At 39.0% G+C, this 121,896-nt stretch overlaps 1 protein-coding gene and 1 pseudogene across 5 annotated transcripts; both read right to left on the bottom strand.

Annotated features, from left to right (window-relative positions):
* Positions 1-1,073: 1,073 nt before the first annotated feature.
* On the bottom strand, positions 1,074-94,628 carry SMAD5 (SMAD family member 5). 5 transcript variants are annotated; one of them, XM_058279104.1, is made up of 8 exons: positions 94,455-94,614; positions 74,337-74,509; positions 34,674-35,245; positions 19,868-20,119; positions 18,318-18,437; positions 10,493-10,714; positions 7,824-8,080; positions 1,074-6,199 (listed from the first exon to the last, which is right to left on the bottom strand). In XM_058279104.1, the coding sequence occupies exons 3-8, from the start codon at positions 35,074-35,076 to the stop codon at positions 6,056-6,058; spliced, it is 1,398 nt and encodes a 465-aa protein (XP_058135087.1). In that variant the 5' UTR covers positions 35,077-35,245; positions 74,337-74,509; positions 94,455-94,614; the 3' UTR covers positions 1,074-6,055. The 5 variants fall into 5 exon arrangements, with proteins under 5 accessions (XP_058135087.1, XP_058135084.1, XP_004467453.1 ...); XM_058279101.2 differs by having other exon boundaries at positions 74,337-74,512; positions 94,299-94,496; XM_004467396.3 differs by lacking the exon at positions 74,337-74,509 and having other exon boundaries at positions 94,455-94,628.
* Positions 94,629-118,598: 23,970 nt separating this feature from the next.
* Positions 118,599-121,896, bottom strand: part of LOC105746997 (cell division control protein 42 homolog pseudogene) — a 7,627-nt pseudogene continuing 4,329 nt past the window's right edge.

The raw sequence follows: 121,896 nt of genomic DNA, 5'->3' as shown, positions 1-121,896 counted from the left end.
AAAAGAATAAAGAGAAGGAAAATAAGGTTGTTGGGGACTGAATCATATTACCCCACAAGACTCATTCAAGTCCTAACCCCCACTCCTGTTCCTGTGGGTGTGAACTCATTTGTAAATAAAGTCCAAATTGAATCAGGGTGGGCCTAAATTCAATATGACTGGAATTCTCATATGCAAAGGAAATTTAGACATGGAAGTAGAAACCAGTGGAGGAGACAGGAGATTGCCATGTGATGGGGCAGAGATTGAGCAACCACAAGAATGCTACAGACCTCAGAGAAAGCATGGTCTGCCGAAACCTTGATTTTGGACTTCTAGTCTTTAAAGATGAGACAATAAATTCCAGTTGTTTGAGCCAACCAGTCTGGTATGTGTTATAGCAGCTGTGGCAAACTAGAACAAAGGCTAATTTGCAAAATGTATAATCAAGGGTTAATCTACCAAGGTCAAACAGCATCAGAAACAATTACTCTGAATAAAAGATCTAGATAGGTAAGAGGTGATAATAACAAATATATGAGTTATGTTCCAGACACCATTCTAAGTACTTTATTTATAAAACTTTATTTTTACCCAAAATACTATGAAGTAGACTTTTATTACAAATCAGGAACCTGAGGCACTGGGTCGTTAAGCAGCTTGCCTAAGATCACAGAGCCAAGGAGGCTAGTACATAAATACAGGTCCGCACACTCAAAAGGTAGTTTTTCTAAGAGCTATCTGCCTTTCCTGCCTCCCAAAGGTACAGTTACTTCCTCTCATTTAAAGATACTGATAACAAGGGAAGGGAATTTGGTGGTTAAAATTCCAGGCTCTAGGCCCAAATTCTTTTACAAACCAAAACAAACAAACAAAAAACCATCGACTCCCTTACAAAACAGAATTGAGGAGAAAATAAAACAAACCTAATCACTCCAGCAAAACTAATGCTGACTGGAAAAGCAGTCCATATTCATTTTTGATCACCAAGGAACAAACACAGATCTTAGCAGTTCCCAGCAACTGATAATAAGATCCCTCATATTTAACATATTAAGTAAAAAAAAAGTACTAAGAAAATAAGACACATTACAAAGGTTTCAAGGTTTATTAAAGTATTAGCAAGCAATATGCAAAAACAAGGAGTTAAGAGTTATGGGTTTGAAAAGCACAGTATAGCAAAAAACTAATACATTTTTATAAGTATCAAAAAGATAACAGAATTGAAACATGTTACTAGAATTTCATTTTCTACAACATAAACAGGGGCAGAACAAGTACAAATAAGCAGATCTACAATGCAGCCAATGGTTTGGTCTTTATCATCTGCATATGAAGTATCACTTCAAGAGAACATGGGCAGGAACATACAAACATTCAGTATTTATGCTTATAAATCCTACCCAATTTTAAAATAAGTGAATTTAAAATGCAACTGTAACCAACCAAGTTAAAAAGAAAATCATTTGCCCAACCATTTTCTTCAGTTGTCCCTTTTAAATTAAGCCATTTAACCAGAGATCTTATGAATAAATCAAAGCAACATTATCTCCATTGGTGTTAGAATAAGAAATCTGACCCTAAAATATTTTTTTCTTTACCACTTGTAAACTTTGTATTCTTTGGCCTCACTGGAGTTTCATTATAGCTAGTACCAGCTAGTAATAAGATGGCACTACTTGTTAATGGGGGGGGGTGGCGCAAGGGGAGACTTCTTATACACAGAATTCTGTTGCTACAGACCTACTGTAACCACTACTAACATGAACTTTTTAAAAAACAGCATCTTTAAATAAATCATTAAAGGATAATGGTTTATAATGATTTTAAGAATTTTAAAGACTCAATTATTTGAACAAAGACTACACAAACCTTTCTGACATGAATGACAGGAGAATTCTGCTCTAGGGCTAGAGCTCTTAAACAAAACAATTTACCACTTGTTTTATATCAATTCTTACCAGCAATTATTAGTATGTGCTTTTACTAAATATATATATATACATGTGTAATCTCTTTCACTAATTTTGGTAAGGCATCCAATTTTACAGTATTACTTCAATTATAAAATAATTACATTTTAGAAGATAAGTCTCAAGGCTCTATTATGAACAATCCAATATGACAAAGTTTGATAAATTGTTACCGCATGTAATTAGGACATGCTAAACTGCAATCCAGTGAATTCCAAGGAACAGTACCAAAGTTTCTGCCCAAGATGAAGAATTCTTTGTTTATGCAGAAGAAACACTTTGAATCCTTCCTTTCCATATATACAACCTTTGTGAGAAGAAAAACCCTGAAAATCCCACCTGTATCAATGAAGAAATTGCTGCTGCTGCTTTGAGGGAAACAGGCATCAAACCTGAGATGACTTCCAAAGAAGATGCCCCAATCAGTATCCAAGAAGACCATCTATAAACTACCACTTGGGAAACTCCCTCCTAGAAAAATCATCAAACACTTTTAAAACCACCAGGTTATCTACTAGCTTAAAAGATCATTGCTTGTTTAGCTGATGGGTAAAATGAAGACACACATTTACATTTTTAACCAAGAAGTTAAGTGAAAATTTAACAAATAAGACAAAGAAGGACCTAGACCCTTGTAAAACTTAATAGATCCAAAATGTAAGTCACCATTGGAGGATGAATACAATAATTATTAAATGAGTCTTCTTTCCTCAGGAAGTACAGAAGATACATATTTTAAGTGGAAAAGGTAAAAATAATTCAAAGTACTATTAAACAAATGACTGGAAAAATTATAAAGAAATGGCTGTAAACTGATATATTAGATGCTCTCTATAATAGAAGTATAATACTTCAATAGGTATCATTAAACTTTTTAGTTTCTCTGCTATTGGTAAGGTTTCATTTTTTTATGTAAACTTTCACCATAGGTACCCTCAGGTAATACATAAGGTTTTATGTGCACTCAGGTCTTATCTTAACAGATTTCAGATCTGAATTCTTATTTATCATTTTACATCCTAAAAGGATGCCTTACCTCTCAAATGTTACCAAAATATAAAATAGCTAAATGTTCTTTCTGTACCAATAAACATGGCTTGTAGAACTACCTAGGACTCTTTATCTGGATTTTACTTCAGAATGGGTTTCCAGCCAATTCTATTACCAGTTTTCTTATATAGCAACAAGGAAATGTGAAAAATGATTTATATTCTGATGCATATCGTTTGCATTTCTGATTGCCTTTATTTTAAATTTTCTCTAAAGGAAAACTGTACTTAGTTTTAGTAGATCAGTAACAAGCCTACTATTTTACATTCAAGAACTTTAGCCAGGCAATACCAACTAGATCGTAATACCCTTTATCATGTAGTCATTTTAGTCAAATGTAACTCTCAAATCCTGCTTTCATCCAGTCAACATTTTCCTGTTGCTTTATTACTGAGATCCATTTTGATCCCTTTCCTCTTTTGCATTTACCAAACTGGTTGCAATTTTATTATTCTCAGACTCTGTCTTTTTAGCTGACATTTGTTGTACTTTCTATACAATGGGGCTATTCTAATTCTAATAATGTTGACATTTTCATAAATTCGATTATAAACCATTCTGGAGATTAAAAAAAAAGTCCATAAAACTAATTTTCTGAAATGGTTTCAGAGGTGCATTTCTGAAACCACTGGCCAGCATATTACTTAGGTTTTTTGTTTTTAACTCTTACTGGCAATTTTTATTTCCCATCCATGGATATATAGGCATCCTCAGGGATTAGATTATAAGAATATATGAAATGAACAAAGTTCTCATTTAAAATTCAGGGGTGTGGAATTGACAACTTTTAGGAAACACAACAGGCTTATACTTCTCCATTAAATACTTAAGGGTTATTAACTTCAGTACTGTCATTCATGAGACATAGCTCCTTACAGAAAACAAAGCGGCCAACCACATAAAACCATGCTAACTCTAAAGGCTGTGACATGAATACTGATTCCCAAATAGAGACAAGTTTTAATCAATTCAATCAAAACATGGATAAAAGCAATTGAATAGTTTTCACCAGTTCAAGGTTACTGAGGTTGACTACATATATCTATCATTCAACTTGGGTGACTTTTTCTACCTACTTGTCCTGAATATTTTGCCATGAGGCTGGTAGGTAAAATGAATGAAGAAACAGCTATGTTCTATCACTAAGTAAATAATCCTCTTTCATGAACTCTGGAAGACTGAGAATGCATATCATGAAACACTTATGTTTAAGGCACTGGTGACTATCAAAAAGTATTCCTTTTACCCAACAAAGAACTGTGAGCTAAAACACATATGGCCCTTCATGAGAAAGAACTAAACCATCCATTGGCTGCACTTTGTAAAAGCAATAAATAATATTATAGAAAACAAAAGCAATCATATTCTCCTTTCCTCAAAAGATGTACTTCTTTTCTCATTAAGGCAGAAAGGGCAAAGTATAAAGTCAAACTAAACTAACATTTTTAAACAGAAGAATGACATGGCTCCATATACTTTCCAAAGGCACCAGAAAACAAAAGCTTCTGATAAATATATCAGATATATTTGTTTTAATTTCTTGGTTTTCATGCCATAATTAAGTGTCCATTTGACTACTCCTTTAAAAAAAAGTGGTTAAGAGTCCTTTACACTTTAAAGTCCTTCAGCCTTTAAGCAAGATTGATCAAATGGACATTTTAGAGTTTTCATGCCTTTCCTATCTCAGAATTGCATTCTGGGAGACTATCCATGCAGGTACTAAAACACTGAAAATATCAGAGCATACATGGTAACTGAGATCATCTTCTTGGATACATGAATATTTTAAAAACACGAACATCCACTGCTGATTTGCTTAAGTATCTGACCAGTAGTCTCATCCTTGAAGGCCAACTGAAGAGCCTCCTATGCCTACAGTGCATGGATTCTTGCATGGGCAGAGTGATGCAAGTAAAAGCAGTAAGATTAAGTACATGTTTTTCAATATTAATATCAGCCATAAAATTGTGGGGAATTAAAACAGTGGAACTATAGAGTAATACAATCTAGGCTGAAAATAAAACAAAAGGTAGAAAAAGCCTAACTTTCTACAAATGTAATCTCTAAATTGCAGTGTTTGTTAATACAAAAGGGAGTACCAAGGAAATAAGGACAAGCATCTAAATCCACGTCACTTGAGTGTGTTTCACCAAAGGTTACACTAAAATCTGTCACCCACAAAAGTGCAAAATAAAAGGTTAATACATGTCAAAATTAGAGTTCTTGCAACATTGACCAAAAGCAGCAAACACAGCTAAACAAGGCCATGCATGCACTGTCACTAGCTATAAAGAAGTACTTATGACATAATTTGAGTAAATAATATACTGGAGATCAGATGTTTGCAATAATTTTTTTAAAGAAATGTTTTACAAAAGATATACTGAATGAAGTCACATTACACTGACAAATATTTAGCTGTGTTAAATGTAAAGTTTATGATGTCATTTAGAAAAGTATCACTTTGTTTTTACTGAACACTACTTATTAAAGGAGTGCAGTGTTCCTTCAAATAAAATATTTTTTTTAGTTTCTTTAAGCCCCTTTTTGCTTTTGCAAAACAATGAATGATACTTTTTTAAAGTTGGTGGGACAAAGAAACTGATAAAAGTATAGTGTGTGGAGGATCAACAGTAGGAGGGAAGATTTACTTTTCACTGTATACCCTCTTATAACTATCAAAATTTATCATCACGTGATGTAGTACTTTAAAAAGAAATTTTTTTTTAACAAGTAAAAAAAGTGTTGGGGCAATAATGCAAAAGCATGTTCCAGTTATGATTAGTGCCAAATTCTGAACCGGGGCATAACACTTAACTCTGCCATCTTTTATGACACTTTTTCTTTTTTCATGACACTTGAAAGTTAATCACATGGACATGAACACGAGCAAATGTAGATTCATCACAAAATACAAATGTATTGGTCATAATTATGTAGAAAAAAAAGTTGTAATATCTGTTTTCCATGACAGCTCACAGTATCTGTACTGAAAGTTTCTCTAAAATTAAAACAAGTCCATTAATAATATAAATGCAAAGAATACTTCTGCACTATGAAACAGAAGATATGGGGTTCAGAGGTGAGCCCATCTGAGTGAGGACTTTATCCAGCCACTGAAGAGGCCCGTGAAGATGAATCTCAATCCAACATGGGGTGCTGGTAACATCCTGCCGGTGATATTCTGCTCCCCAGCCCTATGAAAAATGAGTAGATATCTCAGCAAATCTCTCTTCAAACTGTCAACTAGTCTAAATCAATTTCACCATAACAATAACAGAAAGTTTAACAGTAGAGGTATACAGGATGTACTTAAAGATAACCATCACAAAACCACTCTTCCATTCACCATGAAATTAAAAGCAACACAAGAGCTGCATTATTGAAAGCTATATAACTTTTTCAATATAATTTTTAAGTAGGTCCTGTGTAATTACTCATTGCTTATCTGAGATTCAGATTCAACTTTTTTTCTTAAGAAGTACTGGGAATTGAACATGGGACCTCGTTAGTAAATGCAAAAAAGGTGCTCAACCACTAAGCTATACCTACTCCCTATAATTTTTAAATATAAAATAAATTCCATTAATAGAAATCCTTGGGACCAGTTATGTTTCAGAATTCAATTTATTTTTAGAGTTTAGAACGGTAATACAGTACAATATCTGAATTAAAACATTAATATTTCTGCAGTGAGATATATTCTCACTTAATGGGATAAATAAAACCTATCAATAGCCTCATATGAGTTCAGGTCAAACATTTTGTCACCAAAAATGTTTCTGGTTTGCTGGACTGGTTTTTTGTTTTAGAATAAGGTACCATCAATATGGTCAACACATGCACATATAATTTAATGTGGCAATTACATATCAATTACCCTTTATGATAGGAAATTACTAGAGTGAACTGAGCTGGGAAACACTTCAGCCTCAAAGTCCAGACAAAGATTAAAATAGAATTTTTTAAAACTTTTATTTGCCTGGATCTCTGTTTTATTGCTTATGGTAGTCCTGGGCCAGGAAAATGAGGAGTGGGGTGGGGGAATGGGGAAAGAGAACTATAGATTAAAATAAATATGCAAAAGTCATGTTTCTATAGAAGTTGGGCATGCCTTCAGGGCTAATGATATACTGACTCATATAACAGATCTCCATCAAGGCACAAGGAAACACTAGAATGAAGGACTGAATGCCAAAAAGAAATAAACCACAGCATTTGATAGTTTTCTGTTTTTTGACTAAGTCCTTAAAAACCACGTTAATACAGTACAGGTTGCTTTAATATAAAATTCTTTCCCAATATTGCTCATGAACCATCACTTTTAGAATGCCAATAAAATCAGGCTAAGAGAGTAAATGGTTAATCTGAAAATTTCTTTGAACTTTGGAAATCCTTAAAAACATAGCTTAGATACAAGTAAAATAATTTTAGTGCTCAAAAAATTCTGTAAATCACTCTAAAGGGATACAATAATGTTTGAAACTGTTGAGGCTAAGGGGTTCAAAAAGCAATTTTAATGTTAAATGCTTTCCAGCAAATTAGTCTTTAACCAAAATACTCAACTTAGCCCCTGCTCAATGTTAAAATCAATATCAGTATCATGTACTTTTATAATGTCTGGATTATAAGAGGAAATCTTAAAACTACTATGTGATTAAAGTTATAAATTCAAGAATTTCATTTAAAAATCTATTAATTCAGGCCAGAAGTAATTATTACCTTTCATTTAACAAAGAACTCTTTTAAAATTATAACCTGCAGAAATAATAGACATATTTACAGTGATTCAAATTAAATCACAAATCACAAACCACTCACCTTGACAAAACTCATTCGAATAGTGCACATTTTGGTGAGCTCATATACAGCCTCAAACCCATGGTTGACAGACTGAGCCAGAAGCTGAGCAAATTCCTGATTGTTAAAAATTTTGAGGCTGCAGCTGCTGGGAATCTTACAGACAGTAGTAGGATGAAAGCCATGATGAAAATTGCAGTTCCTACTCTGTACAAATATGCTGCTGTCACTGAGGCACTCCGCATATACCTCCCCACCAACATAGTACAGATGGACACCTTAAAAAGATAGGCATTATGAGAGTCAGCTTAACATTATAAGGAAACCAAAGAAGTCTGCATGAGGTGCACCCAAGAATACCTGCTAATCCATAGCAAACTCCAAACAGTCTTTAGATAAAAGTTACCACTAGATGGCCTTCTGCAGTTAACTATAACTAAGAAGTCAATGTCTGCCTAAAACTAAAATCACCCTCAAATAACAAAGAGATGCCTCAAAATGGCAAATTAGGTTATCCAGTCTTGGAGTTTTCCTTTTGCAACAATCATTATAGTTTCTACGATTGAAAGTGATGGCAAAAAAAAAAAGAAAAAGAGCTTTAAAAAGGGTCCTTTCACAGGAATACTTGGTGTCATCAACTCTCATAAATAGTTGTTTGGTAAAAAATTCTAAATTCTCTTTTCGCTAATACAAAGAACAGCAGGGAGGTGGATTTGGCTCAATGGATAGAGCATCTGCCTACCACATGGGAGGTCAAAGGTTCAAACCCAGGACCTCCTGACCCATGTGGTGAAGCTGGCCCACGCGCAGAGTTGATACGCTCAAGGAGTGCTGTGCCACGAAGGGGTGTCCCCCACGTAGGGGAGCCCCATGCATAAGGAGTGCGTCTGTAAGAAGAGCCGCCCTGCGCGGAAGAAGTGCAGACTGCCCAGGAGTGGGGTAGCACACACGGAGCGCTGATGCAGCAAGATGATGCAACAAAGAGACACAGATCTCCGGTGTCACTGATGAGGATACAAGCAGACACAAAAGAATACACAGTGAATGGACACAGAGCAGACAACTGGGGGTGGGGGGGGCGGTGGAAGGGGAGAGAAATTTAAAAAAAAAAAAAAGAACAGAACATTAAAAACTCTGAGTTCTGAGTTATGTAAGTACTTTTAGGTCACAGAAGGAAACTTTAAATGCCAGGTTTATTTACTTCCTTTTTTTTTTTAAGGTTTTAAAAAAATGTATATATAAAGAATATGTGACAGTAGTCTCAAAATTAAAAATTCAAATTATATAATTAATGCAGAAGTCACCCAGAATTTTCCCAGCATGCCCTCCCCAAAATTTCTCTTTCTTCCTCAGAAAAAAGAAGGAAAAAAAAGATATACGTCAGTTTAGAGCATCACACTCTATTAATCAGAGACTTACTCTTTTAGCAACATATCTTAGAGATTTTACTACATCTCAAAATATAAATCTACCACTATATATTTATACATTCTAAATACTATATATAATTGTAGAATGAATATACCATAATTTAAGTTTTTACCAATGAACATTACATTGTTTCCAACTTTTCAATACTCCAAACACTGCTTTGAAGATCATCCTTGAACACACATACTATTTACTGTACACATGTGTATTACAGATTTGTATCAAGCTGTGATATTAAAAAGTATTTTGTTGCTAAGCAAATAAAAATTACCCATAGAAGAAAGGTTCCAAAATACTTGGGAAAACTGATTCTAAAACTTCAGAATTCACCAAATAGAATTGTCCCTTACTCCACTGCAATAGAGAAAATCAAGGCACAGGACTGAGACTTTTCACCTAAAAAGTCAAAGCAAGTTGGCATTTAAGTCAAAAGAGAAGAGAATCTTTGTTTTTTAACTTATTTTTGGCCATAATATTTTTCTGTACCTCTTACTTAAGAAAGTCCATCACAATTACAGCTATTTACCTTTTGTTCCTTATTCGGATGAAGACTCTCAAGACAAAGAAGCAAAAAAGCAACAAGTGGTAAAAACAAAACTTCTTGAGAGGCAATACACTCTACTTGGGATTGGTTTCCTTCCTGACCACTTACTACATAAGACTTTGACATTTCATTGCTGTGTGAAAAGTTCCTTGTTTGTTGTGGCAACTATCATGAAAGATGAATTATAAATAAAATCTTGTTCCTGAATTTAAAAGGGGGTAGGAGTGATAGTGAAGCCATTGGAGACTATGTCATTTAAACTGGATTTCCCAGCTGTAATTCTGCTCCTTCAACATAGAGAAATTCTTAAAAGTCATCCTAACCCAAAATATTCTACAAATACCATAATTAGTTCTAATCCTTCACCAGCATTCATTTATTCCACAAATATGTTGTATATTTACTATAAGCCAGGCATTGTTCTAGCTGCTGAGTATATAGTTGTGCATGAGGCAAATTCCCATTCTTACAAAAACTTATATTCCAGTCAGAGAGATACACAAAAACCAAACAAAGCAGTAATGTGATTTCAGATCCTAACTATTACGAAGAAAAACTGAAGTAGTATAAAGAAAAGAAGAGTGACTATCTTTACTTAATTACTATATTCCTCAACACCTGCATCTTGTGGATGGAGACCACGCCTTCAGCTTCCTTGTAAGCATCCAGCACTTTACACAATGCATGGTATAATGCAGGGAAATGACAGGATTACCTTTTCCAATATGTCGCCTAGTATTCTCAATTGTCGAATTACGATTAACATTTGACAACAACCCCAAGCAGAATCTACTTTTGTTATTTGAAGGATCTGTGAATCCATCTACTAATACACTAGTAGAAGATGCATGAAAAGCTTCCCCAACACGATTGTTTAATTCATAGTAGACAATTGAACACCAGTGTTTGGGTTCTTCGTAGGCAACAGGCTGAACATCTGTGAACAGACAGAAAAGGTTTAATGAAAAATTATCAGACTATCCAGGTTCTTTAAATGTTTCTTTTTAACCCAACTCAATCACACAAAGAAAAGAAACTTCAAATATTTCACTTAAGTCTTACTGTCCTTCCTGGCTTTGAGTCTGTATCCAAAAACCAAAACACCAGAAATAGCCTTTAAATTTAAATTGTCAGAATATGACAATTTAAAAATATATAGAAACACAAAGAGAGGCAACATCACATTTTAAATAGTTTTTCCAGCAAAATCTAATCCAGGTTTAAATTTGAGATGGCAAATCACTATTTCAGCAACCTGAAAGACTTAACTATATTAATATCTATACAACTATTCTAAAAATAATTCAAACTAAAAAACTAAGCAAGCATTATCTTTGGGTAAAAGGTGGTATACAATTTAAATGAGAACTGTCTATGGAATGGGTTTAAACATAATATGAACTATCAGTCCAGGGGAGTGGATGTAGCTCAAGCAGTTGAGTGTCTGCTTCTTACATAGAGGTCCCAGGGAAGAATGCCTCCTGAAAACAAACAAACAAACAAACAAAACAAACAGGGAGTAGATATGGCTGAAGCAGTTGACCCACATGGGAGGTCCTGGGCCTCCTGCATACAAGGTCCCGGCCCCAGTATCTTAAAAAAGAATAATAATAATAATAATAAATAAAAATAAATGGGTCAAACTCTATGGAAAACTCAACAATTTATAATGGACACAGTGAGTGGGAGAGTTTTCATCCAGTGCTAGTAAGTTGACTGTCCTAGAGGTGTAATCAGGCGGAAGAGTTAGGGACCCACAATTTCTTTCAAAAAAGATAGGGATTAGCTATACTGGATTAAAGCCTACCTTCATTCAGTTTGGACACACCTTAACTAATAAAATCTTAAAAGGTTCTAACTACAAATGGGTTCACATGCATAGGACCAGGGGTTGGGACCTGGGCATGCCTTTTGGGGAAGACATGATTCTATCCCTAGGACCCTGGCAATTCCATTTCTGGGTATATACCCCAAAAGAGAAGGTTAACTTTTAAAACTCAATTCTGGGAAGCGGATGTAGCTCAGTGGTTGACTTCAATCCCCCATATCTCCTAAAAACAAACAAATACTTAATTCTGATAATTACAAAGAATTCAGATGAAGGGAACCAAGGAAAATAAATCAATTTGGACCCACAGAAAGATGTCCTAAGAGCTCAAGTTTTAAAGAAGTTTATAAAAAAGATGGAACAAGAAGGGGCCCATTACCAAAGACAAATACAAATGAGTGGCAAGAAGTTATAGGAATAGTGTCAGGAAGACTTCAGCCAAGAATAAGCAGAACTTCCAGGGGGAAAATCCTAAAAAAACTAAAATAAAAAAGCAATTTTGGTTAGGTTAAAATGAAGAATAAGAAAAGCACTGACTTTGCTCAAGGCAAAGGACATATTAACAGGTGATTGAAGGTACTGTCGTTTAACTTTGATTTCCTTTTAATCATCTGTCAAAGAAAACAATCTTATGACTAAAATTAGAAAAATACTTTGATGAGAAAAGATATCTAGGAGGGTGAGAAGATCTGCATGCCAAGTTCTTCGAAAGGAGCTTGGTCTTTTGGCAAAGAAAAATTACACATCTCAAGACATCTAACATACACTATTTAACTGCATCCTCTGATCTGTGCAGAATCAGAGGAAAAGAAAAGAAGGAAAACAAGAGGTCCATATTTTCAAAAACAGGATAATAATATTTATTTATTGGATACTACCTGATACTGTGAGCTCATTAAATATGTCACCTAAATTAACCAATGTAGTAATAATTCTTGTGCAAGTATCATCATAGTTTATTTTACAAATACGGAAATTTAGGCCCAGAGATTCAAAAACCAAGTGTAGGTCAAAAAATAAATAAGTAGACACAGGAATTCAAATCCAGAAAATCATGTTCATAGGTACTATATGAATTACAGGGCAAGTAGCATGGCAATACACCTAGATAAATTCTAGGCCTTGAAAAGGCAAAGACATTATTCAAATATTAAAAAGTCTACCAGGTGGCCTGAAATGTAGAATTGTTATTAAGAATGTGAAGCTCCTGAGTAAAGAAAACATAGTATAGCATACAGTCATTTGATCTAATCACACACAAAGACACTGGTTTACAAAATTTATAAAATGGCAGTACTTTTCTTCTAACTTTAAGTGACAAGGGAGTTAAATGTTTCAAAACAAAGGATCTTGTCAAACTGAGATTAAAAAAAGAAAAAGATACACTGTAGATTGAGAGACACAAACAGGTTGAAAGTAAAAGGAGGAAAAAGATATACCATGAAAACAGTAACCATAAGAGCAAGAGTGACTATTTTAACTCATGCAAAATGGACATTAAGACAAAAAAATATTACTAGAGACAAAGGGGAACATTTCATAATGATAAAACGGACACTCATCAGGAAGATACAACAATTATAAACATATATGCACATAATAACAAAGCCTCACATATATGAAGCAAAAACTGACAGAATTGAAATTAGAATTAAAATTTAAGATCCTGCTCTCAATAAGTGATACAATTAGTAAGAAAATCAGCAAGGATAAAGAAGACTTGAGCAACACTATCAACAAACCTGATCTGAAATCTATAGAACATTCCATCCAGCAATAGCAGATGATACAATCTTTTCAAGTGCACATGAAAACATTCTCTAGGACAGATCATATGGCATGTCAGGGGTTGGCAAACTTTTTCTGCCAGCCAATCCAGTAACATAAAGAAAGAATTTTATACTATACCCAAATAGGATTTATCCTAGGAATGCAAATATTTTAGGTTTTGCAGGCCATACAGTCTCTATTCAATATTCTTCTTATTCTTTTATTCTAACAACCTTTCAATAATGTAAAAGCCATTCTTAGTTCACAGGCTGTACAAAAATTTGCCATAAAACAAGTGTCAATAAATTTAAAAGAACTGAAATCACACAAAGTATGTTAATTAACCACAATGGAATTGAATTAGGATTCGACAACAAAAATAAATTAGAGAGATCTCAATATATGGAAACTGTCCAACGTGCTACTAAATAACACAAGGGTCAAAGAGGAAATAACAAGAAAAATTTTAAATTATTTTGAACTGAATAAAAATAAAACAAACATAACAAAATGTGTGGGATGCAGCTAAAGTCAGGCTTAAAGGGAAATTAAAAGTTTTAAACACCTATTTTTAAAAAAGAAGAAAATCTCAAATCAATAACCTAAGATTTTACCTTACGAAACTATAAAGCAAGCTAAATCTACAGCAAGCTGAATAAAGGAAATCACAGATATAGAGTAGAAATCAATGAAAAGGAAAAGAGAAAAGCACCAATAGCAAAAAATCAATTTAACCAAACTCTGGTTCTTTGGAAGATCAACAAAATTGACAAACTTTGAGATAAACCAACCAAGAAAAGCAGAAACAAGATGCAAATGACTAAAATCAGAAATGAAGACTTCACTACCAACTCTACAGAAATTAAAAGGACTTATAAAATACTATGAAAAACTTTATGCCAACAAATCAGACAATGTAGAGGAAATGGACAACCACTTAGAAGAATACAAATTACCAAAACTGACTCAAGAAACAGAAAATTGGAAGAAACTTATAAGAAATTGAATTGGAAATTTAAAATCTTCCCACACTTAATTAAACCCTGGTCCAGATGACTTCACTGGCAAATTCTATCATATTAAGGAAATAATACCAATGCTTCAAACTCTTCAAAAATAGAAAGAGGGACATTGCTGAAATCATCCCAGGAGGACATTATTATTCTGATAACCAATGCCAAACAAAGACATCACAAGAAAACTACAGACCAACAACCCTCATGAATATACATGTAAAAATACTCAACAAAATATTAGGAAACCAAATCTTGCAATATTTCAAAATGACTGCACACTATGACTGTTGTATAATAAAGCAATTGGCTGGTCTTGGTTCCTGGTTCCTAAAAGATACCCTCCAAATCTTTGAAATTTCTCACAATAGGAGTGTCTTTTGTTATTAATGGTGGGCCCAAGATAATATCTGATGGCTTATGCTAAGGAATTACTCAAGGTGTGGCCAGTCACACCAGGAGTCTTGGGCTGGGGGCTGGTTATACCAGAAAACTCAACTATTTTTTATTTGGGGCTTTTGAACCATGACATATCAGCCCAATCTCCTGAGAAGGGAAGAATATTGGAGGATGAGTTCAACCACAAGGGCAATGATCCAATCAATCATGCCTACATAATACAACCCCAATAAAAATTCTGGACACCAAAGCTCAGGTGTACTTCCTTAACCAATAATACACATTTATGTACAAGAGGGTCATATTTTCTGACCTCACAGGAAGAGGACACAGAAGTTTAGAGTGGGACTCTCCCAGATCTCACCCTATGTATGCCTTCTTTTGGCTTCATTTTATTCACATATTTCTTGCTATACTAAAACTGTAATTATAAGTATAGTGCCTTACAGAATTTTTAGTCATTCTACAGTTACCAAACCTGAAGGAGTTGTTGGAACCCTAAAATTTGTAGCCTGGTAGTTACAAGTGCAGGTGTCTCAGGAACCCCTGAACTTGCAGCTGGTGCCTGAAATATGAGCAATCTTGGGACTGTGCCCTTAACCTATGTAATCTGACCTAACTCCAGGGACTTAAAAGTCAGAATTGCACTGTAGTTGGTATAAGAATTTATTGTAGTGACTATGTGGGATTTATCCCAGGAATGCAATATTGGTTTAATATTAGAAACCCGATTAATGTAATATACCATATTACTAGGGAAAAAAAGAAGAAAAATCACATAATCATCTCAACAGATGTAGAAAAAGTGTTAGATAAACTCCAACATGCATTTATGATAAAAATTCTCAACTAAGAGTATAAGGAACTAATACCTTATTGACTAGAACCTCTAGGACAATTTGAATAAAAGTGGTAAGAGCAGACATCCTTGTCTTGTTCCCTATCTTAAGGGGAGAAAGCAATTCAGTCTTTTATCAAGCGTGATGACAGCTTCAGGTTTTTTCATAAATGTTCTTTAACAATAAGAGAGACAGAGAGAGGGAGGGAGAAATTAAAGATATTCAGATTGGAAAGGAAGAAATAAAACTGTTTTTATTCACAAGCTACATGATTCTATATGTAGAAAATCCTAAGGAATCCTAACATATAAATACTCACAAAAACTACCATACTAGTACTAATAAAAGAGTACAGCAATGTCATAGGTTACAAGATAAAGGTACAAATATCTACTGTACTTCTATATACTGATAAAGAATAAACCAAAAATGAAATTAGAGATACAGTGAGATCTCTATCATAATCCAAGCAGGGTTTTATTTTGTTTGCAGAAAGTGACAAGCTGATACTAGAATTATTTTGGAATGTAAAGGATGTAGAACAGCCAATTTTGATAAAGAAGAACAAAGTTAGAGGACTAACATTGTTTTCAAAACTTATACTATACAGCTTTAGTAATAAAGACTATGAGATAATGGTATAAAGACAGATATATAGTTCAACTGAATAGAATCAATAGTTCTGATGTTCACATGCAAAAAGATGAATTTAGGCTCTTACCATATACAAAAATTAGCTCAAATGAATCACAGATTTAAATGTAAGAGCTAAAACTATAGAAGAACTTCTGGAAGAAAACAGGAGAAAATTTTCATGATCTTGGAATAGACCATTTCTTAGATACAATATCGAGAGCATGATTCAGAAAAGAAAGAAATGATAAACTGGACTTGGTAGCAGTTTGACATGGTTATGAATTCCAAAAATAGATACTGGATTGTGTTTGTAATCTGGTATATATCTGGGCATGATTAAGTTATGATTAGGGCTTTGATTGGGCCACGTCATTAAGGCATCACCTGGCAAGGGGTGGGGACTCATAGATAAAAGGCATGGCAAAGGACACAGTTGAGGATTTTTGATGTTGGAGTTTGATGCTGAAGCCTTAAACTGGAGCCCCAGGAAGAGAGGGACCCTGAGCCCACGAAGAAGGAAGCCCTGGGAAGAAAGGAACCTTGAACCCAGAAAGAAGCAAGACCCTGAAAAGGAGTAACCCAGGAAGCATGAACCCTTGCAGATATTGGTAGCCATCTTCCTCCAACATGTGAAAATTGACTTTGGTGAGGGAAGTAACTTATGCTTTATGGCCTGGTATCTGTAAGCTCCTATCCCAAATAAATACTCTTTATAAAAACAACCAATTTCTGGTATTTTACATCAGCACCCCTTTGGCTAATACAGAATTAATCAAAATTAAAAACATTTACACTTGGGAAGCGGATGTGCCTTAAGCAGTTGAGCGCCCGCCTCCCACATGGGAGGTCCTGGTTCAGTTCCTGGTTCCTCCAAAGAAAAAACGAGCAGACAATAAGCATAAACAATGAGCAGACAATGAGCAAAAAAATACTAAAAAACATTGAATTGTACACTTAAAAATGTGTGAATTACAAGGTTTGCAAACTATATGTCAATAAAATAATTTTAAAAATTTACACTTCAAAGGCCAATGAAAAAAAATGAAGAAACAAGTCAAAGACTGACAAACTATTTGCATATTATATATTTGAAAACTTGGAAAATGGGCAAAAGATTTTAGACATTTCACCAAAGAAGATACAGAATTGGACTAAAAAGCACCCCCAAAAAAGTTCAGTATCACTAGACATTAGGGAAATGCAAATTAAAACTACAAGATAGCACTTCACACCCACAACAATGGCTATAAAAAAAAGACACAAGGATCACAAGTGTTAGGAGGATGTGTACAAACTAGAACTCTCATACATTGCTGGTGAGAATGTAAAATGGTATTGCCATTTTGGAAAACAGTTTCGCAGTTTCTCTTAAATAGTTATATATACACTTGACTCAGCAAGTCCACTCCTAGGTATCTAACCAAGAAAAATTAAAAAAAAAAAAAAAAAGTCCACACAAAGACTTGTATGCATCCACCACATTTCCTCTTTTTTTTTAAATTAAAGTTAATAGATCACAAGGGACACCACATTCCTCTTAACAGTCAAAAAATGGAAACAATTCAAGCATTCATCAACTGGTAAATGAATAAACAAAATGTGGCATATCTATGCACTAAAATACTATTCAGATATAAAAGGGAACCACCATTGATACATCCTGCAACATGGATGACCCTTGAAAACATTATGCTAAGTGAAAGAAGCCAGCCAAAAAGACTATATATATTATATGATTCTATTTATATGAAATGTTAAAATAAGGCAAATCTATAGAAGCAGAAAACAGGGTGTCTAAAGTTAGGGACAGAAGGAGGGATAGATGGCAAATAGGCACAAGAAATCCTTTTAAAGTGTTATGGAAATATTCTAAAAATAGAGTGGAGCCAGTGCAAAACTTTATACATTTACTAAAAACCATTCAATCACACATTTAAAATGGGTGAATTTTAGAAGTAAATTATACCCCAATAAAGTCAGTAAAATAAAGTCGACAATAGTTTAAGAAAAAACAAGAAACAACAACAAAATTAATATGGTGAGTACTTCTCTCACCTCTGCTGGATATACTGGGCATAATATGAGGAATCATATTATTGCTTGTATCCATAGGCTGGGAATTATCTTGACTCATCTGATCATCGGGTGGCATATAGGCAGGAGGAGGAGTATCAGCTTAAAGGAAAAATATAAGAAAAGTTAAAGCCACAAGAGTTAAAATGTTCATTCTGCTGAAAGTTACTTTGAAAACAATTTTAAAAATTCCTAAGATTGTCAGCAGGGTTCATTACTGAACATCACACATGCAAAAATGTACAACTATCTTAGGGCCAGGTAAAAGGAGAAAAGACAGCACATCCAGTATCTACTGAAAACTTACTTTCATAAGCCAACATTTATTCAGGTCACAACTGTGGCAATCCAAGATAACAGGATCAGTACCACAGTAGAATTCAAGGTCAAGAATTTTGCCTTTATTTGTTTAGAATCATATGCTAGGAGAAACTATAGCTACTGCAAACCAACCTGAAGGGCACACACTTTTCTAGTTTGGGTATAAATCTACAGCTACACTTTTAAATTATCAAGATCATCACATACTGTACGGTGTTATTTAAAACTGGATAGTAAAACCTCCCCTTCCTATTTGCCATCATGACTAATGGTAATTGCCTAATTCTTTCACAACCTCCAAAAATGTCTGCAGCATTTTATTAAATGGCTAAGTAATTTTCTTAGAAAAATGAATATTAACCAGAAAATCTTTTGAGTCCCAACACTTATGGTTGAAAATATTTGCAAAAGCTACAGCTACACTTTTTTATCTCAATACTACTGAATGTAATTTGTCTTTACCCAAAAGTTTATACAGGATGTATTTGGAGACAGGGATACAATCAACACTATATCTAGGATAAACAGTGGACATAGTTTTTGAACAAATTCTGAATAGCAAGTTAAAGTTAAACAGCTGGATTTTAATTCCCCTTAAAAAAAAAACAAACTTCATCAAATGACATTTTGTTGAAGTAGCAAAACCATAAAGAATATACTTATGTAGTAAATATTTCACTATTTGTCAGAGTGACATAATTGTGTTCATGCATGACATGCCATAAACATGCATGACATGCCATAACTTTATAAAATTTACTTATTTTATCTTAATCTTCCAGGCAAATCAGCTTATCAGTTAACTAACAAAACATAACTGGGGTTCACTTTAAACTTTCAAAGTCTAAACTGACTTGAAAACAATGAAGTAAAGTTGAAAAAGAGTACAGACTGTAGAGTCACATAGTTGTTCTGAATATTAAATTTAATATAATAGCTTTCATGACAGTATCAGTATAGTATTATAAATCATATAAAAATATTTAACTTTAATTCAAATAAGGCTCTTCCATTTTTTAAACATATATACCAGTAAAATGATACTTGGCAAAATAAAATTCAAACTCTTCTGGAAAACAAACAATTATCTAAAGAAAACAGAATAAAAAAACAGCTAATTCTTGGCATATAACTGTTTGCCCAGAGGGCCACAATAAGAACAACTACTGAGTCTCAGATTATTTTTTTGTACTGACAAAATAACGTCTTACCTGGAAGCTGAAATGGACTTCCTGGACCAGAACTTGCAGGGGAGTTGGGATATGTGCTGCTAGCAGGGGAAGGAGGATAAGGACTGTTGGGTGATAAGGGAAAAGGAGTGTTGTTGGGTTGGTGGAAGGAATCTGGAAACGTGGCATTCTGTGGCATGTGTGGTTCATTGTGGCTCAGGTTTCTAAATTGAACCAGAAGGCTGTGTTGTGGATTAAATTCATTATGACGAGGCACTAATACTGGAGGTAAAACTGAAAGACAAAAATCAAGTCATCTGTCAGGAAAGACTAAAGCAATTATCCCAAACCCATAAGAATGGTGGTGGGAGGGGGAGGAAGAAAGGATTCAACCTATTAAATAAAACAATGTACCTTTAGGAAGCTGCTTTGTAGAACTTCAAATCTCTATTTACATAGTAACTAAATTAAAAAAACTTTGAGTGTTAAGTCTGTTTAAGCTACTCTGTTAAACAGAAAATCCAGAACAGATGTTGCTCTTGTTCCATGAGGGATAAGGCATATTACAAAAATAACCATAATTCAATATCCGAACAACCAGAATTTAATGCAATCAGAGCTCAAGAGAGGTAAGTGCTCCCAGGTAGCAAGGAATCAAACTAAATATTACTGGAAGGATAACATCTGACTGGACCTTGAAGAACCGAAAGGATGTCTCGTAGGATTCTAGGAGTGGGAAGAGATAGAGACAGGCAGAGAAGATGAAATAAGGATAGTCAGTCAGCCTAGGCACTGAACTAGGAGGTAAGACTAGAGTGAAGTCAAAATCACTTATGCCCTAAAAGCTTCACATTTGCTATTTTGAAAAATTTTATCTTTCTTAGTTGGAGGGAGCTCATATTTATTTTCTAAATATGATCACAATGAAAATATATCTAATAAAGCCTATTTTAAGAGATTTTTAAAAGGTAAATTTAAACTTTATTCAAACTTTCACTTCTTTCATTTTTTTCTGAAGATCCAAGTGATCAATTACATTCAAATATCTGATTTCCTTTCTCTACTTGAAAGTGAAACAAGCCTAATTCTTTAAACACTTACAGTACCAATTCCTTTTAAAACTGTCCTATATTTGTCAATGTAATTTCACTTCCAAAAATCCCATTTTGACTCAGGTATCATTCAGCAGCAACAAAATCAAGTTGCTTTTAAGTTAACTAGGTCATACTTCCCTTCCATGAAGTAGGAATTTACATGAGAAATCAGAGGCCCTATAAGTCAGTATTTGTACTGTTTTCTGTTTCATTTTGTTGAATTAGGGTTGTAAATAGATGGCTAACATCTAACTGCAATTGTTTTGTTTTACTGTGTGTGTTCCCAACTGTTGCTCTCCTTACCAAGAGATGGGGCAGCTGCCACTGGGGAGTAAGGCATTAGACAGTATGATGTTCTATGTTTAGCTGGCTAGCAATCTGAAAGACTTAAGGAAATAAGTACTTAGGAATTCAATTCAGTAAGGATTTCTTTACTTCTTTTATTTGAGAGAAAGCTAAAAAATCACTGGCTTCTCTCTTACTTGGAAATTATCTATGCATATCATTTGTCAAAAATTATTTGCACCCAAAATAACATATGCATAGTTAAAAAACAGATGATTCAAGAGATTATATCAAAGACAGCAATTCCCAGTCTCCTCCCCATATTCCTTCCAGAGACAACAAATTTAAATTCTTCATAGTCATTTCTTCTGACATTTACTTTGTGCATTACCAAATGATATGCTTATACTGCTATTATTAATTTGTCAAGAAATCATTTGTAAACCTGCTGTTGTGGCAAATGAGGTAACTTCCTTATATTATTCTACTTACCCCCTATTTCCCTTCCCTGACATAAAGTTACAAAATAATTTTGGTTAAAGGGGACCAGAAGGTTTAACTCAGTGGCTGACCTGCTTTGCATGTAGGAGGTATTAGATTCAATCCCCAGAACCTCCAAAAAAATTTTTTTGGCTAAATTTCAGTATTATTTATATTATGTTATATTATATATGCATGTGTATATATTTTAAAATATACATTACATATAAAATTCACTGCTAAATCAAGTAGTACACTCTGATTATATTTTCTTCTTTTTTTTTTTAAAGATTTATTTATTTATTTCTCTCCCCTTCCCCCACCACCCCAGTTGTCTGTTCTCTGTGCCTATTTGCTGCGTCTTCTTTGCCTGCTTCTGTTGTTGTCAGCGGCACAGGACTCTGTGTTTCTTTCTGTTGCGTCATCTTGTTGTGTCACTTCTCCATGTGTGGGGAGCCATTCCTGGGCAGGCTGCATTTTCTTTCACGCTGGGTGGCTCTCCTTCCGGGGCGCACTCCTTGTGCGTGGGGCTCCCCTACGCGGGGACACCCGTTTGGCAGGGCACTCCTTGCATGCATCAGCACTGCACATGGGCCAGCTGCACACAGATCAAGGAGGCCCGGGGTTTGAACCGCGGACCTCCCATGTGGTAGATGGATGCCCTGACCACTGAGCCAAGTCTGCCGCCCTGATTTTATTTTCTTGAACAGTGCTTTTATTAAAATTGTGGCCGTGTTCCTTCATTTCCTTAAAACATGTATCACTAATATTTCCACATGTCAACAGATCTGTCAAATGCCTAACAAGACTATTTTCCAGAGACTTCAAATCAAATTACCTATTGATTACATATTTTTCCCCTGGATCCTCCATCTATTTGTTCCAACAGATTGGTGGCTACTTTACCTTTTATGTACCTGAAGTCCTTGGACTTCTAATCCTTTCCCTCCCATTTCTTAGACTTCATCTTCAACAAGCTTCCAAAGAAAGGGTGAAAGGCAGGTGATTTTCTTGAGTCACTGCATGTGTCAAAATGTCTTGTCTTTTGTTTGTCTGCAGACAGAATTCTAGGATAGACAATTTCTTTCCTCTGAATTTTGAGGGAAATGCTTTGTTTTCTTCCAGAATTAAGAACTGCCATTGAGAACTGCAATATTCTTGATTCTTAGTCCTTTGCATGTGTCCTATCTTTTCTCTTTGGAGGCTTTCATAATCTTCTTTTAATCCCTAATACACTAAGATTTCACAGGTGGGTTTTTTGAATTCTTTGTTTGGGGTACTTGGTTGTTGGACTCTGAATTGTCAGTTCTAGAAAATGTTTTATAGTATTTCTTTGCTCATTTTATCCCTGCTATCCTCTATTTCCAGAATTTATTCTTCTATTAGAATTTACATTTAATTTGATATATAGTCTGAGCCAGTTGTTTTAATCTAAGCATTTCTCATGCACTAACTCATCTAATCCTCATAAAAACACTGGGGTAAAATTATTCTTCCCATTTTACCGATGAGAAAGTCACAGAATGGTTAAGTAACTTTGCCTGAGGTCACATGGGTAGCATGTGGTAAAACTAGGATTCAAATCCAGAAAGTCAGGCACCAGAACCACTAGACAGTATTATCTATTTGATTAAATATGAGATCATCCAGATTGGCCCCCTAGTTTTCTTATCTTCTTTATCATTTCCCCAATATTTTCCATTGTTTTTATCCTTTCATAATAATTTCTGGCTCCACCATATACTAGCTGTGTATTCTTGCATAATAAGTTATTGTTCCTCTAAGTCTTGGTTTCCTTATCTGTAAAATGCAAGTAACCTCACAGGGTCAGAAAAATGCCTAATCCAAAAATGCTCAAAAATTGTTAGTAGCTACTATTGTTAATATGGCTACTATTAATACTATATCTTTAAAGCAGTTTTAGTGAGATACATTCACATACCATTCATTCATTCCAAATTGTACAATCAAAGGCTTTTAGTATAATCAGTGCTGTACATTCATCACCAAAAAAAATTTTAAAACAATTTCATTACTCCAAAAATAAAAACTCCATACTTTAGCACTCACCCCTCAATCTTTCTGTCCTTCTCTAGTCCTATATAAGGACTAATCTAACTCAATCTTTATAAATTGATTTATATTTACCTTTTATATAAATGGAATCACACAATATGTAGTACTTTGTGTCTGGTTTCTTTCATTTACCATAATGTTGGGGGTTTTTGCCTGATATTAACATCTTGTAGCATTAATACACATTAGTTCAGGTTCAAAGAAAACAGTCTCATACATGCAATATTACCCATATTTGTATTTCATGTGAGGTTTTACTTTGTTATACTACACTCCGTTACATTTTTCAGCTTTCCTTCTAGTAATATACGATCTTAGACTTTCCCTTTCAACCACTGTGATACCCATATAATAGCACCGCTAGTTACAAACACTATGATGTGCTTTCATCATTTCTATTCATTTCCAGAGATTAACAAATAACCTTTTTATCAATTTTGCACAGGTTTACCCCAGCTTTCCATTCTCCAACCTCATTCTGTTTTTTTGTAACCTATATCCTACTTATTAATTCCATGAGTTTACAAAATATATTTAGTACACAATAGCACTATCATACAGTATTTGTTGTGTCTGGCTTGCTTCACTCAATAAAATGTCCTCCAGATTCATCTCTGCTGTCATCTGCTTAACGACTTTTCTTCTTACAGCTGCTTAGTAATCCATTGTGTCTATAAACATGCATAGTGCCACTATGAACAATGGTATGCAGATGTCTGCTTGAGTTACTGTTCTCAGTTCTTTGGGGTATATACCTAGCATTGATATTACCAGATTACATGGCAACTCTATATTCAACTTCCTTAGGGACTGCCAAACAGCCCTCCATAGTGGCTGTACCATTCTACATTCTCACCAACAGTGTATAAGTGTTCCTATCTCTCCACATCTTCTCCAACACTTGTAGTTTTCTGTCTTTTTAATAGTGGTCATTCTAACAGATGTGAAATGATATCTCATTGTAGCTATGATTTGCATTTTCCTAATCGTTAGTGACACTGAATATTTTTTTATGTTTTTTCACTATTTGTATTTCTTTTTTGGACAAAAGTCTATTCAAGTCTCTCACCATTTTTAAATAGGGTTGTCTTATCATTGAGTTGTAGCATGCCTTTATATACCATATATATTCAACCTTTATTGGATACGTGATTTCCAAAATATTTTCTCTCATTATGTGAGCTGCCTTTTAACCCTTTTGACAAAGTCCTTCAAGGTATGAAGTATTTAATTTTGAGGAGGTCCCATTTATCTATTTTCTTTTTTTTTTTTTATTTATTTCTCTTCCTTTTCCCCCTACCCCAGTTGTCTGTTCTCTGTGTCTATATGCTGCGTATTCTTCTTTGTCCGCTTCTGTTGTTGTCACGGCATGGGAATCTGTGTTTCTTTTTCTTGCGTCATCTTGTTGTGTCAGCTCTTCGTGTGTGCGGCGCCATTCTTGGGCAGGCTGAACTTTCTTTTGCTCTGGGCAGATCTCCTTATGGGGCGCACTCCTTGTAAGTGGGGCTCCCCTACATGGGGCACCCCTGCGTGGCACGGCACTCCCTGTGCGCATCAGCACTGCGCGTGGGCCAGCCCCACAAAGGTCAAGGAGGCCCAGGGTTTGAACCATGGACCTCCCATGTGGTAGACAGACGCCCAACCACTGGGTCAAGTCTGCTTCCCTCTATTTTCTTTTTTGTTACTCGAGCTTTGGGTGTAAGATCCAAGAAACCACCACCTACCACAAGATTTTGAACATTTCCCTACATTTTCTCATATATATCTCAATAAAACTACTTAACACATAATTAAATAACTGTGCAAGAACAGCCAGAAATTGCAACTACATACAGCAGGGGAAGCACAGAGATTAAGAGGTGAAGAATTTTCTTGTTTGTCTGTTTTTTGATTATCATTATTATTGAAATAATGAAAGTGCTCTAATAATAACTGAAGTGATGAATGCACAACTATGTGATTACACCAAATGCCTTGGATGAACTGCATGCCTTAAGATGTATCAATAAAACTGATTTGTCTTTAAAAAAAAAAAAGTTAGTTTTAGAGGTGAGGTTTTATTTCTGGACTCTCAATTCTACTCTACTGATCAATGTGTCTATCTTTATGCCAAAACCATGATGTTTTGACTACTGTAGCTTTGTAATGTTTCAGGGTCAGGCAGTGAAAGTCCTCCCACATCACTCTTCTTTTTTAGGATGCTTTAGGATACAGGTGCACTTACCCTTCCAAATAAATTTGGTAGTATTTTTCTATTTCTGTAAATAGAATTCTGATTGGTATTGCACTGAATCTATAAATCAATTTAGGTAGGATTGACATCTTTACGATATTTAGTCTTCCAATACATGAACACAGAATGTCTTTCCATTTGTTTAGGTCTTCACTGATTTATTTTAGCATTATATTTTGTAGTGTTCTGAATATAGGTCCTGTACCTACTTTGTGAAATTAATTCCTAGGTATTTAAGTTTTTTGTTGTTACTGTAGATGGAATTCTTTCCCCTGATTTCCTCCTCAGATTGCTCAATACTAGTGTACAGAAGCATTACAAATTTTTGTGTGTTGATTTATCCTGCCATTTGGCTGGACACACTTACTAGCTCAAGTAACTTTGTTGTAGACATGTCAGAATTTTTCTAAATATCGGATCATGTCATCAGTGAATAGTGAGTGTTTAATTTCCTATTTTCCTATTTGGGTGCCTTTTATTTTCATTTTGTCTAATTGCTCTAGCTAGAACTTTTAGCACACTGTTGATTAACAATGGTGACAACAAGCATCCTAGTCTTGTTCCCAACCTTGAGTGAAAGCTTTCAACCTTTCTCCATTGAACAGGATGTTGGCTGTGGGGTTTTCATATATGCCTTTTATCATATTAAGGAATTTCCTTCTATTCCTATCTTTTGTAGTATTCTTATCAAGAAAGAATGCTGGATTTTTCAAATGCTCTTTCTGCATCAATTGAGATGATCATGCAGTTTTTCCCCTCAATTTGTTATGTGGTATATTACATTAATTGATTTCCTTATGGTGAACTACTCTTGCATACCGGGAATAAATTCCACTTGGTCGTAGTGTATAATTCTTTTGATATGCTGTTAGATTCTATCTGCAAGTATTTTGTTGAGAATTTTGCATCTATGTTCATCAGAGAGACTGGCTGGTAATTTTCTTTTCTTGTAGTATCATTACCTGGCTTTGGTATTAGGGTGATATTGGCGTCATAAAATGTGTTGGGTAATTTTCGCTCCTCTTCAATTTTTTGGAAGAGTTTAAACAGGACTGGTGTTAATTCTTGAATGTTTGGTAGAATTCACCTGTGAAGACATATGGTCCTGTAGTTTTCTTTTAGCAGATTTTTTGATGACTGATTCAATCTCTTAAAATGTGACTGGTTTGTTGTGTTTTTTTATTTCTTGTAGAGGCAACAAAGGTTGTTTTTGCGTTTCTAGAACTTTGCCCATTCCATCTAGGTTGTCAAGTTTGCTGGCATAGTTTCTCATAATAGCCTCTTACGATCCTTTCTGTTTCTGTGGGGTCAGTTGTAACTCACCCCCTTTCATTTCTGATGTTATTGATTTGCATCTTTTCTCTTTTTTTCTGTTAGTCTAGCTAAGGTTTTGTCAATTTTATTGATCTACTCAAAGAACCCACTTTTGTTTCTGTTGATTTTCTGTTTTTTTGGTTCTCAATTTCATTTATTTCTACTCTAATCGTTATTTCTTCCCTCCTGCTTCCTTTTGGATTGGTTTACTATTCTTTTTCTAGTTACTCCAATTGTTCAGTTAGACCTTTGATTTTTGTGTTTTAGAAAAGTTTTAGAGATATATTCACATACCATACAATTTAAAGAGTACAATCAACGGCTTTTAGTATAATCACAGTGTTATGAAATCATCACCACAAAAAATTTTACAATTTCATTACTCTAATCCCTCTCTCCTTCCCCTGCCCTTCATAACTTCTATTCTTTTTTAGATGTTTAAGGCTATAAATTTCCCTCTCAGCACTGCCTTCGCTATATCCATAAGTTTTGATAAGTTGTGTCCTCATTTTCATTTGTCTCAAAATATTTACTAATTTTTCTTACAATTTTCTCTTGACCCACTTTAAGAGTGTGTTGTTTAGCCTCCAAACATTTGAGAACTTCCCTTTTCCTGTCTATTATTGATTTCCAGTTTCATTCCATTATGATTTGAGAAGATGCTTTGCATAATTTCAACCATTTTCTATTTATTGAGCCTTGCCTTGTGACCCAATATACAGTCTATCCTGGAGAAAAATCCATGAGCTCTTGAGAAGAATGTATAAAAGGCTGATTTGGGGTGCGATGTTCCGTATGTCTGTTACGTCTAGCTCATCATTCAATGTTACCTTGTTGATCTTCTGTCTAGCTATTTTATCTAGTGATGTGAGAGGTGTCTGAGATGTTTATTTCTCCCTTCGGTTTTGCCAGAGGTTGTCTCATGTATTTTGGGGCACCTGGTTAGGTGCACAGATATTTATGACTCTTATTTCTTCCTGGTGGACTGTCCCTTTTATTAATATCTAAAGGTTTTCTTTATCTCTGACAAGTTTTCTGCATTTGTTTTGTCCAATATTAGTATAACTACCCCTGCTCTTTTTTGGTTATTGTTTATGTGGAGTATGTTTTTCCATCCTTTGACTTTCAGTTGATTTGTATCCCTGGGCCAAAAGTGAGTCTCTTTTAGGCAGCATATGGATGGACCATATTTTTTATCTATTATGTCAGCCTTTATCTTTTGATTGGGAGTTTAAACCATTTACACTCAATGGTATTACTGTAAAGGCCTTATTTACTTCCACCATTTTTTTCCTTTGGTTTTAATACATCCTATTTTATTTTTGTCAGTCTTGTTAAGTCTTTTAGTTATCCTTTCTGCTATTCTTGCCTTCTACACTCTCCTCCAAGCCTCTCTCTCCTGTTTTTTTATCTCAGGATCTAAGGATCCTTTGAATATTTCCTACAAAGGCAGAATCTTTTTCCAAACTCTCCCATTTTCCATTTATTTGTGAATATTTTAAATTCACCTTCATATCTGAAAGACAATTTTGCTGGATAAAGAATTCTTAGCTGGCAATTTTTGTCTTTCATTTTCCTATTATATCATACCATATTATTCTCACCTCCATGGTTTCTGATGAGAAATCTGCACTAAGTCCTACTGGGTGTCCCTTGTGACAGTTTGCTTCTCCCTCACAGCTCTCAGAATTTTCTCATCACCTTTGACGTTTGACATTCTGTGTCTTGGAGTAGGTCTATTCACATTTATTTTGATTAGGACATGGTGCACTTCTTGGACATGTAAGTTCATTTCTTTCATGAGAGTTGGGAAATTTTCAGCCATTATTTCCCTTCTCTTCTCCTGGAACTACCATGACATGATGTTGTTGCACTTTATCATTCAACTTCCTGAGCCCCTGTTCAAATTTTCCATTCTTTTCTCTCTTCAATCTCAGCTGTTGCAAGCCTGTCACGCGTTTGCTGTCTTGTTCATCTTCTCTAGGAGACACCAGAACCGAACCCAGGACCTCCCATGTGGTAGGCGGGAGCTCAAATGCTTGAACCACATATGCTTCCCTCAAATGTGTTTTTGATGTCACCTATCATGTCTTTCATTTCCATGGCTCTATTTTCTATTGTGTTCACTCAGTGTCTTCTTGATGGCCTTTATCTTTTTAGCCACATTGTCTTTCAATTCATTGATTAGTTGTCTCAAATTCTATGTCTCATCGGGGATTTGATAAAATTTCTTTGCTTGATCCATTTCTTCCATTTTCTTAATAAGAATTGTAATTTTATGCTAATGTCTAGGCATCTCATTATGATGGTGAGTTTATTCTTGATATTCAATTTCTCTCTTTTGTAAGGATTTAGTGGCTGGAGCCTGTTATTGCCAGTCTTTAATTCTTGCTTCAACCTGCTCTAGGTCCTTAGGACTGTTTGTGTTAGTTGCTCAAATCTGGACCCTGAACCCAGTAATGGATTGCAGACTGGCTTCCAAGGCCTTGGGGAGGGAGGCTGTAAAGGCAGAAAAGGCCTCTCATTTATTTTTAGTTCCTCTCCTGCCCTCCCTTGTTCCACCAGCAGATAGTGCTCTTCAGCAAGCCTCTCAGTTCAAAGCCTGGTCAGAGGTATTAACTGCAACACAGGTGGCAACAGTATGACAGAGGATCCTGCCTTGAGATTATTCAAACTCTTTCTTTTTTTTTTTTTTAAAGATTTATTTATTTATTTAATTTCCCCCCCTCCCCTGGTTGTCTGTTCTTGGTGTCTATTTGCTGCGTCTTGTTTCTTTGTCCGCTTCTGTTGTCGTCAGCGGCACGGGAAGTGTGGGTGGCGCCATTCCTGGGCAGGCTGCTCTTTCCTTTCACGCTGGGCGGCTTTCCTCATGGGCGCACTCCTTGCGCGTGGGGGAGGTTCCCCCACGCGGGGGACACCCTTGCGTGGCACGGCACTCCTTGCGCGCATCAGCACTGCGTATGGGCCAGCTCCACACGGGTCAAGGAGGCCCAGGGTTTGAACTGCGGACCTCCCATATGGTAGACGGACGCCCTAACCCCTGGGCCAAAGTCCGTTTCCCTATTCAAACTCTTTCAATTCTAACTTTTTCAGAGGCTGTTCTCCAACTTTCTTGGCAGCCCCCTCCCTTATTCCAGGTTGGAAATAATTCCACTCCCCTCTGCTTCCTCAACAGTCCTGGTCACTAGAGAGGGTGACTGAGAAGGTTTAACTCTTTTAGTCCCTAGCCAGTCCCCAGTCAGCTCCCAGCACAAACAATGGAGGGGCCCCACCTGGCCTGAAAGTGCTCCTGGGACAGAGCAGACCACATTTGTTGGCCAAATATTGAATCAGCCTTAGGCTGCATCCCTCTCTTTCCCTTTTCCTGGGGAGATGGATCCCTGAGGTCCCCTCTGTCCACGGCCACCATCTTGAGGTCAGAGAATTCACAACAATCTGCTTGTAGCATAGGGGCAAGGGTGCTGGAGGCTGCAGCTGCAGTTTCTACTCACAATGTTTCCATCAATATTCTTTTAGTGTGCCTCTCTCTCTTGAGTGGTATCCAGTCTTCCTCTGATGTCCTAAATCCTTGAACATCTTTTTTCCAGGCCATTTCTGCCTCCTCTAGCTATTTTTCTCGGAGAGAAGTGGGTCCCATGTCTCTCTGATCCACCAACTTTCCAGAAGTCCTCCTTCTTTATTAATATTAGAACTATAAAGTGATCCATCCTGCCCCACAGCTTCTTGATCTAGGGGATAAGCAAGTTAATCAAGCAGGTCTAGTCTATTCTCTCCCTAAGATATTTGAACTCAGGACCAAAAATAAGGTCTTAATAGTCTCTTTCCAGTAGGTGAACAAGAAAAATGTGAAATTTGAGAAATGTGGGGGGGGGGGAGAAAGCAGGAAAATAAAATGGGGGGGATATGTTATGCGTTTATGTATTATGAGTGTATCTGTACTTTACATCAAAAGAATAAGATCTTTTGCTCCTCAAGAGTCAGTTTTCACCCCCTTGGAGAAAATTTTACCCATGTTGGGAATGCATGAACTAAACAGAATTGAATATGGGGCCAGATCATAGAGATTCTGATCTGGCAAATGATGAGGGACTACCTGCCCTCTCTGCTGTCAAGGTACACAACACATGCCTCTACTACAGAACTCACACCTCTTTAGAATTATCCATTTACCTAGCCCTCTCTCTACCTCCAAACCAGGAGTTTTTTGAGAACACTCTTAAATCCCCAGAGCCTGGACCAATACAGAGCACTTAACATCTTTTAGATGAACAGAAAAACAAGTATGTAAACATTAATGTAATAAAAGCAAGCTTTCAGAAGATTAATCTGGCAGTTTTAGATGCTACATAAACAAAATGCAAAAAATTCAGTTATCCATCCTAAAGCAATACCAATCCTTCTAAGGGATATATCATGGAAGTAGTGAAGGCACCAGACAGGCATGTCATAAGTTTCAAAATAACATTAACAAGGTCTTGATAATCAACTAGATGCAGGAAATAGTTAAAAGAAGCATACCTTCAGCAAATTTAGGATCTAATTTCCAGAGTCATTTAAAAGTATCAGAGATATGCCCCAGTCTGTTCTAGGAAATGAATCAGAGCTGAGAAAAAAGGGCTACAAAAAATAAGACATTTCTCCTGGGTGATTATCACCTATATTCTGGCTATGGGGAGGAAACACTATATTCCTAAATTTTTTGTCTAACAACTCCAAGCAAATATTAAGCTTGGGAATTTTTCAAACTATACTAATTTATTAAATTCTCATATCTTCTTCTCTTCACCAATTCCTTCAAGCTACAGCTCTTCTTGGACTCAATAAGAAATTTAGAATCACCTCACTCACTGGCAGCTCTAAAGTTCTAAAACTGGAACTTTGTCTGGCAGTCCAGCCACTAACAGTGCTATTCTTTTTGCTAATCTCTACATTCAATGTTATTTTCAGAGAATTTTTACCATACTAGTCTTATATTATCTCCCTGTGAATCTCAGTGTGTTGGAGAGCTGTAAAATGGTCCCCATGATTCCTACTTCCTGGTACACCTCCCCTTGCATAATCCCCTTCTGCTGAACATGGGTATTACCTGTGACTTGCTTCTAACAAAAGGAATATGGTAAAGATGCTGGCAGGTATATGATTATATCCCGTAAGAATATAATGTCCATCTTGTAAGGAGATACTCTTTCATTGACTATGTAGAAGCTAGCTGCCATGCAATATGAAGTACCTATGAAGAGGACCTTTTGGCCAAGAACTGAAGGAAGTTTTCAACAGATAATTATTAATAAAGTCCAGCAGCTTGCAAGGAGTTAATTGTGCCAATAATCACAAGACCTTGGAAGTAGATCCTTTCCCAGTCAAGCCTCAGATGAGACCTGGCCCTGACCAACACCTTGATTATAGCCTTGCAGAGGGCCCAGCTATCTTGGACCCCTAACCCATGGAAACTGTGTAATAAATGTGCATTTGTGTTTAGTTGCTAAGCTTGTGATAATATGTTAAATAGCAATAGATACCTAATACACCCAGCAAGTATTTCATAATACTACATATTTCATTCATTACAAAAAAACATACTGACTGAGCACCACTTACTAAGTGCCAGATAACAATAATCTCCTGGGCACTGGGGATGCAGTATTAAATGAGATAGAAGAAAGCCCTACTCATGTCAGGTACTAAAGAAAATAAATACACAGATGCTAAACAAAATAAATATATAACATAGTGCCAAGTGGTGATGTAGGTATTTGAGCAAAGACTGAATGGAGAGTGAAAAAGTGAGCCATGAAAAGATCCTGTGAGGAAGAGTACTCTAGATAAAGGAAACAGCAAGAAGAAAGGCCTAGAAGCAAGAATATGGCAAGCTCAATATGATCACTCTGGCAGCTGTATAGAAAACAGAATGGGGTAAAGAGAAAAGAGAGGCAAGGAGATCAATTAGGAGACTTAGGTGACAGACGATGATGGGCTATACTAGAGTAGTGGTTGTAGAGATAGTGAGAGGTAATAGTATCAAGATGTATATTTTTTAAGGTACAGTTAAAAGCATTTATCTCATAGCTCAAATACAGAGCTTGAGAAGAAACAAAGATGACTTCTAAGAGATTTAGGGTATTCACAGTTAGATGAATGCTAATGCCATTTACTTCAATAGGGAAAATGGGGAAAAAACTGATTTGGTGGGAAAAATCAAGAGTTTTATTTAGACATATTAAATTTTATATACTTATTATACATTCAAGTGAAGTTATCAAGGGAGAAACTGACTCTGGAGTTCAAAATGTAAGTATCAGCTTATAGATGGTTTTAAGACATTAATATAGATGTAGAAAGAGTCCAAGGACTGAGCCCAGTAAAAACAGGACAATGAGCCTGAATAGAGACTGAGCAAGACCAGGCAAAGAGGCAGGAGAACTAGGAGAGTGTAGTGTCCAGGTGGAGGAGGGGGGAAAGGGAAGATCAACACTTGTATCAAATAACGTCGAGAGGGGAAGTAAGGTGAGGACTGAGAAGTGACCCCTTGATCTGCAAGACAATTACTAGTCCAATGGTATAGAAGGAAAACTAGCTGGAATGATATCAAGAAAAAAATGTTACCAAATCCAATGGATGTGTCATGATGATGGGAACGAGTGTTGTTGGGGGGGCGGAGAGGGGGGGTGGGGGGGGTGGGGTTGAATGGGACCTCACATATATATTTTTAATGTAATATTATTACAAAGTCAATAAAAAATAAAAAAATTAATAAAAAAAAAAAAAAAAAAGAAAAAAATGGAAGTGAAGATAGGGACTTAATAAATATGAAGAATCCTATAAAGGGAAACAGTATAGTAGATTGTGTGTGTGTGTGTAAGATACAGAGAAAGAGAGAGACAGACAGAGACAGACAAAGACAGAAAATGAATGAGGTCAAGAGAATAATTTTTTTTTAACTTTTATTTTAGGACAGGCAGTATCATGCCATGCTTACAAGCTATCAGAAATGTCTGAGAGAGAGGGAGTATATGATAATACTGAAGAGAGAGGTTACAACTGTAGGAACTAAGTTCTTGAACAGACAGAAAGAGTGGGATTGAGTGCACATGTGACGCTTAGATAAAGAGAAATAGGTCATCCCCAGGAAAGACAGCTTGTATGTAAGAGCTTACAGTGGACAATGAATTAAAATAAGCCACTTGGGAATTCTATCACTTCCATCTTCATATAAAAAGCTAAATTCAAAATCCAATATTCCTTCCAAAACTAAAATGCTTAAGAAGGAAACACAAGGCTAATATAATCTTTTAACAATTAAATCCAGTTAAATGTAAATCAGGAGAGAGAAGTTTTTTGTTTTCATTCTTGGGGGAGTAAAACCTACCTGGACTTTCCACTCTCTTATAGTGGTACGGGTTGATACAAACTTCTTTTTGCTTAGATCCAAAAGGAAATTCACAAATATCCAATGGCTTTAGCTCATGATGACTCTGCAAGTCAGGCCAGCGCCAAACTCGGCAATATATAACGTGCGGTAGGCCTTTTCTGTGAGAAACCTGCAGGCGTCCATCTAAAGACCTGGGAATAGTGACACATTTGCTTGGCTGTCCTGGACTGCTCAAGGCTTTCTCCAGTTCCTCCATGGCACCCTTTTTCTTTTTTAGCTTTTTCACCAAAGCATCAACTGCTTTTTCTGCCCATTTCTCCTCCTCATCACCTTGCTTCCAGCCCAACAATCGCTTTACTGCTGGACTAGTAAAAGAAAACAAGCTGGCCATTGACGTCATTTGATATAAATCTTCAGAAACTTTCCTGCAACTCAAAGTCAGTGGCTAATGAAAGAACAGATCACAGATGAAAAGTCATATACAGCTCCTAAGCAGAAGTTCCAATTTAAAAAGGAGGAGTGACATTTATCTTCCTAAGTGCCATACACTTCTTTCATTAGTTCAAGTTCTGAAAGAGAAGGGGGAGAAAAAAGGATAAGAACCCCAATTTAAATCAAAGCAATTTATATACACTTAAATTTAAAACTATAATATAATGAAAAGTATGTTACTTTTTAATAAGGGCAGAGAAACTTTACAAAGTAAAACAAAAAATGTAAGTCCAAAAAGAAATTTTCTCTATTACAAATTTCAAAATGAAAGTTCTATGACCATCCAATTTCTCTTCATAATATGAACAAATAATTCACTGGCAATGCTAAATGGGAACCAAAACCAAAAATAGAATATAATATTTTCTACATATTCCCCAAAAAACAGCCTGGAGATTATTCCCTTTGGACAGATCACAAAGCCCCAAAATAGTCTTCTAAGATTTGATTCTGAAATAGTTTTTCTCCCTTTAATCTATGTTATATGCTCTATCAATTTTGAACATGATATGTTCTGATCTAAACAGAAGTCTTAAGAGGAATCTGGCTCTTCTCTAAGGTTATTATTCTCTTTAAAACTGTTCTCATAAGGTCTGGACAAAAAATGTGATACTAGTCAAGCCACATTATTAGATGCAAATTGTATTAAAGGTTATCATAAGATAAAATGTATCAAACCCTCGAATAAATCATAATAGATATAATTGCCAGGAAAAACAGGAATATCATTTTTAAAACTATGAAGGCTGAATAGACTTAAAGAGAATATATTCATACTTTAACTAAAAAGGAATAGTTTATCATTTTGTAATTCCTATAATCCTTACATATCCTGTATTTTTTAAAAAATACTTTTATTAGAGAAGTTGTGGACTTACCAAATAATCATGCACATGTGTGGAATTCCCATATAACACCCCTCCACCAATATACTACATTGTTGTAAAACGTTTTTTACACATTATGAGATACTATCATCAGACTATTACAACTATGGTCTACAGTATACATTTGGTGTATTTTTTCCATAGTCTCCTATTATTAACACCATATACTTTTGGCATTGATCCAAGAATATTACAGTATTGCTGTTAACTATAGTTCATAGGTTACATTAATTGTATTTTTCCCATGCTTCTCTACAATCTTAACTATAGTTCATAGGTTACATTAATTGTATTTTTCCCATGCTTCTCTACAATCGTACCACCTTGAAATAGTAATGTACATATGTTCTAGTTCATAGAAGGATTTGTACTATTAAATACAATTCTCATCCACTTCTGGGTTCACTGTTATTCAATCTATAGATTATTCTCTAGTTTTCTTTCAATTGACATTTACATCCCTAGACTACCCTGTTCAGTCACATTCCCTTTTTTTTTTCAGATTTTTATTTTATTATTTTTTAAAATTTATTTCCCTCCCTCCTCCCACCCCTCCCGTTGTTTGCTCTCTGTGACGATTCGCTGTGTTTTCTTCCTGTCCACTTGCATACTTGTCAGCCGCGCCAGGAATCTGTGTCTCTTTTTTTGTTGCGTCATCTTCCTGTGTCAGCTCTCTGCATGTGTGGTGCCACTCCTGGGCAGGCTGTGCTTTTTTCGCACGGGGCAGCTCTCCTTATGGGGTGCACTCCTTACGCATGAGGCTCCCCTATGCGGGGGACACCCCTGCGTGGCACAGCACTCCTTGTGTGCATCAGCATTGTGTGTGGGCCAGCTCACCACACGGGTCAGGAGGCCCTGGGTTTGAATCCTGGACCTCCCATATGGTAGGCAGATGCTCTATCAATTGAGCCAAATCCACTTCCCCATGTTCCCATTTATAAACCAGCTGCTTTAGTTCTAATCACTGTGTTATCAACTCTATCCATTTCTACACTTTTACAACCAAGCTATTTAAAACTTCTACATACATTAAGCATCAGTACCCCTTCCCAGCCTTCGTCTTATCACCTAATAACCTACAATCTGGGTTTTAACTTAATGCATTTATTCTTCATATTTATTTCATATTCATGAGACCAAGCAATATTTATCCTGTTATGCCTGGCTTATTTCACTTAGCATAATGTCTTCAAGATTCATCTACGTTACCATATGTGTCCCAGTTTCATTTTTTTCTTACATCATCTTAGTATTCCATCATTTGGATATACCACATTTTGTTTTTCCAGTCATCAGCTGATGGACACTTGGGTTGTTTTCATCTTTTTAGCAAACATGAATAATGCCACTATGAACACTGGTGTACCAATTTCTGTTTGCATCACAGTTTTCAGTTCTTTTGGATATAATCCTAGTAGAGGAATCCTCTCCAGCACTTACTGTTTGTTTGTTTGTTTTTTTAAATAATGGCCATTCTGTGTGGTGTGAGATATCTCATTGTCGTTTTGATTTGCATCTCCCTAATAGCTAGTAATAATGAACATTTTTCATGTGCTTTTTGGCCATTTGTAAATTTCCTCTTTGGAGAAATGTCTAAGTCTTTTGACCATTTAACTGGATTGCTTGGTCTTTTTTGGGGGGTATATTTTTTTAAATTTTGTGTTTAAATTTTTTTTTGTATGGTTTGTTTTGTTTTTTGCTTTCCCTTTTACTGTTGAGTTGCATGATCTCTTTCTTTATATAGAATGGAAATCAAACCCTTATCAGATATGTGGTTTCCAAATATTTTCTCCCATTGAAAGTGGTTACCTTTTCATCTTCTTGATGAAGTCCTTTGAATCTCAAGAGTGTTTAAGTTTGACGAGGTTCCATTTATCCATGCTTTCTTTCATTGCTCGTGCTTTCCTGTAAGAATTAAGAATCTGCCATCTACCACCAGGTCTTAAAGATGTTTCCCTACATTTTCTTCTAGGAACTTTACGGTTCTAGTTTTTATATTTAGGTCTTTGGTCCATCTTGAGTTAATTTTTGTGTAAGATGTGAGATAGGGGTTCTCTTTATTTTAGATGTGGATATCCAGTTCTCCCAGCACCATTTGTTGAATAGACTGTTCTGCCCCAGCTGGGTGTGTTTGACAGCCCTGTCAAAAATCACTTTACCATATATGTGAGGTCTGTTTCTGAACCATCAGTTCAGTTCCATTGGTCTATGTGTCTGTCTTTATGCCAGTACCATGCTGTTTTTACTACTGTAGCTGGTAATATGATTTAAAGTCTGGAAATCAGAGTCCTCCAACTCTGCTATTCCTTTTTAAGATGCTTCTGGGTATTCAGGGCCCTTATCCTTTCCAAATAAACTTGATAACTGTGTTCTCCATTAATAAAAAAAGTGCTTGTGGAATTTTTATCGGGATTGTATTGAATCTGTATATCAATTTGGGTAGAACTGATATCTTAACAATATTTAGTCTTCCAATCCATGAGTATGGAATGTTCTTTCATTTATTTTGGTCTTTTTTTTTAATGAGAGATTTTTATCTTTAGTTTTATATATAAGAAAGCATTTTGCTTAACTATTAAATTAGCAGCTATGGTCATTTCAGAAAAATAATAAATGCATATTTTATAAAGTAGACCTTTGTAAGAAAAATAAGGTTCTCAAGGAATCAGTAAAATTGGGCCATAAATACAATATTAGTAAAAAATTCCATATGCACAATTACTATTAAAGCTTTCAACCCAAAACAGTGGTTGCTAGTGACAGAACCATCACATAAGCTCCACATTTCAAGGAGCTGAAAAACAGAACTGGAAAGAATTACAAAGTATTATAAATTTGAGCATCTATGCGGATAGATATGTCACTAAAAACGAAGCTCTTAATACCTTAGAACACATTATATGGCCCATGACTTCAATTCACTTATATTTTTTTGTTCTTTTATGACACTTTTGTCAGATATATTGACCATCAAAGTGTGGACCATATTTTAATTTTTATCTACAATTACACTGTCACTTAAGAACTCAAATTTTTTTGTCATGGTCTGATATTTAGTCTAATCTTGTCTAATTTGACTTTTTCTTAACTTTAGATTACATAAATGTTACATCAAAAATATAAGGGATTCCCATATACTCCACCCCTTTCCCCTCCCATACTTTTCTCCATTAACATCTTTCATTAGTATGATACATTTATTACACTTGATACATTTTGTCAAAACCTATAAAACTGAGTGGTGCAAAGTAAATCATAATGTAAACTGTAGACTATGGTTAGCAGCAATACTTCAATATGTGTTCATCAATGTCTTTATTTCTTTAGCAATGCATTCAGTTTTCTGAATACAAGGTTTTATGTCCTTGGTTAAGTTTATTCCTAAATATTTGATTCTTTTAGTTACGATTGTAAATGGAATTTTTTTTTCCCAACTTCCTCCTCAGACTGCACCTTAATAATGGATAGAAACACACTGATTGTTGCATATTAACCTTGAATCCTGGCACTCTGCTGAAATTGTTTATTAGCTCTAGCAACTCTGTTGTAGATTTTTCAGGACCTTCTAGATACAGGATCATGTCATCTGTGAAGAGCAAAAGTTTTGCTTCTTCCTTTCTGATCTGGATGCCTTTTATTTCTTTTTGCCTGATTTCTCTAGCTAGGAGACCTCTAGCACTACATTGAACAACAGTGGTAACAGTGGACATCCTTGCCTTCTTTCTGATCTCAACGGCAAAACTTTCAGTCTCACCACTGAGCACAAGGTTAGCTGTGTATTTTTCATATATGGCCTTTATCATGTTGAGAAATTTTCCCTCAATTCCTTTTTTTTGGGTAGTATTTTCATCAAGAAAGGATGCTGTATTTTGTCAAATGCATTTTTCGACATCAAGAGATGATCATGTGATTTTTTTTCCTTTGATCTGTTAATGTGGTGTATTACATTAATTGATTTTCTTGTGTTGCACCAACCTTACATACCTGGGATAAAACTCACTTGATCATGATGAATAATTCTATTAACGTGTTGTTGGATTCAATTAGTAAGTATTTTGCTGAGGATTTCTGCATCCATTATTTATTAGGAAAAGGACCTGCAATTTTCTTTTTTTCATAAGATCTTTATCTTACTTTGGTATTAGGGTGATAACGGCTTCATAGAATGAGTTTGGTAGCATTCCTTCTTGTTCAATTTGTTTTGGAAGAGTTTGAGTAAGATTTGTATTAAAACTTCTTCAAATGTATCCTGTGATATTTTAAGAATAAGTTATTTTATACAAATGTATCAAAGATTGAATATTTAAGATGCAAACAGTAACCTCAATCTCTTAAATCTTGTTTTAATAATAAATGAATTTACTTATTCCATATATTACAATTATTTGAAATTTGGAATACAAGCTTCATTGACTAGCAGGAAAATAAAAACAGACCCAAAAAAAACTGCTCCTAACAGATTACCTCTCTATACTATTTATTAAAAGCTCTGAGTGATGATGACTCCATCACAGCCAACTATAGATGATGACTGAATAGTAAGATGGCTTGAGTAATGTTTATAAAAAGGATGTCACTTCTAGGAAGATGGCATGAGACAAACTGGCAAAACTGAAGGGAGAATCTCTACAGTAATTGTTGGAGATTTCAACGCCCCACTCACATCATTAAATAGAACAAGTACACAAAAAACCAACAAGAAAACACAGAACTTGAACAATATGATAAAACGAGTTAGACATAACAGACTTATATAGAACACTGCATTCAAACTCAGTGGGTTCTACATTCTTCCCAAGTGCCCATGGATCCTTCTCCAGGATAAACCACACATTATGGCGCAATGCAGTTCTTAATAAATATAAAAAGTTATAAAAAAGTTATATAAAGTTATACAAAGCACCTTCTCAGATCATAACAGAATGAAACTGGAAATCAATAATAGCCAGGAAAAAAGTAAATTCACAAACATATGGAGGCTGAACAACACACTCCTAAATAATTAAAGAGTCAAGGAAGAAACTGTAAGTGAAATCAGTATATTGAAACAAATGAAAACAAGAACACAACTTATCAAAACTTATGGGACATATAGCAATGGCAGTCTTGAGAGGGAAAATTATAGCCCTAAATGCCTGTATTAAAAAAGAAGAAAGAGCTAAAGCCAAAGATTTCATTGAACAACTAGAAAAACTAGAAAAGAACAACAAACCAATCCCAAAGCAAGAAGAAGGAAAGAAATAATAAAGGTTAAAGAAGAAATAAATGGAATTGTGAACAAAAAAAAGACAAAAACAGAGAAAATCAACAAAATCAAAAGCTGGTTCTTTGAGTAGATCAATAAAATTGACAAACCTCTAGCTAGACTAACAAAGAAAAAAAGAGAAGATGCAAATAAATACAATCAGAAATGAAAGGCGGAAAGTTACAACTGACACCACAGAAATAAAAAGTATAACAGGACATTATGAGAAACTGTATGCCAACAAACTAGACAACTAGATGAAATGAACAAATTCCTAGAAATGCACAACCTATACTAATACTAAAAGAAATAAAAAAACGTAACAAACCAATCACATTTAAAGAGATCAAATATGTCATCAAAAATCTCCCAGCAAAGTCCATGGGTGAATTCTACTACACATTTCGAGAAGAATTAACACCAATCCTATTTAAATTCTTCCAAAAAATTGAAGAGAATTACCCAACACATTTTATGAAGCCAGATAAAGATACTACAAGAAAATTATAAACCAATCTCTCTAATGAACATAGATGGAAAAATTCTTGAGAAAATATTTGCAAACAGAATCTAAAAGCATATCAAAAGATTTATACATCATGACCAAGTAGGATTTATTCTTGGTATGCAAGACTGGTTCAACATAAGGAAACCAATCAATATAATACACCACATTAACAAACTGAAGGAAAAAAACACATGATCATCTCATTTGACACAGGAAAGGCATTCGACAAAATCCACCATCCTTTTTTCATAAAAAAAAAAAAGGCTTCAAAAGATAGGAATAGAAGGAATATTCCTTAATATGATAAAAGGCATATATGAAAAACGCATAGCCAACATCGTACTCAATGGGGAAAGGATGAATGCTTCCCCTCTAAGATTGGGAACAAGACAAGGATGCCCACTGTCACCATTGTTATTCAATATTGTACCAGAAGTTCTAGTCAGGGCAATTAGACAAGAAAAAAAAAAAAAAAGGCACCTAAATAGGAAAACAGGAAGTAAAACTCTCACTATTTGCAGGTAACATTATCCTGTACTTAGAAAATTCTGCAGTATCCATGACAAAGCTACTTGAGCTCAGAAATGAATTCAGCCAAGTGACAGAACACATGATCAACACGCAAAAATAAGTAATGTTTTTGTACACTAGAACAGAACTTATATGCAGAAAACTATAAAATAATGCTAAAAGAAAATTTAAAAAAATTTTTTTTAAATTAATAGATCACAATAAAAAATTTTTTCAAAGAGCTAAACAAATGGAAAGACATTCCATGCTCATGGATTGGGAGAATAAACATTGTGAAGATGTCAATCTTACCAAAAGTGATTTATATACCAATTAAAATTCAACAGACTACTTCACAGAGTGAGAAAAGGCAATTACCAAATTCATTTGGAAGGGAAAGTACACCTGAATAGCCAAAAGCATTCTAAAAAAGAGCGACATGGGAGGAATTTCACTGCCTGACCTTGAAACATATTACTAAGCTACAGTGATCAAAACAGCATGGTACTGGCATAAACATAGACACATCGATCAGTGGAATAGAATTGAGAAGCCAGGAAAAAAAAAACCTCAACCTATACAGTCAACCAGTGACAAACCTACCAAGTCCATGTTAATGTGACAAAACAAGTCTCTTAGACAAATGGTGCTGCGAGAACTGGATATCTATAACCAAAAGAATGAAAGAGGACCCCTATCTCACTTCCTATACAAAAATCAACTCAAAATGGATCAAAGACCTAAATATTAAAGCCAGGACTATAAAACTACTAGAAGAAAATGTAGGGAAACATCTTAAAGACCTTGTAGTAGGTTGTGGTTTCTTGGACCTTACACCCAAAGCACATGCAACAGAAAAAAAAATAGATAAAAAAGGACCTCCTCAAAATTAAACACTTTTGCAACTCACAGGACTTTGTCAAAAGAGTGAAAAGGCAACTGACTCGATGGAGAAAATATTTGGAAATCACATGTCTGATATGGGTTTAATATCCAGGATATATAAAGAGATGTTACAACTCAACCATAAAAAGATAAATGACCCAATTAAAAAATGTGCAACTTGAATAGACATTTGTCCAAAGAAAAAATACAAATAGCAAAAAAACACAAAAAAAATGCTCAACATCATTAATGATTAGGGAAATGCAAATCAAAACTACAATGAGATACCACTTCACAACTAACAAAAAGGCCACTATTAAAAAGACAGAACTACAAGTGCTGGAGAGGATGTGGAGAGATAGGAACACTAATTCACTGTTGGTGGGAATGCAGAATGGTACCACCCCTGTGGAGGACTGTTTGCGGTTCCTAAAGAAGTTGAATATAGACTTGCCACATGACCCTGCAATACCATTACTGGGTACTCAGAAGAACTGAGAGGACTGACAAGAACAGACATCCACACACCTATGTTCATAGCAGCATTATTCCCAACTGCCAAAAGTTAGGAACAACCCAGGTGTTCATCAAACGATGAATGGATAAACAAACTGTGGTATATTCACACAATGGAATATTATGCAGCTGTAAGAAGAAATGTTGTAAAGCATATGACAACATGGATAAATCTGGAGAACATTTTGTTGAGCAAAGCAAGCCAGGCACAAAAGGACAAATACTATATGATTGCATTAGTATGAACCAAAAACATGATGTAACATATTGTATGATTCAAAAATAATTTATATGTATCCAGCACATTTAATTGAGAAATGTGTGTTTTTATTCAACTGTTTTCTTTTTATTTTTTAGTTGTTTACATTTTCAATTATTAAATGTACAAAATAAAATTTAAAAAAAAAAGGATGTCAGTAACAAAAGACAAAAGACCCTTCCTTTCTTATGCTTAAAAATCACCAAATAATGCTGCAGCTATGCCTTTGACAAATTCTAGCATCAAGACTATTCTGGGTTGGGATACATCATTCCAGAAAAGAACACATGTGCTAAGTTAAAACACAAGTAGGGAAGCGGATGTGGCTCAACTGGTAAAGTGTCTGTCTACCATATGGAGGGTCCAGGGTTCGATCCCCAGGGCCTCCTGACCTGTGTGGTGAGCTGGCCCACACGCAGTGCTGATCTGTGCAAGGAGTGCCATGCCACACAGGAGCACCCCCATGTAGGGGTACCCCACGCGCAAGGAGTGCACCCCGGAAGGAGAGCTGCCCGGTGTAAAAAAAGCACAGCTCACCCAGAAGTGGTGCTGCACACATGGAGAGCTGATGCAGCAAGATGATGCAACAAAAAGAGACACAGATTCCCAGTGCTGCCAGATAACGTAAGCAGACACAGAAGAGCACATAGCAAATGAACACAGAGCGAACAATGGAGGGGGGAGGGGGGCCAGGGGAGGAGAAGGGGAAAGAAATAAAATAAATCTTAAAAAAAAAAAACCACCCACAAGTAAACATAAAGTGAAATAAAACTGATTTAAATAATTATTAATGCTTGTTTAATACCATGGATTGTGAACAGCCACAAGAGGGCTTTAAAAGTTACACCAAGTCGGTTTCATCTCAAAAGTCAACTGATTCATTCATTCAACATATATTTACTGAAAGCCAAAGTACCAAGCACTGTTGTATGGCGTTACCCTATAGTACTAGCTATCCAGACTGCCATGTTGGAACCACTGGGGGAAAGGAGGCTGTATAAGGGGAATGAAGGTATACCCTCTGCATATGGATATGACTTGTGAGCCCTGTCTTCCCCAATCCTAGGTAGGAAGATTTTTGCCAAGCAAGCAACACTTGGCTATGTTAAACTAGAAAAGTATCCTCCACAAACGAAAGCATTTTATTTAGTAACAATTTCATTGTGCAAAGTACACTGAAAATGTTTAATAAATGACAACTATTCTATTATTAAGTACTAACCATATTACATAATAACATGAAAATAAAGTTATTTGCATATGTAAATACAGATAACAAGGACTAAAAGGCTACATACTAAATTAATTATTGCAATTACCTCTGGGTTAAGTTACGGAATGGGAGAAAGTGGCTGAAAGCGGTCCTATGTGATTTGTTCTATATATAATTCTGTACTATTCAAACCTTTTAACAAAGGGAATGTACTAATGCTTTACATACATAATGCTAAAATAGGAATATTATATAACATTGTGGGAGTCCCAGAAAATAGAAGGGGCAGATGGAACAGTCAAAGAATAAAGGTTAAAAACTTCCCAAATTTAATGAAAGACCTAAATATACACATCCAAGATGCTCAACAAACTCCAAACATGATAAATTCAAATTAAGTTATTAAATGGGGAGTTAATATATAATGTTTGCTTGGGGAGATAGGAAAATTTTAGTAATGGAAGGTGGTGAGGGTATGGCAATATTGTGAATGTGACTGATCTCATCGAGGGTGTGCTTGGGAGTGGTAGAGATGGAAAAGTTTACCTTGTATACATGTTCCTATAATTAAAAATATAAAAAGAAAGAAAGAACAATTAAAGGGAAAACACAATTAAATGCAATACATGATTCTGGATGGGATCTAGTAAAGGAAAGGCTCAAAGGTACATTATTGGGACATATGAAAAAACTGGAATATAGATTTTAAGATGTATATCCACGTTAAACTTAATAGCTGCACATAAGGTGGTTACATAAATGAATATCCTTGTCCTTAGGAAATGTACATGGCAGCATTAAATGTTCAAGGAGCATGATATATACAGTTGTGACAGTTTGAAGTTCTTTTATGAATTTCAAAAAGAAAAAGTTTGGGAGGCGGCTGTGGCTCAATCAATTGGGCGCCCACCTACCATATGGGAGGCCCTGGGTTCACGTCCCAGGGCCTCCTTGTGAAGGCAAGCTGGCCCGTGCGCCATGGCAAGGTGATGCAACAAAGGGAGACAAGCAGGCACAGAAAAAATGTGCAGTGAATGGACACAGAACAGACAGCAAAAAAAAAAAACAAGCTGCGGGGGGTGGGAGGGGGTGGATAAATAAATAAATAAATAAATAAATTTTTTAGGAAAAGAAAAAGATTATGTATTTGAACTAATCCATTCCTGTGGGTGTAGGACCCTTTCAATTGGACTATTACATCAGTGAGGTGTGACTCAGGCTGAGTATCTGCCCTCTTTCTGGGTGTGATAAACAGAGACAGAGAAAGAGAGACACAGGGAAAGGGAGCTCTGCCATATTTGATCTAGCCATATGAGACAAAGAACTCCAGGTTTGCCCACAGCTGAGCTCCAGAAGGTGGTAGATTCTGGAGGGAAAGTTAAAGACCTTGGCAAAGATCAGTAGCATCTCTGCTGAGACCCTGATATGGCCCTTTCATGGTATCAGAGCTCTAAGATATTACTGCAAATAAATCCCCTTTATAAATGCCAGTCCATTTCTGGTACTTTGCATCAGCAGCCCTTTGGCAAATTAAGACAACAACCTACACTGGAGTGTTCAGAAAACGGATTGAAAGACAGATGACCAGATAGAATGATACAGCAAATGTGGCAAAATATTAAAATTAGTGAATCTAGTTATCTGTGGAGTAGGGGTATGTATATGGTAGAGTGCTCTGTATTAAGTTTTGAAGTATTTCAAAATAAAATGTTTTTTTTAAAATCACCATCAAGTTCTATATATAATGAATATATACAAAATGAATCTATTTAAAAAGTTTACCATTTTCTTAAAAAAAAGTACAGCTAATATTTCCCTGTGCAAAATCATCCAGTGGCTTCCCATCACTCAAAATCTGAACTCCTTAACATCACCTATTAGAATCGACATGATCTGGCCTTAGCTTCTACTCCAAACACATTTCTTACCATTCTTCCTAGAGCTAATGTTGCACTTAACCATACTTGACCTCTTTCCATTTCTCAATGACTGCAAGGCTATTTCCACCTCAAGCCCTCTGCACTTGATGTTTCCTGGCCCTGTAATTCTCTTCTGCCATATCTCAACATGGCTTTCATTCTACAAATTCAGTTGCTCAAATGTCCACCTCCTTAATCCCATTTTTTCTCATTTATCTAGCTAAAATATCACCTCCTTATATATCCTGCCATAACCCACTGAATGGACTGGGGGAGAGTGTAAACTACAATGTAAACTATAATCCATACAGTATAGCAGCACCAAGATGTATTAACCAAATGCAATGAATGTGCCACAATGATGAAAGAGGTTGTTGATGTGGGAGGAATGGCAGGGGGTGGGGAATGGGATATATGGGAACCTCTTAAATTTTATAATGTAACATTTTTTTGTGATCTATGTACCTTTTTTAAAAAAGACAATAAAAAGAATTTTAAAAAAATAAAATGAAAACAATAAATAAAATGAAAAAAGTACAGAAAATTTATATATTAAAAAAAGAAATACAAAAAAAAAATAATCACCACCTGTAAGAGAATTTCCCTTACCACTTTATCTAAAATATCATATATTCTACTTCTACATCATTCTCTATACCCTGACCCTATTCAATTTTCTTTCGTGGCATCCTTACCTGATATTATCATCTTTGTTTATTTACTATACGTTTTCCCCACTGAAAATGTTAAGTTCCCTTAGGGCAGGTAGCCTCATCTTCTCTATCCACCACCCTATCTCCTGCACCTAGAACAGTGCCTATTCAATGAATGAGTTAATAAATGACTGGATGAAAGAAAAAAGCAATGTGCAAGAATACCTATACCTTTATAAGAGCATCTATATTTACTTAAAACAAAAAAATATGAGGTTCATAAGCACTGATATGGGAGTCATTCAAAATATGCTGAGTGAAAGAAGCCAGGAACAAAAAGAGTACCTATGGCATGATTCCATTGTTAGATGTTCTAGAACAAGTAATACCACTCTATGGTGAAAAAAAAATCAGAACAGTGGTTCTGCCAGAAGAGAGGAGAGTAGGAGTGAGGAAGGGGCGGGCATGAGCTAACTCTTTGAAGTATTAGTAACGTTATTTCTCAATAGGGTCTTGGGTTGTATAAGTATACACATGATCAAAAAGTCATTGAATAAGATTTGTGCATTTCCTCATATATAAATTTCATTATGTCTCCAGTTAATGGTGTGTACTTCAAAGTGTTTAAAGCAGTAGATGTTTTAAAACTCACTTATAAATGATCACAAAATAAGATAGATGATGGATGGCAAGACAGATGAATGGATGGGTGGATATGTGATAAAACAAATACAGCAAAATATAAATGGCACGTTCTAGACAGTGGGGATATGAATGCTAACTGTACAATTCTTTGAAACTTTTTGTATGTTTGAAAATCTTCATGATAAAATTTAGGGAAAAAATATTTAAAAAGGACTTTTATTACTCAAGGCACAGCAAGCAGCATAACCATTAGGATATTTGCAGTTCCCTTTGCCCTCAAGACCCAAGGAAGTGAAGTAATATGGTCCTGGTAGATGGTACTTACACAGTGGGTTTGCATCATAGGGTAACACTGAGCTTGGGAAACCTAACACTTTTTTTTTTTTTTAAGATTTTTATTGTCAGCGGCACGGGAATCTGTTGTTCTCTTTGTTGCGTCATCTTGTTGTGTCAGCTCTCCGTGTGTGCGGCGCCATTCCTGGGCAGGCTGCCCTTTCTTTCGCACTGGGCAGCTCTCCTTACGGGGCACACTCCTTGCAATGGGGCTCCCCTACGTGGCGACAACCCTGCATGGCAGGGCACTTCTTGCGCGCATCAGCACTGCGTGTGGGCCAGCTCCACACAGATCAAGGAGGCCCGGGGTTTGAACCGCAGACCTCCCATGTGGTAGATGGATGCCCTATCCACTGGGCCAAATCCGCGCGCCCTATCACTTTCATAGGAGTCAATAAGCAAGTATCATCTTGTGTGTGTGTTCATGCGGCAGTATGTTAACTGATCTTTCAAGGTTATGGTTTGCATGAACAACCCTGACAAATGGCCCAGGTAGAAGAATGAGTCTTGGCACATCCAGCAAGACATGTAGGAGGCACAAAAGGTTCAAGGAGGACTGTCTCTCCCAACAAAAAGAATGTCATGATATTGACATATTCATCTGTGGCAGCACTGAATCAGTTAAAAACTGAAGGTAGAAAACAAAACAGCAGATTTACAGATTATTAACAAAGGATTAACAGAGGTCTTTGGGAAAAATCAATATAAAATTTTATAGATATTATTCTAAAAATAATCCTTTTAATGTTAGTGCCACAAATGTCAAACACATAGGTCATATCAAGATACTATACTATTTCATGTGGAAAAAGTAAGCCTCTTCTGTTCACACTTGATTCATTCTTCGCTTATTATAAGATTAATGTGACACACAGAGATAAAGGAAGCCACCATATTACACTGATCCTGCCATATGAGATAGAGAACTGCAGTAAAACAGAAGCCCTGAGAAGCTCAAGGAGCCGGGGCCAGGGAGAGATGAGCCATATGCCAGATAGCTCACAGCTGAACTTGGGAAGAAAACAGAGTAGTTGAGATTGATAGAGGAGGCCCAGAAAGAGACAAGCCATAAGCCTGCTTGCGCAGAGTTGAGCTCTGGGAGATGGCAGATTCTGGAAGGGTAGGCAGAGATCAGCGGCCATCTTCACTACAGGGCAGGATGCTAGGATCAATAGTAGCTCACTTTGGTGAGAAAGCCTCTCTGACAGTGTCTTCATTTGGACATTTTACAGACTTGGAATTGTAAGCTTTTCCCCAAATAAATTTCCATTATAAAAGCCAACCCATTTCTGGAACTTTGTACTGGCGGCCCTTTGATGAACTAAACCATAGGTATTGTATATTTCAATTTTATGGATAGTGGGACATGGGGACAAGGACATCGGTGAAAGGAGCAGGTAGTGAGAAATGAATACAAAAGGGAGGAAATAAGACCTGTATGTCCATATGTTTAGGGGCTTCCAGACAACTCAGAGAAAATAGATTTCAAGGGGAGACAGAACACTGAGGGCAGTTTGTTACAGTAACTATTAAGAGATAATGACGCTTGAAATAGGCTATGGCAATGGGACTGGTGAGGTAAGAGGAGACGCAAGAACAAAACATTTTCAGGGCTTGTAGACTAAGGTGAAGGCTAAGGAAGGGAAGGGCTCAAAGGTGGCATCACCATCCATCACTGGAATGATGACAGTGCCATTAACTGAACCATGAATACAGGAGGAAAAGCAGTTTTATGAGGCAAAGATAATGCGGTCAGTTTCAGATGTGTATAGTCTGAGAACTAACGGTCCTTCCAAATTGGAACTGTCCAGCCACCATCTGACAATAGAAGGATGGGAAATAGGACTTGAGAGTCAGTGGCATATACAGGTGATTGTCAAAATGTGGCATTGCATGGGATCATCTAGGAACAGTAGATCAATTGAGAAGAGGAAGAGACATTTGAGGGGGTTTCTAAAGAGTAAGTAGGAGTCTGTCAGGCAGGAGTGCTTAGAGGAAGCAAAGATGACACAATATGATTAGGGACTGCTAAGACATTATTATGATGGGAGCATAGTACTAATGGGAAGGAATGCAGAAGATGATTGAAGTTGATGTTATCAGATTTAGTTTTGTTTGAGACTCTGGTGTCTGAATCAGGGTCATTGTGGACATTTTTCGGTTAGACAGAAAAAGCATAAGGAATAAGATCAAAATCACTGACCACCCAGATAAAAATGCTGTAAACATTTTTTATTTTTCTGCCAGGGCTTTCTCTATACATTTGTATTTTTTTCCCAACATCTTAATATGTACAATACTGTATACTGTACCTTTCACTTACCATTATATTGTAACATTTTACTTGTCACTAAAAAGTCTCTGTCATCATCTCTGTAAATCATCATTTAATGATTGCATGCTATCCCATTATTTGGATTTCCTAATGAACTTAACTAACCTCCTATTACAGGACATATAGACTGTTTCCAGTTTTCAGCTACAATACTGTGATGAATATACTGGTGGATAAATCTTTGTTACCACCACAGGATGTACTCCCATTAAGTGAAATTACTGGATCAAAATGAATAAACAATTCTAAGGTTTTAAAGTTTTCATTTCTCAAGATAAATCCCCAATCAGGGGAAGCGGACTTGGCCCAGTGGTTAGGGCGTCCGTCTACCACATGGGAGGTCCGCGGTTCAAACCCCGGGCCTCCTTGACCTGCGTGCAGCTGGCCCACGCGCAGTTCTGATGTGCTCAAGGAGTGCTGTGCCACGCAGGGGTGTCCCCGCGTAGGGGAGCCCCACACGCAAGGAGTGCGCCCCGTAAGGAGAGCCGCCCAGCATGAAAGTGCAGCCCGCCTAAGAATGGCGCCGCCCACACAGAGAGAAACACAGATTCCCATGTAACACAACAAGATGATGCAACAAAAAGAAACACAGATGCCCGTGCCACTGACAACAACAGAAGTGGACAAAGAAGAACACGCAGCAAATAGACACAGAGAATAGACAACCGGGCCGGGGGGAAGGGGAGAGAAACAAACAAATAAATAAATCTTTTAAAAAAAAAAAGTCCTAATCAGACCTTTTATTCACCACTTAGCATGATGTATGAAGTTGGTCTTCATTTTAAGTGGGTTCATTTTAAACGGGCGTTTTCCTAGACCAATTATCATTAGCTCCAGAAGACCTAACGTGGTTTTTATGATGACTCAATTATCACTGTGAACTCTATTATTGTGCTGTGCTGGAAATCCTCTATAGAAAGCACAGAACATGGGCTGCATTGTTACTCATCGATGAGACAAAAGGACATGAATGAGCTTGAAAAGTTATTTATATTGGGTAGATGTTTTTGGACATTTGAACTTAAAAGGAGATAGCTATTTTAACAATTTCAATCACTTCCTTGCTGCAAAATCAATTGCTAAAACAAATAATAATATTCCCTTTGATAATGATAATAACAATAACCACTTAACATTTATTGCACACTCACTATGTCAAGCACTGTTAAAGGACCAAACATTCAGAAAACTAAAATCATTATAATCTTAAAACAGTCAGACAAGGGAAATGTCATTATTCTCATTTTACAAATGAGAAAACAGACAAAGGGAAATTAAATATATCTTGCTTACTTACACAGATTAGAAACAGAGCTGGGAATTGAACCCTGGCAACTCAGTTTTGGGACCCATACTCCTAATAATCACCATATGACAATACCTCCAGAAAGAAAGACTCCTGCCAAGGAATTTCTTTCCTTAAAGAAGATCTTCTCTATTGTTCTCCCTATAACTTTGACTTATTCATTCAAATTGTCATATATTATCATAATATAAGATTATATAGCATAAGAGACCAAAGATAATCTAGTTCAATGAGCTCATTTTCAAACTGATTTTCTTACACCACTAATACAACATAACTCATCAACTTTCTTACCAACTTTAACTAGCTCTTCTCTCATTTAAGCTAACTTAGTCAGTAGGAATAAAAGAACTATGTGTTTTCTACTACTGTATAAAAATGTATGTTTATTATGGAAGCCTTACTCCAAAGCCTTTCCAATCATCAATAAGACATTTTTGGCATACTTATCACCAGGGATAATCATGTTTAGAAGAAAAAAATAATGAGACAAAGCAGTCCTTTAATTTTTTTTCTAATTTTAAAATTATCTAATTATAAAATATGCTCATCTACAATCACTCCATCCAAATGGACACATGTTAATACTTTCTCTGTATTATACACAGTCTCCTCGACCCCTGCCCATGATTGAGGGCATACCATAATACTACTTGGTATTCTGCATTTTTAATTTAATACCACACTCATCTGGCAAATACATAAAACACACAGACATTTTAAAAATTATTGTAATGGCCCAACCATATTCACTCACCTATTTCCATAATATTTAACATTTAGATTTCTAAATTAATTAAATCACCTATAATAAAAATGAAATATTTATACTGGCATTAAAAGATCTTTATAGCACCTGTATGACAGATCAACTTTCTCCTGCAATCTTTTCTGAAGAATAGATCATATTCAAACCAACACTGTGTTCCACAAGTTGAAATAAAGTTATCAGACAGCTTAGGATCCAGCAAGAGTTATTTTACTATTCTAACATAAGTCTTAGGTTTGAATTTACATATACAAATAAAAAGAATCAGATACTTTCTCTAATTTGTATATATTAGCATATGCTTTAAGAGCCACAGGTGAACAAGTATCACCTTTGCAATTAAGAGTATGATTAAGTTTTCCAGTAACCAAAAGGTTCAATTTTATGAGTATCTTCTTGAAAAGCTGGCACCATGTCATGCCCCTTTTGCCTTTCACTAAATAAAACATGTTTCAAAACAGTGAGAATACCATCTTCAATCAGCTGATTGTGTACATAACAGTCTATAGTACTTTTCTACCTTATCACTAAACTTACTCCAGTACAGTAACAGAGAAAGTTTTGAAAGGCTATGCTCAGGCAACTGCAACAAAGTCTTTGGAGGTTAGTCTATCGGGCAATTAAACAGTCGCCTGAACTGCATTTCTACAATACTTTCAGAATCTACTGAGGCATAACTATGTATATAAACAGTGCTAAATTTGATCTCAGGCATACAGGCTTATTCATGCAACACATATTTACTAAGTACCTCACAAAGGGCAAGGCACTAAGCTAGGTGTGGAAGGGTTAAAAAAGGAAGAGGAATCAGTTCTAGATCTTAACTTTAAAAGAATTACAAATTATATAGAACAGCTAAGAAATGTCCATGCCTATCTTTAATATAGTGCAGAGAATGGTAAATGCCCTAAGGGTGTAAGGATACTAAAAGAAATTCAGGAATGGCCCTTTGTTCTAGGAGGCCAGTGGAGAAAGACTAGAAGCTTGAAGTAGCTTTATCTTAGACATTAAGACTACCATAAGCAAAGATACAAAATCAGAGTTTAATGCCAGAATCAAAAAGCACTCCAGTTCAGTTGGCTGAAATATAGGTGGTGGAACAAGAGAAGAAAACTGGCTAGAATTATATGAGAAGGCTAATCTACCTAGGGATATTAACTATATGTACTGAAACACAAAAAAGCACCAGATTTGAAGTCAAATGAACTTGAATTCAACAAAAAGAGAGAGACTCCTGGTGCCACCTGACAAGAATGCAAGCAGACATAGAAGAACACACAGCAAACACACAGAGACCAGACAACAGGAGGTGAGGGGGTGAGTAAGGGGTGAGAAAGAAATAAAATAAAACCTTTAAAAAAAAAATTCTGGATCTAATGCTTTTTTCCATTAAGACTGGTCTGAAAATTGTTCCAGTATTGCTCCAGGATGGCCCTAGTCGCTGGCATCCATCCTGCATGTTATGATTACTGGTGCTTGTTTGGGTCTTTTCAGAGAGTATAAATGGATGATTTGCAAACATTAAGTGATTTTTAAATGGCAATTCTTCAACAGGAGAAGTTAAAACAATGCACATAACATGACTGAAATGACAGCAATATAAACAGCAAACGCCAAGTTCACGTACGCTCCATGACAACTACCTCTGTCCTTTTGTATTGGACTATTTTCACCACCTATCCAAAAGCAATAATGGCGCAACTGATCCTGAGGCAAAGTGTTAAGAGTTGAAAAGTGTACATATTTGAACAGAATATTGAAATTTTTTCTTTTCTCCTCCCCCACAGTCCTTCCTGACCTTTCTCATCACTTTTCACTAGTATCCATTGCTCTCATCTTTTGTTCCTATTTCTTTAACTCTTCTCCTCTTTCTCTATTCCTTATCTCTTCTCCCCCAATCTTCAATGTTGATTTTTGGGAAACATGAATAATTTATAAACTACCTAATAAGAATGACATTTTCCTTCTGTCTCCAAAAGACTGCAATTAGCAGTGCATAATTTGCACCTTTGGTACTTTCATGTGCTGAACCCTCAAGCTTGCTTACCTCTGAGTACTTCTAAGGAAGATGTATTTATTGTACAGCTCAAATGCATGAGACAATGCCATGGAAAAAATGTGGCTTCTGAGTGGATTCTATCTGTGCCTCAGCCATCCTAACCCTAGGCTACATAACATATTAAGGCTATCCTAAAGTACACCATTGGGAAACTACTTGAGATAGTAACTGGTCCATATTTTGCCATCTAAACAAAATGTTAAGGATACCCTAATCTACTCTGGTTAGGAGAATGACAGTGCCAGTGTCAGAGATAAGAAGGGATAGGAGGAAGAACTGCTTTGGAAAAGAAACATAGTAATTTTGGTTGTGATATACTATATTTGGGTTCAAATGTCCACTAGAAGTCTCTAGCATGCAAAGATACAGGGGTGAAGCTCTGATGAAGCTTGAGGTGTAAATCTTTAAAATCATCAGAATCCAGAGTAACACACAGTTCAAATTACCATTGTTTAAAATATTGAAAAATTTGGGAAGTGGATTTGGATCAACTGATAGAGCATCCACCTACCACATGGGCTGTCCAGGGTTCAAACCCAGGGCCTCCAGACCCATGTTGTGAGCTGGCCCACATGCAGTGCTGATGCGCGCAAGGAGTGCCCTGCCATGCAGGGGTGTCCCACGCGTGGAGCCCCACGCGCAAGGAGTGCGCCCCGTAAGGAGAGCCGCCCTGCGTGAAAAAAGTGCAGCCTGCCCAGGAGTGGCGTCGCACACACGGAGAGCTGACGCAGCAAAATGACACAACAAAAATAGACACAGATTCCTGATGCCACTGACAAGAATACAAGCGGAAACAGAGGAACACACAGGAAATAAGACACAGAGATCAGACAATGGGGGGGGGGGGATAAATAAATAAATAAAATATTGAAAAATTAGAAATAATCCAAAAGTCCACTGCTAGGGAAACTGGTTAAATAAGCTATGGTACATCCATGCTATGAATTAATCTGGGGCAGTCAAAATCAAGGACTTAGAAAATCTGTATATTAAATAAAATTTCTTAAAACAAGGTAAGTGAAAGCAAGCAAGCTGCAAAACAACACATAATTTGGTCCCATTAATATCAAGAGAGGTGTCTAGAAAAATGCTTACCACAATGTTAATTGTGGATACCAGTGGGAAATAGATGCGATTTAAGAAAATTTTTACTTTCCATTTTTTATTATATTTCCTTCAAATAAGCAAATAAAACTATCTCAAAAACAACTCTACACAGAAAAAAATGATTTAAGCATGGAAAGGTACTTTGAGAGCCAGGAGGTCTCAGTCATTAGCCTTCAATCCCTTACAGATACAACACAAAAGGAATGAGAGTTTATATCAAACACCCACTTCCTACAGCTCTGGCAAAAGGCAAGTCTAGAAAAGGCATAACTGGTTAATTATGGAATTCTTCAAGTTTTAATTTAGAACTATTTTCTCAAAAGCATGTCTATGGAAATGTAGTACTTTGAGCAATTTCACAATTTGAGGGCAAGAAAGAAAAATGTTACTAGCCCGATGATAATTTATAACTGTTATTTTTCTATTAATTTTTTTTATTAGAATGGTTATAGGGTTACAGAAAAACCATGCAGAAAATAGAATTCCCATATACACACCCACATTTTCCTGGTTATTAACATTTTGCATTAGTTTGGTACCTTTATTAAAATTGATGAGACTGAGGGAACCAGCAGGATGGCAGTGGAGTATGGAGCCCCTAGACTCAGCTCCTGCTACAGGGCAGTTAGTAAACACCCAGAGCTAGCAGGAGCTAGCTGTGTCCCGCCACATCCTTGAAAGAATGGAAGGAGGAGAATGCCCATCTGCAGAGATTCGTAAATGGAGTGCTCCATGCCACAGAGGCCAGTGCCCACCCTCACTGGAGGCACAAGCCACCTTGGGAGCTCTTCCATGGCTGGAATAGAAAGCTGCACTTCCCAAAAATGGGGGAAGAGTTGGTTGGGCACCAACTTCAGCTACTGAGGAGTAAATTCAGTGGGCTAAAGCATAATCCTAGAACAGCTAGAGTTTGAGCCTGTCCAAGTCAGAAAGAGGCTGGTAGCTGCCATCTTAACTCTGCCCCCCGCACGAGGGGAAGTGGGTGGGCTGAAAATCATAATGCTGGTAGAGACCAGCTTCCTTCAATCTAGATCAAATTGCTGCTCTAGCCTAAGTCCCAGTCCCCACCTCTGGGAGGGAGGAAGCTGGGGGGACCTGTGCCAGCCTCTCCAGGAAGTTACCAGCCAAGTCTTGGAAGCCAGTGATCATCCTACGCTGGCAGCACAAGATACCCCAGGAGATATTCTGTGGCTGTAATTGGAAGCTCCATTTCCCAAAAACAAGGAAGGAGGAGACGGTTGGCCTCTGACTTTGGTTACTGATAAGTAGATTCAGCTGGCTAAGGAATAACTCTAGGAACAACTATGGTATGACTCTGTCCAAGTCAGAAAGAGGTCAGTAGCTGCCATTTTGATCCTGCTCCCAGCCTGAGGGGAAGTCAGGACTGGAAATCATAGTGACGGTAAGAACCAGTTTCTCCCAGATCGGCCTGCACCAGCCTATCCAGATAACTGCAGGCACCTTTGACTGGCACAGACTTAATAATCAGAAGTCTACTGGGGCAACTGTGGTCATCTTGGACTCACACTGCATAGATTGCTGCCCACACCTGCAGCACATTCCTTCCACAGGTAGGGAAGAAAGGGGCACAAAGGCTCATCAGTCTCTCTAGGCAAATACAGTCTATGCCTACACAACTTGGATTATTCCACACAGCTGTGACTCTGTCCTAGACCTGGCAAAGGAGAAAGTTGGGAGAAACTTTATTGGTCCCTGGGGCAATGAGGCCACCTTGAGCCTACACAGCTTAGAGCACCAACTACATCCTTGCCTCCTACTGCACAACCAGCAAGGGAGAAAGGGCAAGAAGCCCTAAACTAAAGAGAAAAACTGCACCCAAAATATATACTCTAGTAAGCCAGATGCCAAGACACCAACAAAAAATTACAATCCACACCAAGAAACAGGAAGATAAGGTCTAGTTAAAGGAACAAGATAAGCCTCCAGATGATATAAAGTAGTTGAGACAACTAATCATAGATGTTCAAACAAATCTCCTCAATAAATTCAATGACATGGCTAAAGAGATTAAGGATAGTAAGAAGACACTGGATGAGCAAAAAGAATTTGAAAGCCTACGTAGAAAAATAGCAGATCTTATGGGAATGAAAGGTGCAATAAATGAAATTTTAAAAACGTTGGAGCCATATAATAGCAGATTTGAGGAGGCAGAAGAAAGGACTGGTGAGCTTGAAGAAATGGATTCTGAAAGTGAACATACAAAAGAAGAGATGAAGAAAAGAATGAAAAAATCAAAAAGCAAAAGGCATGCAAACATACGTGTCACAGCTGTCCCAGAAGGAGAAGAGAAGTGAAAAGGGGCCGAAGGAATAGTTGAAGAAATAATGGTAGAAAATTTCCCAATCCTAATGAAGGACATAGATACCCATGTCCAAGAAGTACAACATACCTCCCATCCAAAAATATCCAAACAGACCAACTCTGAGACACATATTAATTAGAATGTCAAATGCAAAAGACAAAGAGAGAAATCTGAGAACCACAAGAGAAAAGCAATGCATAACATATAAGGATACCCAATAAGATTAAGTGCTGATTTCTCACCAAGAACCATGGAGGCAAGAAGACAGTGGTCTGACATATTCAAGATACTACAAGAGAAAAACTTCCAGCCAAGACTCTTATATGCAGTAAGATTGTCTTTCAAAATGAGTGCAAGGGAAGTGGCTGTGGCTCAATCAACTGGGTTCCCATCTACCATATGGGAGCCTCCTAGTGAAGGGAAGCTGGCCCGTGCCTGCAGAGAGCTGGCACAGCAAGATGACGCAACAAAGGGAGACAAGCAGACACAGAAGAACGTGCATCAAATGGATACAGACAGCAGACAGCAAGCAAGCTGCAAGGGGGGTGGGATGGATAGAATAGATAGATTAGATAGGTAGGTGGATTAGATAGATAGATTAGATAGATAGATAGATTAGAAAGACAGATTAGATAGATAGATAGATAGATAGATAAAATAAATACACGAGGGCCAGATAGATAGATTAAATAAATAAATGAGGGCCAGATTAGAATATTCACAGATAAACAGAAACTGAGAGATTTTCTAACCAAGAGACCAGATTTTCAGAAAATGCTAAAGGGTGTGCTAGAGCCTAAAAAGAAAAGACAGGAAAGAAAGGCCTGGAAGAGAGTCTAGAAATGAAGACTGTATCAATAAAAGTAACCAAAAGTGTCAAAAGAATGGGGAAAATAAAATATGACAGATAAAACTCAAATAGGAATAAACATACCCAATGATGTAAAGCACTTGTATTCACAAATCTGTAACTCAACGTTGAAAGAAATAAAAATGGCCTAAATAAATGGAAGAACATTCCATGCTTATGGATTGGAAGACTAAATATCATAAAGACGTCAATGCTACTCAAATTGATATACAGATTCAAGGCAATCCCAATAAAAATTCCACAAGCATTTTTTAAAATTGAAAACATGATTATCAAATTTACTTGAAAGAATAAGGGGTCCTGAATAGCCAGAAACATCTTAAAAAGGAAAAGCAAACTCTCATCTCCACACTTTAAATTATGTTACCTAACTGTAGTGGTAAAAACAGCATGGTACTGGCATAAAGACTGACAAATAGAGCAGTGGAACCAAACTGATGGTTCAGAAACAGACCCTCACATGTTTGGTCTAGTGATTTTTGACTAGCCTGGCAAACTCACACAGCTTGGGCAGAACAGTCCATTCAAAAAATGGTGCTGAAAGAACTGGATATCCACAGCCACAAGAAGGAAAGAGGACCGCTATCTCACACCTTACCAAAAACTAACTCAAAATAGATTAAAAAACCTAAATATAAAAGCAGGAACCATAAAGCTTCTAGAAGAAATTGTAGGAAAACATCTCCAACCCTGGTGGTAGTGGTGGATTCTTAAAGGAGATAAGAGGAAGAATGAGATGGTCTCCTAATGTTTAATGTATGTAGAAGTTTTAATTAACTTTACTGTAAAAGTATGGAACTGTGTAAAGTGGATGGTAACAAACAGGGAGTAACAGCTAGTTTATAAATGTGGATGTGGCTGAAAATGGTAGTCTAGGGATGTAAATGCCCAATGGCAGAATGCTAGAGAATAACCTAGGAACTGAATAGCACAGTAAACCAAGAGGTGGATAAGAACTGTTGCTGATGGTACAGATGCAAGATGTTCTTTGCAAACTAGAGTAAATGTACATCACTGCTGCAGGGTGGTGGGAACGTGGAGAAGCACGGGAAAAATACAACTGGACTGACCTATAGACTATGGTTAGCAATAATAATGAATACGTTTGCATCTATGCCAAAGATGTACTGTGTTGCTAATGGGGCAGTATGGAGAATGTGTGCCAACTGTACATTATGGATATGGTAACAATCAGATGATATTGTTTTACCTGTAACAGGTGTTCCACCACAGTGTGGTGTTTTGAGAGATGGATGTTGTTTGGGAATCCTGCACATGTGCATGATTGTTTTATAAGTTTATAACTTCTCTCATAAAAAATATATTTTAAAAATAATAATAGGGTAGGCTGGGGGAACAATACACCAAATGTAAGATAAGGACTATGACTAGCAGTAAGATTTTGACAATATTCTTTCATAATCTTTAACAAATGTCTCATGACAATGCAAAGTATTGGTGGAAGGTTGATGTACAGGACCCTTGTATAATGTTATGCATGTTTGCTTTGTAAGTCCACAACTTTTACTATACACTTATTGTATGTTCATATATAAATGATATAAAGATAATAATAGGGTGGGTTGGGGGAAAATACTTTGGTTAGTAGTAATATTTTGACAATGCTCTTTAATCATTAGTTTAAAATGTTTAACAACAATACAAGGTATTGGTAGTAGGTTGAGTTATGAGTCCTGTATGATGCTAGGTACGTTTGTTTTATAAGTTCACAACTATTACTACACACTTATTGTTTATGTTTATGTGTGCGTGATATACTTCAATAAATTTTTTTTAAAAATTGATGAGATTATGTTTATACTATTAACTATGGTCCATACTTTCACAGGTCACTCTCTGTGCTGTACTGCTTTATCAGTTGTTGTTTTTTTAAGTTTTTATTCTGATAACATATATAACCTAAAATATTCCACTGTTTAACCATTTCAAATAGACAATTCAGTAGTGTTGATTACATGAACAACTGCTACCATCACAACCATCCATAATCAAAACATTTCCATCACCCCAAACAGAAACTCTGTACCAATTTCCATTCCCATTCCCACCTCTGGTAACCTGTTGAAGAAGATTATGTGCCCCAGAAAAAAAAAACGTTCTTAATCTTAATTCATTCCTGTGGATATGAGCCCATTGTAAATAGAATTCTTTAAAGATTATTTTTACCTAAGTTGTGGCCCAACCTAATGAGGCTGGCCTTAATGCTTTTAATAGAGGAAGACACATGAAAGAGTAGAAGCTGGAAGTCAACTGAATCATAAAGAGAAAGAAGACAATATCAAATGATGGAAAAGCCAGGGAATCCCAAGAATTGCCAGCCCATTAGAATGCTACCAATCCCAGGAGGAAGCAAACCATCTAGCTTCAGAAATCATGAGACAATAAATTCCCATTGTTAAGCCAAACCATTACATAGCATTTCTCATAGCTCTCTCTGAAAAAGGCCTGTATTCTACTTTCTGATACTATGTGTGCCTATTCTAATTATTTTCATAGAAGTGAGATAATATAATACTTATCCTTTTGTGTCTGACTTATTTCACACAACATGATATCTTGAAGGTTAGTCTAAGCTGTAGCATGCATCAGAAACTCATTGTTTTTACAGCTAAGTAATATTTCATTGTGTTGTATCATATTTTGTTTATACATTTTTACATTGTTGGGCAATTGGATTGCTTCCACCCTTTGGCAATTGTGAATAATGCTGCTAGGAACATTGGTGTACAAATATTTGTTTGAGCCTCTACTTTGAATTCCTTGGTTTGCATTAGTCAGCCAAAGGGGTGCTGATGCAAAATACTAGAAACTGGTTTGTTTTTATAAAGGGTATTTATGTGGGGTAGGAACTTACAGATAACAGGCCATAAAGCATAAGTTACTTCCCTCACCAAAGTCTATTTGGAGCAAGATGGCTGCCAACGTCTGTGAGGATTCAGGCTTCCTGAGTTCCTATGTTCCTGGGGCTTGCTTTTCTCTGGGTTCAAGGTTCCTTTCTTCCTGGGGCTGGCTTCTCTTTCCTCTGCATGCTGACTTCCCGGGGCTCCAGCTTAAGTCTTTAGCATTAAACTCCAAATCAAAACTCCAACACCAGGGGGAAACAGACCTGGCCCAATGGATAGGGCGTCTGCCTACCACAGAGGAGGTTCGTGGTTCAAACCCCGGGCCTCCTTGACCCGTGTGGAGCTGGCCCACGCGTAGTGCTGATGCGCGCAAAGAATGACCTGCCATGCAGGGGTGTCCCCCGCTTAGGGGAACCCCAAGCACAGGGAGTGCACCCCGTAAGGAGAGCCGCCCAGCAGGAAAGAAAGTGCAGCCACCCAAGAATGGCACCACACACAGAGAGAGATGAAACAACCAGATGACACAACAAAAAGAAACACAGATTCCCAGTGCTGCTGATAAGGATAGAAGCGGTCACAGAAGAACACACAGTGAATGGACACAGAGAGCAGACAACTGGGGGGGGAAGGGGAGAGAAATAAATGAAAAATAAATCTTTAAAAAAACACAAAACTCTAGCATCAGAAACCCTCAACTCTGTTCTTCGCCATGCCTTTTATCTGTGAGTCCCCACCCACTAAGGGGTGGGGACTCACTAAGGGGTGGGGACTCAACACCCTAATTATAACTCAATCATGTGCAGGTACAGATCAGATTACAAGCGTAATCCAATATTTCTTTTCGGAATTCATCAATTATATCAAACTGCCAGATGGGTTTATACCTAGAATGGGATTGCCAGTTCATATGCTAATTCTATGCTCTACTTTCTGAGATTATGTCTGTCCTTGTGCCAGTACCATACCGTTTTGATTACTATAGCTTTGTTGTAAATTTGACAATCTGGAAGCAAGAGTTCTCCAACTCTGTTCTTTTCTAAGGTGGTTTTGGCTACTGGAAAACCCTTGCCCTTCCATACAAATTTGATGACTGGCTTTTCCACTTCTGCAAAGAAGACTGTTGGAACTTTTATTCAGTTGCACTGAATCTGTAAATCACTTTGGGTAAGATTAGCATCTTAACAATAGTTAGTCTCCCAATCCATACACAGACAATTTCCTTCATTTATTTAGGTCTTCTTGAAATTCTTTCAGCAATGTTTTATAGTTTTCCATATATAAGTACTTTACACCCTTTGTTAAACTTATTTCTAAATATCTGACTTTTAGTGACTATTGTAAATGAATTATTTGTGATTTCCTTTTCAGATATTTATTGCTAATGTATAGAAACACTACTAATTTCTGCATGTTATCTTGTAACTCATCATTTTGCTGAATTCATTAGCTCCAGTAGCTTTCTTTCAGACTGCTTAAGATTTTCCATATATAAGATCATGTTATCTGCAAACAGGAAGTTTTATTTCTTCCTTTCTGTGATGGTTAGACTAATGCATCAAGTAGGCCAGGTACTGTAATGCAAGGGTATTTCCTAGGCTTGAATCATCATTGAGTTGACGGCATCTATGTCTGATTACATCTACAATCAACTAAGGAGACTACCTTCAGTAATGAGCGACATCTCATCCAATCAGTCAAAAACCTTAAAGGAGAAGTGATTCTAGCATTCAAGGAGAGAATTCCCATCTCTTCTCCAGACAGAGAGCATCTCCTGGGGAACTCATCAAAGACCTTCATCAGAGTTCCTAGCTTATAGTCTGCCCCAGAATTTGGACTCATACATCCCCAATCACATGAGATAATTTTATAAAATCTCATACTATTTACAGACATCTGTCAGTTCTGTTTCCCTAGAGAACCCTGACTAATAGACTTTCCATACTGCTCTGACTAGAACTTTCATTATAATGTTGAATGACAGGGCTAACAGTGGGCATCCTTATCTTGTTCCTGACCTTAGAGGCAAAGCTTCTGGCATTTCACATATACGTAATATGTTAGCTGTAGCAGGTTTTTCATATATTTCCTTTATCATGTTGAGGAAGCTGTCCTCCATTTCTAGTTGTCTGAGTGTTTTTATCAAGAAGGGGTACTAGGCTTTGTCATGTGCCTCTTCAGTGTCAACTGAGTTTTTTCTTTCTTTCTTTCTTTCTTTCTACAATGTGGTATATTACAGCAATTGATCTTCTTAGGTGGAAACACCCTTTTACTCCTGAGATAAAGCCCACTTGATTCTAGTTTAAAATTCTCTTCATGTATTCTTAGATTCATTTTGTAGATTTTTTTTGAGGATTTTTTATCTATATTCATAATGGACATAGGTCTGAAATTTTCTTTTCTTGTGATATCTTCATTTAGCATTGGTATTAAGGTGATGCTGGTCTCACATTCCTTCTTTTCAATTGAATGGTGTTAATTTTCTTTGGCTGTTTGGGAAAATTCAGTAGTGAAGCCATCTGCCTCAGCTTTTCTCTGATGGGAGGTTTGTGACAGTTTTTAAAAGACTGAAATTATGTATCTTCTCTGACCCACAATGAAACAAAGCTAGAAATAAGTGACAAGCAATGTATTATTTAATTTCTACAATTTGTGAATTTTCCAGTTCTCCATGTTACTGACTTCTAGCTTCTTTTGTGACCTAACATATGATCTATCCCAGAGAATGATTTATGTGACTAGAGAAAAATGTGTATCCTATGGGTGAAGTATTCTATATATGTCTGTTAGGTCTAATTGGTACATAGTATTGTTCAAGTCTTCTATTTCCCTTATTGATCTTCTATTTCTTAAAAGTGATGTATGGGGAAGTGGATATGACTCAAGTAATTGGGCTCCCCTGTACCATACAGGAGGCCCCGGGTTCGATTCCCTGGGCCTCCGATGAGGCAAACTGGCCCGCACCGTGGAGAGCTCATGGTCTGCACTGCAGAGAGCTGAGCTGGCGCAGCAAGATGATGCAACAAAGGCAGATGCAGAGGAGAGACACTGGGAGACACAGCAGACCAGGGAGCTGAGGTGGCTTAAGTGAATGGGTACCTCTCTCCCACGTTGGAGGTCCTAGGATTGGGTCTCAGTGCCTCCTAAAGAGAAACCGAGAAGAGGAGACAACCAGACACAGAAAAACATGCAGCAAATGGACACAGAAAGCAGAAAACGAGGAGAGGCGACAAGGGAAGAGTGAATAAATAAAAAATAAATCTTTAAAAAAAAAAAAAGTGATGTATGGAGGACAATCAGCAAGATGTTGGCAGAGTAAGGAGTTCCTAGAGTCAGCTTGTGCTATAGGGAAGTTAGTGATCACCCAGAGCTATCTAACGCACCTGTTTGGGGGTTCCAGGAGACCAAGACCATCCTTCAGCATCTTTAAAAGAATGGAAGGAGAAAACTGCCCATCTGCAGAGAAGATTCTAAGGAGAGCATTCCACACTGTGGAGGCCAGTGCCCATCCTCCACTAGCTGTACAAGCCATCTCAGGAGCTATTCCATGGCTGGAATTAGAAACTCCACTTTCCAAAAGTGGGGAAGAGACAGTTGGGCACCACCTTCAGCTACTGATTAGTAAATTCAGCAGGTTTAAGTACAATCCTAAGAATAGCCGAAGTTTGAACCTGCCCAAGTCAGAAAGAAGCCAGTAGCCATCATCTTAACTCCGCTCCTGGTAGGAGGGGAAGCAAGGCAGACTGAAAATCACAGTGCTGATAGGGATCGACTTCTTTCCATCTACATCAGACTGAAGCTCTAGCATAAGCCCCAGTCCCAGCTCTGGCAGGGAGGAAGCTGGGGGAACCTGAGCGAGCCCCTCAGGGAAACCATGAGCCACATTGCTGAGGCGGAGGCCGGTGATCATCCGACTTTGGCAGCACAAGCCACCCCAGGAGCTATTCTGTGGTTGGAATTGGAAGCTCCATTTCCCAAAAACATGGGAGGAAGAGAAAGTTGGCCACTGATTTCAGCTACTGATTAGTAAATTCGGCTGGCTAAAGCATAACTCTAAGAACAGCTAAAGTTTGAACCTGTCCAAGTCGGAAAGAGGCCAGTAGCCACCATTTTGACTCTGCCTCCAACATGAGGGGAACCCAGGCTGATGGAAAAAAAAAATGATGGTAGAGACTGGTTTCTTTCAGTCAGATCACCCTGCAGCCCTGGCCTAGGCCTCAGCCCTACCTCCGGAAAAGCTGGCAGGCCCTGCACCAGCCTCTCCAGTAACTGCAGCTGACTGGCACAGACTGAATAATGAGAAGTCTATCGGGCAATTGCAGTCATCTTGGACCCACACAGCAGAGAATGCTACTTATACCTGCAGCTCCATCCCCACCACAGGCAGAGGAGAAAGAGGTGTGAAGCTTCATCAGTCACTCTGGACAACTACAGTCTAAGCCTGCACGACTTGGATTATTGCACATGCTGTAGCTCTGTCCCTACCCCTGGCAAAGGAGAAAGTTGGAAGAAGCTTCAGAGGTCCCTGGGGGAAGGAGGGGCCTACGAACCTCCACAGCTTACAGCACCAACTACATCCTTGGCTCCTACTACACGACAAGCAAGGGAGAAAAGGCAAGAACGCCCTAAACTAAAGAGAGAAACTGGGAAACGGACTTGGCCCAGTGGCTGGGGCGTCCATCTGCCGCATGGGAGGTCCGCGGTTCAGACCCCGGGCCTCCTTGACCCGTGTGGAGCTGGCCCATGCGCGGTGCTGATGTGTGCAGGGAGTGCCCTGCCACGCAGGGGTGTCCGCCGCATGGGGGAGCGCGCCCATAGGGAGAGCCGCCCGGTGCGAAGGAGGGTGCAGCCTGCCCGGGAATGGCGCTGCCCACACTTCCCCTGCCGCTAACGACAGCAGGGGCGGACAAAGAAACAAGACGCAGCAGATAAACACAGAGAACAGACAACCGGGGGAGGGGAGGAATTAAATAAATAAATAAGTCTTTAAAAAAAATAAAAATAAAAAAAAAATAAAGAGAGAAACTGCACCCAGAATAAATACTCTAGTAAGTCCGATGCCAAGACACCAACAAAAAAGTACAATCCACACCAAGAAACAGGAAGATGTGACCCAGTTAAAGGAACAAGATCAGTCTCTGGATGACATAAAGGAGTTGAGACAACTAATCATAGATGTTCAGACAAATCTCATTAATAAATTCAATGAGATGACTAAAGAGATTAAGTATATTAAGAAAACATTGGATGAGCACAAAGAAGAATCTGAAAACATACATAGAAAACTAGCAGATCTTATGGGAATAAAAGGTACAGTAAATGAAGTTAAAAATACACTGGAATCATATAATAGCAGATTTGAGGAAGCAGAAGAAAGGATTGGTGAGCTTGAAGAAATGGCCTCTGAAAGCAAACATACAAAAGAACAGATGAAGAATGGAAAAAAATGAACAAGTCTCGGGGAACTAAACAACATCAAGAAACATGCAAACATACATGTCGTGTTGTGGGTGTTCCAGAGAGAAGAGAAGGGAAAAGGGAAGTGTCATGGGTGTTCCAGAGAGAAGAGAAGGGAAAAGGGAAAGAAGGAATACTTGAAGAAATAATGGTAGAACATTTTCCAACCCTACTGAAGAACATAGATACCCATGTCCAAGAAGTACAACACACTCCCATCCTAAGAAATCTGAACAGACCAAGTCCGAGACACATACTAATTAGAATGCCAAATGCCAAAGACAAAGAGAGTATTCTGAGAGCAGCAAGAGAAAAGCAATTCATAATATATAAGGAATACCCAATAAGATTAAGTGCCGGTGTCTGAACAGGAACCATGGAGGCAAGACAACAGAGGTAGGATATATTTAAGATACTGCAAGACAAAAACTTCCAGTGAAGAATCTTGTATCTGGCAAGACTGTCTTTCAAAAATGAGGGTGAGTTTAGAATATTCACAGATAAATAGAAACTGAGAGAGTTCGTAACCAAGAGACAAGTTTTGCAGGAAATACTAAAGGGTGTGCTAAAGCCTGAAATAAAAGACAGGAGAGAGGCTGGAAGAGAGTCTAGAAATGAAGATTATATCAACATAAGTAAATGAAAGTATCAAAAGAGTGGTGAAAATAAAATATGACAGATAAAACCCAAATATTCAGGAATAAACTTAACCAACGACATAAAGCACTTGGATTCAGGAAACTACAACTCATTGTTAAAAGAAATTTTAAAAGTCATAAATAATTGAAAAAACATTCCATGTTCATAGACTGTAAAACTAAGTATTGTTAAGATGTCAATTCTACCCAAACTGATATATAGATTCAATACAATCCCAATAAAAATTATACAAGCATTTTTTAAATAAATGGAAAACATAATTATCAAATTTATTTGGAAGGGTAAGGGATCCTGAATAGTCAGAAACATGTTAAAAAGGGAAAGTGAAGTTGGAGGACTTTCATTTCTGGACTTTAAATCATATTACCTAGCTACAATGGTAAAACAACATGGTACTGGCATAAAGACAGACACATAGACCAATGGAACGGAACTGATGGTTCAGAAACAGACCCTCACATGTATGGTCAAGTGATTTTTGACTAGCCTGTCAAACCCACACTCCTTGGGCAGAACAGTCCATTCAACAAATGGTGCTGAAAGAACTGGATAGCCATAGCCACAAGAAGGAAAGAGGACCGCTATCTCACACCTTATACAAAAATTAACTCAAAATAGATGAAAAACCTAAATATAAAAGCAAGAACCATAAGGCTTCTAGAAGAAAATGTAGGAAAGTATCTTCAAGACCTGGTGGTAGGTAGTGGATTCTCAAAGGCGTTAAGAGGAAGACTGAGATGGACTATTGATGTTTAATGTATATAGAAGTTTTAGTTAGTTTTACTGTAAAAGTATGGAAATGTACAGAGTTGATGGTACCACACTATATTAACAGCTGCTTTATAAATGCGGATGTGTCTGAAAATGGTAGGTTAGTGATAAAAATGCCAATTAACAGCAAGCTAGAGAATAATCTAGGGACTGAATAGCACAGTTAACCCAGTGGTGGATGACAATTGTGGTTGATGGTACAAATGCAAGACATTCTTTGTGAGCTAGAGCAAATGTACATCACTATTGCAGGGTGGTGGAAATGTGGAGAAGCATGGGAAAAATACAACTGAAGTGGCCTATGGACTGCGGTTAATAGTAATAATGTAATATTCATACATCTTTACCAAAGATGTACTGTGCTGATAATGAGGGAGTATGGAAAAGTGTGTCAAATGTACACTACTGACCTGGTAGTAATGGGTAATACTATATCATAATCTGTAACATATGTTCCTCCATGGTGTGGTGTGTTGATAGAGAGGTGTTGTTTGAGAATACTGCACATGTGCATGACTGTTTTGCTATAAACATATATTTTTAAGATAATTGGGGGAGTTGGGGGGGAAAATACACCAAATGTAAGATAAGGACTATGACTAGTAATAAGATTTTGACAATATTCTTTCATAATTTGTAACAAACGTCTCACAACAATGCAAAGTGTTGGTGGTGGGCTGATGTATGGGACCTCTATATGACATTATTTATGCATGTTTGCTTTATAAGTTTACAACTTTTACTATTCGCATATTGTTTATGTATGTTCATGTATAAATGATACAAAAATAGTAATAGAGTGGGTTGAGGGAAAATACTTTGGTGAGTAGTAATATTTTGATGATGCTCTTTAATCCTAAATTTAAAATGTTTAACAACAATGCGAGGTATTGGTGGTAGAGTGAGGTATGAGAGCCCTGTATGATGTTATGTATGTTTATGTATGAATGATATACTTCAATAAATTTTTTAAAAAATTGATTTTGGAAGGCTCCTATTATTAATGTGGTACTATTCTCTATTTCTCCTATCAAACCTGTCAATATCTGCTCTTAGGTGGATATTTAAAATTATGACTTCTTGTTTATCAATACATATTTTACCTGATATTAGTATAGTTATTCCAGTTCTCTTTTGGGTATTTATTAGCATGGGTTATTTTTTCATCCTTTCATTTCCAACCTACTTGTGACTTTGAATTTAAAGGTAGCCTCTTGTTAAAAGCACATGGTTGGTCATGCTTTATTAGCCATTCTGTCAAATCTCTGTCTTTTGTCTGGAGTTTAATCCATTTGCATTTAATATTACTGCTAATAATGCAGGATTTTCTTCTGCCTTTTTGAATTGAGTTTTTTTTAAGTCTTGAAACTTTTGTCCTTCAATTCTTCTACTCTCGTCTATTTTTATATTTAAATTACCTTTTGCAGTGAAACAATCTGTGTCCCTTCTCAATTCTTGGTGTGTTTTTTAGCTTTTGTGTGTGTGTGTGAGGTGTTTATGGGGCTTAAATTTAACATCCTAAATCTTTAACAATCTCAAATGATTTGATACCAATGTAACTTCAGTAGCATACACAAACTATGTGTCCTCCCACCTTTGGGTTGTTCTTGTTGAAAATTATATCCATATACATTGTGTATCTGAAATCATGGATTTATCAATACATTTTATACATTAACAGATATTATAAAGTATAGTTACATACTAAAAATTATACTAGTACTGCCATTTATAATTAGCCATCTAGTTTCCTTTACCAAAGATTTTTACTACTTCAAGCCATTTCGATCTACTGTCTAATGTCCTTTCCTTTCAAATTGAAGAACTTCCTTTACATTGCTTGTGGCAGATCTGATGGTGACAAACTCCCTTAGTTTTTGCTTATCTGGAAATATATTAATCTCTCCTTCATTGCTGAAAGACTTTTATCCAATAGAAAAATTCTCGGTTGGCAACTATTTTCTTTCAGCGCTTTAAATATGCTGTACTACTGACTTCTTAACTCCATGGTTTCTAATAAGAAACTGGCACAATCTTTTTAGGCTCCCTTATACATAATATTGCTTCTCTCTTACACCTCTCAGGATTCTCTCCTGTTTGGCATTCAACAGTTTGAATATAATCTACCTGTGTGTGGATCTCTTTGAATTTATCATGTTTGGTGTTCACTGTGCTTCTAAGATTTCTTTTTTTTTTTAAAAGATTTATTTTTTATTTATTTCACTCCCCTTCCCCCCCCCCACCCCCAGTTGTCTGCTCTGTGTCCATTCGCTGTGTTTTCTTCTGTGACCACTTCTATCCTTATCAGCAGCACCGGCAATCTGTGTCTTTTTGTTGCGTCATCTGGTTGTGTCAGCTCTCCGTGTGTGCGGCACCATTCTTGGGCAGGCTGCACTTTCTTTCGTGCTGGGTGGCTCTCCTAATGGGGCGCACTCCTTGCACGTGGAGCTCCCCTATGCAGGGGACACCAATACGTGGCACAGCACTCCTTGTGTGCATCAGAACTGTGCATGGGCCAGCTCCACATGGGTGAAGGAGGCCCAGGGTTTGAATCGCAGACCTCCCATGTGGTAGGCAGACGCCCTATCCGTTGGGCCAAGTCTGCTTCCCTGCTTCCAAGATTTCTATGCTCTTGCCTTTTGCTCTATTTGGGAAATCTTCTGCCATTATTTCTTTGAATATTCATTCAGCCCTTTTCCCACTTTCTTCTCCCCCTGGAATTCCCATGATGTGTGTATCATTTTGTTCAATGGCATCACACAGGAATATTAGGTTCTGTCACAATGTTTTTCTTTCTGCTCCTCAGCCAGCATAATATCAATGGTCTTATCTTAAGGTTCACTGGTTCTTTTCTCTGCCAGCTCCGAACTGCTACTGAAACCCTCTAGTGATTTTTTATTCCTTTTACTCTGGTCTTCAGCTTAGTTTGGTTCCTTTTCATAATTTCCATCTATCTATTGTTATTCTGTGTTTATCTATCATTTTTCTGATTTCCTTTAGTTCATGGTCTACACTTTTCCTTTAGTTCTCTGAATATATTCAAGACAATCTTTTTAAAGTACTTGTCTGGTATATTCAAAATCTGGTCTGCTTTGATAGTTTCTGATATTATATCTTGTTCTTTTGATGGCCCATCATTTCTTGTTTCTTTGTTTTGTAATCTTTTATTTCACACTACATTTAGTATTTTAATGTGTTAACTCTGGAATTTATTTCCTGTATGGTCTGTTCCTTAAGTTTCTATTCAGCTGGTGAAGACAAGAGATCTCCTTGAATGCCAGCAGTTTTTTAAAAAAGCAATTAAATGCAAAAAAAATCTTTCAGAGTCTTTTCAAATTGACTCTGTGCTGGCTGGTGCTCTCCTTCAGTGCTTAGCCCTCCTACCAAAGATCCTGAATCTCAATGCAAGGTGAAAGCACAGGGTCTCTCTGGTCTTTTCTGAACAGACATCTTGTCATGGGCATATGCTTGTGTACAGAGTCATTCTACCATTCACAAATATCCGAATGATCCCTCTTCTCCCTCTGAAATAGTCTTTTCCAATCACAGGTGCTCTATTGTACATTTTAAAGCCAATAATCCTTTGCCCCATTTGATAGAATTTTGATTATGTTTCTACAATTTTTTTAAATAAAATTTTACTGAAGTAGATCATTCACATATGAACAGACACAAACAAGTATATAGTAAAAACTATGAATCTACAAAACAAACATGTACACAACCACACAAGTCCCCCATACATCTCCCCACCACCAACACCCTGCATTGTTGTGAAACATTTGCCACAACCTATGAAAAAGCAAAATCAAAATGTTAATTATTGTCTATACCTTACATTTGGTGTAGTTTTCCCCAACCCACCCTTTTATTAACACCCAATATTAGTATTATATATTTGTTGTCATTCAGGAAAACATGTTCTCATATTTGTACTGTTCACAGGTCAATCACCCACCAATGGGTTTCCTGTGTGATACAGTCCCATGCTTTGTACAATCCATTCAAAGTGTAGGCTCAGCATCTCTCATTTTCATCAGAGTTCTGCTGTCATAAACTTAATCAACTTTAGAACACCTTCATTACTCCAAAAGGAAAAATCCCATATCCCCTTCCTTATACCCTCCCTATTGATAAGCCTCAGTATTGAAATAATATCTTCCTGCCATTGCAGCAAAATATTTACTGTTAATTATCACGAATAAGTTACATGAGTTTAATTTTCCCATGTATCACCATATTCTTAGTACTTTGTAAAAGAAGAACATTCTTATATTTATGCTATTAACCACAATCTTCATCCACCACCAAAATCATTATGTTACACATTCCCTAGATTATATTCTGTGTGCTATCAATTGATATTTACAGTCATTATTTTCGGTCATTAATTTCTCAAATACTCTTCCTGCCTCTTTTCCATTCTTCTGGCACACTGATAAGAAGTACGTTTGTACGTTTCATTGTCATTTCCAGAGACCCTAGTCCATTTTTTCTATTCTTTTCTCTAGTCTTTTCAAGTTCAGATGTTCTGTCCTCGATATGACTAATTCTGTCTTCAAAACTTCCAGAAGATTGGAAAGACACGGAACTCTCTCCCAGAAAAACAGCTACAGGACAGGCAAAAATGGCCTAGAAAAAAAGTTCTAGGGTTTAGGACACCAGGGGAAGGCTGGACACCACCCAGAAAAGATAGGGGCACAGGAAAAGAACTTTGATGTTATGACCGAGTAAAAGAAGCTGCAGATGCAGTCCTTTGCACCCATCCCCCACCATATGAGCAGAGAGCTTTGAATTCTCCAGCCTTGGTCCAGTGGCTACAGACAGAAGAGGACTGCAGGGATCCACCTCCCCAGGAAAGGGGAGAGAAAGGGACACAACCTAAGGCTGACTCAGCTTTTGGCCCATAAATTTGGTCGGCTGTGTCCCACAAGCAATAACAGGCCAGGAGGGGCCACATCATTGTTTATCCTGGGAGCAGGCAGGGGACTAAAGAGATCCAACCCTCTCAATCACCCTCCCTTCTGACTGGGACTGGTGGTTGAGGACGCAGAGGAGAGTGGAATTATTTCCTACCTTGGAAAAGAGAGGGGGCTGCCAGCAAAGGTCGGAGAACAACCTCTAAGAAAGTTTGAACTGCAAGGCTCTTAGCATCCAGGCAGTATCCTCTATTTCAATGATCCAGTCCATGCTGCAGCAAACTCACTCTGACCAGGCTTTGAACTGAGAGGCCTTTTGAAGAGCACCATCTGCTGGCCAACCAAGGAAGTACATGTGAGGAAACTAAAAGTAAATAAATGAGAAGCTTTTCTTGGCGTTTACAGCCCCCCTCCCCAAGACCCTTGGAAGAAAGTCTGAAATCCCTTACTGGGCCCAGGGCCCAGATTTAAGCAACTAACAGGAACAATCCTAAAGACCTAGAATAGGTTGAACCAAGAATTAAAGAACAGCAATAACACACAGGCTCCCACCACTAGATACCTATGAAAAAAACAGAAATTGAGTATCAGAGTAAACTCGCCATCATAATCAGATGCCTAGATATCAGCAAAAAATTACAAGCCACATTAAGAAAATGGAAGAAATGGTCCACGCAAAGGAATATATCAAAGCCCCAGATAAGACACAATTTGAGATAACTAATCAATGAGGTTCATACAAATCTCCAAAATCAAATTAATGAGTTGAAAGACAATATGGCTAAAGAGGTAAAGGACACTAAGAAGACACTGAGCAAGCACAAAGAAGAATTTGAAAATCTGAATAGAAAAATAACAGGGCTCTCGGGAATGAAAGACAAGATAGGTGACATCAAAAACACATTAGAGGGAGGTGGGTGTGGCTCAAGTGATTGGGTTCCCTCCTACTACGTGGGAGGTTGCTGGTTTGGATCCCGGTGCTTCCTAAAGGAGACAGAGTGCTGGCACAATGGGAAGATGTGGCAAGCTGACACAACTAGAGATGCAGGAAGAAGAAACATGGTGGGAAATGCAACAAAAGCAGGAAGCAAAGATTCCTGGTGGCTCCTAAAGAATAGAGCAAGCTGGGCAAATGTGGCAAGCTGACACAACAAGATAACGAGACAGGAGACATGGGGAGTGGGGGTAGAATGACAAACACAACAAAGTAGGGAATGGAGGTGGCTCAAGTGATTAGGCACCTCCCTCCCACCATCAGAAGCCCCAGGTTCAGCTCCCAGTGCCTCCTAGAGAAACAAGGAAGATGAACAGACACAAAAGTGAGGAACAACAAGGGAGTAGGGAGAAATAAATAAATATTTTTTGAAAATTAAAAAAAAAAAAACATTAGAAGCATACAATAGCAGGTTCAGAATGACAGAAGAAGTGATACATAAGACAAAACAGCTGAAATTCAAGAGAAAAGAGTGGGGAAAAATTGAGCAGGGACTCGGGGAGTTGCATGATAACATGAAGTGAAACAACATACATATCATGGTAGTTACAGAAGGAGAAGAGATGGGAAAAGGGGCAGAAAGACTATTTGAAGAAATAATGGCTGAAAATTTCCTAACTCTCATGAAAGAAATGAATTTACATGTCCAAGAAGTAGGGCATATCCCAATCAAAATAAATGCAAGACACTTACCACTCAGAATGTCAAATGAAAATTCTGAGAGCTGCAAGGGAGAAGCAAACCATCACACACAAGGGATGTCCAGTAAGACTCAGGGCAGATTTGTCATCAGAAACCATGGAGGCAAGAATACTTATGATATATTAAGGATACTCAAAGTATACTCAGAGAAAAATTGACAGCTGAGAATTCTTTATTCAGCAAAATTATCCTTCAAATATGAAGGTGAGTTTAAAATATTCGCAAATAAACAGAAATTAAGAGAGTTTGTAAAAAAGACTCCACCTTTACAGGAAGTATTAAAGGGAGTCTTAGATCCCAAAAGGAAAAGACAGGAGAGATATGCCTGGAGGAGTGTAGGAGGTAAGAATAGCAGAAAAGATAACTAGTTCTGTTTTGAACAATTCCAATATGCTGCTATATGCCTCTAGTGTATTTTTAATCTCATCCATTGTATCTTTCATTCCCATAACCTCTGTTACTTTTCTTTGCAGGCTTTCAAATTGTTCTTTATGCGCACCCAGTGTCTTCTTAAGATGCTTTATCTTTTTAGTCACATTTTCCTTCAACTCTTTAAAATTGATTTACGAAATTTATGTGATTGTCAGTAATTAGTTTTCTTTTTTTTTTTTTTTTAAAGATTTATTTATTTTATTTAATTCCCCCCCCTCCCCTGGTTGTCTGTTCTTGGCATCCATCCGCTGCGTCTTGTTTCCTTGTCCGCCTCTGTTGTCATCAGCGGCACGGGAAGTGTGGGCGGCGCCATTCCTGGGCAGGCTGCACCCTCCTCCACGCTGGGCGGCTCTCCTCACGGGCGCACTCCTTGCACGTGGGGCTCCCCCACGCGGGGGACACCCCTGCGTGGCACGGCACTCCCTGCGCGCATCAGCACTGCGCATGGCCAGCTCCACACGGGTCAAGGAGGCCCGGGGCCCGAACCGCGGACCTCCCATATGGTAGACGGACGCCCTAACCACTGGGCCAAAGTCCATTTCCCAGTAATTAGTTTTCTTAAAACCTATATCTCATCAAGATATTGGTTTTGTTCCTTTGGCTGGGCCATCTTTTCCTGTTTCCCAGTATGGCCTGTAATTTTTTGCTGATGTCTAGGCATCTAAACATGTTGGTGAATTTACTCTGACAGTTAATTTCTCTCTCTTGTCTAGTGATGTTTTGTTTTTTTCTGTTTTCAGAGCTCTTCTTTGATTTTTGGTTCAACTTACTGTGCATTTTTAAAATTGTTCAGATTAAGTTATCAAAATCAGGCCAGAGGATCACTAATAGGGCAAAGATTTTCTCTCAGGGGTTTGGGCCAAGAGAGACCAAAAAGAATTTTCTCTCTTTGCAGATTCCTGGCAGGCCAGCAGATGTTGCTCTTCAGTGAACCTTTACACAGAAGTGCTTCTTTCAATTTCTGTTTGCTCATGCTTCTGATATGGCCAGAGCCGAAATTCAAAGCAGGTTCTGCTGGCCAAATTTACTAAGAGAAACCACTCTCTGCCCTCCACTGCCACATCCTCCCTCTTCCCAGGGAGAGAGATGTCTGTTATTCTCTCAGTCAGCTGCATTGGGCCACAGGTTTTATCCAGGCTGTGCACCTTGAGGGTAGGGGACGGATGTCATTCCCAGCCACCACAGGGGTTTAGTAATTCAGGGTTGTCATTTTGGTTTTTTTTGTCTCTCTGTCCCTCACCCTCTTAGGTACTGCACAGCACCATCCTGGTCTGCTGACCCCAAAGACAATCTTTCCCTTTCTCCATTCTTTTTGTGAAAGAGTTAAGCCCTGCCTGCCTATTCCGATGCCAATTTCAGGGAAGTCTCCTCTTCCGATTGTTTCTTACACTGATTTCACTGTCTGCAAGTGGTTCTGTGTGCAGGGCAAGGTATGTAATGGTGAGCCAGAGCTGAGTATCCCGATTCAGTCCTTCAAGGTTCCTACCAGACAGACTGGCACAGATTTACGTGGATACCAGGACATGCTTCAGGGTTACTCTGTTCCCCACAGAATGGGACCTGGGAACTGCACAGAGAGCTCAGGCTGTATCCACACCAAGACACCAAGTTTTTGCTAGTTATTCAAAGATTCCTTGGGGGAATGAAATCTTAAGAGTGATTAATGCCACCATCTTGGTCATCTGACAGTCTGTTATTTTTTAAAGGTGACTTATTTACTTCCTAGAAAACCTTTAAAAAAATCAATCAGCCCCAGGGACTTAAACTGTCAAATTATTTTCTTTTGCAATAAACTTTCATAAGAAGCTATTTCAAAACAATAAGTATATATAAAGGATAAAGCTTTATCTCAATATCATAATCAGGATAAATCATAAAATCAGGATAATCATAAAGCAGAAGATAAATTCTGCTTTCTCCTTTGCTCTTACTGAAGCCATACACCCACCTTTTAGAATACTAAGTGTCAAATTGAGCTTTTCCTAAAAAGTCAGGTCTTGTTATGATAATACATAGTGGGCTAACCAAGAAATTAAAATAAAACACACAAAGAACAATGCCTAGGGCATCTCTCAGGGAATTTCTATTTCTAGCTTAAAAGCCAGCAATAACCCCAACATCTACAATCCCATTAGAAAACACATAGGACAATATGTGAGTTCATTTTCATCAATACTGCGGTAGGACAATATAATTAAATCTAAGTGATCACTTTCAAACTTAGGTTTCTTTGAGGGAACCATAAATAAAACAGAAAGGAAGAAGAAGAGCAATTATACCAAGATACAGGCATACCTCATTTTACTGAGCTTCACTTTATTTCATTTTACAGATAATGCATTTCTTACTTTGTATCTCTTGTCACATTTTGCTAATTCTTAGAATATTTCAAAACTTTTTCATTATTATTATATCTGTTATGGTGATCTGTGATCTATGATCTTTGATGTTACTTATGTAATTGTTTTGGGATACCAGGAACCATGCACACAGAAAATGGCAAACCTAATTGATAAAAGTTGTCTGTGCTCTGACTGCTCCGCCGACTGGCCATTCTTCCATCTCTCTCCCTCTCTTTGGGCTTCCCTATTCCCTGATACGCAACAATATTGAAATTAAACCAATTAATTACCTTACAGGTGTTCAAGTGAAGGGTCACAAGTCTTTCACTTTGTATCAAAACCTAGAAGTGATTGAGCTTAGTGAGGAAGCAAGCTGAAGGACAAGAGAGGCTGAAAGCTCAGCCTCTTGCGACACAGCCAAGTTGTGAATGCAAAGGAACAGTTCTTGAAGGAAATCAAACATGCTACTCCAGTGAACACAGCATTGATAAGAAAGCAAAATAGCTTATTGCTGATGTGGAGAACATTTTAGCGGTCTCAACAGAGGTCTCAACAGAAGGTTAAACGAGTCACAACATTCCTTTACGCCAAAGCCTAATCCCGGGCAAGGCTCTAACTCTCTTCAATTCTATGCAGATTACAAGAGGTGAGGAAGAAAAAGCTGAAGCTAGCAGAGATTGGTTCATGAGATCTAAGGAAAGAAGCCATCTTCATAGCATAAAAGTGCAAGATGGCAAGAGGAATGTAAGAAGATGGCACAGTAAGGAACTCCAGTACTCAGTTCTTCCACCAAAACAACTATTAAACAGGCATAAAGTGTCTGAAACAACTATTTTGAAACTCTGGAGGCTAGAACACTGTTCAGCATTCAGGGAAGAGGAAGAGGCTGATAAATTATGATAAAGAACAGTGAACTTATAAACTAGTCTCTACAGAGTGGCTAGTGGTGCTCTTCCTCCACTCGTTTATCAGGACACCTTGGAGTCCAGCCCCCAGCTACTTTGCTGGTGTCAGAAAGAGACATGAAAATCCTCCTCTCCAAGAACAGGGGTGGGCACAGCTGATGACTGATCGTATCTTTAGATTAGTAAATTCAGATTGCGGGGGGGCTCTGATCTAAGAGCACTACTGTTTCAACCCATCCCAGACAGGGGTGGCAGAGGATACTTCAAGACACTGCATTTCCTCGGGGTTACAGAAGACAGCTGAAGGGCTACATTTGCTGGGCAGGTCAGGAAAGCTCAGCTTAATGGAGGTGTCGGAGAAGCTCTTGGCACCCATTCCAATGCCCTTCCCCAGGGCATTTTGGAACCAGTCTACACCCCTTTCATGGGTCCCTGGCCCTACTTTAGCTGGGAAAGACTGACTTGAGAAAGTCCTCTCTGGTATGCTCTCCTCCCAGAATTTGCTCTCCAGGTGAAAGTAAATGAGACAATGAAAGGAATATAAAAAACTATAGAGGCTGACAATCTGGGACAAAGCCCTGCCAGAATCAAACACTTGGGAGAGTCTGCCTCCTGGGAAACAGAGGGGATAAAGAAACTTCTGCAAGCAGGGAAACTATAAAACAGCTGACAAGCAAAAGCCTAGGAAAAAACAGAGGCCCAGAAAGACAGGGTAAACCCTACACACTGTACCTGCCTTGGGTAGACCTACACGCTGAAGCTCAAGAATATCTGTCATATCAACAGCTGTTACAAAATCAAGAAACAGAAATCTCAGAGAATAAATCCCAGAGTTAACATTTTAAGATATTAAAATGTACAATGTGCAACAAAAGAGTAGAAGACAAACAAAAAGAAACAGGAAATGATGACTCATCCAAAGGAAAAGGATAAAAACTGGATCTCTGTTTGCAAATAAAAAGGAGGACCCCCTACCTCACACTATACAAAATCATCTCAAAATGTATCAAAGACCTGAATATAACTATCAAACTCCTAGAAGAAAACAAAGGGAAGCATCATCAGGACCTTATGTTAGGCAATGGTTCCTTAAAACTTTACACCTAAAGCAAAGTAATGAGAAGACGTAAGATCAATGGGACCTCACTAAAATTTAAAAATTAAAAACTTTTGTTCCTCAGAGGACTTTATCATGGAAGTAATGGGAAAAAATACTTGAAAAGCACATATCCAATAAAGGTTTAATATCCAGAATATAAAAAGAAATCCTTCAACTGTTTTAACAACAAAAAGAAAACAGCCCAATTAAATAATGGGTAAAAGATACGAACAGACATTTCTCCAAAGAGGATATACAAATGGCCAGAAGGCACATGAAAAGATGTTCAACATCATTAGCCATCAAGGAAGGAGAAATCAAAACCACAAAAAGATACCATTTCACACCAATTAGAATGGCAGCAGGACATGACCAAGGAAGAGAGGGTTGAGAAAACATACTAGTAATCCAACTATTAGAGGGACACAGACTAGGGTAATGGTGGTAGGAGCAATAGAAAAGGAATGAGGGACATTACAAATAATGTAATAAGGTAGGAAGGTGATGATGGAGAGTTCTAAGGAAGCAATTTGTTGCTTATCCAACAGATGTGACATTAAAGCTCAAGAGAGAAGGAATAAATGTTTAGATTTGTAAGATATAAGTGAGAGTTGAATTTGGGAGGATACCTGATTTATTAAAAATTTACTGACTGCCTACAACTTGCCAGGAATGTCCCTTGCTAGAAACTCACACTTAAAAGGAACTATCTGTAAGCTTAAAGATCTTAAATAATGAAAAGAAGAGAAGGTACTATGAAGAGCTTCATATGCTGTTTAGCACATTACTTAGTTTTACCCTAGATTTGCTTCCACCTGACAGCTAACAGAGCTAGGGTATTAAAGAAGAATATTTTAAAAAGTACAGCGTTTGCTTAAAAAAAAAAAAAAAAGTACAGCGAGCACAGAGGGACAGTAATTGAATAGACAGGAATGTATGTTACCTTTTACATCAGAACTTGGATTGACTAAAAACAACTGTGAATCACTATCTGCTATTATCTTCATCTTTTATACTTTACTTCTGACTTGATAATACCCTTTCATTGATATATTTTGCCATTTCTTAGAGAAATGACCTCAGAGCTATAAAGAAAAGAAAAATCAGGATAAAGAAAATCAGGGTAGTAGTAAGATATATAAATCCCTTTGTTAGGTTCTCTGAAATTCTTCTGAAAAACTACAACTATAGATTGAAGAGTAACAGAACAGTAACTGAGAAATCCAAAGAAATGCAATGGTACCTCAACCAAAAATGAAAACTTCAAAACTAAGAGGTAAAAAACATTATAAAAGAACCTATGGGCGGCGGACTTGGCCCAGTGGTTAGGGCGTCCGTCTACCACATGGGAGGTTCACGGTTCAAACCCCGGGCCTCCTTGACCCGTGTGGAGCTGGCCCATGCGCAGTGCTGATGCGTGCAAGGAGTGCCCTGCCGCGTAGGGGAGCCCCAGGTGCAAGGGGTGCGCCCAGTAAGGAGAGCTGCCCAGTGCAAAAAAAGTGCAGCCTACCCAGGAATGGCGCCGCACACACGGAGAGCTGACACAACAAGATGACGCAACAAAAAGAAACACAGATTCCCGTGCTGCTGACAACAGAAGCGAACAAAGAAGACACAGCAAAAAGACACAGAGAACAAACAACTGGGGTGGGGGGGGAGGGGAGAGAAATAAATAAATAAATCTTTAAAAAAATAAAAAGAACCTATGACAGTAAAAAATGCACACACATGCACATACACACACACACATATCTCACTTCTATTTCAGCCCAAGCATCACTTCTTCAGGGAAATTCCCCTATTATATACTCTTACTGCACCACATACCTCTACTTTGAGGCACTTACGATACCTATATATTTTTACATTTATCTGTCCAATCTGCCCCACAAGAATGTAAATTCCACGAGATGAGCCATACTTGTTTTTACTCTCACTGTAAGCTTAGTAATCAACTGTAAGCTTAGTGAAACATATGTTCCTTCAAAAATATTCATGTCTACAATAATTATTACTGGTATTCTAATAGTGGTTTTCTATTTCCCTTACTCTTTCTACATTTATTAATTGGAATTCTTATATAAGGAACAGCTAGCTGTCCCTTCTCCTGAATTCATTTCTTTTTTAAATTAACTTTATTTTGTACATTTAATAATTGAAAATATAAACAATTAAAAACAAAAAACAATTGAATAAAAACATATTTCTCAAGTTAAGTGTACCAGATACATACACAATTTTTTAAAATTATACATTATGTTACACAATATATTTGGTTCATAGTACCACAATCATACAGTATTTGTCCTTTTGTGCCTGACTTGCTTCGCTCAACAAATGTCCTCCAGGTTCACCCACGTTGTCGTATGCTTTACAACTTCATTTCTTCTTACAGCTGCATAATATTACATCATGTGGCAATTCATTTCTTTATTCATTATTATTTCTATCTGTAAAGACTCATGAATATTTACTTAATTCTCTGACTTGTAAGAGAATATACATAATTTTGTAATATTATTTTCTTGCTCAAATTGTACCAGTTTTGGTCAGAGGGAGCTCCTTTAAGTTGGCTTTTTTTTTTTTTTTTCAGGTACCAGGGGCTGGGGAATGAACCAGAATCTCATATGTAGAAACTGGCACTCAACTACTGAGCCACATTGGCTTCCCTGAGTTGGCTTTTTTGGTTTGTTTCGTTTATTGTTTGTTTTTTCAGGAGGCATTGGGAACCAAACCTGGGACCTCCCATGTAGGAGGCAGGGACTCAGCTGCTTGAGGCAAATCTGCTCCCTAAGTTGACTTTCAATTTCCTTTATATCACCATCAGAGGTATAAGGAGTATGGAGTTTTTTGTTTTGGAGTAATGAATATGTTCTAAAATTATCTGATTGTGGTGAAGAATGTACAGCTCTGATTATACTGAGAGCCACTGACTGTACACTTTGGATGAATGGTACAGTATATGAATATACCTCAATGAACTGCTTTTAAAAAAAAAAGGTCATTCGTGTTTCAAAAGAACTCCTTCCATTATATTTGGAGCTATATAAATTTGGAGTCTAGAACTAGTTTAAGAAAAATCAATCAGAAAGTAGGGGCAAATACTTCATAACTATAGTACTCGAAGTTAACTCAATAGAAAAACAGAAACATTATCATACAATATACATACTTCTTAAAGTTCATGTAGTACATGAACTGAAATACCTGTTATAAATAGCTATGGATCACTAAACATGTATTGAGTACCTACTAGACATTGTGTACATGCAAGAATTAATCACGGCTATGCTGCCAAGCTACGCAAACTGCTAACTGCATAAGGGTAGTTTGGCTTAAAGAGTAAGTGAGGGTACCTTTCTCTAAATCTCATACAAAGGTACTATAAGGTGAGCAGTGGCCCTGGAGATAACAAAAATGCAAGATACAGACTCTCCCTTCACAGAGTAATCTAGCACGGCAGACACCAAAAGAGACCATTACACACTATATGGTAAGTAAGATGAGATAAGCACAAGGCATTCAGAGAACACAAGAGGGAAAAAGGAAGGGCACCTAACCCAGCAAGTAATCCATCCAGGTAGCATTATTCACAGTAAGTCCTCTTACGACAAATGAGACACAGCTCCCCAAAACAATAGAATAAAACTCTGAAAATGTTATTTCTGTTCCCAATAAATATTGGTAAGAATTCTTCAAAAGCATTTTCCATAGTAATGTCTTTTGCATTTCAGAGATTATTCAAATGCCATTTTGTGCCTGGACCACTTTCCTTAAGTCTCAATCTCTAATTTCCAGCTCTTTCATCAATCAAGTCTTAGCTTTAGCTAATATCTGAGACCTTTCTGATCATACCATCAAGGTATATAAAGAAGATTTTCCCTAATTCTCTAATCCAATCCTATGTTTATTTCCTTCAAGATATTAACCAATTTATAATTGTGATGGTTTGAAGCTGTATGGACCCCAGAAAAGCATGTTCTTAAAGTTAACCCATTCTTAGGATGGAGGAATAGAGTATAGATTACAGTGGACTTACTGATACTCTATTCATGAACTATTGTGATTAGCAATCAAAGAAAATGTGGCATTGGTGTGGAGAACGTAGCCATGGTGGCTGCTGGGGGTAGGGAGTGGGAGGAAGAAATATGATGTGCGGGCGTTTTCGGGACTTGGAGCTGTCCTGGGTGGTGCTCCAGGGACAGTTACCAGACACTGTATGGCCCACTGGGTGGACTGTGGGAGAGTGTGGGCTATGATGTGGACCATTGACCATAAGGTGCAGGGGTGCTCAGAGATGTATTCACCAAACGCAACCAACGTCTCATAATGACTGGGGAGGTTGTTGTTATGGGGGGAAGAGTGAGGTGAGGGGAGTGGGTGGTATATGGGGACCTCATCTTTCTTGACTGTAACGTTAAAGAATAAACACACAAAAAAACATAAAAAACATAAAAAAATTAAAAAAAAAAAAAAGTTAACCCATTCCTGTGGGTGTGGACCCATTGTAAGTAGGATCTTTTGGCAAGTAGGATCTTAACTTAAGATGTGACCACTTCATTAAGCGTGGATTTTAATCCTCTTCCTGGAGTTCCTTTATAAACAGAAGACTAAAAATCCACAGACACAGAAAAAGGAAAAAAAAAAGCCTCAGAGACAGGTGAGGTTCCAGGGGATATAATCAGCGGGGCACAGAGGCAAGGAAACCCCCACTCACCCAAGAAGGTAGGCCCACGGAGCAGCTCAAAGCTGAAGAAAGGAGGCCCAGAGAAGAGGGGAGAGATAAGCAGACCAGCATTATGTCCTGCCATGTGCCTGACTGCCCACAGGTAAACTCCAAGAGAAAGCATCTTTAGATGACCCTGCCATGTGCCTGATTGCCCACAGTTGCGACTTGGAAAGACCGCATCCCTTGATGATGACTTGATTTTGAGTTAGACACTTTTCACAGTCTCTGAACTGTAAGCTTTTAACCTAATAAATTCCCATTATAAAAGTCAACACATCTCTGGTATTGTATTGGCAGCCTTTAGAAATTAAAACAGTAATTATCTGTTTCTTCACTTTTTTTTGTCTGTCTCCCACACTAGAATGTAATCTTTAAGGAAATAATACCGAGCACATTGAGAGAAGTTGTTATTCTTTCAAGTTATTTATTCATTCAAAAGAACATTAAAAAAAAAAAAGAAAGAATATTTACAGAGGTAGTGTTCTAGGAACTGAGAATAATAGAAGTGAATAAAGGAGACCAAAAAATAAAGGAGAATGTACCTCATGCTACATTCCAGTGGAGACAGATAAAATATAACACCTAACTGATGTAACACAGTTAAGTTAGGTGAAAATTACTATAGGGAAAAATTAAGCAAGGGAAGGCATACAGTCAGGGCTAGAGTGGGAGGGTGGAAGTGCAATTTTAAATATGGTGTTTGGACTGGGCTGCATGAAAAGGTGCCGACTGAGCCAAGATTTTAAGGAACTAAGACAGTGAACTCTGCAGTCCTTGGGAGGATACCCATTATAGACAAAGGCAACAGGCAATGCAACAGGCAGGAGCATAGTGAAAGCATGTCTGGCACATTCAAGGAACTACCAAGAGACTAGTATAGCCTGAGAATAAAGTGAACAAGAGGGAAAAGACAAGGAAACAGAGTCAAAGAGGTAAGAGAACCAACTGGATATAAGGACTTTTGCTTTTGTTATTAGTAAAATGGAAACCCATTAAGAGTTTTGACATGACATTTTCTGACACAATTTCCCTGGCTGGTATGCTGAGAATTGAGGGGGAGGGAAGCAGCAGTAGCAAGGATAAAAGACAGAACCCAGTTCAGAGTTGCAGTAATCCAGATAAGAAATGATGATGGCTTAGACCAAGGTAATAGCAGTGGGATAGCAAGAAGTGGACAAATCTAGATATAATAGGTTTCCTGATGGAAGAGATAAGGGGTGTGGGAAAAAACAAAGAAGTCAGTGACTCCAAGGTGTCAGCCTGGGCAACTGGAAGAAGAAAATTGATTTGGGGAAGGCTGACATGAAAGCTAAAGGAAGACTGGAAGTTACATTCTGCATGGTAAATATACAAATAAAATATTGCTAAGCTTCACCAGACTTCCATTTCAAGTGAAGTCATATTAACATCAGTTATCCAAAAGTACAGTTACCCAAAGCTACTAAAAGTACAACCTCCTGACCAACTCACATAAACATACACACAAAGCACCCTTCCTCCCCAAACAGAGGCATATAAACAGAAAGACACACACACAGCTCCCGGCAGACAAAGGGCCTCCCAAGTATGCCTGAGAGTATTCAAATGGATTTCACCAAATGGGTTCCCAAGCTACAGGCACCACTAGATATCAGTTCATTCCTCCTCTTCCACCTCCACTTCCCTCTCTTGAAAGAATCAGCCTCCAGATAATCTCAAACCAGCCAATCCTTTAGGTGCAGAGCAGGGCTGGGTTCAGTGGCAAAGGCAGGGAATGCCCTCTCCTCAACTCTGTGAAACACTCTTGTCACTAGAGTCCTGAAGCAACACTACTCATGCCCAGACTTAGAAAGTAAATGCAGAGAAACAACTGCTTCACTTTCTGCTCCAACATCTAATTACTTCAATCTAAAGCAGGGGTTCTTCGCCTTTTTTGTTCCACCGACCTCTTTGCCAGTCAGGTGAAAACCACGGACCCCTTACTAAGTCCACACTATACTGTGTACTATTTTATAAATATATCACACCCACACCAACATATCCCCACAAGAATAATGTTCTTTTTAATTTTAATTCTAGCTCACGGACCCTTGTTAAGAACCCCTGATCTAAAGTACAAGGCAAGTAAAAACAACCCCCCAAATTTCTCCCAGCTCTGCTAGTTAAAACAAAACAAAATCTCCTGAGTATCTCAACCCATGCAAATAAATGCCCACATGGGTCACAACCCACCATCATCTCGGCCAAACCTGTTCAAAAGAATTACAGGCAAGGTGTTGAAGAAACAAATCCCTCAAAACCTACCCTAAAATTCAGATTCATTAGGTTTGGGAGTAAGACCCTACCTCCCATATTTTTATGTAGCAGATTTGGGAACTAAAACCCTTAGCATCATCGGCAAAGGAAAAAACTCACTTGCCTATCTTTATCCAAGGGTGACTTTCTGGGGGTCGGTGGGATAAAGCTTTAAAATTCCCCTACCCTTGTGGTTCTAGTATCAACAGTAGTTAACAAGTTTCAGCAGAAATAGACTACCCACTACCACTGTGAAAGCAACCCTAGATCCAGGTGTACCATTACTACAAAACATGTAAACCATATTCATGATTGCAGGCAGAGAACAGAGAAAGAAACCAAATACAAGTTTGCCCACAAGCTCTCTTAGATTCAGAAATTCTATTCTTCTGGGAACATCTACAAGGAAGAGGGGATACACACACGGGCATCAAAATTATTTTCCCAGATAAACACTTCAACCACCACTCTTCCAAATTGTGGCTCCTGATTTCCAAAGACATCAAAAGTTCTCAAAATGGATTTCAAACCCTTTCTGTAGCTGAACTCATGATCCCTGATACTTTTGACAGCAAAATCATTTTGCCTATTACCTTTGTGCCCACACAACTCTCTACATTTTCATCTTCCACATCCAGACTTTTGTTTCCTAGATTTTAATCACGCTTTAAACTTCACCTGCTCCTCTAAGTCCTTTAATTATGTAGAGCCTGATCTAGCTATATCACGCACCTCCACAGAACCTACCAGATTCCTTCCCTATTTGCTATCCGATGTGTTTGCACAGGCCTGTGGGCACAGGAATAGATACACAGCTGGTCAATCTTATATTGTTTTCCTTTAAATTATAAAATCGAGTGCAGATACCAAATCATTACTGTATAATGTATCTCTGGAACACAAAGAGCTGATGTGTACACAACATATGTTCCAAGGCTTTATGAAATTGTTCTCCAACTACTTCATACGCACCCCAAAGTTCAAGTCCCCTACTGGTAAAAAAATGGAGCAAATATGTCTCTGTATACCTTTTCAGCTCTGGTCATCATCATTTAATTTACAGTTTCAACTTCAAAGAGTGGAAATGACCAGTGAGTTAAATAAACACTCATTAAATGAGCACAAAGATGTGAATACGGGGAAGAAAACAAAAGACTGGTTTTGGAATATTTGTGCCATCTCCCCTCTTCCTGGGAACATACAAATGAAAATAACTAGATCTCAAGTTATATAACCTACCAAATAGGATGCTAGACAAACCCTAACACATCATGAAAACAAAATTCAACAACATAAAACTCGCAGGAAGTGGATTTGGCTAAACGGATAGAGCATCCGCCTACCACATGGGAGATCCAGGGTTCATACTCAGGGCCTCCTGACCCATGTGATAAGCTGACCCATGTGCAGTGCTGATGTGCACAAGGAGTGCCGTGCCACGTAGGGGTGTCCCCCACGTAGGGGTGTCCCCCACGTAGGGGAGCCCCATGCTAGGAGTGCACCCCGTAAGTAGAGCCACCCAGCACGAAAAAAGTGCAGCCTGCCCAGAAGTGGCACCACACACACAGAGAGCTGATGCAGCAAAATTCCCAGTACCGTTGACAAGAATATAAGCAGACACAGAAGAACACACAGTGAATGGACACAGAGAGCAGACAACTGGGGGGGAGGGGAGGTGGAAGGTGGGAAATGGAGAGAAATAAATAAAAAATAAATCTTTAAAACAACAACAACAACAAAAAAAAAAACTTGCCCTGAAAGCACCAGCCATATTCTGAGATCACAGCTAAATTTGAAGTGTAAGCCACCTCCCAGGCCTCCAGCTGCTATGCTCAAAAAAAGATGGGAAGGGATGCTAGTTTTTTATATTATTTTTAGTAATAACGAAACAACATATATATAAATCAAAAGGAAAAATCCAGTTAAAATCTCACCACAATCTATCAAACCCTTTTCAAATTTCCAAAGAATACCAGTTTGTAAATTATATACACATTACAAGGAAAGACTGGTGTCAAAAGGAATCACTAAACCTGTTCACAAAATGCATTTTAACAACTAGCTTCCAAAAATGAATTTCCATAATATTGCTTACACATGTCTAATAAAGGACTCATTCTTCCAAAATATTATCTCAACCAAGGTTAGGATTCAGTAAAGGCAGGAAGAAAAATCACTGAAATCACCTCTCTCCTAGAATGGGGTCAAAAACCTCCCCACCTAGCTACCCAAGGCAAAAAATATCAAAACAAAATAAAGAGCCCAGAACTGGCTGATTGTTTATGAAAAATCTAAGTCAGTAATTATCCTATCTTTTCAAAGTTGTGGAAGATTAAGTTGTTAGAAAAAGAAGGTGACCTATAAGACTGAGAAATTAGCAGGACCTAACAACAATATTTAGTTTTCAATAATGCTTTCAACAGATACAACCCCCAGATATCGGTTCCTTCGAGGGCTAAAGAGACCCATGGGAGTTATGGTCATGGCCGATGGGGTTAACTACCAGGTCAGATGGCCCCTCTTTGGAACTGGTGTTTATGTGTGACGAATCTGGACTCAGATGGGATCTCTCTTCATAAGACTTTCATGCTAATGTGCTGGAGGTACAGTTAGTGTCGGGGTTTAAGATATATTTAGGGGATTTGAATCTCTGGACTGACAATGTGATAGCCAGGTCCTGAGTCTCAACAGACTCCAGCACCTACAATCTGACTTATTGGGCTCACCACACTCAGCTAAGATGGAGTTGAAGAAGGACAACCACCACACCATGGAGCCTAGAGTGATTACAACTGAAAGTGGGAGGATTGCATCCAGCATCCAGGTGGAATCTGAGCCTCCTCTTGACATAGAGGTGCAATGGACACAACCAATCCAATGTCCACATAGAAAAGGTGGCATTGGATTGAGAAAAGTGGACATGATGGCTGATGGGTATGGGGAAAGGCAGGAAGAGATGAGAGGTGGAGGCGTTTTGGGACATGGAGCTGCCCTGGATGGTGCTTCAGGGGCAATCACCGGACATTGTAAATCCTCACAGGGCCCACTGGATGGAATGGGGGAGAGTGTGGGCCATGGTGTGAGCCGTTGACCATGGGGTGCGGGGGTGCCCAGAGATGTACTTGCCAAATGCAATGGCTGTGTCATGATGATGGGAGGGAGTGTTGCTGGGGGGGAGAGAGGTGGGGTGGGGGTGGTAGGGTTCAATGGGACCTCATATATATATATTTTTAATGTAATATTATTACAAAGTCAATAAAATAAAAAAATAAAATAAAATAAAAAATAATGCTTTCAAAAGAGTTTTGTATCTTGATCTTCCAATTTAATAAGCACACCACCTCTCAGATTGAGAGTTCTAGTTAGAGATAAAGCAGTAGCAGTGAACTGGATAATCCAAAACTGAAAATTCCAATTATTATTATTCTATTAATTTTGTAAGTAGGAAAACAAGTATAATATTTGGCCCGGGTGGGGGGGGCCATTCATCATTATCTTTGGTGGAGATGTGCCCTATCACTATGGATCTGAGCTTTCTTGGATCCTACCCTCCCAGATACTATTTTCTCTAGGATATCCAGAGTGGTAGAGATCAGAATCATTCCTCAGGCTCCTACTGTCCCTTATAAAAGGAAATCTCCAAAGTCTTTGACTTTATGAGTAGACTGGCAAACCCGTAAGATATAACATGCTTGTAACATTTGAAGAAATAAGCCATTTTGCCTTCTTCTTTGTGCCTAGTATGAAGCACAAAAAGAGAAGCAAAGTACAAAGACCAAAAGAAATAAAGAGAAGAGGGAAAACTGATAAACCAGGAGAAAAAAGTTAGTTATATCCTAAAACGTACTCAAGTCAGCTCTGAAATTTACCCAAATGTGTGGCTCATTGCCTAAACCAACATATACATCTGGTAATAATAAATACCAATAAGTCATAAACAAAAAGGGCTTTCTTAATTCAAAGACTCTACAAACTACTAGTAACCTTAAAATTTACATAAAACAATAAAAATGCATGAAATAGGTCTTAAAACAGTATTTCAATTTAAATTACTAAGAAACGAAAACTGGTATTTTACTGCTTATGTTCAAAACACTAGGAAGCCAGATCTTTGATCTGACCAAGTTACAAATCTGTTTTCCGTAGAGAAAGAAAACATATTGCCTCTGTTTCAACGCAAAGGACAAAAAAGATCACCACTGCAAATCATGATATTTGGGTTCATGATGAAAACAGGAAACAGACAGGCTGCCCTGGTATAATTATGGTTGTGGTCTAATGTGCCTTCAGGTTCAGCCAAGAATTAAAACCCAGTGAAGAAGGTAAGCAAAACTTACTTACTTCTACACCTTGCTTTAGAATGCAACTTTTAATAATACTCCCAGCAACCTGTTACATAACCAACAGTAAACAACAATCTGATTCAAACCTCATTAGTAACAACATTCTGCCACTGACTAGCATTGAAATTAATAGCTGATTTTGCCAGAGGGGGAAGAAATGTAATCAATCCACCCATTACTATGGCACCTAACACTGTGAACCAGACAAGCTGATAATGCCACCAGATCTACACAGAACCTACAAAAATATCTTTTCCTAGTTTGCTGCTCTCTTCCTTCTTTTTATTATCATACAGATGCATTTAAAACCTAAAAGTCAGTTGAGAAAATTCACCTAACTTTTACTACCTAATTCAGCTATGATCTGAAAGGAATAGGGCATAAAATGATGATGCAGAGATATTTGTAACAAAGATACAAGGACAAAGCTTATGCAATAAGAACAGATGGACAAAAAGAAAAGGCACACTGAGGGAATAGCAACATAGAAAGGGATGGAAAGGAGGATGCTTCTGAAAAAGATCATGCAAGTCATCATAAAAATTTCTAAAATTCTAAATATATGTACAACCTTTATGAAGGTTAAATTTTTGTTAAATGGGCTTCTCTGAGTTGTTTTGTACTTCATGATCTCAGGGTTCACATTAGAGGGAAAAAAATAAGAGTACGGGATACAGGTATAGCTCAAGTGGTTGAGCGCCTGCTTCCCATGTACAAGGTCCTGGGTTCAACCCCTGGAACCTTCTGGAAAGAAAAAATAAATAAAAGAAAGAATATAAAATAATTTGTTAGAGGCCTTCAAAGAACTACTTACCGAATTCGGAACACACTCATGGTATTCAGATCAATAAATGTGAAACTGTCACATTGAGTCTAGGTATTATTTTCACCACAACAGATACTGCCACAATGGCATCTAGCATAAATTTAAAACTATTTGCAGTGTTATTAAATCTATTTAGAATAAGCTGTTCAACCTTTCAGCTTTCAAATTAAAATTAAAAATTAATTCACTCTTGGCAATTCAAGTACTCTAGTTATAAAAGAAGAAAAAAGAAAGAAGGAAAGAAAAGAAAAAATGGCAACAAAACTATTTTCCGCTCAACTTACTGAGACCAAGATAGAACCTCAACCTATTAATTCAGTCATTGTTGCTGGACAAGGACACTTTTGGTAGTGCTAGGCGACAGGCATGATATGAAAAACCCAACTAGACTTCAAAACTTTTTCCACGGAAAGATAAGGTAAACAAGATATACTTAGCACCCCACCCCATTTAAACTCAAAAGCAACCAAGAATGCTTGTTGTTTTGTTTTTTCTCTCCTCTCCCTTTCTCTAGACTTTCAGCTGGTCAGGAAACAATGTCTCTACAATCAAGATAGAGATCTGGCCCAGGGTGTTCAGGCATTCCTCACCTCCCGGCTGGCCTACAGCCCCATTCTACTATACCATCAAAACCAGAATTGGAACATTCTGTTAGGAAATGTCCAAATACCTCAACTATACTCATGCCAACTCTTTTTGCAACCAACATTTGTTTTGGTTACTGAGAATGCCCCAATTTAGGACAAGGACCACATGGGAGTTTTCAAAGCTTAGGTTCCCAACTCCCGGAATTAAGAGTGGCTGAAATCGGAAGAGGAGAAAGGTGGGTGGCGAGTGGGGTGGAGAAGTGGAGGGAAACACCAAGATATAAATCTGTGAATTTCAGTACTACTATTGAAGGTCCGGGGCGGGGTCAGAAAATGGTGAAGGAAAAAAAGACACTGCTTTGGCATTCTCTTTGCAGCAAAGGAGAAGTTTACATGAAGTAGAAGAAATCTTTGCTATAATGAAAACGGACACGGCAAGTAGCAGAAACCAGGTCTAACGACCAGCTGAGTGCAGGAGCAGATCACAACTGTCTAGAGTGTAATTCCCACCGATAAGCATTAATCCTTATCTTTGAAATACAAAGCGACGGCGGCAAGGATTCACCGAGCCATTCACGGCGTTGCAGTGCTGCAGAACAAGCCGCTTAGCCGGGCAAGGCAATCATATCAGGGGTATGTATTGAGGGTGGTGTTTAAATGAGGTAGAAGAACAAATCGCTCCTTGGAAAAGAAGCAGAGCCGAGGGATTTCCCCCTGAGGACGTCCCCGAGCGCCTCCCTCCAGCCGGAGTGGTAAGGACTGGCAAGGGGCGAGGGCTAGCCTACGCCCCGCCTCAGGACGCCCCGCCGCAGGCGAGGCCTCCACAGCCTGACGGACCGCGCCATCCCCGCCCGCCGGGACCCCAGCAGGCTGGGACTCGGCCTACCTCCCGCCCCGCAGGCCCAGGGTCGCTTCCGCTCCTCCCGCGGCCAAACGCCCCCGGCCCAGCCGGACTCCGGCAGCTGGAGGCTGAGGGCGAGCCGTGCCCGGCATAGCCTATAGCCCCCGATCCTTCCCGCCCAGAGGCCCCTCAGTCACTCACGGGTCGACTGGGTGCACTCTCCCGATGCCGACGCTGCGCTTCCCCTCAGTACAACTTTATTAGTAGCTCGGCCTCGGGACACGCGCACGGCGCCCGCTTGCCCAGGACCCGGATGAAGGAGGAAAGGAAGGAGGGAGCCTGGGAGAACGCCCGCTGGGATAGACGCATGCGCGCAAAGGATCGAGTGACTGCTGCCGGGAGCTTGGGAAGGTCTCTCTTTTGCAGGCTGAAGGAAGCGTCCGCGCTTGGCTCAGCATGGCACCTTCTGCTTCTATCAGCCGGAGGCTTTTCGCGTCAATGATCGGGCTTTGGAGTGGGAATCGGTTACTTTCCGCCATCACAATAGCCACCAGTAGCCTTCACTAACCAAATCAACTCAAATTAAAATAATTGTCCTTGATATAGACAGTTGGAGATATGATCAGTCGCATATAAAGTGTAAATAAAGGCATCTTCGGATACGACTTTGCTACTTTTATTGATTTGTAACATAAATCTGATTGTAGGGAGTCCTCTCTATGCAAAAGTAGCTTCAAACCACGTTCTTCAACATCACACTACCCCTGCTACTAGATGCGGCCCTAAAACCCCTTCCATGTGAAACTCTTGGAGCCACCACTATACCCACACTCCCACCCACCCCCATCCCCTTGCGGGCCTGCCAGGAATTCCCAGAGTAGGACTGGCATGGCCTAGGCTCAATTCCAGCAGTTCAAGATAAACACCCTCTCCACCTCCTGGAAAATGGGAGCTCTCAGCCCCTGGGAAGGTGGGGCCGTTGAGGTGCAGCAAGGCCTTCCCTTAGCTAATATCCCGGCCACCCTATCTCCTGGGGCAAGAGCAGACTCTTTTCTTAGTAACGGGAAGGTTCTTCTCAGTGCATTTTCTCTCCAAATTGCGAAAATTGTCCTAGGCAAGATCAGCATTTCCCAGAAAATGACAATGGTACCTCCAAAGACATCCAGTTTGGAGAGTACCAGAGGTGAAAAACTTTAAATTTTGTTTTCATTTTAAAAGTTCAATATCGGTTTTCTGATATTCCATTATAGATTTCCTTTTAAAGTAAATTAATCTAAATAAAAATTAAAATTGGAGTTATCTTAAATCTTCTTTCACATGCTGATCCAATCCAGAAAATCTTTCATTCAAAATATATCCCACATTGACTGAGAGGTGAAGAATTTTCTTGTTTGCCTGTTTTTTATTTATTATTACTGAAATAATGAAAATGCTCTAATACTGATGGAAGTGATGAATGTACAACTGTGATTATACAAAATACCATTGATTGTACACTTTGGATGAACTGTATGTTTTATTAATATGTATCAATGAAATGATTTGTTGTATATCTCTGTCTCCTAAATCTGACCTTTTGTCACCGTCTCTATTGCAGGCTTCATGGTCTGAGCCAGAGTCATCTCTCACCTGACATATAAAAGAGGCAGCTTCTACTTTGCTCCAGGCTCCAACAGGGTTTTCCACAGAGAATAGAACTGAGTAAATGTCACGTAAGTCATTGCCTTAAGGTTGGCCATCTCAAATGCCCACAGAGGCCTGGTGAGGGAGTGAAGTGGGCCAGGATAGGAAACCAGAAACTGCCTGTTCCAATCAAAGGGCAGCTGCTGTTCCACTCCACTCAACTGTAGCCATGGGGAATGTGGGAATAAGGGCGCAGAGTTGGCAGATCTTCTGGCTTTTCAAGAAAAGCTGGAAATCTAGGTTTTTGTGCAAAAATCTTAGTATCTCTTTCTCTCTCTCTTTCTCTCTTACTTTCCCTCTCTCTCTTTTTTCTTTCTTCCCTGTACAAGAAAAACAAAACAAAACCATGGTCCTGATTTAGCCTCCTGGCCATCAGTTTGTAATCTCAGTAACTTCTTTACTACATCATAAATTTTGTGAAAGTAAAGTCTGTGTACATTAACTCTTTGTCACACTCCCTGATTATTTGTTGTTAATTTAGAAGTTTCCAGGCCTCCGAAGGCACGTATTTCTGGAGCCTACACAGGTTTACAACTCCCAAAAGTGTTTTTTTTTTTTCCAGAACTGATGTTTGCAGAATGTTTTGTTGAACATTATGGTACTTAATAATTTGATTTAAATATTTTGTACATTCAAGCCACTTAAAACAGCCAGTGAAATACTTCCCAGAACGTACTATTTGTTTTCTTGTCATCACTGCAGATATGTAAGGAATAATATGTGATTACAGGATTCCTTTAAATGATCACTTTTATAATTTCAAAGCCCACACTTTTGCTTCCTGAACTATATGTCCAAATGCTAATCAAATCAGCCAGACTCCAATTTCTCTTGGTTGCTCTGTGGCCTCAGCTTAGGTCTTGTTGGAGTGATAATAACATAGTGGGAAGGAATAGAGATTTTAACCACAGAGCAGATGCCTTTGAAAGGACCAAGAACTAGATATAGAAAATCACAGGGATCACTAAGTATCTTTACAGTTGAAACAGCAAATGAAATGGACTGCCAGAGTCATAGAAATCAAAAAAGGAAGTTCCTCTTTTGAATAATCAAATTGGATCTAAGAACAAATGTAGAACAAGATGATCTGAACACATAGTCAGTGGGCCATCAAAATAGACAAACTGATTTTTCAGTTTGGCATTCACATTATCAGGAAGATAAGGCTCCATTTTACTTGTAGAAAAACCTATTTCTGGATATTTAGGCCAGTGGTTTTCAACAGGGGGGATTGTGCCCAACCACCTACCACCCACCTAACCCCCAAGGGGATATTTGACAATGTTTGGAGATATTCTTGGTCATAGCTTTAGTAAGGGGGTGATCCTGGCATCAGGGATACTGCCGAACATCCTACAATGAACAGGAGGACGGACACTCCAACACAAAGAACTATCTAGGAATTCAATATACTGAGTTTCAGAAACACTGACTTAAGTCCAAAACTTTTTTTCTAATTAGGCTGATGTTTAGGGAGGAAATGGGCCTTTTCTTTGATTTTTTTCAGGAATTCTTTAAAGTATTAATTTAGGATAGAGAACCAGCCCAACTTATTTAGTCCATGACCTACTCCTACCTTGAATTTTCCAGATCCAAGGTAATTTTTAGGAAAGTTGAGAATATATACGGATTGTGGAAAATTGGAATAATTGTCTTTCTATATATTTTTTAAAGTTTTACTTTTAAATATAGGGTAATTGAGGCTAATTGTTTTTGGTTTGAATATCCTTAATAAATTTCTCAATTGCACACTTTGTTGTGGCTTAGCAGATTCTCCCTAAATGATTAGTGCCCACCCAATAGAACTGGAAGAAAGTGATGTTTGGAGAAGTGACCCAGCCTAGCAGCATCAGTGAATGACATCCTGGAGATTCACAAAAGCTTCTGGTAGCTGCCTTAAAGACTTCTTACTTCCTCGATGGTTATGGTAAGTAGACATCAGAGGGAGAAATGTGTATGACTCCTCCGGACATCGTCCTTGGAAACAATAAAGCTGCCTTTCCAAATGCTGAAAATTCTGTGGCTGTTCTTCATTTGGCAGACTGCCCCCACTCCCAAGCCTTAGTTTTGGAAACAGTGAAGGAACCAGGGCTACACTGAGAAAAGTTCCGAGAAGGGTAAGTTTCCAAAGAAACAATGCGCAAAAGCACAGTCCAAAGAGGAAAAAAAATCTTTCTTACAATTTTCAAAACAACCTTCCTATCAGACTTTAACAGAACGAGCCAAGTTTCTGTGCCAGAAGATAGACTAAAGTGGTTTTATCTGATAGTTGAAAGAATTTTTTTCCAGTAAAACTTGGGTGTTCCGGTGTGAAATGCTTCCTTAATAGTTCACAGGCTCTTTATTTTCACAACTCAGAAGTTGAGAATCTTAATGTATCAAGAAAAAAAATGAAGTAAAATAAAAGAATAACAGCTGCCTCTATTCAAAACACAGGAATCTGGTGACCACAGACTCCTCAAATCTACAGGGATAGATATCAGAGAACCCATGAGCCCTTGCAATTGATATGCACATTTTTTATATAAAGACCTATGTACAAATTTTCTGCAGAAAGAGTCCGAAGCCTTCATCAGATTCTCAAAAGTTTTCTTGACCTTCAAATGTTTGCAGATACTTTAAGCAATGGTTACTTTACACGTGGTGTAAGTTTAATGTGTCCATTTTAAGTTTTCTTTTCTCTTTTTCAGAGCAACATAATTAGGAGACTGGTCTCTAGGGAAGTCTGCTTGATGTAGAGCATAGGAACTTGGCTTCCCTGTCTTCAGCCATCTGCTACATTAAAGAAGGCCTCCTATGGCTGGAATCCAAAACACAAAATTAAAAGGGTTGCTTGCACCCAGAGTCATAAAACAAAGAGGCTTTCAAAAGCAGGGTTTGGAGTGAACACTCATTTCTTCCTGACCTAAACAGCATCTGTTCCTCCTGACAGCAAACACACCCCAAGTTAACTCAACTGACCTCCCCTGTTCTACATTATCAATTTTCATCCCTACGGACATAGTCTCAGAGGAGCCAAATCACATGTGAACCCCACCACAAGTCCAGAGCAGCAGGTGAAAATCTGGAAATGTTATGAGGTTGGGAAGAGAGGAAGAGACAAAATCTTCATGTTCTTTAGGATGCCCTGTAAGTGCATGAAATCTTAGTCATGAGATCTCTGAAGCCAGACCTCCTGGGTTTTGATACTGACTCTCTCACGGGTTTCTTGTGAGACCACGCCCAAGTTTCTTAACCAAAGATGCCTCAGTCTCCTCATCTGTAATATGGGGGTAACAGAAGAACCAATTTAATAGAATTGTTATGAGGATTAAATGAGTAGAGACTTGCAAGGAGCTAAGAACAATGACTGGCAGAAACAATATTAATATACAAAGGTGTTTGTTTTAAAAACATGCATTTTCCCCTGAAACACTAGAAACTTCTAAAATGTACTTAGCAAATTCATTAATTACACAAAACATGTGTTCATTTTACTGGACAGTAGACCCTCTTCTCTTAATCTAACAGGTAATCTCATTTACTCCCACATCTCTGGTACCATCTGTTGAAAACAATTCCCAGATTCTGTTTCCATCTCGGACTTTGCCAATGAACACCAGACTCTAAAGTTAACTACCCTCTTAACAACTCTACTGGATTGCAGTAGTTATGCATTTTGTCTACCTCCCATACTTTCCAATCCCTTTCCCCCCTGCTTCATTTGTGGCACCATTCCTTCTTATAGTAACCACAGAACCCAGACATCCCACCCCAGAAATGAACATTTGACCCAGTGAAATTAATTATTACAGTACTCCAGATACCCTAGACCCCCTGGTTGATTCAAAGATGGGCATATGACACAAACACAGTAGTATATATGTATTATCCCTTGGGTTGACAAATGGATGTTGAGAGAGAGAAGTTGTCCTTCTTACCATCTTTGCTAAACTAAAAAGGGTGACATCCAAGCTGCCAGCAGCCATCTTGCCAACATATAAAGGGAGTTTCCTTGCAAATGAAGCTAAAAGAGAGAAGCATAGCTGAGATACAGAAAAGACAAAACCTTGAGAAAATCTTATGAGTCTGTGGGTCCATCACTGCCTGAAGCTCTAAAGGTCCTCCTTACACTTCCCAATCAGATTAGCCAATGCATTCTACTTTTGTTTAAGCAAGTTAAGCCTTTACCACTTGCAATATCTGCCCTTAGGAATTTCACTGGATTTATTCTGGCCCAATTTTGAACTCCTAATCTTTGTCATTCTTCCTCTAACCTGTTCCTGCTCCAAATTAATACTTAATAAATATTAATAAATGACAGGTCTATCCACATAGTTGTTCAGGTCATATCTGGCAGTTATCTGTGATAGATTGGATTATTGTTACTAATTCTTTACTCCCCCCTCTCCTATTGCAGAATTATACATCCATACCCTTTGCCATGTGACTTTACACCACCTTCCACTGGAGAATGTAGAGTGTACTTCCTTTGCCCTTTGATGTTGAATTTGGTCAGTAGACATGACACGGACATATTCTTTAAATGTGCTTGGTAGTTTGGCTTTCTCTTTGGTGCTTTTATTAGAACAGACCCCAAGTAGTCATTGATCCCAGAAGAATGAAGACACACCTAGAGAAGAAATGACCCTAACTAGTAGCCTAGAGCCAGACTCAACAGATCTACAGCCTAAAGCACAGCTACCCAAACTGATTCACAGATCCATGAGTAAGAAAAATAAATGTTTGTTGTATACCATTGAATTTCTAGGGTTGTTGGTTTTGCAGCAGTAGCCAATTAATACATTCTTTACATTCTTCACTTACCCTCACCTATTGCTGTCATTTACTTATTTATTTATTTATTAGCTCTCTTATTCAATATTATGACAAATATATTTTTAACACCTTCTATGTATCAACCATATTTTTACACCAGGGATAAGACGTCAAACAAAACAGACAAAAATAACAGCTCCAATTGAGTTAACAGGCAATAAAATAGTAATATGAAAATAATAGTAAAATATAGTTTGTCATATAGGATGTCACCTTGCAGAAAGCTGAAATCATGAAAGGGGGGTGGGAGTCTGGGTGCTAGGATAAGGAGAAGTGATGGTTGCTGTTTTAATGGAGTAGTCAAGGTTAAATAGCTTTGTCCTTCCACTTCCAGCAACAAGTCTTATCAATTCTACCTTCAAACTAAATCTCAAATTCATCCACTTGTCCCCATTTCTTCTACCACTTACCTATAGTCAGGTCCAGGTCCTAGTGCAGGTCACTATCATTTCTCACCTAGACTAAATTCTATTCTACTTCCACTCAACCTTGGACCAATTCCTTCACCACCTGGCAGCTATTACATGCTGGAAAGGTAAATAACATCATGGTTGTTCTCACATTAAAGCTCCTCAAGGTCTTCTCATTGCCTTTAGAGTGAAATCCGAACTCCTTACCATGACCTCAAAGGGTCCCCACTGCCCTGAGTGATACGGCCCTCTCATCACCGCCATCCTCTGTGCCTTGCTCTCACCAGCCTTCTTTCTACTCCTCAAATGCCACAGGTTCTTCCCCAACTTAGGGCCTTGGTACCTGTGACTCTCTTTGCTCATTCTCTCACTCCACCTTCTGAAATGCTTTGCCTGCCACTTCCTCCCTGTCTACCTCCTTCTCATGACCCTGAGCTTAAAGGTCACTTTCTTACAGAGGCTTCCCCTCACCAGCACCACCCCTCCCCTCCACCCCCTCCAGACTGGGTCTCCCTAGTATGCACCTCCAAAACATGCTGGGACTGTCCTCTCACATGTCATGACTTGAAGAAAGTCTATATTCCCCACTGGGATGAAGTTCCTCTTCATAACTGAGTTCTGAACACTTAGAATAGGGTCTGCAGGGTTCTAGACCCTCAATAAATAGTTGTTGAAACTTCTGCTTCAATTTTGGTTTCATGTTTGCTCCTGGTTCAAATCACTTTGTTTCCATTTAATTTTTAAAATATTTCCTAATCAAAGTTTAATGTATAATAGGGTGATACTTCTCTCAAGCAGAAAACACAGGCTTTATATTTGACATTCATTCATTCACTCACTCATTCATTCAATCTACAAATATTTAGGAAATACTGTGTGTTGGGCACTGGGAATACAAAAGTGATGCTTACAGTCTGGTGGGGTGTGTTTGTGTTTGGTTTTCTTCTGTTGCCAAGATCCTTGAACACATGATGGGAAGAGTCAAAAAACAGAAAATCAAAATCTCATTTTAAAGTCCCAAGAATCCTTGGTAGGGAAGACTCTTCTCACCATTGAGGAGACCATTTCTTTGTCTTGTAAAAACCACTCAAATATCATGGATCAATTAGTCACAGAAATGTAAAACAAAGACCCTTTTCTGAAATGGAGCTTTTAGCACTAAAGGGTTAAACTACTTGATAGGATAATTTAAAAGATTGTTACAGGCAGAGTTGCATCCCCATAGACCACATTTCCTGAAATGTTTCATCACTAAGTATACATTTTAAAAAATAGCTTTATTGTTTTTATAAAACGGATGCATATTTATTGGAGAAAATAAAATTATAGAGAAAATCTCCAGAAAAGAGTAAAAACTACTTGAAATTCCATGAATTAGAAAAAGCTTTGGTTAATAAATTGTTGTCATATCTTACTTGATGTCTCTCCATGTATATAGACATATAATAATAGTTAATATTATCAAGCACTTATCCTAAGTACAGAGCAATGTGCTTTATATACTACCGTGACTTTACCCTGTGGTTACTATTGCAGTACTACACTATTGTGATGGTTTGAAGCAGTATGTACCCCAGAAAAATATGTTCTTAAAGTTAATGGTTCCTGTGGGTGTGGACCTCTACTAAGTAGACAGGCATGCTCCCATTATGTATCTGACTGTTACACAGCCCCCTCAGGAACCGGGATGAAGGATCCACACCGGGAATGCAAGCCAGCACTGTGTTAGCTGGGGAGGGATGGGGAGGGGCCAGCCACGGTGCCAGGAGATCCTACTGCCTTTTTAAAAATTTTTTATTTTTAGGAGGTACCAGAGATTGAACCTGGGACCTCATACATGCATAGTAGGTGCTCAACCATTGAGTTATACCCGCTCTGCAATCCTACCACTTTTTTGTAAAGATTTATTTACTTTATTTTTCTTTATTTATCTTCTCTCCTCCAGATGGTTCTCTCATCCATCTGCTGATTGTTTGCTTGCCTTCTCCAGGAGGCACTGGGGACCAAACCCAGGACCTCCCAAGTGGTACCCAACTGGTTGATCCACATCCATGTCCCAATCCTTCTAATTTTAAGTAACCTTTCCTTGATTGAGAGTCCAACCTGCTACTGTAGTCCTTTAACTGTTTACTGGAGCTTTGAGAAAGGTGTTTCTGCCATTTTTGCTGGTTGCTCTAAGCTTCTGTGGGGCAAAGAAGCCCTGACACATTCATTCTGCCATCTTGATTGAGACAGGGCCAGACGTTGTCTTTTTTAAGAATTGGTGCATGCAAAATGCTTTTCCAGTGATTCTAGGATATAACAGAATTTGATTTAAATACACAAGACCCATTTCTCACTCCATGTGTCCAGTAAAATCCTGTATTCTCTGCTTTCCACAACCCACTCTGTCCCAAACTCTCCCACCACCTGTATCCAGTCTCCTTTCCCCAGTCATTAACCTGTTATCCTTGCTGTCCCCACTGCTCCCAACTTCCAACTTGCCAGCGCACTCCCATCAACACACTGTTACTTTCACAGTAACCCCTCCAGGTAATGTCCCCTCCTGCTGCCTGTCTTATCTTTCCTTCCCAGACCCCTTTAGATTCGTCCTCCTCTTTTTTGAGGTCCTCAAGGATCTTTTTCTGATCCTTGTGCTGGCATTATGGGAAGTGCCTAAGAAGTAAAAGTACTATGCAATGTAGAGATGGTGAGAGATGAGGGGCTTCATAGCCATTTTACAGAATAAGGAAATGGAAGCTCAGAGAAGAGAAGTCAGGTCCTGAGTTTACACAGTCAGTGATGGAATTCGAATTCAAATCCAGGTTAATCTGATTCCCAAACTCCTGGTCAAACCATTAGGCGAGACTGCCTGCTCTCTTGACTCATTCTCAATAACACAAAAAAACATTCTAAATGCTCATACCACAACAAAACGGTTCTTTTAAATCCTATAATAAATGTCAGGGAACCACAATACTCTGAGAATGTAACTGGGAAAACAACAGGGCACTAAGGAAGAGAATAAATAAATGTGTCAAAGTGCAATTTCTCACCTGAATTTGTGTCATTTGGTCATGGTGAAGTCACACAGAGCATGTAGGCCATAAAACTTTGTATTTATTCTAACAGTCAGGTAAGAGCCCTGAGCAAGTTAAAAAGGACCTCAGTGAATGGTGTTACTGTTCCAACATGTTTATCTTGAAGTGCAGTGAAACCTATTAATTCTATTTGTATAATGACTAATGCCTCTGTGGCTGTATCATTTACAATATGGTGGTATTACTAATGTGCCCCATTAAAGGGGATTTGAACTGATGAATCAAATCAGTTAAGCTCCTCTAAGACAACCTGGCTACCCAAGTCAAGCAGTGTAATGTTTCCATTGCAAAGAGGAGTTGTGCTTAGCAGTCCTGGGATGTTGAGCTCATCTACGTTGCTGCCATAAACCTGTTTTTGTAAGAGCATTATCGCACTGTGTACTGAAAACCAGAGTTCAAACGTTTTCAAAACAAGGTAAGAAGTCAACAAAGTCCTCCGCCCTGAATGTGTCAAAGATGGAGCCCCCTGCCATGTCATTCTGCCAAAAAAATGAGAATTCCTATGACATCTGAGCTCCAATGTGGTCTTCACTATGAAACCTCTAAGGTGAGGGAGAAAAAACCGTCTGGAGATTGCTTCTTGTTTCCAGGGCCACAGGAAAGAAGTCTATTTCTCATATATGTTAAAATATTTATTTTAATTGCTTTTAATTGCTGAATGAGTTCCTATTATAGGCCAGGCACTGTCTTAGTAAGGAAATTATCTCATACATTCCTTTATTTATTCACAAAAAATAAGGCTATCCAGAAATAAAGATATCAGTGGAAAAGAACATACAGCTTTTCCTTTGAACCTCCCTCTCTGTCTCTTCCTTCAGTCAGTTGTCTATTCTGATCTCTGACTTCATGATTGAAACTTTCTTCCTGATACAATTATTCCCTCAACAAACATTCATTGTCTACTTGCTAAGTGCCAGGTCCAGGGCTAGACACTGGGAATGCATCAAAGAGCAAAAATAGGCAGAGCCCTTGCTCACAGGGAAGGCAATTAAGCCAGGGAGAAAGATGTAAATTGCTCCATCTCTTTGTGTTAACCTATTAAAGAGATCCCACCCAGTCTGCCTAACTTAGATGATTGCAAAATCCCCCCTTTATTCTTTTGATCAACATGGGCTGAACTATATTTTTATGTTTTTCTCTTCCTTTGCTCACCTAATCATCTTATACTGGGAATTCATTTCTGTGGTCTATAACCAAATTTGTGGTACTAGAAATACTCATACCTTGCTTGCTTTTATTGTTTTTGTAACAGTGACATAGTCACAAACAAAATTGCAGCAACTAGATGCACCAAGACATCCAAGCACCCACACCTGCATTTATTACTGAATGATTTAGCACTTAGGGTGCTGGTGATTACCACTGACACACAATCAGGCCATTCCTTCATCTAGCTGTGCTATTTTACCCTAAAGACCCCTACGATTCTAGAACTACCACCAGGTCATGAACAATTTCATCAGCAGGCTAAGCCCTGTTGGCCTCCGCTGCGGCACTGCAGGCGGGTCACTGCAGGCGAGTCGCTGCCGGGGATCGGACCTACGCCACGGCCTGACCGGGGCGGCAGCGGGCGGCTCAAGGCTTGGTGGGGACGCGCGGTTCGATGGAGGAAAAACCACGGAGACGAGGTCTATGCGCAGGTCTGATTTTATTCGGGAAGTACATGGGGTTTTATAGTGTCATGGAGGCGGGGAGGTTGTGGGAGGGGCATGTCCGCGGGGCAGCTGAGGATTGGCTGCAGAGGCAAGGGCGGACCTGCGGTTTATGACGTAAGCCATTGATGGCAGAGGGGGTTGTTTCCGAGGTTGTGCCGGGGCGGATACGGGATGAGGGCGGTTGGAATGAGGCGGGGAGAACAGCGATCGGCTGGGAGGGGGAAGATAACAGTGGCTGGGAGGAGGGGCAGAGGGAGGCAGCAGCACAAACTGCTGCTGAGAAGGGCCATAATACAGGGAGGTTACGAGGAACAGGCGGGCAAAGTGTAAGGAAGCGAAAGGCAGGGTGGGAGCAGGGGACAAAGCCCCAAAGCTAAATGAACATATCAGGAAAACAAACACTATAAACAGGTTTGTGTGCTGATTAGTTTCTAGCTTCTACCTTTAGAGACTCTAAGCAGCTCCGAGGAAGAACAAAAGAGATCCAGTTTTCTCCTTCACAGCATACTATGGGGACAAATAGAGGAACCCATTCCTTATCCTCACATTTGGATTATTTTGATTGTTTAAAATTGAAAGGAAAGGTAAAAAAATTGAAAACAAAAAAGTGGAAGGGAAGGAGTTACCTTTGGTGAAGGAGGCATATTGCAAGGATATCTGGCAGTGTGGTGAAGCAAGGAATAAGGAAGGTTTCCTTAGCCATATAAGTCACTCTGGTCCCAGGTCTACTGAAGATATGGTGTCCAGCAGGCTTCTAGAACAATAGCTCAGGGTATGTCTGGGGATACAACCAGAGCTAGAGTGACCTTCCTTTCCTTGTTTCTTTTTTCCAGAATTCCTAGTAGTTAGAGTTCTCAAGAGAAACATCCAAGCTTGCCACCATCTAAAATGGAACACCCCAATTAGGCAGAATTTCACACCAAGCCTGCTTAGAAAGTATTGGCTTCTCTCATATCTAGTCCAGTTGCAGTTTGGGCAACAGCCCTCATCTAGGTGACAATGACCAGAGCTATAGGACTGCTTTCACCCACACCATACAGCACAAGTCAAACACCCTTATATAGGAATGAAGTGACTCAGGTCACTTGAAAGGTGGCTGTGGGCATGGCAAACATTCAAGACTCCAGGACTTCACCACTACCAGCCAGCACAGAAAATGAGGTCAGGGGATGTACTTGGTATCGATGGCATTCCACACACCAGGTCTTCACTGATTCATTTATCCATCCAAGCACTCATCGTAATTTACTGACAACCCACAGGTGCCAGAGAGAACAATCAGCAAAAACAGACCCAAACCTTGCCTACACGGATTGGATAACCTAGTGGGAGAGACAAGTATTAATCAAATAACCACCACACAGTATAAAAAGGAGCATGGACCAGACCATAGTTAATAGTAATGATCTGGGAAGCAGCTGTGGCTCAATCAGTTGGGCTCCCGTCTACCATATGGAAGGCCCTGGGTTCGTGTCCCAGGGCTTCCTTGTGAAAGCAAGCTGGCCTGTGCCTGCATTGTGGAAAGCTGACGGCCCACGCTGCGGAGAGCTGACGGCCTGTGCCCACGCTATGGACAGCTGATGGTCTTTGCCCATGCCTTGGAGAGCTGATGGCCGTGCCTGCACCACAAGATGACACAACAAAGGGAGACAAGCAGACACAGGAAAAAAAAAAAGCGCTGCAAATGGACACAGAATAGACAGCAAAAACAAGCCGCGGAGGTGGGGGGAATCAATCAATCAATCTTTAAAAAAAAACTAATAATGGCCTGATGATATTATCCCATAATCTGTAACAAATGTTCCACAACAGTGTTGTGTTTTGGTGGAGGGGTGTTGTATGGTAATTCCACACATGTGCATGATTGTTTTATAAGTTCACAACTACTGTGTAATAGTGCTCACAATAAAAGGCTCCAGCTACTGGAGGAGCATGGTGGTGACAGTGGGAAATTAAGGGCAAACCAATGTGTTTGGGACAGAGATAGCAAGGGGAGATGGGCCTGGAGAGGTGGACAGAGCTTTGTAGGTCGAGGCTAGTGTTTTGGCACTGTCGTAACTGTCCATGCCATGTCAGAGCTGTTCGCCTGTTCTTCTGGGCTTGGGCAGCTGCCTTCACAGTGAAGATGAAGGCTTGAGGTGTCAGAGAAAAGACAGGGGTAAAGAGGGGAAGGAGATAGGGAAATGGACCAGCTCTCCAATGGCATATCAGGAGCATCACCACCATCTCACAGGTGGCTTCTTAGCCAGGGCCAGCCCAGGACCACTATGTTGCTGCAGACCCATCCCAGCCAGCACGTCCAAGGCCTTGCACAGCTTCTCTGTTGTAAGGGCGAGGATCCCACGCTACCTGGGAGGAAGAGCAAGGAGAGATGGAATGTCAGAGGAGCCAGTCCGGCATGTCTTAGAAACAGGAGATTTGAAACCCTCATGCTACATTCATGCTTCCAGGAGCTGTTGAATGTCACTTCCTCAGGGGCCCTTCCATAACCCCCTGATGACAAGATATCCTGGAGCCCCTGTGGTAAGACTCACCGGCCCTGGAGTTATTTATATAATGTAGGGTAGGAGTAGGGACAGGTCTGCTCAAGTCTCTGCTGTATCCAGAGGGCCATGGTGTCTGGCATGTGTATACATAATAGGCCCACAGAAAATGTTTATTAATTGAATTATAATGTGAACCATTTAAAAAAAAATTCCAATTTTGTTCTCTCTTTTATCTTGAGGGAAAACTATAGGAGGAACACCCCAAATTCACAAGGAAAACCATCCCATATCTTGTCCTGTTAGTGAAGGCAGAGCCAGTTCATTACATTATAAAATTATAAATGCTTTAAGTGGATAGATAGGCTTTGGACTAAACCAGGGCTCCTGGAGACTTTGCTCTCATTCACTTCTAAGACACTGATTTTTTTTTTTTTTTTTGATTTGGTTTGTTTTGTTTGTTTTAATTGTGGCGACTTCATTTATTTGGCCCAAATCAGTGCCTCAGCAAAGGTCAGAGCTCAGACAAGTTTTCATTATGGAGACTCGACTCTTGGCATTTCTGTGCGAGTTGCTATGTGCTGAGTGTGTGTGCATGAGTGTGTATAAAAGAAGGCTGTCCTCTTCAGTGACCAAGGAAGTCCCTGGGCCTGGCTTGCTGGTCATGAGGCAGATTTAGCTGGTCCAAGGCCATAGGGAGAATTCTCTGGACTTTTTCTTTATGAAAGCACTGGAAAGAGTACTTTGTTTATCACTAGAGCTGGAGGAAAATTTTTACCCTGGAGCCACAATTTAAATGACAAGCAGAGAGGAAGGGCTCCTATTTAATGGGCTATCCTCAAAAAGGAAATAAAATTGTCTTATTTGACTGTTCTTTTCCCGGGTTGGGAGTGTGCATGGGGGGGGGGGGGGACACTGAACCTAGGATGAAGCCAGGTTTCCCTCACCCTCTCCGTGAGGAAGCGGCGGCAGGTGTGCTGCTCTGCCGACTGGTAGTCCATGGCACCATCTTCTCTGTCTGCAGAGACTACAAGAGCTTCCTACATCCCTTCTCGAGCCTTTGAGTTTGTCTTCCACACAACAGACAAAATGATATTTTCAAAATGCAGATATGATCTTTTAAATCCCCATGGGTCCCAGGTTAAACCCTTCAAAAGGCTTCCCATTAATCTCAGAATAAGTATCAAAATACACGGCCTGCATCCTTTGCGGCTCCCTCCCTCCCAGGCTACAACCCTACTTCTCTCCTTCTCTGTGTCCCTCCTTACTGGCTCTTTCCACAATACATGCTACATGCTCACTCTAAAGAAGACCTTTCAACATGCTGGTCCCTTGCCCCAGAATGGGCACTCATTCCCCAAGCCCTCCACCTTTGTCCACTCCTCGTCTCTCAGATCTCAGCTTAGCTTCCTGAAGAAAAGCTTTCCTGGGAGCAGATGTGGTTGAAGCCGTTGAGCACCCACCTCCCACATGGGAGGTCCTGGGTTCAGCTGGTGCCTCTTGAAAAAACAAAAACAAACAATAAGCAAAACATGAAAAAAACAATTCAGGGAAGCTGATGTGGCTCAATGCTTGAGGGCTAGCTTCCCACATATGAGGTCCTGGGTTCAATCCCCACCCCCAGCACCTTAAAAAAAAAAAAAAAAAAGCCTTTCCTGGCCCTCAGTCTAGAGTGGTTCCTTCATTCTAGGATTCTACAGAGCTTATTTCTTTTTTTCAGAGCACATATCTCCATTTGTTACTATATGCTTAGTACGTTGTGTTTTTTTTAATTAAAGGTTGTTTTCCTTACTACATTATATACTCCATGAGGTCACCATATCTGTTCATGTTCACCAGTATATACGTGGAAATCAGCACTAGGCTTGGTCCACAGCAGGTACTCAGTTTGGTCTGGGATTAGCTGGGTGGTTCATCTGCTGATTTTGCCTAGGCAAGAATGGTCTACTAGTGATACTGGCACAGAACATTATCTGCACACCTGATTAACAGCGAAGTGAATAACCTTGAAACAAAGTTTTGGAGAAATTAAAAAAAAAAAAGAACGGTCTCATCCACAGTCTGTTAAGCCACATGGCCTCTCTAACATGCTAACTCAGGTGGTTGCAGTGTCCAAAGCACAGCAAGAGAAGGCAGATCCAATGCACAAATGTGCGCATCCCTTTGGCTAATTACCTATTGGCCAAAGCAAGCCCAGCTCCAAGGACTGGAGTAACAAACATTGCCTCTCGATAAGAGGAATGGCAAAGGCAAAGTCACACTGCAAAGGGACATATTTATGGGTATGGGAAGCATTTGCGGCTATTTTGCAATCCATCACACCATGGTTCTAAATGAGCTCACCCAGAGAGCAAATGTAAACATGGAAGGGCAGAGCTCTGCGGCACACCACCATTTAAGGTCAGGTAGAGGGAGAGGAGCCAGCTAAGTAGGATGAGGAGGGCTGTAGGATCACGGGAAATCAAGGAGGCTGTGGATTGCGCTTGCCGAAGGAAGCGAGCATTTCAAGGAGGAAATAGTCAACAGTAAGCCGGGAGGTAAAGTTGGGAGAAGAGAGAAAACCCTAGATGTGACTGCTCGGGAAGGGTTTGTGAAAAAGAAGGCAGGTCAGAGACAACAGCATTCACTAGAGCAAGTGACCTGAGCTACTTCCCAGCTCTCCCAGCCCCATCTTTTTAAGCCTTCATCTTCCTGAAACAGCTGGAGACAGACTGTCAGGGCCTTAGTATGTGCCCTTTCTCTCCTTTCCCTATCTCCTACCCCCACGCCTGCAATGCTTTCTGGCAGGGCTTTGAGCCATAGGTCTTGGCATCCACTTTTTATTTCCCACATCTCCATGGAGTTCCTATGCGGCCAGAAGCCCCACCAGACGCAGTGGGAGGAGCCTGGTAGGGGAGGAGAAGAGCTCAGAATCTGATCTCTCTCCATTATGCCCTCTCTGCTCCCCTAATACCTGCCTGAGTTCTCTCACCTGGATAGATGCTTTATTTTCCACAACCCACACAACAGCCAGGAGGATTCTCACAGACCACCAGTTTCAACAGGCTACTTTCTGGCTTAAAATCACTCAATAGCGCCCCACTGGCTCTCAGACACCCCAGCAAAGCGCTCACACACAAAAAGGCATCTTTGCAGCTTCATCTCCCACTACAGTCTGCTCAGGAACTACACACAGGTCGCTTAGACCCCCCTTTACTATTCCCATTGCATGCCAGGCTCTTCCCTGCCAGGTCACTAACTCCACCGTGGAGTCTCCCACTGTGGGAAATGTCTGGGAGACCCCAGGCCAAACCTATCCCTCCGTCCACCACACTCCCACCACACTCTGCCCATGCCTCCGTAAAGGAATCTTTTAAATGCTGCTGTATCTGTGTGCCTGCCTGCCCCATGGACTTTGAGCTCCCTGAAAGGAGGAAACTGGCTCAGATTTATCTTTGTCTCCAGTGCCCAGCACGAGGTCTTGCAACATGAGTTCAATGTGTGTTTGTAGCAGGAATGAACAGTCACTTGCTTCTGTGTCCACAACACCCAGCGTAGTGCCTAGTATAGTGCCAGCCAGTCAATGCGTGCCAATTAAATGAATAAATGAATGATTTTGCACTTCTTTGTATCTCCAAAACCTAGTGTCAGGCCTGCCATGGAACACAGAGTAGGTGCTCAATAAATGTTTTAGAATTAAATGAACAAACCCCCTCCCATCACCACAGGACCCCAGAGCTTTACAAGTGTGTGCTCCCTAGATGAAAGGGAAAACCAGTGTCAAGAAGTCAACTAACCTGCATTCTGATTCTGGCTTTAGTTCATGATGGTGATGATCTGAAGACCTTTAAAATTTCTCCAGCCTCATCGAGCTGTGCTTATGGCAGAAACCCTGGCTGATAGAAGACAGCAGGAGCCCAAGGATTATACCCCCAAAGATGTCTCCTTCATGGGCAGCTTCCAGCCTCCAAATCCTAAGCAGCTGACATCCCCTCCCAACATCTGCTAAATCTTACTATCTGGGGGATTCCCCTGCCTGCTGGATTCACAAAGGCAGACACTGCCCTCCTCTCCTCACACCCAGCAGTGAGCAATCCCTTTGGCCCCAGCTTCCGTAGAAGAGCATTCTCCTTTGGCTAGAGCCCTGGTGAAGCTCTGAGCAGGGCCATCTTCACTCCCAACTGTCTGGTCAATAAATGAGTTCTGAAGAGAAGAAGGCATTTTTCCCTCAGTCTGCTTCTCAAAATGCTTATCATCATGTGAAAGTCTTGTCCTCCCTAGCCAGTAGCCTTCACTGCTTGACAACTCCCTGATGAACCCAGATCCTTTCTCCAAACTGTTTTCACAGGCCCACAGTTGGAGCTGCCATCCAGCACTGAAAAAACAGACACTCAGGGACAGTTGAGGGGAAATTAGAAGCCCAGGATGAAGGAAAGTTCAGAGCCCTCCACCTTGTGGCTGTGAAACAGGCACATGAAATCGTAATCTTAACAATGCAATCTCCCACTGATTTGGGATTGCTCACTCTGCTGTGTACTGGGTAAGCCGTTTATTGAGCATTATCTCATTTAATTTTTAAAGCAACCTTTTGAGTTAGATGCTGGTGATTCCCCTATTTTATAGGTGAAAAAAACTAAGGTGGAGAGCAACGTGAAGCCACTTTCCCAAGGTCATACTTCCAAGTGACAGAGCCAAGTGTGTTTGAATCCAACGTCCAGAACATAAAAACTTCTCTATGCTGCAGTGTCTCCTGAAGACAGCACAGATCTGAAATTTTTAAAAGCCAACTTGATCCATACAATTGAGTAGTTGTTTCTGAAATTCAGACAGATTTGGATAACTGAAGATCACATTGCTTTCAAGTTTCCAAATGGTGGGTATGTCAACTCAGATATATGGAGAATGAAGAGAATTTGCAGAGAGCCCAAGAGGTGAGTTTATATTGCTCTATAACAGGATGTCTAGTAGGCAAAGAAGAATGTGGCTTCAATGTCTTTTCTTCATCCTTTTACTCTCCGGTTCAAAAAATATGCAGTGAACATCCTCTGCCCAGGCACTGTTCAGGGCCTTTGTATATAACCATTAACAAACAGATGCTGTCCCTGTTCTCAGGAAGCTCACATTCTAATGTAATTAGAGGGAGGAAGTGTCACTCCTTACTTAAGTCTTAGGTGCCCTCTAACAAGCCTGACAAATGGCCATCACCTCTCTGCTTACATACTTCCTGTGACCAGAAACCCATTGCTACAGGAAATAGCCCATTCCTTTCTTTACTCAGATTTTAGAACCTTAATTCCTTACAGGGAGTAAAAAATCTTCCCCCTTCTCCTGTAACTCATACTCATTATTGACAAGGATGCTTATGCTCTGAAATTCAGAGTGTGTCTACTGCCCCTTTCCATGGGCTGGCCTTTTAAATATTCAATGGCAGTTCCCATGAGCCCCCCAAAACTTCTCAATGTCCAAAAGCCTCAGATGAAGTTTTAAGCCTTTCATCAGAGGCAGCATTAAAACGATGGACGTTCTGGGATGAAGCAGGAGTAGGGGGCAAAGACTTCCCATCCCACACTACCTTTTCAATAGGTCTAGCTGATTTTACTGAAGCAAGAGTGGCACTTACTCAGTTCCTCAAACTTAGGACGTTATGGCTCCTGGAGCTGCTGACCATGTCTTGCTGGGAGGAAAATTCTGCCTGGCCCCCTTAACTGAGAGAGGATGCCCCCTTAGCAGAGAGAGGAGGCCCCCTTAGCAGAACCTGAGGAGGTAGGAATGGAGCCTGTCCCAGCCATTTCGTTCCCAGGACTGACAGTCCCCCAGCGTGTGATCGGATTTTTCTTGTCTAGCTCACCCTGAACCAAAACTTTAAAAATGAGCGGGTCATAAGGGGAAACACGAAAGCTTTTCTGTGGCCTCCGGGAGGAAGGAAAGAAAAGAAAACCTGCTGTGTGGAGTTCCCAGGCAGGGTGATGGAGCCCAGTCCTCAAGAAGCCTTTTCTCCCCTACCGGTGCAGACCCAGATCTGCTCCCAAGGGCTAGCCAGGTTCTGACCACAGCCGCTCATGTGCCAGCTTCATGGAAAACAGGAGCGGGGGAAGGTGCCCGTGAAACAAGGCACACGGACCAACCGCCCCTCTACTCTCTGGAGCACAGAATTCTCAGATATTGCAACTCAAAACTCCCTGGTCAGTGTTTGCTGCCCTATAAGTAACAGGTCCCTGGTCAAGCGTGGCCACTGCCTACCAAAGATCCCACAAAAGAGCCCAGCCAAAACACTCTCTGGATCCTTGAGACACACTCCTCTGATGCAGCAGCAGCTCCGAAGGTACGCATGCGCATTCTAGCCTCGGCGCCTCGAAATTATTTCTCAGGTTTGTGTTCGTGTATTTCCTTCGTCATTCTTGCTGTGTTGTTGTTGTTGTTTTTCCATTCAAAATGCAAGTCTTCTGTATTCCCTTCTCTCCCCCAAAATAACAGTAATAGTTGTATGTGTATTCATTCCATTTGTTTCTATGTATGTGTTAACAAAAGGGATTCCCATTACATTTAATATTTTGCAATCTATTTTTCCATTTAGTATATATTTGGAGCCTTTCCATGTAACTACACCTCGAATTCTGTAAGCAGCTCCTATAAATGAATTTTTCATTGTCTCATTTTTTTGCCCTTACAAACCTGGTATAATGAGTATCCATGCATCTTTGTGCATTTGGCACTTGGGTTGTTTCCAGTTCTTTTCTATTACGAGCATGCCATGACAAACAGGTTTGCACTTATGCCTCTGTGCATGCATGCACATGTTTCTGTAGGACAGATTTCTTGAAGTAGAATTGCTGGGTTAAAGGGTAGGTACATCTTTAGTTTTGACAAATACTGCCAAATTGTGCTCCAAAAAGGCTGTGCCAATTGTCACTCCTATTGGCAGTGTGTGAATTGCTCATTTGTGCTTTAATGGTGTCCTTGGCTGTTCTTGAAGGACATGCTAAGACAGCCACATGGACTCTGTTCCTGCAGTTGCCGTGGGATTTCTGCTTAGCACAGTATGGTTGCCATCACTCAGCACCTGTCAGGAAGTCCCACTTGAAACTGCACGTGAATAACAAGAAGCTCTAAGGAGACTTCCAGCTTGCTGAGAAGCGCTGAGAGACAGACAGAGGCAGAAGGGAGGGTCACAGATACACAGCTTGTGAGGTTCCCTGTGCAAAGCATCCTCTCTCTTATTCCAAGAGAGTATAATTTTTTTCTTAGTGGATGTTTCCACATCCCCTCCTCTTACACATACCCCCACACACACTCTCCATCATATTTCCCACAGTTTCCTGGGCCCTGGACGCCATCAGTTGTCCAGATAAATGGTCCAAGGCTTATTGCAGATTCCCTCACACCCTTGCTTGGCTCTCCCTGTAAGTGGACAAGTTCGCGATGAGCCCACAGTTCAGTGTGACTGCTGAGTTTTGGAAAGAAATGGCATCTCGTTGGTTAGATCTCAGTTGTGTTGTGGATCATGTTGAGTTTAAAATCCTCCACTGCTTTGTCCATTCAGCCTACCCGCGCTTTGTATGATGTAGGACCGCTGTGAGCAGAATGGGTTTTTGATCCATGTGACCAAAAACGATTAGAAAAAGAAGCAAAGTACATACTCAAACTGGAGCTCTGGGCCTAAGCTTGGATTAGTCCCCACAAGACAAGGAAGCCCTGAAAATAATAACCCAGAGCAAATAAGAGTTACCGTTTATTCAGTGATTACCATATAACAGCCCGCATTCCAAAATACTTTATGTATATTATTTTATTCTCTCATCTATCGTACAAGGTGTGAATTATGAATTATTATCCTCATTTTATAGTAGAAGAAAATGAGGCCCAGCAATAAGCCCAAGATCATAAAGCTGGAATTTAGAGAAGTCATGAGCCTAACCAGACAGGCTGATCCCAGAGCTCACACTGCTGAGTTCTCTTATTTGCACAACACATCTCTTATCTCACAAAGCATGATGATTGTCCAAACATATCATTGAATTTGATCCTCAAAGCCATGCTGAGAGGCTGGGAGGACAGGTATTAATGTACTCTTTAATGGATGGGAAGACTGAGGCCAGGAGGTATGTCTTGGCTCTATCCCCATCCCCATGGAAGTGGTGGAACTGGAATGAGAGGCAGGTCCCTTTGACTTTGGTTACTTTAGTTAAGTATCTTGGGTGTCTGTCCTCAGGTCTCAGGGATGTCCTCAAAGTACAGTTTTCTTAGGGCTCAAAGCACTGGGTGATGGGCTTTCACAGGAGGCTCCCAGCCAGCTGAGAATACCTGTCTGTGGCTTTCTATTCCTCTGGCAAATATTTTCAGAAGCCGTTGACATTGACATCTTGACCAAATAGAAAGCTTGACTCTCACCGGCCGCCCCAGAAATTGAACTGCACATTCGCACATGGTTTTATGAGTGTCAGCTGCTTTTTCTCCTTACCACTTTCAATTAACTCTTTGTTTTGAGCCCAAAGCCAAAGACCCCACCTTGGGATTCATTTATATTAAGATTGGGACCCATGTTTCCTTCTTCCTGTGTTTGTTGCTTTAGAAGCAAACTTCAACTTTTTGAAGTGTACAATTAGAAACATCACAGATGGGACAGAAGGGGCACGTGTTTCATACAGTGGCCCTGCTGGCCACTGTGCTGAGTGAATCCTTTAAGGCCCAGCCCAGGCTTTCTTCTTAGAGGCAGCAGAGACTGCGGGACAAGTGTCATAGGGCTTGCCGAAAAAGGAACCCTCCTGTTTTGTTAGAACCTACCATGTAAGGGATATTTATAGTCCTCCATTTCAGAAGGCGTTTATTTAGCATCTACTGCATGCTAAGTATGAGCGCCTTCATCTCACATAATACCTGGGGCAACAATGTGAAATAAAAATTATTATCCCCATTTTATAGATGAGGAAACTGACATAGAGAGAGGCTACCAAAGTCACACCTCCAGGAATGGGGGAATGGGGGTTCTCACCAGTGGTGACTGACTTACCTGGGGAAAGCCTGGGGGGAGGGGAGAGTGACAGAACTTTGTGCTGTTGAGTGATAATTCCGTAAAATCCATTTTAAAGTTTTCCCATGAGACCTACCTGCTGTTCATGCATTTCTTTTTTTTTTTTTTTAATTTTTTATTTATTTAATTTCCCCCCCTCCCCTGGTTGTCTGTTCTTGGTTCTATTTGCTGCGTCTTGTTTCTTTGTCCACTTCTGTTGTCGTCAGCGGCACGGGAAGTGTGGGCGGCGCCATTCCTGGGCAGGCTGCTCTTTCTTTTCACGCTGGGCGGCTTTCCTCACGGGCGCACTCCTTGCGCGTGGGGCTCCCCCACGCGGGGGACACCCTTGCGTGGCACGGCACTCCTTGCGCGCGTCAGCGCTGCGGTTCATGCATTTCTTTAGGAAACACTTGCCCTTTATTGCCTGTAGAATAGTCTAAGGTGACTTGGAAGTCAGTGTCCTTTCTAGAAATGTTTTCTCTTATGCTCTGTTTTTGACAAGGAAAAACATTTTTTAAATTATGAATTCAATCCATTTGGTATATCTCAAAAGGTGCAATACTTTCTTCATTTATCAGTAAGTTAGAAACTAACTTTTAAAAAAATCAGCAAATGGCAAACATTTTCTTGAAAGATGCACTCACATATATAGTGAATCCTAGAAAAGAGGAGGGGCAAGACAGTTTCCATCTGCTTTCCTCAAATACTGGACCTACTCAAGGCACCTTTCAAAAAGGAGTACATTATTAAATGAGGCAGTTTCTATACTCCTTCATAAGAGCACCAGTTGGGAACATGTCTTCTAAACTAGATCTAGGAAGTGGAATGTGGAATCAATCCATCCTCAAGGGCTGTCCACCACTGGTTAATGAATTAAAACACAAGATTAAATAAAAGCAACCCCCCACGCACATAACCTCCGCCCCCCCGCCCCCCCAAAAAAAAGTGAAAGAAAAAGCAAACAAACAAAACCACTAAGATGTCCCAGATTACTCTCTGGAGTGGAACCAACAATTCAAATTGGTCTGTTCAGAGTTATCACAAGCATGCCTTGCTTTTAACCAAACCAAAATAAACAAAAAATAGTACTGATCACTTTTCTGACAAAACACAATTACCAGTATTGGAAGAGGTAGAGGGCCACACCCACAGGCTCTGTCTCACGCAGTGCCTGTGGGCAGGTGCAGGGCAGGTGCCATTATTGCAAACACGACTTTTAAATTTTAATCTTTAATTTGATTTAAACTTGGCTTTTAGTGTAATGCCAACACCCACTGTGCAGCAAGGGCTCTGGAGAGATGCTGATGGCAGCACATGCCTGCCACTCTTACTCAGCTCTGGAGGATCCAGGGCAGTCAATATTGCTTCTTCAAATACAATTTTCAGGCCTTTCTGGGTGAGCGCAGAACACTCCACAGTTTGACAGCCTTCAGGTCACAGACCAGCTTCTCAGCAGTCTCTGTAGTGAAAGGCTTCTGTTTTGTTCTTGGCAAGTTTCTTACTAGCAGAGAGGTCATCTCTGAGGTTAATTTGGGTCCCAACAAGCAAGAAAGGAGTCTTTGGGCAATGCTGAGTTATCTTAGGTTCCCACCTTTCTTTCTCATTTTCAAATGAGGACAGAGACACCACTGAACAACGGACTAGAAACACATCCGTTTGTGGATAACTCAGCGGTCACCATGTGTCCTAATCTTCTTGCCTTGTGGTATCCAAAAGTCCAAGAGCAGACGGCTCTCCGGCAATCAAAACTGATTCCAGAGTTGTCAAAAGCAGTGGGTACGTATTCAGATGGGAATTTGTGTGTTGTGTAGGACATTGGGAGACACGTTTTACCAACAGCACCATCACCCACAATACCACACTTAATTGTCTGCTTTGCTGAAACGGTTTTGTATCCACTTTTTTTTTTTAAGATTTAAAAAAAAAATTTTTTTGTCTTTATTTTTTTAATATTACATTAAAAAAGATGAGGTCCCCATATACCCCCCACCCCCCTCACCCTACTCCTCCCCCCATAACAATAATCTCCTCTGTCATCATGAGACATTCATTGCATTTGGTGAGTACATCTCTGAGCACCCCTGCACCTCATGGTCAATGGTCCACATCATAGCCCACACTCTCCCACAGTACACCCAGTGGGCCATGAGAGGACATACAATGTCCGGTAACTGTCCCTGCAGCAAGATTTATTTTTTATTTATTTCCCCCCACCCCATTGTTTGTACTCACTGTCTGCTCTCTATGTCTGTTGGTTGTGTACTCGTCTTCTTTTTTAGGCGGCACCGGAAACTGAACCTGGGATCTCCCATGTGGGAGGGAGGCTCCTAATGACTTGAGGTACCTCTGCTCCCGCTTGTTGCGTTTGTCATTGTATGTCCTCATTGTGTCTCTTCGTTGCATCAGCTCACTTGCTTGCCATGCCAGTCCATCACATCAGCTTGCTGTCTTACTCATCTTCTTTAGCATCTTCCTTCCTTCCTTCCTTCCTTCCTTCCTTCCTTCCTTCCTTCCTTCCTTCTTTCCTTCCTTCCTTCCTTCCTTCCTTCCTTCCTTCCTTCCTTCCTTCTTCCTTCTCTCCTTCCTTCTTCCTTCTCTCCTTCCTTCCTTTTTCAAGAGATACTGGGGATTGAACCCAGGACCTCATACGTGAGAAGCAGACACTCAGACCACTGAGCTATACCCAAACCCCTTGCTCATCTTCTTTAGAAAGCATGGGGAACCGAACCTGGGACCTCCCATGTGGTAGGTGGGCGCTTGAGCCACATCTGCTTCCCTGTATTCACTTTTTTTTTTAAGATTTATTTATTTATTCTCCCCTCCTCCCACCCCAATGTTTGTGCTCACTATCTGCTCTCTGTGTCCATTTGCTGTGTGCACTCTTGTGTCTGCCCTTGTTCTCTCTCTTTTTTTAAATGTCTTTGTGTCAGAATTTGATAGATTTAAAAAAACATTTTTTTTTCAATTTCTCTCCCCTTCCCTCCCTCCCTAGTTGTCTGGTCTCTGTGTCCATTCGCTGCGTGTTCTTCTGTGTCTGCCTGTATTCTTGTCAGCAGCATCCGGAATCTGTGTCTCATTTTTTTGTGTGTGTCATCTTGCTGCATCAGCTCTCCGTGTGTGTGGCGCCATTCCTGGGCAGGCTGCACTTTTTTCATGCTGGGTGGCTCTCCTTACAGGGTGCACTCCTTGCACATGGGGCTCCCCTACGCGGGGGACATCCCTGCGTGGCATAGCACTCCTTGCGCCAGCTCATCACACAGGTCAGGAGGCCCTGGGTTTGAAACTTGGACCTCCCATGTGGCAGGCGGACACCCTGTCCACTGCATCAAATTTGCTTCCCAATACTTGTTCTCTTAGAAGGCACCGGGAACTGAACTTGGGACCTCCCATGTTGGGGAGAGGTGCTCAATAGCTTGAGACACCACAGCTCCCTGCTTTGTTATATCTCTCATTGTCTTTCCTTTTTGTGTCTACTTATTGCATCAGCTCACCCTGCCTGCCTGTTGCTCCAGCTCGCTCTCTTGCTTGTCTTTTCCAGGAGGCAGCAGGAACCAAATCCAGGACATCCCATGTGGTAGGTGGAAGCTCAAGCACTTGAGCCACATCTACTTCCCTCTGTATCCACTTTATTTAGTTAGCTATTTATTTTTAAAGATACTGAGATCACATAAATGTTACATAAAAAGTATATAGGAGATTCCCGTATGTCCCGCTCCCCACACCTGCCACATTTTCCCACATTAACAACGTATTTTATTAGTGTGGTACATTCATTGCAATTGATACACACATTTTGGAGCATTGCCACTAAGCATGGATTATAGTTTACATTGTAGTTTACACTCTCTCCCACTCCATTCTGTAGGTTATGGCAAGATATATAATGGCCTGTATCTATTGTTGCAATGTCATTCAGGACGATTCCCAAATCCTAAAAATGCTCCCGTATTACACTTGTTTTTCCCTCTCCCTGCCCTCAGAACCTCCCGTGGCCACTGCTTTCACATCAATAATATAAGTTCTTCCATTGCTAGAATCACAATAAGTTTATAGTAGAATACCAGTAAGTCTACGCTAGTTCATTCTCTATTCCTGAGGATTCTGGGATGGCAATGCCCACTCCACCTCTAATTGAGAGGGGACTTCAATCCCATAGGGCAGATGGATGGGACTCTCTTGCATGTAGTTGTAGACTCTCTCGGTTCTTTGGAATGGTCGTTATCCATTATTGTCTCCTTATTAGTTGTCCTGGGTGAGTCCAATGAACTGGAGAGTAGGTGTTGTAACTGTTGAAATTCAGGGCCCAGCTGGCACATGGATAGCCCAAAGATTTAAGTCTCTTGGATGTACACCTATGAACTCTGGTACTAATTATAGGTTCAAATAGAAGATCAGAAGAGCCATGTGTAGAGAAACTATAACTGAGTCCAACTCTGTCACATTGGGGAGCATAAATTCCTAAGTAGAGTCCTCTCCCAAGGCACCAAAGTCCTGAGCTATCTGCACTGCTATAGTGTCTGGATGTCTC

This window comes from Dasypus novemcinctus, chromosome 2, assembly GCF_030445035.2.
Source record: "Dasypus novemcinctus isolate mDasNov1 chromosome 2, mDasNov1.1.hap2, whole genome shotgun sequence".
Lineage (NCBI taxonomy): Eukaryota > Metazoa > Chordata > Mammalia > Cingulata > Dasypodidae > Dasypus > Dasypus novemcinctus.
The sequence above is the reverse complement of the archived record's forward strand: the minus strand, read 5'-3'. Positions and strand labels throughout refer to the sequence as shown.

Bases quoted from the DNA above. Each gene is read 5' to 3' on its own strand.
- SMAD5 (XM_004467396.3), bottom strand. From the start codon at position 35,076: ATGACGTCAATGGCCAGCTTGTTTTCTTTTACTAGTCCAGCAGTAAAG. The intron at 18,438-19,867 runs GTAAGACGTTAT...TTTTCCTTTAAG, and splicing joins AAGTCCATTTCAGCTTCCAG to CTGATACTCCTCCTCCTGCC. The intron at 6,200-7,823 runs GTGAGTGGTTTG...CATTTTTCATAG, and splicing joins TTCGAATGAGTTTTGTCAAG to GGCTGGGGAGCAGAATATCA.